The 108,392-nt window shown below is 34.9% G+C and overlaps 3 protein-coding genes and 2 non-coding genes across 5 annotated transcripts; 1 reads left to right on the top strand and 4 right to left on the bottom strand.

Moving 5' to 3' along the window:
- Positions 1-29,398: 29,398 nt before the first annotated feature.
- On the bottom strand, positions 29,399-35,698 carry Smp_201440 (uncharacterized protein; the record flags this gene model as incomplete). The annotated part of the gene is made up of 2 exons (XM_018795615.1): positions 29,399-29,508; positions 35,479-35,698. The coding sequence occupies 2 exons, from the start codon at positions 35,696-35,698 to the stop codon at positions 29,399-29,401; spliced, it is 330 nt and encodes a 109-aa protein (XP_018649910.1).
- A 6,955-nt stretch (positions 35,699-42,653) lies between these two features.
- Positions 42,654-53,145, top strand: Smp_123340 (hypothetical protein; the record flags this gene model as incomplete). The annotated part of the gene is made up of 8 exons (XM_018795614.1): positions 42,654-42,666; positions 42,713-42,861; positions 42,954-43,035; positions 43,072-43,197; positions 45,178-45,301; positions 49,822-50,134; positions 50,752-50,974; positions 52,990-53,145. The coding sequence occupies 8 exons, from the start codon at positions 42,654-42,656 to the stop codon at positions 53,055-53,057; spliced, it is 1,098 nt and encodes a 365-aa protein (XP_018649909.1). The 3' UTR covers positions 53,058-53,145.
- A 7,364-nt stretch (positions 53,146-60,509) lies between these two features.
- On the bottom strand, positions 60,510-94,587 carry Smp_123350 (putative g-protein coupled receptor fragment; the record flags this gene model as incomplete). Its single annotated transcript, XM_018795613.1, has 3 exons — positions 60,510-61,588; positions 81,808-82,181; positions 94,479-94,587. 3 exons carry the CDS (start codon positions 94,585-94,587, stop codon positions 60,818-60,820), a joined length of 1,254 nt encoding a protein of 417 aa, XP_018649908.1. The 3' UTR covers positions 60,510-60,817.
- Positions 86,403-86,469, bottom strand: Smp_tRNA_00857_Pseudo_TTG.1.1. Its single transcript has one exon. It is a non-coding gene (tRNA).
- A 7,242-nt stretch (positions 94,588-101,829) lies between the features above and the next one.
- Smp_tRNA_00845_Gln_TTG.1.1 lies at positions 101,830-101,895 on the bottom strand. The gene has a single exon. It is a non-coding gene (tRNA).
- Positions 101,896-108,392: the final 6,497 nt, after the last annotated feature.

Below are 108,392 nucleotides of genomic sequence, written 5' to 3'. Positions count from 1 at the left end.
ATATATATATATATATATATATATATATATTAGTAGTTCATATCTTACAAATATCAGTTAGTAAAACTGATACATATTGTCAGAAGGGGGTTTTGTGGAGATTTTAGTAATTTTATATAGTTGAGATCATGAGTCAATTGAAGCTAGACCACCATGGAAAACATGGAAGCACTGAACGGCCGTTTCGTCCTATTATGAGACTCCAGCTCAGTGGTCTAGTGGTTAAGCGCTCGCGCGCGAGACTGATAGGTCCTGGGTTCGAATCTCGCGAGGCAGGATCGCGGATGCGCACTGCTGAGGCGTCCCACAATAGGACGAAACAGTCGTCCAATGCTTCCAAGTTTTCCATGGTGGTCTAGCTTCCAATGACTCATGGTCTCAACTATATAAAATGATACAAATTGTATTTAAATAAAAATTCGGATATTATTTTACAAATTTTCTATGTTAATGATAAACTTGCAATGTTGATATCAACTTTAATCAGTTAGATTCACTTAGTATTGTTTGTTTGAATCTTCCCATTGATGTTTAGAACTGCAATTGATCAGTCTCTTATTGGCATATGTACATACTGTGCGTATTGCTTCGATATAGCCTTAATTCACAAGCATTATAAGCAAAGATGGATATTGCCTAGCAGTGGAATCCAGGACATTTACACATATTTTAAATAGAATAACTATGGAATGGTATTATTTTTAATATCATGTAGCTAAATGTCAATTATTTTGAAATTTTTTTATTTTTTGTTACCATTGTAAAATTTTAACTCTTCACATCCTCCTCCTCCTCCCTTCCACCCTTATTTCATTATCATTGTAACAATTTGCATACATTTTGTATTCTTCTTCAAAGATAATCTAACTAATTATAAATTGATAGCTTCATTTTATTTCTACTATAAAATCAATAGAAAGTTATCTTCATTAACCAATATCATAAAATTTATTTACAATCCAAGGTGGTAACATAATTACACTAACAATAAAAATTCAGTTAAAATGAACATGTGAATAAAAGATTGACAGTTTTGAAATGATTCGTTAAAATATAGACAGTGTAAAATACTTTTTTTCTCCATTGAACTAAACAAATAATCCTTCATCTATAATTAATTCATTTATTAAGTTAGATTTAATAGTTAAATTCATGAATCGATTTAAACTAGACCACGATTAAAAACCTGTAAGCAATCGACGGCTGTTTCGTTTTAGTGAGGGACTCGTAAGCAATGCGCATCTATGATCTCGCACCCGGGACTCGAACCCAGGACGCGTACGAGACCGAAGGTAGTTGGTTTTTGTCCCGTGTATGGGATCGTAGGTGTGCACTGCTGAAGAGTCCCATACTAGGGCACAACGACCGTCTAATGATTTCAGGTTTTTAATAGTGGTCTAGCTTAAATTGACTCATGAATTTAACTGTTAAAATTACTACAATCTCCACAAACCCCCCAATCTGATAAGTTATATTTATAGAATTTTGTTGTACTGGAGCTTTTTCTTTATGTGTAATAATTTTAAGAATTTACTTGGTGCTTTCATAGTTTAGCTAATGAGTTTGTAGCTGTAAATAATTCCCCAAACTCAATAGCTTTCTAAGTGTTCGACATTGGATGCTGACCACATTGTTTTAAGTGGACTTGTTTAACTGAAGGCGTTCGGTCATGCATCCGGACCGGATCACGTTACGACCCAGCGTGGGACACAGCTCCTACATTCACTAGCCAGATTAGAGTAAACGCTTCGCGATATATCGATAACGTATCAAATATATCTTCCCAATCTCTTCGCATCTGACTTCTGGTTTTATCTAATTGGGGAAGATTCGAATATAGAAGGTGTTACTGGTTTATAGTTGCAAAAACTACAAGACTAGTCGTATCTTCAAGTTATTTATCAACTGACTCGTTAATCATATATAAGATTGTGTTACCAAATTTCGACCATGCTTCAAATGTACGAACTAAGGATCATAAATAGCTAACTTAACCGAAGTACTCAAAGTGAAGTTTCAACCTGTATATTAGTGGTTGAAAGTTGAGTCTTTTAAACACTAAGCCAACGATTTATCAATTTTCAGTTATATAGTTGTTATTCAAATCTCACCTAATTTATCTAATCTTACATATGTAAGTTGATAGTATCAGTGATATTTACAGAAACAGATTACAGTATACATTACCTAGATACTTTTGGTTATCTTAAAGTTTTCATTTATATGACACTAACTGTTGAGTCATCCGTCAATCAATTTTGGTAAGCAAACAAAAAAAATTCAAAATTTAGTGAATCTAGTATGAAAAAAAACTAAAATCAAAATAAATCATATCATACTTTGATTAGTTAAATAAGTCATAGATATTAGTATTTTATATAGAGCCTGGTTAAAGTACAATTTATGTATCTATACCATCGAGTTAATAATAGAAGTGTAAGTGACCAAGAACAAAGGTCGATGCAGAATAATATGATTTCATTTTATTTCGTTAGGTTCTTATCAGCTGCTTACAAACTATAATATGCTAAAATCAAAGTTAATACGGATATTGATATACTCATAAATATGAATGTGACTAGAGATAAATATGTGTATCATGATGTGGTGAAGATTCCAATAGAGGTCGTGGATGCGCACTGCTGAGGAGTCCCACAACAGGACGAAACGGCCGTCCAGTGCTTCCAGGTTTTCCCTGGTGGTCTAGCTTCAATTGACTCACGCTTTCAACTATGAAAATACTAAATCTCCACAAAAACTCCTTCTGATTCCAATAGAGTTAATAATGTCATGAAAAAATTGTTTGTTTCAGATAAATAAATAAGTTTTGGGGAGGGGGAATTTCCAGAACATTGAACTAGTGATTAGAACTTATAGAGTTAACAAACATTAGATAATTATGTAATGAAGTAACTGAAAACAGATTAATGGTAATAAGAAAAGATCTGAATTGAAATCGGTTAGTTATGAATTGAAGAAAAATAACAATGATATAATCAAACTTCAAAAAAATTGAAATGATGAATGATATAATAAAAAGGAAGTAAGGTTAGCAGGGCAAAGAAAGATTTATTACAGCTTCTTTCTAGGTACATAGATCTGGTTTTAGACGTTTCATCGCTATATCGCTTCGGCAAATTTCAGAAGATTTGAGTTTGATTGTTTATTAATCACCTTGAAAGACTTCAATGTATCCATTTGATGTCCTATGCCAAGAAAATGTCTTGATATGGCTCTGTTGAATGTTTTTAATCCATTTGACCTTAGACTTTTTGAATATGTTCTGCTTACAACATATAATATATTAAAATCAAAGTTAATACAGATATTGATATACTCATAAATAAGAAGGTGATTAGAAATGAATCCATTTGACCTTAGACTTTTCGGAATGTGTTCTTTGAATCGGGTATCGGCTCTCCTTTATGTTCTGCCAATGTAACTGCTTTAACTGATACATGTGGACTTGTATACAAAGTCAGTGGTATTATAAAAGCGGTATCTATCGACCTTTGATTGTGTTAAAGAACATGTTGTTTTGTAGAAGACAATCAGTTTAGCTACAGGATAAGTTCTTGTCAATGCAGTTTTTGCTATCACAATATCACCTTTGAATTTAAGTTAAATAAAAATAGGTTTTTTGTTTGCTGTAGTTTCTTTGAGTTTTTGTCTTCATGTTTTGCATATTTCTCACTAATTTTCAGTGAGTATGCGTTGTTCTTTAAACAGCTTGTCACATTCATTAATTCCTCTTCAATTGTATCGGCAGTACATATTCTTTCTGTTCTGTGAAATGGTGTTTTAACAAGTGACTTTTTGTGACTGATTGGACAAAAGCTATTGAAATTAAGATAAACCTTATTCCATTTGTCTTTCCTACAAACTGAACTTTGGACCGTACTATCTTTCCGTTGTTTTATTTCGATCTCAAGACGATGGAACTTGTTTTCAGTTTCATGTTCCATAGTAGACTGGACATTTATGGGCTTCGTTGAAACGTTTCAGCAGATTTGAATCATGTTACCGATTATTTCATATGATAAAGTTGTCATCAACATACCTTGAAAAATACACCATCTCATTAAACGCTTCTTAGGGCTTGGTACTTTTAAGATCAGCTACGAACATATCTTCTAGGACAGGACGTAACGGACTTCTTATTGCTACACCATCCATTTATCAGTACATGATATCATTGGACTGAAACTGAACATCTTTTATATACATGATTAACAGTCGTTTGAGTTCTGATGCTGGTAGAGATAGGATATCAGAATGTTGGGAAATCACGTCTATGGTTTCAAGAAGTGGTATATTAGTAAACAATGATGTTGCACCAAAGGAAACCATACTACCGGCAAACTTAAATGAATCTTATAATGTGTACATGGCTAATCGTAGATAGATTGATTGTAACTTATCCGCTGTCCATGCTGCAACTTTGTGGTGGAGTGAATTGATCATTGACAGAATAGGTCTAATAGGAACACCTTGTTTATGTATCTTTGGTAAACCATGCATGTGGGTAAACGAGTCCCACGAGGTCGTAGTTTATTGTAAGAGGAATTACCAGTCATTTTATTCAGAATATCGCTGAATCAGTTATGTCCTTTTTACCTTTATCTAATTGAATCTCGTATGGTCACTAAAAAACGAACTTCATCTTAGAGACATAATCTGTTTTGTTCATTAGAACAACACCTGAACCTTTATCTGGCGCTTCTTTAGCTTTAGGCTATATTAGCTCCTCTCTTTGTTCTCACGTCTTCCGTGAATCTTCTGAACTTTTTGGTAATGCAAGTATGACCAATCTGGTTCTCTGTAATGTGATCCAGTGAGACCCATATAGCTTTGCGTATGGGTGTGTGGGGGATATATAGTGCTACCTATAATCATTCTTTTGAAGACACATAAATTTTCAAACCTCTCTCCATTCTTATTTCTTTCTTCCAGTCCGTGTCGTCCCATGCTATCTTCATACCCGGTGTTGTGCATTCCGATTTTGGCGTTTAGGTCTCCCATCGGGCTGTCAGTGCCATAGTTGACGTAAAAATGTCTATAGCATTATTGGTCTATTACTAGCCAAATTGTTGTTGCTCTGATATTCTGACTTTCAGAGTTGAAAAACACACAAATACATGGAGTACTTCTTTGTAAGTTTGTTCTATTTTTACTTTGTCTCCACATATATTTAGTTGATAAAATATTAATTATAGAGTGTGAGAACAGTTTTTTCAAAGAAATTTATCTACTGACTACTATTTAAAGGAAGAATGGTGTTAGTTATGTCTGAAATAACAAAGTTTTTAGCAATGATCTGACTGTATTCAAAATTCAATTATCTATTTATAACGCTAATGTGGTTAATTCAAATGATTATTAACAGGAAGCTCATTATGTAGAAGACTTGGTATATGTGTGGACTGAGCACTATTTGTAATCTAAATGAATTTTACTGTCTTCATTGAAAATTCACAACTAAAGTGGTTGTTAACAAGTTTTTCCAGACTACAGTTCTAAACGAACATTACATAACAAGGCATTACGTGACTTGAATAAAGCATTACATTTCTATAATTGATAAATTCCAATCTTTATTGGACATTTAAAAATCAACTGCTAAATGATTAACTCCTCGATTATCAATCTGGAACAATCCTATATGTCTGGTTATCTTTCTTCCTGATATGAAAGATGTATGATACGAGACTGAAGCAAGAAACGCATTATATGACGTCATCTGTGTTAGGTGATTATTGGTAATTTTCAGAGAATGCTGGATTAAGGTATTTTGCTAGTTGGGACTCATCGGGAAACATACCTTAGTGTCATACAAGATAAATTTAATTCTAAACACTCTGTAGTAATAACTTTCGTAGTTTCGATACATTTAAAGTAACGGGATCCCAGAGGCAAGTGCAAAAAAATTATTGAATGAATGATTACTACTTAGTGATCGATTAATTGCAGATATCATCTATTTCATAAAATAGGTGTCCGTTAAATGATCAGTTACAGTTAATTAATCATTCTTTATCCCCTATTGTATTTCCCTATAAATTCTATCTATCATTCTCTTTTGTAGTTATTATCAAGGTATATACGTACTATTTGCATTAAAAGTTTTAAAGAAACAGTAAGATTTTAGATAGTCGGAAATATAAAAATTGTAATTGCAAATTTTCGTGTATTTCACAAATAACAATTCAGTTAATGGTTTCATTATGTTTTGTTTCGGTTTACTTTATTATTATTATTATTATTATTATTATTATTATCTTTAGCATAATTGTAAGGCAAAATAAAAGCACACAAATTATCCATGTAATTATTGGGAAATTCGGGCATTATGCAGGGAATGACTATCTGGTTGGTCAGGTCCCAGACTATGAAACTAAATAACGTACGCTTGAATTTCACAAAAAAACATCAGTTCCCTCAAGATTGAGACCATGCCTTGATAACAATTGTCAACTAACAGAAAATCTAGATTCAGAGTTTCCTGCAAACTACCTTCAAACGCCTAACTTCAACACATATGCAAATAGCTATGTTGCTGTACATAATATTTTTTAAGATATTGATAAAAATTTCTTTGTATTTTTAATTTTGATTATCCAAATGGTTCTGTTTTCATTGTTAGATAAGTACTTTTTGGAATAACCTACGATATAGATTTTCCTTTTTTTATAAATTTGAGGTTACACTAAAACTAATGTTCGGTCTGACAGTAATACATTTATTATGTAAAATCTAGACTTAGAGAACAGTTTTATTTAAGTATTTTTACTTTTGATATCGTAGTAAATATTAGACCATACTTTTAAAATTTTGAATTTCCCTCGTTAACATCGTTAGTTAAAGCGTTAATAACATAGTTCCTTTGGAGTTGTTCTTTATTACTACTAAATACATTTTGATATTGACTCACAAGTTCTAAATATATCCATTAACCGTAGTTATGCCTAAAAATATACTGGGAAACAAGTTAAACTTATGATCGGAGAGATGTTTAACTTATAGCATAACACTGTAGAATGAAAGGTAGCTATGTTAGATTGGAGTTTGTTTGATCGTCACGACTCCATACATGGGATTCTAAATACTTGCACCTTAGTAGCTAGGTAAAATTGAAACTAATTGTCATATTAGTGTCATATTCTCAATCTTATTCTCTGTAAAAGTAAGGTACAGTTCCAAACTGAAAGAGAGCTTTGAAATACACTTTTTTTCACCGTATATCATGTAATTATTATTTCGTTCACCAGATAATAGTCTCTCGCATATTTATACCTTTGTTCAAAGTAGGTCGTAACAATGTTGTCTAGGATGACAATACGGTCATAGCAGATGAACTATTTAGCATAGAGAAGACAACATCACAGAAATTTCCATAAAGTATTATTACTTTTCTTTGTATGACATGTCTCTTAGCGCTCTTTTGCTTGTATAAAGTTCCTTTTAAAGTGATTAGTGTTGAATTAAAACATAGTTTGAGGGATTTCGTGATTGAACTAATGACTAGTGGACATCTGCTAGGTAGAGTATGATCATTCTCTAATAAATCATTAACGAATTCTAGACATTTATCAGTTGGAATGGCAGTGTATAAGGACACAACATCACAGCTTACTATTGTTTCATTCTTATTGATGGATGATTCAGAGATCTTTGATTTGAATTTGTGTGGATCCTTTACAACATTAGTTAGGTTGTATTGAAGTGGCTTCAGTATACCTCTGAGATATTTAGATAAAGCAGATGTGGGAGTATTTATGAAGTCCGTTATGGGTCTTAAAAGAAATGTCAGGCTTGTGAACTTTCGGTAGCCCATAGAAATTTGATGTAGTGTTGAATTTAGGGTATAAAGTAAACCATAGGGAAACACCAATAAATGGCTTTGATTGTTATTCATGATTCCTGGCTTTCATAACATCCATTATGTTCTTAACCGAACCTGGTTAAAGGTATAAATACGAATGGGACAAAAAACTATCTGACTATTTAGTTGATGTTTCCACCATCTTTTGTCTTGAATTCATAAATTAGTACTATTCGTTTGCATCATGTTAAATGTTTTTATTAACCAGTAAACAACTGATTGATCTACAAAAAAAAAAACGCCAAATCTTAACAATATTTTATGTTGCGATGATTGGTTACATGATTAGCTGATATTAATAACTCTTTCACAGGATAATATTTTTTTAGTTCCTATCCATAAAAAATAATCATACTTTTAACATATGAATTAGAAAGTTGTAAATGTGTTTCGAAAATCTGTTGATTAGTTATACTAAAGACCATTGATTTAAATACCTTTCTGTTACTTACTTACTTACTTACGCCTGTTACCCCTCGTTGAGGAGCATAGGCCGCTCACCAGCATTCTCCATCCAACTCTGTCCTGAGCCTTCCTTTCCAGTTCTTTCCAGTTAACATTCATCCTTTTCATATCTGCTTCTATTTCCCGGCGTAGTGTGTTCTTTGGCCTTCCTCTTTTCCGCTTCCCTTCACCATTCCAAGTTAGGGATTGAGTCGTGATGCACATTGGTGATTTCCTTAATGTATGTCCGATCCACTTCCAACGTCTTTTCCTAATTTCCTCTTCAGCTGGAAGCTGGTTTGTCCTCTCCCATAAAACGCTGTTGCTGATAGTATCCGGCCAATGGATGTTGAGTATTTTGCGTAGACAACTATTTATAAATACTTGTACCTTCCTGATGATGGTCGTAGTAGTTCTCCACGTTTCAGCTCCATACAGTAGGACTGTCTTGACGTTCGTATTAAAGATTCTGACCTTGAAATTAGTTGAGAGTTGTTTTGAGTTCCATATGTTCTTCAACTGTAGAAATGCTGCCCTTGCTTTGCCAATCCTCGCCTTTACATCTGCATCCGATCCCCCTTGTTTATCAACGATGCTCCTCAGGTACTTGAATGTTTCCACCTCTTCCAGAGTTTCGCCATGAAGTGTGATTGGGTTGGTGTTCTCCGTGTTGCATTTGAGAATCCTGCTTTTTCCTTTGTGAATGTGGAGGCCTATCGATGCAGAGGCTGCTGCTACATTTGCTGTCTTCATCTGCATTTGTTCGTGTGTATGAGAGAGGAGGGCTAGGTCATCTGCGAAGTCCAAATCATCTAACTGATTCTGAGCTGTCCATTGTATTCCGTATTTCCCGTCAGATGTCGAATTCTTCATAATCCAGTCAATCACTAGAAGGAAGAGGAATGGGGAGAGTAGACAGCCTTGTCTGACTCCGGTCCTTACTGAAAATACATCTGTCAGCTGTCCTCCATGTATGACTTTGCACTGTAGTCCATCGTATGAGTTTTGGATAATGTTGACAATCTTTTCAGGAACTCCATAGTGTCGAAGAAGTTTCCATAATGTTCTCCTGTCCACGCTGTCAAACGCCTTCTCATAGTCAATGAAGTTGACGTATAGTGATGAGTTCCACTCAACTGATTGTTCAACGATGATCCGTAGTGTCGCAATCTGGTCTGCACACGACCTATCCTTACGGAATCCAGCCTGTTGATCCCTAAGTTCGGCGTCTACTGCGTCTTTCATCCGATTCAGCAGCACTCTGTTGAAAACTTTTCCTGGTACTGATAACAAACTGATGCCTCTGTAATTCTAACATTTGCTCAGATCTCCTTTCTTTGGTATCTTGATGAGATATCCTTCTTTCCAGTCCATTGGCACTTGTTCCTCTTCCCAAATCTTCTTGAATAGAAGGTGAAACATGTTTGCAGTTATTTCAATGTCTGACTTCAGTGCTTCTGCTGGTATATTGTCAGGTCCCGCCGCCTTCCCACTTTTGACTTGTCTGATGGCCATCTTGACTTCTTCGATCGTTGGTGGAGTGACATCTATAGGAAGGTCAGTGTGTGCTGCTTCGATGTTCGGTGGATTCAATGGGGCTGGTCTATTCAGCAGTTCCTCGAAGTATTCTGCCCATCTTTTCCTCTGTTCTTGAATCTCAGTGATTGTCTTTCCTTCTTTGTCCTTGACTGGTCTCTCTGGTTTGCTATATCTCCCTGCCAATTTCTTCGTTGTATCATATAGTTGTCTCATATTCCCTTCTCTTGCAGCTTTTTCCGCCGTCGTTGCTAGTTCTTCCATGTATTTCTGCTTGTCGGCTTTAATGCTTTTCTTCACTTCCCTGTTTGCTTCTGCGTAGTCTGCTTGTGCTTTGACTTTCTCTGCTCGTGTTCGGCTGTTGTTAATTGCTAGTTTCTTGTTCTTCCTTTCTTGAATTTCGTCCAGGGTTCCCATAGAGATCCATTCCTTGTGATGATGCTTCTTAGGACCCAGAACCTCCTGACACGTTGAAGTTAGTGCTTCTTTTATCCCTTTCCAGTTGTCCTCCAAAGTAGTTTCTTGTTCATTCAGTAGGTCCTGTAGAGCTTGGAACCTGTTGTTGAGAGTTATCTTGAATTCATGGAGCTTGTCAGTATCTCGAAGGAAGGCTGTATTGAACCTTTGTAGTGCTGTTTGTCCAGTTGTTCAGTCTTTCTTTAGCTTCAGTCTCATCTTGGCCACAACCAGGTGGTGATCTGAAGCTATGTCAGCTCCTCTCCGGGTTCTCACATCTTCCATTGATCTTCGGAATTTTTTGTTGATACAGATGTGATCTATCTGGTTCTCTGTGGTTTGGTCCGGTGAGATCCATGTAGCTTTGTGTATGCGCTTGTGTGGGAATATTGTGCCGCCTATAACCAATTTGTTGAATGCACATAGGCTTGCAAGTCTCTCCCCATTTTCATTTCTCTCTCCTAGTCCATGTCGTCCAATTACATCTTCATATCCTGTGTTGTCCACTCCAACTTTAGCATTTAGATCTCCCATCAGGATGGTCGGGTCCTTTCGTGAGCACTTCGCTATAATTGATTGCAGCCTTTCATAGAACTGATCTTTATCATCGTCGTTGCTATCATTGGTGGGTGCATAACATTGGATAACGTTCATTGTGATCCCTTGCTTCTTTGTTCTGAATGATGCTTTGATTATCCTAGGTCCATGAGATTCCCATCCCACAAGTGCATTTTTTGTGCTTCTTTGGACAGAATTAGAGCAACTCCCTGAGTGTGTGGAGCATTTTCCCCTTCGTGACCGGAGTACAGCAGCATCTCTCCTGTACCTAGCCTTTGTTGTCCAGTTTGTGTCCAATGGGTTTCGCTGATTCCGAGTACTGCCAAGTTGTATCTCCTCATTTCCATTGCTATTTGGCTGGTCTTTCCTGTCTCCCACATTGTCCGGACGTTCCATGTACCTATAAAGAGTGTTGCTCTGGTTGTTAGAAGGTGCATCGGTCTCGTGACTTCCGAAGAATTTCGGCTTTCATCATGAGACGTCATAATCATTCCTTCAACTCCCAGGGCAGAGTTTAAATGGTTTGAATTATTTTTTCTGGTTAGCGTTTTTTTTAGCGAGTTAGCTTTTCTACGGGATGGGGTCGCTAACCCCATACCCAACCCTCCTCCTTTTTGTGGGCTTGGGACCGGCAGTAACTCGAGAAGAGCTACAGGCGGAGTTACCTTTCTGTTAACAGACAACAAATTTGTCTATCCCAATTCGATGTAATTCTATAGTTCTAGAAATGATAAGAGTTTTGAGGATATTCCGAATTGATGCTTCATCTTAGACAAACTTTTATATGGAAAACAATTAAAAGTCGTTAAAAGAATGTCAGTTTGTATGAGCTAGATCAGAAAAGTGACAAAGGAAAGCTTTCAGGTGATAGAGTGTGCCAATCAGTAGTAGCCTAATGAAAAGGTCAATCGATGGCGATCAAAAGTGACATAAAGGTCAAATATATTTCATTGGGGTTAATAGGTCAATTTCTTAAGGATAGAGTGTTATGTATATGAATGAGTATTTGTGCGTTTCATTCGGTAGTCCAAGATACTTTCTCGCTCAAGTAGTCAGTTAGAGAGTCAGTGTGTAGCACATCGTGTATCAGTATCAGATTTCGGACACCACAGATGACAACAGTTTCTGGGAACGGATTTTTGTCAAACCCACTAGAAAATAAATAAAATTTTAGAATGTCGACTTCAGCAGGTCAGCTTAGGTCTATTTTGTAGGAGCAAAAAAAAGAATTTCAAGCTCCACAATTGAAATTAATCGAAATGATGGCACAAAAGTCATCAATTTAAGAATCTTGTTGAAGCAGGATCGGATCCGTTATAGATGATTAGTTCCCTTAAGATTACAGGTGAAAATTGCTGACGAGTGCCAAATAGCCCAAAACCTATGTCCAAGGTTTCCTGTCAATTACCTCCAACCACTACATTAGGCAATAACTTTGAATTAAATATTAGCTAATCATCTGATATATTATAGAATGAATTATTATCAATTGCAAAAAACAGTTAAGTAACATACTTTTTACACTCAATAATAATTTATTTTTAATATGACAAGATCTGGTATAATATAGTTTTTTTAATATATGGAACCAACCTGTCTCTCTAAAGTGGTATGGTCTGTGAAAAGTATTCAGACTAGTAGTATTCGAAAATAGAATTACAAACAGTCGTAGTGAACGAAAGAATAAATGAATAGTAACTGCTAAGAACTATTCATGGACTGTCCTATTGGATAACTGAAGTAACTATAATATTTGTATATTCATATTCCTTTTATTATAAGCTACCATTTGAATTATTAACTACTATTATACGATCCTTAAGTTATTCTCAATTTATTAGTTACAGTCTCTCACACTCACAGCCACTTTTGGCTTGATCATGTATAATTGTTATTTTCTATTTTATGATCTGGTGCAGTCTGTTCTGCTGGTACAAAGACCAAGTATGTCTAGAATATATGATTCATCCAGTTGAAGCTGAGATTGTGCTTTGGACTCAAACGGATGGGCTAGGCGAGAAGTGCCAATAAAGACTCAGAGTTCACTCTAATTTGCTCGTACTGGCTAATTTGTCATTGGTTTGGTACGGTGCCAAGGTCGTATAAGTCGTGTTCTAATTGGAGATAATATAACTTGATAGTTGACAGGGCAAAATGTATAACATATTCTTCTATGGTAGACGTGAAAAATCACTGATAATCTTTCTTTTTATCTTGATTCTCAATTATACATACATATTATCATATTTCAATCTTTAGTGATCTGTTCGATTGAGATTACAACGGTGGTCCCACAAGTCTCAGTTGATCCGACCTCATTATAACATATTAATTTTTAACAAACATTTGGATCAAATTAATGTATAAACGTCACTTTATGTAGTTGGTTTATCCGTGAATGATTTCACCCTCAAAATTCATAGGTCCATCGTCAATAATTGATGATGTTACATAAATACAGGTCAAAACTTAGAAATATATTTATGAATAAAACAACCCATATTCACGTTTGTTTATATAGCTTTTCAGAAAATTGATTCTGGTATTCGCTATGGCAAGCTTGACGGGATAACTAAGAAACCCACTGACTTCCTTTACTATCACATGACCCTTGCAGCTCAGTGGGTTTCTTAGTTATTCTGTCAAGCTTGCCATAGCGAATACCAGAATCAATTTTCTGAGAAACTGTATAGATAAACGTGAATATATTTATGGTTTAGAGTACATATATTCCTAATTTGATTGGTCAACAAAGTTTCCTTCCCACTCTCGATCTTCTCACTCAGATAGCTGGTTTAGGCTGGTGTATAGTAATTCTGTATATAAGTATGAGACTCGGACGACCGCTCAGCATAACAATACCTTTATTTTCCATAAACCACAGCCTATTTATAGTCAATCTAACACTCAGATTTAAATCGTATACGTCTCAATTATGTATGCATGAGTTTTAACAGCATATTGCTAATTTAATTTTTAGTGGTTTTCGGATTACCTAGTTATTTATATAGTGACTGAAACTAGATCAATATTGGATAGTATATGTACATCGTATGAGGACTGATTCGATGTAGCCATAACACAAGTTGATTGGAATAGATGGAGGGCGCTTCTACCCCAAAGTTTGTGCTGATGATATCGTTCAGAAGGACGATGAAAGCTACACGGCCAAACCATCCAGCTCAGAGAACAAAACTCCATCAAAATCATCCACCTGAGCTACAAATCTCTACCATCTCGGAATGTACCTTGCTGAACAAACATCAACCCTGGGAAAAAGGTTCATCAAACTGATGAGTCCCGAACAGAGTGAGACGGCTATCCTGGATTTCACTGCTAACCACTTTCTGTCTGTCTATATATAGCTAAGCTATTCTATTGTATTACTATGAAAGTGTGAACTCTAGTTTATGGGGATTCTTATTTTACTTTAATGATTCAACAACATGTGTGATATCCAAAAATCTTCATGTACGATTGTGGATATCTCATATGTTGCCAAACCATCGAAATAAAATAAGAGTCCATCTAAACTAGATTTTAGACTCTCTCATGTCAATAAAACTCAAAACCTGAGGAACATGTAGCTAAACCAAGAGTAATTTATAAATTGTGATGAGTTTTGGCTTGGACTTTTAGTTTTCCGACAGGATGCTTAGAAGTGTAGAAATTTGTTTAGGGTGTTGATTATGCAACTAACATAGTATTGAAATTAGCCAACTTGTTATTTTCATAGTTGAAAGCATGAGTCAATTGAAGCTAGACCACCAGGGAAAACCTGGAAGCACTGGACGGCCGTTTTGTCCTATTATGGGACTCCTCAGCAGTGCGCATCCATGATCCCGCACTCGCGAGATTATTATTCCTATGCAAACGGTAAACATACTTTAGTAATTTATACAACTAAACATTATTAAGACTCTAGAGTTTATATATTAAACCATGGAAAAACCGAATGAATAAACTAGTACTTAATTAAAACCGATTTTAATTAAGGTTTTATTTTAATCTTACTCATCATATTTAGAACATTAATTCTAATTTATTCTTAAAATTAATCTAAATTATCGAGTTACAATCAATAAATTTTCGTTAGTTGATTATCAAACAAAACGTAGCTGATTGAATAGTGTTTTGTAATAACTAAGTGTATTTCTGAAAGTAGTATCTCTTTTTTTATAAAGAAACTTGAAAAGTTTATCATTAATACCGATCTTGGTCATGAAGTTTTCATCGTCTTTCTGAACGACATCATCAGCAAAAACTTCGGTAGAAGCAGCGAAATAAATAAATAAACTATGGAATTCGTACTATAAGAGGTGGTTGACCAGAGTATACTTTATAATTGAAAATTCTACTACAATTGAATAAAATGGATACTGGTTCTTTTGCTTTAAAACAAGAAATTAGGAACAATAAATAATTATCAGTATAGGATTGTGGAGATTGTTGAGTTTAGATTGATATCATGAATGAATCAATGTTAGACCACTATTTAAAACCTGGGAGCACTGGACGGCCGTTTCGTCCTAGTATGGGACTCCTCAGCAGTGTTCATCAACGGTCCTGCATACGGGACTCGAGCCCAGGACCTTCGGTTTTGTGTGCAAAAGATAAATGATTCTGCAATTTTTTTACGTATTTATTGCAAAACAGCAAAGACGATCAATAGGTTAATTGTATTTAACGTAAATTGTTTTGTGTAGGAATATTTGAAAGGAAAAAACTAGAAATATTTCGGTTGAGTGATTTAAATTTATTATACTCCTTGCAATATCTATAGGTCCTCGATTCACTTCTTAATTGAGTTCTGGTCATAGACACTTATCAAGAGTTCCATCGAGTTGGGATGAAATAATTATTTAAACTCTCTTTTCGTTTGAATTTTCATGAAATGATGCTGGTTATTTGTGTGAACTAATTTTAAACATTCAAATTTAGTACAATACTGATAAAAGTAAAGAAATAACATTCATAATGATTAATTAAATGGTGTAAAACTGACTTCAAACATGATAGAATGTGGTTTTTGAATATGGTTTGGTCTTGTCCCATCCATTTCACTAAATCTGTGTAGATGTATTATACTTTACAAGGTCATCCTCCTCTCACATTTGTTTTTTTCAGTTTTTCTCGTTGAGACATTGATATTACTCTAGAACTTCATTTAATACTATATTTAATTCACCGAATGATTAGTTTTTCCTGATTTCTATGCGTAACATAGATGATTATCAGATTTAGTCACGGTTACATGGCCTTTTCTGGTCGGCGGCCTATGCTCCATTGGGAATAACAGGAGTAAGTAAGTAAGTAAGTACATGACCCTTTGATCGTATGAAGCTCCAGTTCTAGCTACTTTTCCCATCAAGTTTTAGTTGCTTTGACTGCTCATCATTCGTTGTGGAAACCCAAATACTTCTGAATCCCTTGGGTCCGACAAATTTTATTGATAGGAAGCACCGAAATTAAACGTTATAGATTGCTACTCCCAATTGAGTTATAACATGTGACCTTTATGCCTGGTTATTATACCGCGCGATATAATCGCCAATTCGAGTCATAGACTTAATGACCGCACCAATGGCGCATAAACCAGTACGAGCAGACAAGAGTTCCTATCGGTCCTTCAGATAGCAGTTTCTGGTCTAACCCATCCGATTCAGCCCAGAACTCAAAGATCAGCCTGCGTTATATCTAATCATTTATTTCAAACATACTTGGTTTATATACAAGCGAAATCAAACCATATCATACCATAAAATAGAAAATAACATTTGTACAAGCTCAAGCTCAAAAGTGGCTGTGAGTGTGAGAAATTGTGACTAATAGATTGAGAATAACTTGAGAATAGTAAATCATACAATGGTAACCAATAGGTCAACTAAAAGCTTATAATAAGATGAATATAAATAGATGTAATCCAGTTTTTTAACAGTTATACGATAAGAATATATGTATAATATTAGTTTATAAATAGTTCTCAGAAGTTACCTATAGTTTGATCTTCGATAAGATATAAAATTGTATTAATTTTTTTCTAATAGTACATGATTTACAGCATTTCGAATATTCTTATTTTGAATCATTTGGTTTGGATATCTCTGAAAATATCTAAAATATTAGTGCTATATACAAGTTGACTGTTTCGGCAGGTCTGATAAATAGTTTTCCTAACAAAATGAATCATATTGAAGGTGATTTGAAGTCCGTTAGTACTTTTTTTTAAAAAAACGCACTTCCACATGATTACGTTTTTTCTTATTGAACAATTTCAAAAATACGCTGTCCTACTGATAACATACTAAGATCTAGACACTTAGATCCAAATCAACAATATTTTTCGAAATGAAATAATTCTTGAAATAATAATGTTATCTGCATAGGTGTAAAAAGAAAAACAGAAACGCTATTTAAATAAAAGTACTTTCTAATTTTGTAACATAGGTAGTTGACAGATTTTCATTTTTGTTTATAGGTGTGTCCAAGGTTATGTTTATATTAGTCAAATAATGTACTTTTACAGTTTACACAACATTTTGTTTCATATAGTTTTTCACTACGAAAAATGATCTTCGATTTTCCCTACATAGGGTCATATCGAATCCATGTGATTCAGTTCAGTTTAAATGAAATTATCCAAGATGGAAACTAGTTTCGTTAGTTTAAAATGTTTAGCGGAGTATATGACTATATGGCTATTTCACTCGTAATCAGGTATTAAAATGTACAATACACAGTTGAAATTACACTTGGTATATATATATATATATATATATATATATATATCAGAAGGGGTTTTGTGGATATTATAGTAATTTCAATAGCCGAGATCATTGGAAAACCTCGAAGCACTCGACGGCCGTTTCGTTCGAATGTCGCGAGGCGGGATCGTGGATGCGCACTGCTGAGGAGTCCCACAATAGGCGCACTGCTGAGGAGTCCCACAATAGGACGAAACGGTCGTCCAGTGCTTCGAGGTTTACCATAGTGGTCTAGCTGCACTTGACTCATGATCTCAACTATATATATATATATATATATATATATATATATATATATATATATCATTCTAGGTAGTATGCTTAAAGTGTTAGCAATTGACTACACAAATATAATTAAGCTAAATAGCTTCAGATTAGTAAGTAGTAATTATAAAAACGACAAGCCCATATAATAAACTTTAGTACAGGGTATTACTGATGTGATAGAAAAAAGATATCAAATGTTATTACAGGCTTCAAAACCCTAGTTAATCAGTTGATTGTTTCGAAAAAATAAAGGTCATAACGAAACTGTTTCCTGTTCCCTTTTATTTACTTACAGTATCTTTCAGTGTAGATCATCAATAAATCATACTGTAAATATTATTTAAAGTAATGCGGGTTGAACAGTTACAATATGTTTATCGTAACCTTTATAATGTTAAACATTTACTCATTTACTTAATTATTTAATCAATAATGTCAAAGTTCATGACTTTTCATCATAACCGTTATCGATTTAGGTATGATTCTCGATTATGATATCATTTCATAGAATCATAGTGTATTTATACCCAAATGAATGATTTCAATAATAACGAAATTTTAGAATCCTATTTTATACCATTTTTTTAATGACATAAATAAATGAAATTTGAGACTGATAGATTCTGGGTTCGAATCCCTCGAGGCGGGATCTTGGATGCGCACTGCTGAGGAGTCCCACACAAGGGCGAAACGACAGTCTAGTGCTTCCAGGGTTTCCATGGTGGTCTAGCTTTAAATGACTCATGAATTCAACTTCGAAATTTTAAATTTGACAACTTGAATACTCAAAAACAAAAAAAATTTACATTAGTTTCCAATTAACGAAAAAAAGTAATTCACTTGAACTACATGAGTTTTAACTCAAACCTTTAAAGCTAAAATTTTCAATTTCAACATGAATTGAAACTGAGAACTAATTCAAACATTTTTACTACGCATATTAGTTAATTTAAATCTAATCAATAATTTTATACACACGTATTGTAATGCAAATAAATACATATACAAAAATGTAATGATTAAAATGGTAATCTAAAGCTCACTATTAAAATAGTGCAATATCTTATCTATTGTAAGTAATGTATTGAAACAACTGATTAGTTAGAACGAATTTATTAGTTTATATTACTTTATCAATGGTTATTGTAATCAATTCATAGTTAATGAATATTAATTCATAGTTGATATAATTCATTTATTAAATTGAGGTTCTGTACTCATGTTTGAATAATACTTTGAGGTAAAGCTGAACTACTATGGTCAAATGAATTTAAAGTCTTAACTCGTTCTAGACGATTAAGTGACAGTAAAGATAAATGAATAACTCATTTAGCTAGGAATTTGTGTCGGGATATTGATTTGAGGATTATTGTACTGTAGTTGTAAACAGTTCATCATGAAATTATAACGGTAAAACTGATTCTCAACTCTAATTTCGATAAACGCCCCTCAATTTTGAAAGGAATTGTAAGTCCATCATCTGTTCGATGGTATGTTTCAGTTTTATTATACTTCGACTGTGATAACTTTTAATACTTACTATCCTACTAACTACGTTGAAATAACTAAAGTAGGGTTCTTACTGAAAACCTAATGGTTGAGAACCAAGAGCTGTAACTATTAAGCAATTGTTTCACAAATAATACATATTTTATCGGGTTCGATGTTAAATATGCCCTTCATAATATATAAAGTTTTATAAGTTAAGAATAAAAAACGATGAATATCAATCAAAGTTTGTATAATAGGGAAAGTGAGTTCCATTCGATTATTTAAGTGATCTAGCTACCAGGAGAATGATGAATAATAAAGCGATTTATACCAAGTAATTTACATCCACTATTAAAGAACGCGATCTGTAAAGAGTAAAAGTAATATTTGAGACTAAACAGTTATAGGAGGTTGGGCCCCATTCAACAACAATTTGTACGCCAAAGATAAATGAACCCACTTATCTACTATTTTCCACAATGTTATGTATAAATGTCATATGTATAGTAACAATGGAGCATTCGCGGTACTGTAATAAACTAATCAATGGGTTTAGTATGAAATGATTTCTTTTTAGAATTTTGATATTATAAAAAGTAAAGTCCAGTTATATATTATATTTGGGTCATTAATCCTCTAATCATGGATTACAATACCATTCTATTTAGTTCAACTCAAAGAGCAACTTTGTAACCGTTTACTTATAAGTAGTATATACATCTTAGCTTTCTTGTTTGTGTTATTTTTTGAATTTACCCATTCAGGGTACCCATACAGGGTGGTGTCTTGAACCCTTCGCTCTTTTTAGTTTTTATTAATTATATTTGTGAGTGTTTTTGTGTGGGTAAGTCCCTTTTGTATGCAGATGATCTTAAAGTAGTGTATTCATTTTCTCCTCATGAGCTGAACAATATACAAAATTGCATCAGTATGGAGCTTAACAAGGTAGCACAGTGGTGCTCAAAATGGCAGCTGGAGCTTAATACAGCTAAATATGGATGGTTATGCTTTGGTGACACATCACTCAACTTCGATCTTACCATAAATGTTGAAGTGTTATCTAGGTTACACACAGTAGTAGACCTAGGACTTAGGTACTCCTACGACTTGTCGTTTACCGAACAGATAATGAAACAAACTTCCATGTCTCAACGCCTTATGGGTTACATAACTCGGGACATTTATAACAACGAATCACGTATTTTAATGTACAAAGTTTGTGTTCGTCCACTCCACTTCTTAGTAGCGCGCGCATAAAGGATAAATTAAGGTTGGAATCAGTACAGAGACGATTTACACTTCGTACTCTTGGAACTGATTGTGCCTTGACATATAATTCTAGGTGTAATAAACTTGGGCTTGACCCTTTGTGGAAGAGGAGACTCAAACTAAATTTTATCTTCTTCTTCAAAATACTTAACAGACTATCCTTCACATCTAACCAGGTGATTCAATATGCAGAAAGTTCACATTACGACATTCGTAACCGCTTGTCTTTAGCGAAACAAACATATTCCAGATCTTCTCTCTATATGAATTACTTTATCTGTAAATTTTCTAGACTCTGGAATAATCTACCACAAACTATCCGTACGATAAAATCTCTCCCATTATTTGTTCGCCCCAGCGATGCATACTGCTCCTCTGAAAATGCACTAAAAGCTCTAGCGCCTGTAAGTGTATCTTACTCAACAAGTGAAATTATAAGAACTTTAAATGTTTAACCACTTACTTGGTATCACTTTACATTAACACTGTCATTAGCAACTTTAACTCGTTTGAATAATATCTAACATGAACAGTGGTAAACCTGACAGATATATTTTGGCGATCATTGTTTTGTTGTTCTGTGCTCTCTGCTTTAATCTTACTTTCTCTAGTTGTAGATATTTATCAATAACTCGTTCTGGCACTGGAAATAACCTTAAAGAATAACTATATAAGAACTTTCGTCTAAATTAATTCCTTGAAAAAGCTTGGACCAGATTGCCAGGTGAAACGTTGGATTTACTTCAAATTCATTCGCTGAGATTTTACAAATATATTATTCCTATTTAATATCTTAAAGAACAACGTTCATAAATCATCAGGCTATCCACTTAAGAAAAAAATTAAAAGTTCCCTGCTGATGCATTGGATTGCCGTGATACATATCATAAATAAACTACTTAACAATTACTGAACCAGCAAACATAAAACAATCTTATATCTCATGTTTGTTCTCTACATCAAATGCTGCTATTTATATCAAAATTGATCATGCCTGTAAACTGGTGTGAATTGTGTAATTATTATTATTATTCCTATCAAAAATTGAACATCTGTTATCATTTTTAACTTAGTTAGTATACTACCTGATCTTAAAAAAGGATAACATAAAACACTGTTACATGTTTGTTTTATTGAATATTTGTGTTGAATAATTTGTCAAGTTATTTTGCCTTTATCTTTTTAGGTTTATACTATCATATAAACATAGTTATGCTTTGAGTTGGTCAAGGTCAACTAACCGTTAACAAGATGTCCATATTTCAATGATAACTCATAATATTTTTGTTTTTATGAAAAAATCAACTATTTTTTTGATAATAACACCATTCACGTAACTCTAATCGTTCAAATAACTTCAGGTAAAATACCTTGGTTACTTTGATTAATTCAATGTAAGTAGAGTGTCGTCACTATTCTTATTATCCATATTATTATCGTTATCATAAAGAATCTAATCAGTATTAAATGAACTTTTAGTAGAAATGAACTAAAAGTAGTCATGAATTAGAAGAGGGACGTTGAGCGTTTTAGTTGTTGGTAATGGGAATGGATGTACTTGATAACATAAAATGTTCATTTGATTACATTTTGAATTGAGTGAATTTATAATATTCTAACTTAAAGATTGGGTAAGTGGAAGATTCCTGTGTAACGTAGAGTTTTTGCTAATTGTTAACCTAATACATGCGATCCAGTTTCATAACCAAAGACGTTAATACTGAGCTCTTCAAGAAGGATTTAGATATTTGAAGATATCAGATAGGCCTTGTTGATAAATTTTCACTGTTAAAGATATCTGAATTAAGTGAGACTTCCTCTTACTGATCACAACTTAGCATAATTAAAAAGAAAACGGCGATTTCTGATTACCTGGACCGGTGGGCAAAGTACGACCAGATCGATTGTCGTTAGGGTCTGAAAAACATGACGCTGATTACAACTAGGTGCATTACTTAGTGTGAAGGCCTCTCAATTACACACGAGGTGGGTCATTAGCAGAATAGCTCAACAATAATGTCCTTGATAGTCACAATATATGAAAAGAGCCAGAATCTCGTAGGGTTTATCAGTCCCCCCAAGAGTGCAGACATACTTTGGATCCTAATTCTATTGAACTTGGAGTTTAAGTAAGGTGGCGCTTTCTTGTGACTACCTACATCCAACAAACTTCAAGTAAGATACTAACAACTGACTTTTCAGTGAGTTATTTAGTTGTTTACCAAATGCAAAAGTTAGAATTTCTGAATTAAATGTTGAACTAACCTAACATGTGCATTTAAAAGAAGTGTTCAACAAGATGAAAGTAGCTACTAAACATTTGCCTGAGATTTACACGGCATGATAATAATTGCCTTCAGTTCGTAGAAATATAACATAAGACAACTTTTAAAAGATAAAAAATGACCTTGAAAACCTTAGGACCGTTATTAGCGAATCAACGCTCAAACCTCCAAAATCGGCAATCAGTCATGAAAAGAACAACGAAACTTAAGTAAATAAGTTAATTTTAGAGTTCAGAAAGCTTATAATCGATATTTCCTGTTTGAAAACAAATTATTTCTATCAGGAAAATTAATCCACAGGAGAGATCAGTAAATATTTGGATCTTTCATGCAGTTGAAATTACAAATTTTCTCAAATATACACCTAGTCGTATTTCCAATAGTGATCAAAGTATTTTAAATTATAGTTAGTCAGTCAGCTACAACGTAGGACTAGACACATATATGCATCGGTCCAAGTTGCCATACCTCGTTAGCACAACAAGATGAACACCGGATTCATAGAAGTAATTAAGTGGTGGTAGTTTATAAAGAAAGGTTGTATATAAGGATATAGTATAGGAAGGAAGAGAGATATGAAGCAATTTTAGTCTCAAGGTTTAAGGGAAGATAAAGAGTGTATACACCTACGCCATTGTGATCGATTCTGAGCCATGTCACCTAGAGTCTTCAACCATTGGTTACGATAGTCACGCGGACCCCAACCAGGTAGTCTGCATCTACCAACATGGATCAGGCTAGAAGTTAGTGACTTCAAACACTGATGCCATGTTTTGGTTTGGCCGCCCCTAACTCTCTTCCAACCATCCCCTACACTAGTCAACATTGCGCGCCGTGGTAATCGATGTTCAGGCATACGTAACACGTGGCCCAACCATCTCAGTCGATGAAGATTCATCATCTCATCAACTGATTTACCATCATTCCCTAGTACCCTGTATCTTACCTAACTATTACTTACCCGGTTATCCCAGCAGATGCGAGCAATATTTCTGAGACATCTGTGGTCGAATACTAGTAACCTACGAGTATCTTCTACTCTTAATGGCCATGTTTCGCAGCCGTAAAGTAGAACAGAACGAACTGCTGCGCAGTATACTCGTCCTTTAATTGATAGACGGATATCTCGTCTTCGCCATAGGTGACGTAAGTTGGCAAAAGCCAAACGAGCTTTTTGAATCCGTGAGAAGGTTTCGTCAGGCATCAACCCATCAGGGCTGATCAGACTTCCAAGATAAGTGAAGTTGTCGACGCGTTCGACTACTTCACTCCCTGTCCTTAGTTCAGTTGTTGACGCAGGCCAGTCCTGGAGTAACAATGTACATTTGGATGGGGAGAAACGCATTCCAAACATCCTGGCATTATTACTCAGTTCTAACAGAAGACTCTGCATTTTGCCAGCGTCTTCACCAAACATGACTATGTCATCTGCGTATTCTAAGTCGATAAGTGGACCTCCTGGTAGAAAATCAATTCCTGAAAATTCAGTCGAAGAGAGTGTTATTTCTAGCAGTGGGTCTATGATGAAGTTAAACAAAAATGGGGATAGTGGACAGCCTTGACGGACACCACTTGAGGTTGTAAAATCATATGACAGTTCGCCATAAGCTCTGACTCGACTGGTAGTGTTCGAGTAAAGAGCCTTCACAAGGTTTATTTACTTCTGAGGTACATCTTTCAATGACAGACACTGTCACAGAACTTCTTTGTCTGTAGAGTGAAATGCTGCTTTTAAATCAAGAAAAACTAGCTTAGCTTTATGAAGCTCAGAGAGTTTTCTGTAAAAGTCATCTTTTACTTCATCATGGCTGCAGTCAGTGAGAGCGTAGGCAGAAACGACGAAAAGGCAACGACGTGTGTCCCTATCCTTCCGAGTTCTTACGGAGCCATTTAGCCGGACAGCACACAGGCGACTGTTAACGGGGATCCATTCTAGTGGTGCCTGTTCTGCCCTTGTACTTAGTGCTATGCCTATACCTGCAAGTCCACGAGAACTAGCCAACGGGTCGCCAGATACACGGAGGGTGTATTTCGTCAGCTGTCCATTTTGGCGAGGTGAGGTCAAGTGAATGACCACACTAGGATCCTGTATGTGTGTTTCGGAGACACAGCATACATCAATGGTACGAGATTCTAGGGTTTTGGCTAAGGAGGCCTGTTGACCGATTTGACATAGGGTACGTACGTTGAAGGTTCCAATGTGTAGTTTGGAGCGAGGTTTTAGTAGACCTTGGACAGCGTTTCGCGCACTAGAATCGTTGGCCATGGTGACACTTGAGGAGGAAGCCGAAAGAGGAAGTTTAGTGTTGAAAGTCAAGGTAGAAGGAATAGTAGGAATTGAAGAAGGAGATTGATTATGAATACAGTGGTCTTGAGTGCTGTTAGGGGTATGAGGGCGGTCATCACTTCCCGGTTGCCTACACCGTGGAAGGGTTCTTCTAGAGGTACTTGAAAAGGAAATTGGGGTAGAAGTGGTCTTAGTGACCTGGGAGCGTGACCGCATTGCCCAAAGGACAACTGCTTGAGGTCGGTCACACACGTCCTTTTTGTGGGTAATTTTTGTGTTACCTTCGTAGTTATTGGAACTTTACCGCCGGAGACGGACGTCCGTGTGCATTTTTAGGATCGACATTTTTTAACCCCACCCTTCCTTGTGAGAAGGCAGCATCGCTGTCATGCTGGTTGTCTGAAGGAAACACCTTACTGCCATCACACCTCTGTACAGTCAGCAGTACGACTTCGCCTTCGGACCTTGGGTTTGCTGCTTTTAGTCTCACCGCTCTTCAAACGACCTGCCTGGCATGGTAGGACCTTGAGGAACGATTGTTCCAGCCAGTATAGCTCGATTGTTTCATCACGATACGCAAGCCCGACCACCACGTCAAGGTAGCAGCAACGGTCGGGATTTTAAATTATACATCAATCATCATCTTAAAGCAACGAAATAATAATAAATTCACTCTGCATAATTTTTAGTTCACTTTGAGCATAAAACGTTATAAACAAATACTAGAAACTATTAGAGTTAAGAGAGTATATGGCAGTTAATTTAGTTGCTAAAATTTAAATTGACGACTACTAGATGAAGTATACTATGTACTCCATCTCATTAATTCGAAATCTTTCGCTGTCCAGTTAAGCTAAAAGAAAAGCTTGTAATAAAACTAATTTCTTGATCTTAAATGTAATAAGAAAGACTACAATCAAATGATTCTTTCAGTCTTCACTGATACACCTGACGACTCACTCTGAAAGACGTGTTTTCATCACTACTTTGCTACTATAACTAGACCTCAACATTTTATGGATTTCCTGAGTATTTTCCTTCTGTTTTGCTAGAGATTCGATGTTCTTAAGACATAAATCAATACGGAAGTATTTATGTCCATAGTTAACAGCCATTGTAGTTCACTTCATGCATTAATTAAACAAACTGCTTTCCCTGACATTTCCATTACTTCTTACATGGGGAGGTTTTTCGACAGACAGCATATTACCTTACAAACAAAGAGATCTGAAATCTTCTACATGTCGAAAATTTGTATGTAGTAATTCCAATATCATCTGTTTTCTTTTTCCAAACACTATAACCAATTTTCTACGGAAACGAAAAGAATGTGGGGAGTAAATGTATTTTACCAACCTTTAATTACTTTCATCACTAATCAATAGATCCAGTTGTGAGGCAGCACAAGTTGTCCACTTGTCATAATCAAAATGAGTAGATCACATTTATGACGTTTAGATAAAGTAGTAGTCAACTGGTTAGGTAAATAGATTCAATTTACACTCTCTCGACCGATTGAAAATACACTAATCAGGTGTCATTATCAACATTACCAGTGGAGATTCTTTCGTTTGGATTACTTTATTACGAAATATAACAAGTGGTTAACGTATAACAAGAAATTTATCTTACACTCAAAATAAACAGACTTGCAGGATCCATCAACATGATACATAAACTTGCTTCACTTTCTTCGATGAATCAAATACAAACATATCCTAGTGATAAGATCGAATTTTCCAAAAATCCTGAGTGAATAATAAAAACAGCTTTGTAATCCACTTAAGAACTCTGCAACATATGCTATTATTGAGGTCACATGTAATAAGAGTATCAAAAATTCTGGACTGCACTTTATTATTTCAGGTCATTGCCTTTTTTTTTAGTTTTCTTTCACACTGGAGTTGATCATTTAATTTTTATGACAACCATTGAGATGCTAATCTGATGTAGTTATAAAATGAACTTATATTGTGGTGTATGTTTTATGGTTGAAAATTTGACTACTGATTACAGAACAAACTAAAACGCGGTTACATGATTTGTCATATCAACAAATTTGTATCGTTATTATGTTTATTTTAATTAGTTAATTACTTCCTTCATATGATATTAATTGGTTGAAGTCAACCGATTGGAAGCTCAAAAGTTATGTTCCCTGCTGAATGATACTTATTGGAAAAGTATTTCTGAATAAACCAATGCTCCAATTAAGTCAGAAATATTTCCATCGAGCTGTTTGTACTACAATCGACTCTTTGTAAAACTGAAATACAAGAGCTAATCAGTCATTAAACGGTAACCGAAGAATTAGCTGGATGGTATATATATATATACGAAGAATTCAAAGCGCTGATGATGGTATTTATGGAGGAGTTTGATTCTATTGATTAAAAAAAGTAGTTCTCACCGATCATAACTACATTTTTATACTTTATTATTGACTCAAATAGCCTTGATTGATCTAACATTTTCGTATAAATATTCATGTATATTAGAGTAAAGCCTGATGACGATCTAATTGAAAACAATTGTTCGCTTACATGTGTTGTTCTAATTTTCACAATGGGAATCTTTAATATTATACCCAAGCGTCTGTATATTTGTGAGTGCTTATATACATCGACGTATGTATGCACATAGATTAGACATATTTTAAAAAAATCAGCAGAAAATTTGATTGGTAAAGAACCGAATGTCAGATCAAACAAATACTTATGGCAATAAATCATCATTATCAGTTACACATACATATATTCGCTACTAAGGCACCTTTCTTTGGAAAAATATACCACTGGAATGACATATTGAATATTTTGTAACATGTAAACGATATATTTGTCCATAGATTACAGTTACGTGTAAGCCAGCTCTCGTGGGACTGCAATAACTTATGGCATATTGCATACATAATCAATTAATATGGGTAACTATTTTCTACGTAGATTCGTGAAATGTGGCAGTCAGCTTTTTGGCTGTTAGGATTATTTCACTAGTAACCTGCCGACTACTGACCAAAATGTACTCACTAATAATACGTGAATTGGTTACAAATCTTAAAATAAGTAGTCATATCATCTTACCGAAATCATAGACTTGGATTATCTATTCTGTTGCTACGATATTAGCACACAGCGTTTGTTGATTGACGTGCTTTCTGAATGACTTACTATTAACAAATTTTCCAGACAACTATACAAATGAAGCGCGTAGCTGGTCAGTGAGTTTTAAGAAGCTGGGGCTTCTCTTTATTACGAAATACTTTGGATTGTCTATTGAATAAAATTAGTGGAACCTAAAATGCTAATGTTATTAGCATAATTCTAAGATTACAATAAATTGCATTTATGAAGAATGTTTTCATGACTAGTCACTTGATAGCACAGATTGTTTATTTAAAATTTACTGGGAAAATAGGGCATTGTTACAGATATGATAACAAAGTTTAAATATAAAGGGATATAGTTGGAAGTGTAAATGAAGTTATTTGCGCCAGTAATCAGTTTTTCGTTAGTGATAAGAATTTTATGGGATTAGATTTACTAATGGGTTTCTACCTGAAAAGATGCATATTTTTAACTGATTAGACCGAATGCCTAACAGTGTTACTTTGCTGTTTCTACATAAAGATGATGAACAAAACTAATTGGTTTCGTTATATTTGGAATTTCGCTTTTCTCCTAAATTTAGTAGAATGTCATGTCCAATTATAGAAAAACCTGAGAATAAAATACAACAAGTTTGATCAATGCATAATTACCCAAAGATGTATATTTATTATTGTCATTATAATCCCAACAATTGGGTAAATGGCAATACATAACACTGTTCATTTCTCTTATTACTACACATATTGAACAAGAGATAGAAATTGTACGTGTGTTGAAAATATAAGAATAGGAGAAGCAGTTCGAATCATTATTATCTCAATCAATAATATTGATGGAAAGAGTCTATGTACACATTAAACAAACACCACTTCTATATAAATTTATCTTCACAGAAGCACACAAAGTGTATAATTAACAAAATATACAGTGTTATAATGAACTGATTGGAAGTGATTAAAAAAATCTAGTATGAAGGAAGAGAATGAAGAAGACGAAAAGGAAATGTGAAGAGGGAAAAAGAGGAATAAAACAACTGACCCAGGATATTATTATATTCTGAGGTCAGCAAAATGTTTCTCAGCTAACTGTAAGATATCTTTGGTTGAACTGGAGACTATTTCTTGTAATTGTACCTCCGTATAGGTAGATGACATTGCTTCTAAAAATAGAAAGATCCATTTGAAACCAAGTGGATATAATTAGAACAAAATATATCAAATGTTAACTAACTAGTTCTTTTACAGTATGTATTCGAAACAGAGCTAAAGTAGTGGAGATCTTATATTTACTAAGAAACTGGCAATGTACCTAAATGATTTTAGGTAAGGGATTAAAATAAGTGAGCTATAATAAGAAAAAAACTTTAGGTTGCTAAAGATCAACTGTATATTTAAAAACAATTAGTTTAAGACGAAAAACAGAGAATAACTAAATTATATAGTGTCACTAAACGACTATTTAACCTTGACCGTATGAATATTGTGTACACTATTTTATCCTAACTACATTATTACAGTTTATACTGAATAGAATAAGTCTGAAATATTTACTTTGATGAATTGCACGTTTTATAGAATTAGCGAAACGGATAAATATGAGTTATAATTATTTATATCAGTATTTGAGAACATAAATATTATGACTACTGGACTAGATGAATAAACTTATTCATTCAACCGATTAGCATTTTCACTGAACAAAGTGAAATTCTTGTTTGTAGCATTAAAATATATCCTCGAATTAAAACGTTTGGGTATCCCTATTGGTAATTTACGAGAAACAGTTAAAGATTAATGTTAACTACATTGAAATTTTTTATTTCCCTTTCCTAAAAGTAAGGAACAAACAAACCTGACAAAAAAAAGTGAAATAATAATCTGGTTGGAAGAATAGTTGGTTGTTTTAATGCGTTTTTTATTGTGTAGGTAAGCTTTGAAGGAAACTATACATGAAGAAAGCAACGAGTTACATATAGTTCGTGACTATTAACGTCATGTCTCGAGAAAACGTATTTAGAATATTGGAAGCTTCTACCCGATCGTTGCTGCTACCTTGACGTGGTGGTCGGGCTTGCGTATCGTGATGAAACAATCGAGCTATACTGGCTGGAACAATCGTTCCTCAAGGTCCTACCATGCCAGGCAGGTCGTTTGAAGAGCGGTGAGACTAGAAGCAGCAAACCCAAGGTCCGAAGGCGAAGTCGTACTGCTGACTGTACAGAGGTGTGATGGCAGTAAGGTGTTTCCTTCAGACAACCAGCATGACAGCGATGCTGCCTTCTCACAAGGAAGGGTGGGGTTAAAAAATGTCGATCCTAAAAATGCACACGGACGTCCGTCTCCGGCGGTAAAGTTCCAATAACTACGAAGGTAACACAAAAATTACCCACAAAAAGGACGTGTGTGACCGACCTCAAGCAGTTGTCCTTTGGGCAATGCGGTCACGCTCCCAGGTCACTAAGACCACTTCTACCCCAATTTCCTTTTCAAGTACCTCTAGAAGAACCCTTCCACGGTGTAGGCAACCGGGAAGTGATGACCGCCCTCATACCCCTAACAGCACTCAAGACCACTGTATTCATAATCAATCTCCTTCTTCAATTCCTACTATTCCTTCTACCTTGACTTTCAACACTAAACTTCCTCTTTCGGCTTCCTCCTCAAGTGTCACCATGGCCAACGATTCTAGTGCGCGAAACGCTGTCCAAGGTCTACTAAAACCTCGCTCCAAACTACACATTGGAACCTTCAACGTACGTACCCTATGTCAAATCGGTCAACAGGCCTCCTTAGCCAAAACCCTAGAATCTCGTACCATTGATGTATGCTGTGTCTCCGAAACACACATACAGGATCCTAGTGTGGTCATTCACTTGACCTCACCTCGCCAAAATGGACAGCTGACGAAATACACCCTCCGTGTATCTGGCGACCCGTTGGCTAGTTCTCGTGGACTTGCAGGTATAGGCATAGCACTAAGTACAAGGGCAGAACAGGCACCACTAGAATGGATCCCCGTTAACAGTCGCCTGTGTGCTGTCCGGCTAAATGGCTCCGTAAGAACTCGGAAGGATAGGGACACACGTCGTTGCCTTTTCGTCGTTTCTGCCTACGCTCTCACTGACTGCAGCCATGATGAAGTAAAAGATGACTTTTACAGAAAACTCTCTGAGCTTCTTCAGAAAGCTAAGCGCTCAGACATAGTAGTCGTAGCGGGTGACTTTAATGCCCAGGTAGGCAGCTTAAATCAAACAGAAAGACATTTAGGTGGGTGTTTTAGTATTCCGGCTCAACGAACCGATAATGGTGATCGTCTGTTGCAACTATGCTCAGACAATCGTTTATTTTTAGCAAGCACTAATTTTAAGTATAAGGAGAGACATCGTCTAAGATGGCGACCACCTGCACCAAACCAACGATGGACTCAAATAGACCATATTGTCATCAGTCATCGTTGGAGAGGCTCAATAGAAGATTGTCGCTCGTATTGGAATACTTGTTTAGACTCTGATCACGCTTTAATACGAGCGCGCATTTGTCTGCGCCTCAATGGACGCAGGAAAAGTACACTAAGAAGACCCATTAGGATTGAACTGGAGGACGAGAAAGCCAAATGCGAATTCCAGAAACAACTGAGTTCACATCTAGGCAGTTCTGTAAACGAGACTGACCCAGATGCTGCTTGGAAAGACATACGAACAGCTGTGGAAACAGCAGTCACATCTATTTGTCATTTAAACCATAGGGCTTCAAAAAACCAGTGGATTTCTTCTAAGTCTATTTCACTGATGGATTCGTGTAAACTCATCCCATCAGGCTCTGAACACGACGAAGAGCGTAAACAAATTAGATCTAGGTTAAATAAAAGTCTAAGGAACGATCGTGAGCAGTGGTGGGCAACGAAAGCAAAAGAGATGGAAAAGGCAGCGGCTGTAGGCAACACTAGGCAACTATTCAGACTAATAAAAGAAACCGGAATTAAAAAGTCAAGTGTAAGTGAGACGATCTCCGAAAAAGACGGAACCCCTATCTGCTCTCAACCCAAACGTTTAGAACGATGGGCGGAACACTTTAAGGAGCAGTTTAGCTGGCCTTCAGCTACTGCACAACTACTCACTATTTCCAGAAAACCTGAATGGAACATTGACGTAGGCCCCCCGACCCTACTTGAAGTTCAAAAGGCTATAACTAATCTGAAACGAGGAAGAGCAGCTGGTCCAGATGGATTGGCTCCAGAGGTCTTTAAATATGGTGGTCCGATTTTAGCGATTAGGTTGACTAATATTCTGGCTAAAATCTGGGAAACGGACGTAATCCCATCCGACTGGTCACAACCTCTGATTGTCCCAATATATAAGAAGGGGCCAAAATCATCCTGTGATAACCATAGAGGGATTAGTCTGACTAACATAGTATCTAAAATACTAGCCTCAATAATTATCGGGCGCCTAACTAAGACTCGTGAACTGCAAACACGAGAAAATCAGGCTGGCTTCAGACCTGGTCGTGGCTGTATCGACCACATATTCACCATTCGTCAAGTTTTAGAGAACAGACACGTTTATCGGCGTCCGACAATGATAGTTTTTCTTGACTTAAAAGCAGCATTTGACTCTGTAGACCGAGAGGTTCTGTGGCAGTGTCTGTCATTGAAAGGTGTACCTCAGAAGTAAATAAACCTTGTGAAGGCTCTTTACTCGAACACTACCAGTCGAGTCAGAGCTTATGGCGAACTGTCATATGATTTTACAACCTCAAGTGGTGTCCGTCAAGGCTGTCCACTATCCCCATTTTTGTTTAACTTCATCATAGACCCACTGCTAGAAATAACACTCTCTTCGACTGAATTTTCAGGAATTGATTTTCTACCAGGAGGTCCACTTATCGACTTAGAATACGCAGATGACATAGTCATGTTTGGTGAAGACGCTGGCAAAATGCAGAGTCTTCTGTTAGAACTGAGTAATAATGCCAGGATGTTTGGAATGCGTTTCTCCCCATCCAAATGTACATTGTTACTCCAGGACTGGCCTGCGTCAACAACTGAACTAAGGACAGGGAGTGAAGTAGTCGAACGCGTCGACAACTCCACTTATCTTGGAAGTCTGATCAGCCCTGATGGGTTGATGCCTGACGAAACCTTCTCACGGATTCAAAAAGCTCGTTTGGCTTTTGCCAACTTACGTCACCTATGGCGAAGACGAGATATCCGTCTATCAATTAAAGGACGAGTATACTGCGCAGCAGTTCGTTCTGTTCTACTTTACGGCTGCGAAACATGGCCATTAAGAGTAGAAGATACTCGTAGGTTACTAGTATTCGACCACAGATGTCTCAGAAATATTGCTCGCATCTGCTGGGATAACCGGGTAAGTAATAGTTAGGTAAGATACAGGGTACTAGGGAATGATGGTAAATCAGTTGATGAGATGATGAAACTTCATCGACTGAGATGGTTGGGCCACGTGTTACGTATGCCTGAACATCGATTACCACGGCGCGCAATGTTGACTAGTGTAGGGGATGGTTGGAAGAGAGTTAGGGGCGGCCAAACCAAAACATGGCATCAGTGTTTGAAGTCACTAACTTCTAGCCTGATCCATGTTGGTAGATGCAGACTACCTGGTTGGGGTCCGCGTGACTATCGTAACCAATGGTTGAAGACTCTAGGTGACATGGCTCAGAATCGATCACAATGGCGTAGGTGTATACACTCTTTATCTTCCCTTAAACCTTGAGACTAAAATTGCTTCATATCTCTCTTCCTTCCTATACTATATCCTTATATACAACCTTTCTTTATAAACTACCACCACTTAATTACTTCTATGAATCCGGTGTTCATCTTGTTGTGCTAACGAGGTATGGCAACTTGGACCGATGCATATATGTGCCTGGTCCTACCTTGTCGCTGACTGACTGGCTGAAGCTTCTATTGTAGGTTATGACTACCACTAGTAGCGAAGCCTCATAAAATTACGGGTTTATTGATAGGAAAAATAAGTGGGGATGCTAACAAAAGCTAGTCAAAATTTTTCCACCCTCAGAATGATTGTCAGTAACGTTGGGAAAAACCAGAATTTAGAAGTCATGAAAAGATAATATATGGAATAATAATATATGAATACAATTAGGTCACTAAAACCTAGCTGCAGTGTACTTCCATTGTCAGAGGTTGTTACAATAGTTACTGGAAACGGTCAGGAAGTTTGTACATCTGAATAGTTATGTAATTGCTGACAGTAGTGAGGATGGTGTAATTGAGCTATTCGTAGTGAAAATTAGAGCTAACTTATGCTAATATGGGCTATCTTTGGTAAAGTATGGGTAAACAATGCACCGATATGAGATGTATTCTCTCCAAGCCGTACTTACGACTGACTTTGACTACTGTCTCTGAAAGATTGCAAACTTCCAGTAGGAATAAGGTGCCGAAGAATCAAGCTTATTAATTAGGTCTGAATTAATTGGATAGTGAGTGACTCACGAGCTAATTTTCATCATTTACCCATAGCATGTTATGATGTTTATGTTCGAATTCTGTATGTTTTAAGGATATTTTATCAGATAAAAACGTCTATTTATATGGCCAGTGTTCACTGATTTTTAGTTATCCGAGCGTTTGCATCAATAATAGTTTTGTGAGCAGCCATCACTCGGCCACACAATCGAAAAATTTGTCCTACTATTCATTAAAACCCCTCTCATTAACAAGCAGCAAAACCGTTTAAGTGCTGCTGGGGTTTGAAAATGAGAAGAGTTGATCGCTCAATAAAATAGGGTTGTGATATGAATACATGAATAAGTAGCAACTGTTGAGCTAACATAACCCCGTGGTTGGAGTGGGAATGTGTGACTTTAGACGTTACTAGGTATGGATTATAATAAAAGTTAGTTGCTATCCTACAGTAATTCAGTTGTATTCTTTATGAAAGTGAGGTAAACTTTTTAAATTAAACTTTTTTGGTTAGAATGTAACTACTTATTTAAAGATTGTTTAGTCTACCGTATTTTCATTTTTTTTTCTTGATGTTATCATTGGATTTTGCGTGGTACATTTTTGAGTGCTTTATTGTATTAAAATTCATGTTATAAATTAACCAATACACTTAGTCACGAAAAAGACATACCGGCTATAGCCGAGCTAGTCTCTGGAGAGTACCATATAGTCAATATAAATTTCAATGATGCTTTAGGTCGTCTTTGACAACTAAGACAATAGCTATTCCTCTTGCGGTATTCATAGTCTGAGTCCGACGTTGAACTTGAGTGCATACTGCCGTTAGCTACTTCGCCACATTTATTAGGTGAGTATGAACGAACTTCAGCAACAGGTTGACCACCTTCCATGAATTTATAACCAAAATCTGATAATTAATCCTTCACCGAAAATTGGGTGACCAGTAAATACATTCTGTGGGGCATAGAAAAATGTACAATATGACTGTATAAAATATTAGATTGATTAGAATAGTTGGAGGAAATTGGAAATATTTTGTAACGACAGTCTACAAATCCTGGCAACGAAGTTGCTGCCCGTAGCATTGGCGTAAACTTATTGAGGAGAAAAATGATAATATGGGGATGTCCAAACAGAAAAAGGAGGAACGGTGTCTTAAAATGAGATGAAACAGACAATAACCAGTTGCTAAAACCGTTGACCCATCTTTCCAGAAATCATTAGCTGTTATTATCTTTGTTTTGACACCCTTATTTTTATTCATAGTTAAGGTAGGGAGATCCCATATACTAGCAACTGACAAAATATCACGCAGAGTGCTCAACTGAATATTTAATCAACAGACTAGTAACTGGCCTATTGCAGCCAGGAAACGAGCATAAACTAGATCGTTACTGTTTTGGGTTCTTAAGTATGAGTACATAATGGCAATTGTACGACAAATATTGCATTTAATCTCTGAAAAGAATTTCACTGAATCGGTCAAGAAACCTAAATTATCTGAATTTTAAAGTAACAAGGCTAAAGGTGTTGCGTTTTGAGTAAACTCCATTGCTTATCTGTTTATTCGAATGCGTCAAACCAAAGAGCACCTTGTATAGCATCTTAGTAAGTGTGGACTTCAGGAGGGTGAATTACTAGTCTAGATTCTGCTAACTCAAATTATCTATGGTGCAGAAAAGATACCTATCTGTACGTAAAAACGAGTACAAATGTAGGAGAAATTTACTGTCCTAATTTAGTTTGACCAGACGACCATATAGAAAGATAGGCATTAATTACAGACAGGGTCCTCCACGATATCTTATGAGAACAGTAACGAATTAGTTGATTAACTCACAGGCGTTTATTAGCTGGTCAATTTGGGAAGCACGTGCATACAAATCATTGTACCGTTTACTAGTCAGTCATAATCAATTTACGATTTGGGACATGTGTGGGTCAATTCAGGTTGTTAATGTTACGACACAGTCTTGAAGACTACGTGATTGTACTCGATGAGTTTCATGTCTTTCTACTACGGCTGGAGTTAGTATTCCCATCGTGGTATTGCTTTAGATTTCTGTTAATTGTACTGGCAATAAAAGGAGCAACTAGTATTGATTAACATTTATGCTACATCTTAAATAAATAAGTCACTACTGATGATATAACTTGTGAAAATATCCGAGGATTTGTTGTGGACTTTAAAAAAGCAAAATATCCCTGAAGGTATGCGGAACTGACCAGTGAAGTTTCTAGCTGTTTTGGAGAGCTAGACGAGATTATTTGCAGAAACAGACAGTAAAGAACAACAAATATAAGGATAGGGGCTTGGGTAACCACAAAATAACAACTGAAAATCAATTGAAATAGGGTGATATGAACACTGAGAAAATATGAACGAACAGTGGCTCAGATACAGTATCGACGAGATCAAGAACTGAAAACAAGTGGAATGTCTGTTATCGAAGTTGGAAAACATTAGATACATAAGTAAGGGTTTATATTTGAGACTACAGTGCAATTCTGCATAGTCACGATGAGCCGGATAGTATTTGCTTACATTCCGTTTTTTTACGGGACGATTCGGTCACTAAGGGTAAGATTACTCAATACACTATGAACCTGAGCAAAGAATATGTTAACATCATTAAGAGTCTTTACTATATAATGAGGCCGAAACCGGCTTTGATTTCAAAGATTTTCTTACTGGAACTAGTTGAACTATTCGTAGGAGCTTCATCACTCATAGTTCTTGACTGATCGATATTATTTCGTTGTCATCACTTTTCGTCCGAAATAACAGCTGAAGCAAGACGATATAACATAAAAAATTCGAGACTAAACAAACATATAAATTGAGAAAACGCTAATTGCCATATAACACAAGATTGGTCACGCAGCGACTCACAGGCACTCCAACTATGGAAATCTGAATTTTCCGCCTGTTTGTAGGAAACTTGAACTTCTTCACTCTCGAAATGTTTGATAATCGGAGTTATTATGTGACTCTACTTTTCCTCTAAGGTTTCTCTGAAGGTTTTGTTTTAGTTAACCGCCAAAAATGAAAGGTAAGCGCTACAAAATGTGGTGGTTCTCCTTGGAGTATTTGAACGAGTTAATTGTCATTGTTGTTGGGTGCAAAAGCTAATTATACTGCATCACTCAGTGCTTATCATGGTCTTTAATATGATGATATTGGTCTGATGATACAGACTTTCATTGTGGTAAGGTTTAAAAGTGTCAACTTTTCCACCGGTTTTATTTTATAGATCTACCGTACTTTTAGCTGCTCTTAAAATTCCTCATAATAAAGTTATGTACTTCCTAACGTAGGTTGACGAGCTGTGATGGATCATCCTAGTAAATTAATCTACTGTCCTAAATAATTAATCAATTCAACGTGCCTCTTCCTTATATCTTTCGGGAGTTAATAAAGCATACTTTACTGGAGTATTGTCTAAGTAGTGATGTTTTTCGGAGAGTGCAGTGTAGATAGTACCTAGAAAATTATTAGGGATATGTATCTTTGCTTATTTTACTGTTAGTACTCTGAATTCGCTGTAGTTAACAATGAGACTGGTGGTCAAATTGCATAACATATGCATGATCCTTTTATTTGGGTACATCTACCAGACCTCACGAAACATTTAAATATTGCGAATAATACATAAACTCAGGGTCTGAAGAATTTTGTTCCTCTTTGATACTAGTATTGAATGCTAATGTATAGTAGAAATACATCGGCTTCGTACTTTGGATGGTTTTAGTACCACAATCCAATACTGAAAAGAATGTTGGCATCACTCTATATGATACTCTAGATGTCTTCTCATTGTCGTTCGCTGACCGACAAAGCATACTCTCCTAACTTCTCTCTCGGCACATAAGTCTGTATAATGAGTGCATTACTCCCTTTTGAACTTCAAGTAAGCAGAATGAATAACCTTTCAAGCATCTCTATCAAAGTAGTTTAAAGATATGGGATGCCTCTGTGACATCAAATCATTTTGTCTTCTGGATCCCAATGTACTCTGAGTTGAGGTAATCAGATTTTGATTCTTCAATTTATTGCGTGTTCGGATTCTAAAAATATTTCGAGTGTCTCGCTTTTTACTCCAAGCTTCCAAGTCAGTAAGCTCCTGCTATAGTCCTAGATGCTGCAGCGTATTGAACTTTTTTCTGGTGTATGTAACCAATTCATTAATATATAGCATATAATTCTAAGCTATCGGCAAGCAGTAGATAATAACTGTTGACTTTTCTCCAAAGCTTTTCCACTTTCAAAAGCCTAGTACACGACTTATTCATCGGCGTGTCGTGTGGCATAAAGGTTATCAAAGGTGCTTTTCTCGTCTTATTAATTTTAGAAATAGTCTGAGTCTAGTTATTTTGCAGTATCTGAATACCTATTTGGTGAAGTTCCATCACTCCTTTTGGTCCTTTACCTGGTATCAGAAAAACCGTTCTGGACAGGTCTTAGTCATATACTTGCCGTCTTTCGTTTATGCTACGGCATCTTGTAATTGGTTTTTACATGTGGTCTTTATTTCATAACATAACTTTAAATGTCAGATGGTTAGTTGTCAAAATTAGATTCCACAGATAGGTTTTCGTTTTAATAGACTTCCTGGAGGTAATCACGGAACGAAAAATGTTTTTCACTTTTCGTGGTGTGATGCAATGCTTGTTCCGTATTTCAATCAAGTAATCTAGATTGATGAAGTAGTCTTTAAGTAGTGTCATTGCTGCTTCTCGAATCGGTGTGCTATATTTTGTGTATCTACACTTTCAATGTGATAATCGGTGATGGTACTCAGTGAAATCACTTTAGGGGAAGCATATTTCGAATTTTCAAACCATTAAAAGTTAAATGCCCTCACCACCACTCCATCTTTTTGAAGCAGAGCAGGCTCTGTTAGACTGGATTACAAAAGACAGTCGCTCTCGCGCTGTTCGAGTAAGCGACATAGTAAGAACACGAAAAGATAGGGACACACTGTTGCCTTTTCATTGTCTCTGTTTGTGTCCTCAAATACCCTGGTACGACCGAGGATGAGGAAAATCCGCTTCCCCTGTTTGCAGTTAAGTTAAAGATGAACTTTATGGGAAGTTATCCAACCTCCTTCAAAAAGCTAAATTCTCTGATATAGTGCTAAATGATTTTAATGCTCAACTAGGTAAACTGAGCTAAACCGAAAGGCACTTAGGCGGATCTTACGTTATTGTGGCCCAGCGAAAAGATAATGGCGGTAGTCTGTCGCAGCTGTACTTAGATAACCATCTATTTCTAGCTAATGCCAACTTTTAACACAAGGAGAAACATCGTCTGACGTGGTGACCTCCACAATCGGCTCATCAGTGGATTCAAATAGATTACATTCCCATTAGCCATCGTTGAATAGGCTTGAACAAAGGCTGTCGCCCATTCTGGAGCACATGTTTAAATTCAGATCATGCTATAGTTCAAGCACATATTTGTCTTCGTTTTACTGGACGTAGAAAAGCAACAGCAAGGAAACCCCTGCGATTTCAACTTAATGAGGAAAAGTTAGGAATATATTTCAGGAACAACCAAAGAAGGAGTTAGTCAGCTGTGAACATGAGACCCACTCCTATGTAGTTTGATATGATACCTAAAAAGCTTTGGAAACAGCAGTGTTATCTACCAGTAACTAAAATCTAACGGTTGAGAAGAGTCGGTGGATTTCAGAACTTACTAAACTGATAGATGCTTGGAAACCCATCCCGTCTGGCTCCGAACTCGATGAGTGACGGCAGCTTAAACGCAGGCTGATCAAAAGCCTACGTAATGATCGTGAGTAGTAATGGGTAGCGGAAGTGGAAGAAATAATAAAGTCAGGAGCGATAGGTAACAGTAGATAAGTAACCAGACTTATCAACAAATCGGTACTAGAAATTCGGCTGTTAGTAAAACTATCTCTGAGGAAAATTTGACTATTATTCACTCTCAGTCCAGGAGATTGAACAGATAAACAGAACACTTAAGGAAACATTACAAACAAAGGTGGATAGTGGCTAGTAGTAAGATCCAGGACGCGCGTTACGTTCTATTCAGGACTCGTCAGCCGGATGTACTTGCATCCCGAAGGTGATGCTCAATCCGGGACTCAGACTCAATACCGTTTGCTTCAAACGCCATCGCGTGTATCCAGTTAACTACTGAGCCCTAAACATCAATGGAAAGAATTAAACAAACAATACCAAGCGAATTTGAACTTCACCCCTGTGCACAAGCAAGTGGCTATCAGGAATGAATGGCACACTGATTTAGGTGCTCTAACTCTTAAATTGCAAAGGTTATAAGCAATCTAAAGCAAGGGAGAGCAGCAGGGCCTGGTGGACTAACTACTGAGATTTATAAGTATGGTGGTCCAGTTTTAGCAGTTAGGTTGACTGAAATTGTATCTTAAGTCTGGGAACTGGACTTAATCCCATCAAGCTGGTCTCGGTCATTGATCATCTCAGTTTATATGAAAGAACAAAAATCCTCTTGTAACAATCAGAGGAATCAGTTTAACTAATATGGTATCTGTGATACTAACCTCAATAATATTTCATCGTCTAGCTAGAGCTCGTAATGAGAGAATCCGAGAAAATCAGGCTGGTGTTAGATCTGGACGTGGATATATAGACTGAATATTCACCCTTCCACATATTCTGCAACATAGACATACTTTTGGACGTCTGACTATAGTTGTATTCCTTGACCTTAAGGCGGCGTTCAGCTCTGTTGATCGTCTGGTTTTGTGGCAGTGTCTGTTATTGCAGGGCTCACCAATGAAGTACATTAACCTTGTACAAGTTCTCTACTCGAACACTACTGGTCAAAACAGAGCTTATGGCAAACGGTCGTCGGAATCGGTTACTCCCGTCCTACTTTATGGATGTGAATTATGGCCATTAAGAATAAAGGATGTTCGTAGGTTACTGGTATTCGATTATAGATATTAACGAATGTTTGCTTATGTATTTTGGGACCACAGAGTACGCGATGCCTGGGTTAGGAATAGAGTACTTGGTAAATATAGGAAATCGAGTGATGAAGTAGTAAATATTCATCAGCTGAGGTGGTTAGGACATGTTACGTATGCAAAACCACCGCCTACCTCAACGGGTGATGTTTCCTGATGCAGGAGTAGGTTGGAAAAAAGGTAGCGGCCACCAAACCAAAACATTTCATCAGTCCGTGCAGTCACTAACAATTAGACTTAGCAATGTTAATAGGTCTAAACTACCTGATTGGGGTCCGCGTGGTTATCGTAACCAATGACTAGAGACTTTGAATGACATGGCTCAAAATCGTTTGCAATAGCGTAGTTGCATCAATTCTCCATCTTTCCCGGAATTCTATGCTTCTAAATTGCTCATAACTTTTTCTTCATTTCATTAAATCATATTTTCTTGAGTCGTATCTTCTATGCTTAATCCTTCCTATTACCACCGTTACTGTTACTACCCCTACTATTCTGGGATTCGACCTGACAACTTCATCTCTTTGTTCTAATGGGGTATGGCGATTTGAACCGACATGCATGCCAACAGGTTCCACGTTGTGACTGGCTGATTCTAGTAAAGGTATCTGTAGGACTGGATGGCGAGGGCTTGACTTACTGTGTCAGTTCATTTCAAAGCTGCATGAACTTCTTATTGGTGGGTGTCAAGTCATGCTAAGCTTAGTTTTAGGACATCTTAGTAATTATTTCCGAACACCTAACATTGGAAAAATACGCTCCTTTTATTTGTTTCATTCTGTCATGATGATTTTAATAGTAATTTTTATCCATAAAATGATCTGGCTAAAAGAAATGTTCCAATCAAAGGCCATTGTCTCTAAATTTCATGTTGTTTAGTGGTATGTTTGCACTAAATTATTTTTATGTTATTTGTCAATTTTCTAGACTTATGCGAATGGGTTGAATTTTTTGAGGCTGCTGGTGTTCCAGCCAAACTAAGGGAAACATATGCTGGAATTTTTGTAGAACATCGAATTAACAATTCAGTCCTTGCTGATTTAGATAAGGACCACTTAAAAGATATGGGGATCACAGTTATTGGAGATATTATTTCCATACTAAAGCAATGCAAAAAAATAAGACACGAGGCAAGTTGTCTATTTTCTTCGAAGTTATTTTGTTTCAGCTATCAGTTGCACCAACTCCTGTCGTTACTTCAACTACGTCGAAAGACTGCTCATCTGAAAATAAAAAAGCTGTGTCCAAAAGTATTTAATTATATGTTAACTTAGCTTTATATTTAGATGTAGCCGTTTTAGTCCCAGTGCGTCGTCGAATGAATCCTGAAGTTGAAGGAAAATACATTGTTAAAATGCCCAAGGGGACGACTTTGAAGACCCAGAAGATTTTTGCATCAATGAAGCAAAAGAGTATGTTTATCTATTCAAATATATATATATGTATATATCCTGTGAGATAATTTGATTTATCTGCTGGTACATTACTTGTTTTCCAAGTCAAATCACTTCACAAGATGACAGAATAAAATTATGTTATACCCTAACGAAAATATCACCACGTCAAGATACCAAAGATTGGAGCAAATTTGAGAACTATGGATGAATCACAGTACTGTCGGTACCAGGAAAAGTTTTCAACTGAATGTTGCTGAACCGGATAAAAGATTCAGTAGACGTCCAGCTTCGAGATCGACAGGCCAGATTTCGTAAGAATCGGTTGTGCACAGACCAAATTGCAACACTATGGATCATTGTTGAACAATCAAGTGAATGAAACTCATCACTTTACATAAAGTTCCTTGACTATGAGAAAGCGTTTGACAGTGTGGTTAGGAGGAATTTATAGAATCTTCCTCGACACTATGGTGTACTTGAGAACATCTTCAATACCATACGGAATTCTTACGACGGACTACACCGCAAATTCGTTTATGGAGGACAGCTCACAGATGCTTTCAAAGTGAGGACCGGTGTCAGACAAGGCTGTCTACTCTCGCACTTCCACTTTCTTCTGGTGGTTGACTGGATTATGAAGACCTTCATATCACCGGGAAAGCACGGCATTCAATAGACAGCTTGCATGCAACTAAACGATCCGGGCTTCGCAGATTACTTGGCCTTTCTATCCCATACATACGAACAAATGCAGATGAAGACAACTAGTGTTGCAGCAGTAGGCCTCATCATACACAAGGGAAAAAGCAAGATCCTAAAATACAATACAGAGAACATCAACCCAATCACACTTAATGGAGAAGCTCTCGAAGATGTAGGATCTTTCACGTATCTGAGTAGCATCATCGATCAACAATAAGGATCTGATGCAGACACAGAGTCGATGATTGGCAAAGCAAGGACTGCATTTCTACAGTTGAAGAACATATGGAAACCAAAACAACTGTCAACCAATATCAAAGTCACAATTTTCAATACGAACGTCAACACAGTTCTACTGTATGGAGCTGAAACTTGGAGAACTACTACAACCACCTTCGAAAAGGTACAAGTATTTATAAACAATTGTCTACGTAAGGTACTTGATGTCCGGTGGCCGGATACCATCAGGAACAGCCTACTGTGTCAGAGAATGAACCAACTCTCAGATGAGAAAGAAATTAGGAAAAGACGTCGGAATTGGATAGGACATAAATTTCGGAAGTCACCAAACTACATCACGAGGCAAGCGCTAACTTGGATTCCTGAAGGGAAACTGAAAAGTGGAAGACCAAAGGACACACTGCATTGGGAATCGGAAGCAAGCATGAAAAAATGAATAGCAACTGGAAAAAACAAGAAAGGACTGATCAGGACAGGGTTGGATGGAAAGTGCTGTTGGGCGGCTCATGCTCTTCTATGAGGGTTAACAGGCGTAAGTAAGTATTGAAAGTGTACTCATTAGTATAGACTGGTCACATCTCATGCTATCTAAGTAACCACGTTAGAAGTGTGGATATTCATTGAACATAGTAATTTTAAGTCATAGTGCTTATCAGGTTGTTATAATTACGAGGGAATTTCAGCCAGACTCTGGAAAGTTTTGTGTTCTTACTACAGATAGGTTCCTTTAACATTCTTGTATTGGAGAAATAAATTAGTGGTTAAGCAATCTAACCGAGTCACTGGGTTGATGGTTCGAACAACAGTTCGTCCACGTTGGTTTGTACATCTGTATACATGAACCTGTACTTGAGAATTCGTCAGTCCTGTGTGTAGGTAGATTAATTTACTTGTATGGCTAGTATTGTCTAGTTCGACTTGTATAGTAGTTTGTACACTTTCATGCTACGTTCTTAAATGGATATTTATCGTGACAACTTTATATCGAGTAATGTCTGTATATGTTGTGTAGTATTCTATTTTTTTTATTTAAATTTCTTTACATTATTTTAGACAGTGCAAAGTCTAGTCAACCTGAAGTTGCCAAAGCCGCCAAAACTAATGAACCTCCTGTATCGTCTACCTTTGAAGACAGCGATGCCGATGATTGTGATAATTATCGTGTTATCATCTCTAAGTAATTAACTCCAATTTACTTTCCTGTCGTTTACATATTTTACGTTGAAAACCACATAACTGTGGAGTTGCAATCGGGATTTCAAAATTATTCTAACTCTAGACTAAAATATGTTATCACTATCAGGATTTTATTGAGGCACTAACGCTGTTAGTTGGTGTTGGGTTGTACAGTGTATTGCTTTGATGCTAATATTTATTTACTTAAACGCATACATATTGGTACAAAAGGGCACCAGATACATATGCGTCACACGATGCTAATATGCCATCTTCCTATACACGAACCCTACCGGGTACTCTAATGAGAAGGAAAGTTCAGTGACTAACCGAATCTTCATGTTTATATATATATATATATATATATATATATATATATATATTCTTTAGAAAGTCAATCCACAAATGGTTTATTTCTCATTCTTAGGAAATGTAAGCCACTTCCCGTCTAATCATGTGTACTTATCATTTTGCCGACATCTGATGTGCTCAGTGTATCAGTTGATTTTTACTATTCCCTTTTTTGAAGAGGAAAAATTATAATCTTTATAGTGAAGTAGGCTTCATTAGATAAATTCCGGTTAATTTCAGGATTTAAAAATGAATCCAACGTTTTATCGTGTATGATACTTCTCGTTAGCGCGTTATCTTCATCATAGCTCTTTGATTATTCACATCTGAACTGAATTTATGGGTTCGTACATCATATCAGGTTCAGTAGATGGTGTGATAATTTACCACAAACACAAAAATGTGTTTTCTCAAGTTTCCGCCGTAGAGTAGCTCATAATACAATAGTGCATAGTTTATTTTCTTCTTAGTAGTTAGTAGGTTGCTTCACCTATATTGTATATTGTTTGGGTTGGCGAAACCCAACAGAACCTCTTTGTTTTCCCGAAGATTACTCTAGTCGCTATCCCATCATCACTTCGCTTGTATTTTATATTCCTAATGAATCTAGGCAGTGTCGTAGGATCACTAACCTTTATTAAGTAGGTGTGGTCTGAATACAAGTAAGTTAATTTATGATTCATGACTAAATAGCACCAGCATGCTGTTTCAGCAGTTGAATCACTACTGACATTCTACTGATCATCTATACAGATTTCGTTCCATCTTCGATTTATGTACTATTATTTGAACACAAATATTGGTATAAGGAAGCACCAAAATATGTATGCGCCACATAATAAGAATAATATTGTGAAGGGATAGAGGAAGGGAAGTGAGTATAATGACGAAGAAGAACAACAAACTAGTGTATAAGAGTGAAATAATAATAATAATAATAATAATAATAATAGCAATCTAGCCAAAAAACATACAAACAGAAAGAATTATTTCAGTTAGAGGAGTTAGTCCACTTTTACGAAGAAAGTCACAACAGGATCGCCACTGTAATACACCATCTCTGAGATCTCAATCAGGGAGTCGTGAGGCACCAACAGAAGCTAGTCCTGTACAGCTATCCTTCATACCTTGACACCATGTTGTGCACTGACCACCTCTCTGTTTTTTCAACCAGTCTCAACGTTAGCAATTAATACACAATGTGGAATTAGCTGAGATGACATTAGTGGTACATGTCCGAACTACCGAAGTCGGTTTTTCGAAGTGGTGATACCGATTGAATTATGTTCTCTGTACCCGAACACACGATGCCGTGCTTCTGCATTACTAAAATGGTGTTAACACTTGATGTCAGCAATCCTTTGGAGACAACGATGATCAAACACGGAATGGCCAGGTCTCACAAGCATGGAGCAAAACTGCTATCGCCAACGCGTTGTATACTCGACTTTTTACAGCCAGGCTAACATCACGAAGGCGTTAAAGATGTCCCAGATTGACATAAACCGCCCTGGCTTTCTTTATATGTGAAATGATCTCATCACTCACGCCAACACCAACACTTATGCAGCTACCTAGATACACGAACTTCTCGACTACTTCAATCTGCTCACCATCCAGGGTGAGTACAGGATTAGAATCCTTCCAGTTTTGTAGAAGTACTTTGCACTTCGAAGGTGCAAAGCACATACCGTCCCTATGGACACTGATTACCAACTGATTAAGTGGGGATTGCATGGCTTGGGTGTCACCGCACAGTAAGACAATATCATCCACATACTCAAGGTCTAAAAGTTTCTCCAGGCAACAGATCTACTTCGTCATTACTTACGTTTATTAAATAAAAAAAAGAGAATTCAGCGAAGATTTTCTTTTCGACGAAATCATTTACTTAAGCCATACATCCGTAGATATAGTTATATGGAGAACATATGTCTACAGGAGGCTAGGAAAGATTACATTATAAATTGATTCGACAATAAATAACAAATGAGGTTACGTACTAATCAAGGGGTACAGCTTAAGTAAATGATTTCGTCGAAAAGAAAATTTTCTTCGTTGAATTCTCTTTTTCTTATTCAACGACACTATGAGTTATTTTACTTACGTTTATCTGAACTGTTTCCAGAACGTTATCAATCACAAAGTTGAAGAAGAGTGGTGAGATCGCTCAATCCTACTTAACCCGACTGCCTGAATGAAAGAACGAAGACAGGTGGTTGTATGCCCTCAGTCTACTTGAGGAGTTTGTATATAGAGCTTTCAAGATGATAATTTACTTCTTAGGCGCACCTTTCAATGAATACTCCCAGAGAACAGTCCTGTCCAACTAATCGAAGAGGGTCCTAATGTCAAGAAATAAGACGATTGTTGGCCTGTAACAAGTACGACGGTGTTATAACATTTGGCAGAGGATGAAGATATGATCCATGCATCCTCAACCAGAATGAAAACCAACCTGCTTCTCACGAGTCAGTGGTTCCCGGGTTTTGAACAATCTATGTAGTTTGATGGAAATCAATAGTTTGGACACGATCGAAAGCAGACTTATCGCCAAATAGCACATTGGCGATGACTGTGCTGGTAGTTAGTGCTAGCCAGAAACAGGTTGTCGTCTGTGCACAGTCTTATTAGATGGTCACCGTTATCTAACCTGTGACCGACAAGTCCCCATCGGCCACATAAACGACTCTCTTTTGTGCCTAGACTCCCGACCTGTGGATTGAAGTCTAACGCACTTTCTGTAGAAGAACATTTAACCGGTGGTAAAACTCATCCTTGATCGCTTCCGGGCTGCAATCTGTCGGAGGATAGGCAAAGATGACGAATAGACATCGTTTCTCACACCAATTTCTTCGCACTTTTATGGGACTTTCTAATCTACCAGCACATAACCGACTGTTAATGGGGGTCCAATCGGTCAGTGCTGCCGCAACTCTAGCGCTTAGTGAGACGAGGATGCTACAAGGACCCTTAATAAACGTGCGTAAAACAAGCTTTTCGAAACGACAGATGGATAGTGAGTTTGTAGTCCTTCACTATAGTCTTGAATACGAGTTTCGGATAGACAACACACCGATGTTGAGACTTTCTGAAGACATAGCCAACCTTATCTGCTGTCCGAACTTTGAAGGGGACCAGCTTGAATGTTATGCGTGGTTTAAGAAAGACGTCCAGTATTCATAGTCGGCGGTAGCATTCAACTTTCCCCCAGTCAATGAATTGAGATTGTTTAGATCGGACAGGGTTTCCACCATTGACAAGGAACTGTATAAGTTGAAAAATAAAGGAATACACAAAACGAGAATAAAAGGGAGTGTAATCTTTTACTTGTATATAAATTTATATATCCTGTAAATTTATTATTTTACCACAGAACTGATCAAAACGGAATTGATTGTTTTGATGAATAGTACCATTTTACCTAATATTTTTAGCTTACCTTCGTTATTCAACGTCACTCTCATACCATTTATCCAGCCTTTGACCTAAAGGTCTAATCCACAAGTCCGTGAAGCAGCGTCAGGAGATGCAGTCTCATGGTAGCTGGTGGTCAACAGTAGATTCATACGTCATTTGTCCCCTCTATATTATTAAGGTCATGCGTTACATTGGTTTCTGTTTTCTAACCCTGCTGGATAGATCCTCCATTCCTACCAACTCGGTTAAATCGCTTTTCATCCTCTCGGGTTCGCAAGCAACACCCCTCACCGAGATAAGGCAGTGAGTAGGACTTTCCTGGCAGTGGCTGTATACGCATAGTCATATCAGAGGATTTCGGAGAATGGGTGGACTCTTCCCACCTCCTGTACCAGTTCATTTGAGAGCCTTATACTTATTATCTTCATACAACAAGTATCGCTCAAGCAAATCATAGGGACTTCTACTTAACTAATGAGTTACAATGTTTAAACAGTTCATCCATTAATCTACCAAGGTTGATGGGAGTTTGTCTTAGTAAGTAGAGCAATCCTACTCTATTAAATGTGCTAAACGATACATGAAACCATTTCAGTTAGAGTATTTATTTCCTGTTCCATTCAGTACTTCGTACATGTGGTTCATGATTTATCTTAGCTTTTCAATAGTCAATTTTGTTTTTCTGTTATTTATATTTGTAACATTATTCTTAAATAATTGTTTTTTGTTTACTTTCACCTTGAATATTAGATCGAATACACATGGTTCCACATCTAGTGATTCAGTATTCAGTCGTTTAGGTAATGCTGTAAATAGAGAGGATTCACCTACAAGTGTGCTTATAAAAAAAACGATAGATCCATCTGCTGCAATGCAACGTTTTATTCGTTGGAATTTAAATGACAACAGTCTTGGATCACCTTTTCGTCCTCCACCATCTGTTACAGAAACCATGATGACCTCATCGGAGGATTCTTTGAATTTTAAAGTTGTTAAACAAGTTAGCAGTCTTACAAAAAACGTTGATCAGCCTATTAAATTAAGAACACCCCTTAAACGTCATGTAAGTGTTCATTTTCTGTGTCTCTCACCAGTGTATAAAAATCTATATCTCTCTTTCAGTAACAGAAGATGGTAATTGTTGATTAACGGTTCTCTCTCTTTAAAAAATAATTTTGTTCTAATCATCGATTAACTCTAGTGTCAAGTCAGTACATTTAATCGAAAAACCTCCATTTTAACCTCTTAAGTTTTTGACATGCTTTCAGTGAAGGGTAGTGATAATAGCTGTTTGTCAAACTAGAGTTAATAAGGTACAGTTTCAATGTTCGGCTTTGTGTTTGAATGATATGTTCTTCAACTACTTAACCACCATGTATTCTTTTAGAAGCTGATATTCATTACCGGTTTATACCAGGCTTGTGTACCACTATGTCAGAAAACCATTGCAAACTACGTAAAGGCGTTAAGTAATACATTTTTAGATGCAGTTGTCAACTCAGCTATGAGAGCTTTCTGTTAGGAATACTTCAATCTCCTCGTTCGAGGCAATAGTAACTCATTCAAAGGCATATAAAGACAAATCATACATCAGTCTTTGTTTTTTGTTCTTAACTTAAACTTCGTTTGTTTACATCTTATTTGTTCTTATTATTTATTTAATTATCATTGTGTACACAGGCTTCTGATACGGTATTTAGTCGTTTAAGTACTCCATCAACTACTATACAATCAAATGATCAACTTTCTTACCAAGGAATTTTGAAGAAGTCACGTACGCAACCTCCTAAATTTAACGATGAATCGATGTCTCCATGTTCTCTAAATAGCTTTCTTTCTCCATACACCGAAGGTGTACTTGGACAGAGTCGTATGCAAAAAGTTTCTGTTAAAAACCGCTTAGGTAATTGATTTATTCATTTAAGAAATTTGTTTCGCTTAATTCTTATGCCCTACTTTATTTTGTGTACAAAATATGAGCTTATTGAAGATAAATTGAGAATTTTCCCTGTTTTATCGATCGTATGTTACTATAATCTCTATTTTAACATGATAGGTGGAGCAGTTTTTTTTATTTTATGGCAATTAAACGTTTAATAGCCCCACCTAAATTTTTGGTGTAGTTCTATGACTTAGCATTGGGTCCACCCACTAAACCTGTCGAAACTATTTGACTGCTCACATCAAAGTCAATAGATTTTATACACTATTGATCAAAAATAAGATCCATAGACGTCTGTTCTACGGCCTATATTTTTTATAACGTGTGACCGAGTGGATGCCCTGTTAATGTAATAATAACCTGACGATGCCGCCAATCAGAGAGCAATAAATTATCAATGACTAATGACACGAAACCCGTACGAGCAGTCTAGAGTACTTGTCGGCCCTGCTTTTTGCCTACCCCAGCCAGTTAAGTCCAGAACACCAAAAACAGCCTCTGCGATATGAATCATTTATTTCAAGCATAATGGGTTTATATACCAATCAGATAGACTACATCGTACCATAAAATAGAAAATAACATTTGTACAAGATTCAACCAAAAGTGTCTGTGGTTAAGTGGAACAGTAAGTAATAGACTGGGCATAACTCAGGAATGGTTAGTCGTATAGTAATAGTCTATGGGTCAAAATAAAGCTTATAATAAGAGGGACATGGATATGAGTAGTTTAGTCAGTTAACAATTGTACAGTAAAAATATATGTTCATCAATAATTGTCAAAAGTTACCATTCATAATTCTCCTCGAGATATAACAAGCTTAGACTATAAAGTCTGTTATATGTAGTACATTACTATTCTGGATGAATTTAATTTAGACTTAATTCAATCTAGGTCTAGAAGATTTACTTCAAAGATTTTAGTGAGATGTGTTAGTAGAATTTGAGTCATAAAGAGCTGATTACTTTATTAAATTATCAAAAGTTTGTCTCCCCAATCTTTTGGTTTATCTTGTGAACCCTTACCTCTTTAGCGAATCGTTGAATGGTAATGAAAATTATTAGAGGCTCACAATGGTATTGATGTCCGAATGCTTAGTGCACATCTGTGGTGCATCAATTTGGCAGTTGGTTTTTCGCCTATGGGTTACTTGTTTCACTGGGTTTAGATTGATATTAGTTAGATTACACCTATAAATAATTTTTTTCCACATTCGTTACAAAATAGGTTGAATTTACGTTTTATCATAGTAGAAGTAAATGAAAAATATTACATTACTGCAAAAAAGGATTTCTTCCAAAACTCAAAGTAAAGAAAATTAATTGTTTATTAAATTCATTGCTAAATCCCTCATTTCAATAGACTGCCTTCCTTTATGAGATGATGAAGAAAATTTGTAGCTCAGGTAGATGATTTTGATTTCTACCTGAAGTTCGTGCTGATGATATCGTTCAGAATAACGATGGTAGCTCTACGACCAAACCATCCATCTCAGAGAACAAAACATAAAAATGCTTTCCTTTATATTTTAGATAATTGTCAATGTGACTACTTATAAGTAGTCACGTTTAGTTTCCCTTTTTTTACGAATTTAAGTGTACGGAGCTTCATGCCATTTTCTTATAGCTTTTGGGAAATTCCCTTATGGAAACCGATATGTAAAATACGCAATGCTTTGTTTGTCAGCAGAAATGCTTCTATGTTCTACAAATATGTGTGTTATTTTGATATTTGGGCATGTTAATGTAGGAGTGGTTGTTTGCATTGTCTGTTTTACCCGAAGGTCCAGATACCATAAAATTACTTTATCAAATCATTCTAATGTCAGTCTTTTTAGTAAAAAAAAATATCACACAATTATTTTATCATTTTTAGTATATATATTCAGTTTGATCAGTGTATAGTCTAATTTTCTAATTTATACAAGGACGATTTTTCCCATTAATATTTTACTTAAATTTTCTTTATGTTTTAGGCAACAGACAAGGAAAGTCTAACGCCCCAGTTCATTCTAGACTTGGTAGAGCATCTAATCCATTATAAATAATTTGATTGTCATGACTTTCAATGAACTTAGTGTATATATACATAAATATATTCTGCATACCATAAAATATAATTTTACTTATCCATTTAATTGTTTTCTATTCACATGAAAGTTACTAGATTTCCTTTTAAGTACTTCAGCGAGCAATTCAGTGTATATATCATATCGAGTTATTTCGTAAATAGACTATTTTACAAGTTCTCATCTAAGTTTGCTATTAAATTTCTTCAACTTGTTTTCTAAAATCTGTATGCAAATATATGTGCATCAAACGCTGCACAGCTGAATCGTCTATGTATGTATATGGATCTGTATATATCATTATTTTATTTATTTATTTATTTAAACATATATATATTGGTACAAAAAGGCACCAGATACATATGCGCCACACAAAATAATGAAAGTAGGAAGAGAAGGGATGAAAAGATAAGGCGGACTGAAATGTACAACCAGAAGACTCTTTCAGTTAGGAAAGTTAGAACCACTCTTTATGTAGAAAGTAAAAGAAGGTTGCAGCAGGATCGCCACTGGCTTCTATTCTGAGCCATATCTGATAACGTCTCTAGCCATTGTGTTGCACCATCTCTCGGACCCCAGCCAGGGAGTCGTGAAGGACCAACAGAAGCTAGCCCTTTTCAGCTTTCTTTCATGCCACGACACCATGTCATACACTGACCTCCTCTCCGCTTTTTCCAACCAGACCCAGAGTCGGCAAATAATGCACGGCGTGGAAGTCTCTGGGACGACATTCGTAAAACATGTCCAAGCCACCGAAGTCGGTGTTTCAAGATGGTGACACCAATTGAATTGTCGTCTTTGCGCCCGAACACACGATGCCGAACCTCTGCATTACTAACATGGTGTTGCCACTGGATGTCAGAAATCCTTCGGAGACAACGATAATCGAACACAGAGAGACGTCTAACATCCTCAACTCGGAGAGACCAGGTTTCACAAGCATAGAGCAAAACTGCTCTCACCGACGCGTTGTAGATCCGACCTTTTACAGCCAGACTAACATCACGAAGGCGCCAAAGATGGCCCAGATTGGCCTAAGCCGCTCTGGCTTTCATTATACGTGCATCAATCTCATCACTCACGCCACCACCAGTACTTATATAGCTATCTAGATACACGAACTTCTCAACTACTCCAATCTGCTCACCATCCAGGGTGAGTACAGGGTTAGAATCCTGCCAGTCTTGTAGGAGTACTTTGCACTTGGAGGGTGCAAAGCACATGCCGTCCCTATGGACACTGATTACCAACTGATTAAGTGGGGATTGCATGCCTTGGGCATTATCGCACAGTAAGACAATATCATCCGCATACTCGAGGTCAAGAAGTCGTTCTCCAGGCAGCATATCCACACCGCCATTACTTACATCCATCAGAGCTGTTTCCAGGATGTCGTCGATGGCAAAGTTGAAGAGGAATGGTGAGATCGGGCAACCCTGCCTAACTCCACTGCTCGAATGGAACAAGGGAGAAAGGTGGTTGTATGCCCTCACTCTGCCTGAGGTGTTCGTGTACAGGGCCTTTAAGATGTTAATGAACTTCTCAGGCACATCCTTCTTCAATAGACAATCCCAGAGAACAGTCCTGTCCAACGAATCGAAGGCAGCCCTGATATCAAGAAACACTACGATTGTTGGCCTGCGATAAGTATGACGGTGTTCTAACATTTGGCGGAGGGTGAAGATGTGATCAATGCATCCTCGACCAGAACGAAAACCAGCCTGCTCCTCGCGAGTCAATCGTTCTTGGGTTTTAAACAACCTACGAAGAATGACAGAAGCCAATAGTTTGGACGCAATCGGAAGTAGACTTATCCCCCGATAGTTGTTACAGGAACAACGTGAACCCTTTTTAAAGATAGGGACGACTATCGACTAATTCCATGATGTTGGAACACTTTCTAGCTCCCAAACCTTTGCAAACAACACAGTCAGTTCCTTAGCCAGAAAGTCACCACCATCTTTAAAAAGAGCCGGAGGTAAGTCATCTGGGCCCGGTGATTTGTAGCGTTTCAAGAGTTGGAGTTCCTTGCGTACTTCCGCCTCGTTTGGTGGATCAGTCGTCACCGGCCATGGGGGGGCAGGACAAACTGGTTGATGTTTCCGGAGCAGCAGGCCAGTTGAACTGCCCTTCGAAAAATTCCGCCCATCGTCCAAGACGTCGAGAGATGTTAGTGATTGGCATCCCATCATCCTCGTAGATTGTTTCACTCACACCAGACTTCTTGCTGCCGGTGGCTCGGATGAGTTGGAAGAGCTTCCGGCAGTTACCAGATGCAGCTGCTGCTTCCATCTCATTAGCACGCTCCGACCACCAGGTTTCTCGGTCCTTACGCAAGCTTTGCCCGATTTCATTACGTAACAGCCTTCGTTTGTGGTCAAACTCACGGTCACCTGGAGTAGACCGACGGGCTTCGATCAGTTGTAAGGAGCCAGAAGAAACCCAGTGCTTGTAAGCGGGACGTTTCGCGAAGCTGCAAGCGGCTTTACTCGCCATTTTCATGGCGTCGTGAAGATGCGACCAATGCTCATCTATACTTTTCGGTGGGATGGTAGCTAGCCTAGAAGCTAGCTCCGCTCGATACTTACTTGCAACAGATGTTGCAGCCAGTTTACTAACATCGATCCGTTGATGGCGGTCAATACTTCGGCCACTGAAAAGTAAGGTGAGATTGGCGCAGACCAGGGCATGATCAGACTCCAGATAGGTACTCCAAAAGGAGCGGCAGTCTTGTACACAACCACGCCAGCAGTAGCTGATCGCGATGTGATCAATCTGAGTCCAGGCTTGAGATGCAGAGGGAGGACGCCAGGTGGCACACCGGCGATGACTGTGCCGGAAGTTAGTGCTAGCTAGAAACAGGTTGTGGTCTGTGCACAGTTGCAGCAAACGGTCCCCGTTATCTGTCCTGCGACCAACAAGTCCCCATCGGCCACCTAAACGACTCTCTTCTGTGCCTAGACGCCCGACCTGTGCATTCAAGTCTCCGGCTAGTACTACAATATCTATCGAACGCGCTTTCTGGAGAAGAACTGTTAACTGGTGGTAAAACTCATCCTTGATTGCATCCGGGCTGCAATCTGTCGGGGCATAGGCGGAGATGACGAAAAGACACCGTTTCTCACGCCGGTTTCTTCTCACTTTGATGGAACTTTCTAATCTAACAGCACATAACCGACTGGTAATGGGGATCCAATCGATTAGTGCTGCCTCAGCTCTAGCGCTTAGTGCAACACCAACGCCTGCAAGACCGGACGAAGATGCCACAGAGTCCCCGGATAAGCGCACGTGAAACAAGCTTTCCGAATCGACAGATGGAGAGCGAATTTGTAGTACTTCACTAGAGTCTTGAAAACGGGTCTCGGATAGACAACAAACATCAACATTAAGACCTTCCAAAGACATAGCCAGCCCCATCTGTTGTCCGATCTGCATTAGTGTGCGAACGTTGAAGGAAGCCAGCTTGAACGGCGTACGTGGTTTCAGAAAGACTGCTTCAGTATTCGTAATCGGTGGAAGCATTCACTTTCAACCAGACAGTGACTGGAGATCGTTTAGATAGAACAGAGTTTCCACCATGGGCGAGCTACTGCATAAGTTGGAAAGGAAGGACACACAATTTGGGAATAAAGGGAGTGAAAAAGCGACGTAGTAAATAATAGTAATAATAATAATAATGGTAATAATCATAATAATAATGTAAATTGTCTTGCTTCTAGTATGAGCGAGGATAGTATCGTCAATAGAATTCATTATTTCATTTATTTGTGTGTGGGCTGTGATACTGCCCGGGTGCCCAAACCGAAGCAGGTGGTTTTCTTAGGTGGCCACACCCCGAGCCTTTGACCTAAGGGTCTGATCCACAAGGCAGTGGAGCATCGTGAGGAGATGCAGTCCCATGGTAGCCGGTGACCAACAGCAGGTTCATTTGCCATTCGTTCCATCAGGATACTGGAGCCCATGTGCACCATTGGTTTGGAATCAGGGTTTTCCAACTCCCCTAGGTGGACCCTCCGTGTCCACCAACCCGGTTAAAGTGCCGGACATTCGCTTTTCGTCCTCTCACTTTCGTAAACAACACCCCCGCCACGAGAAGGCAGTGAGTAGGACTTCCCTTTCAGAGGCTATATATTCGCTGGCCATGTGAGAGCATTTCGAGAGGGAGAGTGGACTCTCCCCACTCTCGGCCGTACCAGGGCATTTGGGGGCAAAAAAAATATGGAACGCTTCACGATTTTGCGTGTCATCCTTGCGCAGGGGCCATGCTAATCTTCTCTGTATCGTTCCAATTTTAGTATATGTACCGCCGAAGCGAGTACAGAAATAGGAACAATAACAATAACGGGGCGGACTTGCATGCATATAGCAAACAATTCTCTTTGAACCTAGCACACAACAATACTGTCATGCACTGTCCCATCGCCCTTGGCAGATCAGGCAACCCGAAAGTCACGAGAACACCATCAGGGCATACGACAGGCTAGGTAGGTATGTATCATCTGTATTGGGATTATTTCTATTAATCATTACTGGTTGGTGGTCTAGGTTGTGTTCGTTTACCATCTGTCCACGAGATTTGATTTTAATTTGCAAACAAGTAATTTCACTCAGGCAAATTTGCGTTGAGTAAAATAGGAAGTCTCGTTTTTTAATTTTAACGGTTATTTGAAGGGTTAAGTGATCTCTTTGGTAATACCGTCAACAACGACTACAGAGAACTGTAAAACTCAATGCAGATGAGTGAAGTAGTAACATTTGGACTTGGTAGAATATACGTATATTTGTGATATTTAAGTGACCGATATTCTCTATAAAGTGGTAAATAAACTGGACTGTAATAGCTGTTTGTGGACCCACCTTAATGATTATGTTCAAGGATCTATTAACCTAGTTTATTGGTTATCAACATTGATGACTAAGCTACATAATATACTACCAAACTTTTTTTTGTGGCATTTATAGTCAGAAAGATTATTTTCAGTCACTCATCATTATGTAGTGAACGAAGCCTAAGGTGGGGTCTCCAGTTTATTGTTTAATGAACAGTCACACAGTGGTTTGGTGAAATGTAAAAATCATACATCATACATCTTTAAATTGTCTCTTACAAACTTTATTGTCCCTTCATTCATGTTGTTGTCTTGATTGTTTCCAGTTTCCTTCTCTTCATTTCAATTTCCTCAGCATTCTGCTGCCAGAAATTCCACCTCTGATTGGTGTTACATACTACTTATATCAACCGGCATAAGTAGCACTTACCACGATAATAATAATCCTAGGTGTCAGTTTCACATTAAACTTAATTCTTGAGTTTGTAAAAGCTAACCAACCATATGAAGCTACTTAATTTGTATGTTATTATGTGAAGAAAAGAAACTGTCTAGACATTAGATATTCTCATAAATAAACAAGTTATTTACTATTAATATGACAAATTAGGAAACTTGAAATAACCATGTGGATATTCATTTAATGTAATTTTTGAAAATAATTAATTCTTGCCGTTTTTAGAGTAGAAATGACAGCAGACCATAATTGATCATTTCATGATTAGTCACTTTTGAGATATTATAGCTATGTGGAGCTGAAGGTCTCAAATGAGACTGGAGGTTCGTTATTGATATTGTGGATGGTTCGGCATTACTTTGGCAAGTTTTTCAGACTGTTCATACGCAAAATTGGTTTTCTGGTTAACCGATTTCATTCATACTAGTAATTGCTTTTCAGTGTTCTCAAGGGTCATTGTCATTGGGATATTATAAGTTATATCATCATTGCTAAGATGAATGAGTTTGACTGTTGTGTAAGCGGAATGGGTCAACTTTGGCCTGTTCATGCTGTGCATAATTGATTTACGCGATCAGTGACCGGAATAATTATACATATGATGTGTATGTTTATATGAGTGGTGCGAATGGTCTACTAGGGTGCTTGGTACCTGTGCGGTCGCGCTACAGGATTGAGCTGTGCTATTCAAATTGTAGAGTTAAAACCTGCATGGTGTCTGGTTCTGCTATGAAGTGGGGTTGTACTGTACTGCTCGGGTTACAAATTTCAAGCCTGGGTAGTTCCCGGCTCTCCTGCAAGTGGGATTGATCTGTACTCCTCGGACTAAGCCTGGGAGGTGTATGCCTCTCCTGCGAAACGGGATTGAGCTGTACTGTTTGTATTCACTTAGTATTGTTTGTTTGAATCTTCCCATTGATGTTTAGGACTGCAACTGGTCAGTCTCTAATTGGCATATGTGCATACTGTGCGTATTGCCTCGATATAGTCTTAATTCACTAGCATGGCAAGCAAAGATGGATAGTGGCTAGCAGTGGAATCCAGGACACGCGTTTCGTCCTATTTAGGACTCGTCAGAGATCGACCAGTTGCAGTCCTAAACATCAATGGGAAGATTCAAACAAACAATACTAAGTGAATTTAAACTTCATCCCACTGCACATGCAAGTGGCTATCAGGACTCAGTAGGTGAGTGGATAACGCGATGGTGTTTGAAGCGAGAGGTACTGGGTTCGAGTCCCAGAATGAACATTAACTTTGTGATACAGTTACATCGAGCTGAAGAGTCCCAAATGGAACGAAACGCGCTTCCTGGATTCCACTGCTAGCCACTATCCATCTTGCACTGTTTGTGTTGTCACGTGCAAGTCTGGATGGTGTCCAGTGGTGAAATCAAATGTAAAATTACCCTAGCCCATAAGGTTATATTATATAACTTATATAATTGTGAACTTTAATATCAGTACAATATTTAACAATAATAATGATATTGTAAATGAATTGAGTTACTTTAATTTTGCTTAGATGAAAATATTTTTATGTATAAAAGTGATAAGACGGGAAAGTGTATGAAGTGAAACACTAGTGTAACATTATAATAGAACATTATTTGGAACCTCACTTATAAAGTGAGACAACTATTCTCACGTCTCTTATTTTATTGTTTATTAATTATATTAACGTTATTCCACTCTGATTACTTGGGTACAATTTATGTATTGTTAAGCATACTCATCAAAAACAGATGTGATTCACCTTGTATAAACTTACTCCGTTAAATTGAGAAGAAACTTTTTCTTTCCTTTTTTCTTTTTGGAAACTAAGGAACGATTTATACATACGAAAAGTAATTTCAAATAATCTTATCTTATAGAATATAATTTATTCCCTTTTACTTCCTATCAAAACTATTCATAATAATTTCTATGCAGTAAACTGATTAAAAGTCATAGAACTAAGCTTAAAAAAAAGTTTTTATAACCATTCATAGTTTACTCTTATATGTTTTTTTTTATTTATTTATTATTTGCCATCATTTTACAAAGTTGTTTTCATTATGGATTATGATTAACATTTATGGGAAAAAATGTTTTTCTTTTTTCTTTTTTTTGTTTTTTTTTGTGTTTTTGGATCTAATCTTTAAAAAGAACAAAAAGAAATGTATACACAATAGAACAGAAAGTTTAGATATATATGTATATGAGTTTATTTTAGATGAACATTTGAAAAATATTATGTTTTTGAATGAAGAGTTATATAAATTGGATGTTTGTTTGTTTGTTTGTTTTTCAGCTAACTTGAAATTTTGTTTGTTTATTTGATCAATTGTATGTTCAATGTTTCAGTGATACAGAAATTGTACATTGTTACTATGATAAAAAATAATAAATACCATCAATAATGCATAACAGTAATAGTAGTCCATGTGTAATAATATTATATAACTTGTTTATTCAGTAACATATAATATTTCAGATTTTGTATGATCATTACGTTTATTACGTTTTCTAAAGCGTAATAAACGATTTGATAAAGCTGTTTTAAATGATCCAGTTAATATAGTATACACAACAGGATTTACACATGATGCAGCAAATGATAATGTTTGTGATAATAATTTTGCTATTTTCATTGCTGGTACAAATGGAAAACTAGCTTCATCAAAAAAGAACCATGAATTAATTATATGTGTTGGTAACCAACATACACCCCATAAAGTAGTGACTAATACAACTAGTTTAGTTGCTTTAGAACGTAAACGTTTTTTCTTTAATTCTCTTGTAGCACGTATTAATTCATTTGGATTTTGTTGTATATTTTCATGGAAATCACATTTTTGTATAGAATTTTTTGTACTAGAACGATACCCAGTTCCAATATTACTAGTTGTATTAGTATTATAATCTGATATTGTAGTATCACCAGATGATTGTTGTTCTAAATGTTGTTGTTGTTGTTGGCGACGATGATGAGGATGATTGTCATAATTGTGGGAAATATTTTCATGTATATCATCAGACTTATGTGATCCACATTGTTGTTGTATACTAAATAATCTTCGTTTCTTTCCTAACCAATTAGTTGATTTTCGACTTGAATTAAATGATTCATTAGTGTTACTGATATTATTGGTAATACTGTTATTGTTGTTTCTGGTATAAATCGAACTGTCATGCAAAGAAGTACGTTTTAGTTTATTTGTTTCTCGTTCTGCCACATTCTGTAGATAAGAAGGAAGAAATGAATGTTTTAGTACAGTTTTTTTTAGTGGAATACAAAATGAAATATGAATTTAATTAAAATTGGACAGGAAAGAAGACTTCTAGATAATTAAACTCATAGTGTCAATAATGTTAAGTGATTTCTAAAGTTTATTTCTTAGAAAAGAAGAGAATTCTGTTTGATCTTTGGTTTAAATTTGAACGGACAATTTCAAAATGAAATGTACTAAATTATCGTCCATTTTGGTCGCTTAAGTTCCTAAAAGTAAAGTTTTATATCAGAGTAATCGTATTGAATACATTGTGGTTTATATTTAGGAGACGAAATGGTGAAAATATTGTTTCTAATAATTAATTTGAGTAAACTACTTCCAACTTTTATAGATTTTCGATTAATAAATGATCTTATCTGGACCAAGATTGGGAATTCGACGGGTCGTTTCGTCCTAGTATGGGACTTCTCAGTAGCGCGCAACCACGATCTCGCACGTTGTGTTCGAGTCCAGGACGTCGGGTCTAGCGTGCGAGATCCTAACCTCTGGACCACTGAGCCGGCACCCAACTACAATCGCCAAAAATCCCCCACACCATTAACAGTCATAAGTTCATTAGGGATTGGCTCTAAGATGTAACTCCTTAGATTCCAGCGAAAAGCCGTGACTAGTGAATTTCAACGATATATGGTGTGAGACAGTCATTCACAGCTGACAGTGGGTGAAAGGTTGCGAAAAATCATAGGTTAACTATAGTTAGACATGTACACCGTTGAATGACGACTCAATGGTCTAGAGGTTAAGCATCCGTACAGGAGACTGAGATTCTTGGGCTCGAGTCTCGAGTGTGAGATCGTGGAAACCTACTTCTTAGGAGCGCTATACTAGGACAAAATGGCCGTCCAGTGCTTCCAGGTCTTCGATAGTAATCTAGCTCAGGTCGACTCGTGATTTCAACTGTGCAAACGTATATTATTTGAGTAGATGCACCGTGTGTCGATATGTCTTACATTTCTTACTCAGTGAAAATATTAATCATTCACATATAACATCAACATTTGGTTTAATTGGACACATGTTATTTAAGGATGGGAATACTGTCACAAATTTCATCAAAAAACAGTGAATACTCAATATTTAAACCAAAAAAAAAACAAGAAACATTTGTTATGACATTATTTGTTTTTCAAAATAATTTAGATCCCGTCAACCGCCTGTCAGTTTTTGAATAATGTACATACGTGCTTACGGGATGAGTAACTTTAGAATGAGATTAGTTTAAAAGTAGCGGACTGTAAAAGTTAGGTTTACAACTAATCATATACTACTGACACGGACAACTAGTAATGTAAGTGAATAATACAAAGAATGAGTTTCCTAATATCTGTTATGTCATCACGGACTAAGTTTCCTCAGAAAGCTATTTAAAACTTCAGATTTATAACTTATCATTTCCTCTCATTCTTTTACTACTTAACACCACGTACCTACGATACTTTATAAAGCTCTAGTTCAAGTTTCTTAGAAAATCTATACTATTTAAACACTGAAACAATCTGGATTGTGTCACTTCAGCCTATTTTGGTGTATGACGCAATCATCATGCAAAGAAATTGATAAACCATTGTCTTACCTGCTACATGATTGTTCCCATAGATCACGGTTTTTTACTAGGGTTCTATCAAATTTCTCAATTTTATTATTCATCACTACGTTCCAAGTTTGCTATAAACTGTTTTTAAAAACGTTCGGTAGTAACTTATCATGTTGACATTCCTTGGCTTCATTTAGTTCGTTCATATTGTCCTTTAAATATAATTTACTATTGGTTTGTTTAATGCATCTTTTTGCTTTCCTTAAGTTGTCTATGACTGAACAAAAAAATCGGTGAGACTATGATTTATGGACGACGTTTGAGCGACACTGAAGCAACCTTGAGAATGTTCACCTACTTACTAGAGCTAAATGAGGGTGAACAATTTGTTTATAATGAGATTAAAAGTTGATGATTTAAAAGGTGGGTGAGTTATGAGCGATTGTAGTTGATAGTTCTGGCATATTGGAGAGTACCGTTTTTTGCGTATTATAGTAAAAAATTTATGAAATTTGTAAGAAGGCAAAGATGAAGCATTTTGCTCCTAAATTATTGGACTCACTTATACTTAAATAATAGAACGTGACATAGGAGATGATATGTGACTGGAATTTATCTACCTTTGTTTGAGTTGCTCAGCGGTATGTTTGGTTAAGTTTAAAGGCAGAAAAGGTGTTGATTAAAACCTTCCTCAATGAATATTTATTTATTTTTCGGATATGATCACATTTGAACGTTAGTCAGGTAATGCTAGAAAAGAATAATGTTTCCGTGTGATTCATCAAAACTGTTTTCATCCTGAAAGCTTTCATTACTCTCTAATTTATTACGAAACTTTGGTTTAATGATTTGACTTAATCGATCACATTATAATGATATAATATATAATATATACAGATTAATATGTGAATAACTATAAGCATGATTGTATACCTTTGGTGAGGTATATAATCGAAAGGAAAAGTTTTGAATTTTCGGTAATGACGCAATGATTTTCTTTTGTTGAGATTGGAACAGCCATATAAAACCGTTTCGCCGGTCACGAATTCATGCTTAGTAAAATATATCTATAACATTCCAGGAAATTTAAGCCTCCACTGAGAGCTACATAAGTGAAAAATGGACAATTTACATTCCTAGTCTACAAGTATTCATACTTGTTCTAACTGAGGATTAGTTACCTGAACCACTGAAACAATAGTCAGCACTTTACCGTCGTTTAGTATTTTGTTGACCGCTAGTAACACTTCATTTTATAGTTTTTTCCGTTTTGAGGAATGTAAATTTAAGTTTCATCTTTTGTAAATATATCATGTACCACAAACCATGTAGTTTGCCTAGACAGCAAAATCTAATCTGTGTGAGTAAGTAGGCATCTTTCTTCTCATAGACATAAATTCATTTCCTCAGCAAAATAGGATCATCAAACGTGATGAAGTAAATCAGCAAAATATAAGGACTACTTTTCTTTACACAAATTTTTAAAATAAGTGAATAATTCATAGAAGAGGTGATATCTTGAAAATAGATTATTTTAATCAGTTTTGAGATATGTTTGTCTTGGAGTACTAAATTTAAACTTCTAGAATATTGTTGTGAAAGAAAATAGCTACAGTGACTATTATGTTTAGATAATGAAATTAAATGACGCAACATTCAATTGAACCTTGTCATTTTGATACTATAAATGTTTCACTTACAAACACATAGAAATGCGGATAGAAAACGGAATGGAGAGAGTCAGTTTAGTTATCTTAATTGTAATTGTAATGAAGTAGAAAAAACCACCAATCCGAACTGATCGGCATGTCTATACTGTAAAGTCTCTTCTTAAGAAGTCAGTGTTAATTTGTCTAGATTGTAACATTTAGTTGGAATACTAATTTCTTTTCTATATTATTATAAGTAATTAGGAAAAAATCATAAGAATTCTAATAATTCTATTCAGAAGAATCTAGACATTTCAACCAAGAAGATTTTTCTTTTGACTATATCATTTTCTGAAGCTGTATAGCTTTATTTTCTAAATATGTAGTAGTCTATAGTAAAATATAGAAGTGTTACAAACTAATCAGAGATTCAGTTAGTATTGTTTGTTTGAATATTCCCATTGATGTTTAGGACTGCAACTGGTCAGTCTCTTATTGGCATATGTGCATACTGTGCGTATTGCCTCGATATAGCCTTATTTCACAAGCATTGTAAGCAAAGATGGATAGTGGCTAGCAGTGGAATCCAGGACACGCGTTTCGTTCTATTTAGGACTCGTCAGCTGGATTTACCTGCATCTCAGAGTTGATGTTCACTCTGGGACTCGGACCCAGTAACTTTCACTTCAAACGCCATCGCGTTATTCGCTCAGCTACTGAGTCCTGATAGCCACTTGCTTGTGCGATGGGGTGAAGTTTAAAATCATTTATTATTGTTTGTTTGAATCTTCCCATTGATGTTTTTAGGACTGCAACTGGTCAGTCTCTAATTGGCATATGTGCATACTGTTCGTATTGCCTCGATATAGGCTAAATTCACAAGCATGGTAAGCAGAGATTGTCAAACTTATTTAAGTATTATATGTGAAAGAAATAATATGCGGACAGCTCAGTTTGATACTAGGCGTTAATACTAATGAATTTGTTGATAATCATATTATTTGACTTACAATCTCAGTAAAGTTATTTACAGTTTTGGATGTAGTTAGCAGATAAATCTTGTTGTGGAATTGACAGACCATTTGATCAATAAATCTTACTCAATTTAAATTACTAAACATTTATTCATCATGAGATAAATAGATGTGGACTTGGTTACCAGATTAAATTGTTTGCTTTCACCCAATGAATTTGTAATGCATTTTTACTTTATTTACTTATATAAATGTTCATAAAATTAAACATTAGAACTCGTTTGCAAGATTATCTGTTTAATAAATTTATCTGAATGATCTTCTATTGAAATTAACAACAGGCAATATTTGTAGGTTAAATAAAGTTATAAATGACAAGACAATATTATATAATTATCAGTATAGGGTTGTGGAGATTGTTAGGTTTAGATTGATATAATGAATGGATCAGTGCTAGAACACCATTAAAAACGTAGAATCACTAAAAGACCGTTTCGTCTTAGTATAAGATTCCCCAGCAGTGCGCTTCCACAATCGCACACGTGGGACTCGGACACAGATCCTTCGGTCTTGCGGACACCTGAGGAGTTCCATACTAGAACGAAACGGCCATCCAATGCTTTCAGGTTTTTAATGGTAATCTGACATTGATTCATTCGTTTAATTCAGACAAGAAATAAAAAAATGACCATATCAAATTAAACAAATTTGAATTCATATTACATATTATCATATTGACTTTTGGTGAACATCATAATCTGTAAAATAGTGTACCTATCAATAATCTTATCAGGTTAACTAGCTCATCATAGTTTGACATTTGTTTCAAGTAATACTTTAGTGAATATTTGCCAAGTTACTTTATATCAATGTATTATGAAACAATTTCTAGCAACAGAATAAATTTTTTTTCTTTCAAAAAATATTTTTCAAATCCATTGATTCTTAAGGATACTTCAATAATCTTTTTTTTTGTTTCCAACTTCTATTCACTTCAAGGAAAAAAAAAGTGATATCTCACTTGTATGATAAAGATTTTTGATGATACAAAAAACAAAAGTTTTTTTTTCTTTCCAAAGTAGGAAGTTCTTACATAACATTAAAATAGTTAACTAAAACAACAACAAAAAACGTACAACTATACTGAATAGTAATAGTTTCTTTTTGTTCAACACAATATATATCATAACGTGTTGCCTATTTTGAGTATACTCATATATTTCAAGTTTAACTTCTGGTGTGAAGTGTTACATTTCAGGGAAAAAAAATTTTTTCCACTAAAGTTGAATAACTTGTTTATATACTTATATATATATATCCTTTTTCGTTTAAACTTGTTACATTGTGTGTTCAGAGAACTAAGTAGAATACACAATTATTGTAACCTAAATATATCACTTCGTTATATGTCCGTTTTGTAAGTAAATTTCTCAAAAAATATATTTAAAGTTGCTGTTAAATAAGGAACTTATTGATCTTTTCTTTTAAGTCATCGGTATCTAAGAGATATATGACTGTTATTATTATTATTATTTATATCAGATTGTTTACAATGGGTTTTAGTAACTAAGTAAATTAAATAAGTGATTCTATCGTTTTATCTGCATTTCAACTAATATTTTTATCTTTACAATTATATACTTTGTAAATTGTTAATTGCGGCTTAGTTTTGGTCGAAAGTTGGTGAAACATATTTTGAACTTTGTAAGCAAAGATGGATAGTGGCTAGGACGAAACGCGCGTCAAACTGGATTCCGCTGTTAGCCACTATCCATCTTTGCTTACAATGCTTGCGAATTTAGGCTATATCGAGGCAATACGCATAGTATGCACATATGCCAATAAGAGACTGACCAGTTGCAGTCCTAAACATCAATGGGAAGATTCAAACAAGTAACACTAAGTGAATTTATATTTTGAACTATTCAACAAAATGTGATCATAAAGTCTTTGTGGATATATTACTTGGAGATCTTAGGCTTAAATTATCTAAATAATGAAGGTCAATTTGTAGAAAAATATAGTCACGTAATGAAGCATTGAAATCTTTGTATTTTAGTTTATATTTAAAGTCCAAAACATCAAAGCACTGTCACCATCTTTTGTTACATAGACATTTTACGAATGGGAGAACCGTATACTCACAAGTGACAAATTTCGAGAAGTAATTCCTTGAGTTCTAGCGAGAACTTGTGATGAGTGGAGGGATTTCTAAACCGAAAACAATAGGAGATGGTTAGGTAATATCATGAACTGGCTGAAGTTAAACGTGTACGTTAATGAATGTAGGCTAAGTAATTTAAATGCTGTGTTAACCGCAAGAGCTGAAGGTCTCCAGTCCAATCCTCGGTGGGGTTGAGGGTGAGTACTGCTCAGACGTTCTGTACTACGACGAAACAACTCTTCAATGCTTTTTGGTTTTCATCGATTATCTCATTTAGTATGGCTCATAGTCTCAATAGTAATTGTTCATTGATTATTATGGTGATCGTCTAGTCTAGGAGACAGTTGAACAGATAATATGTCTACAACTAACACCAAATAGAAATGGTAGCAATATTACTGTTATCGGCAAATGAAGTTCAGTTTCTTAATAAAAGTTTCTTGATAAAAAATCGAAAATTTTGATTAATTTGTCTGATAAATTCATATTCTGCGTAGGTTTATCATGAGAACAATATATTCCACTGGAAAGGCATAAGGAAACCATTCAAGTGATAAATTAAAGTATTACTAAAAAAATTATAAACATTTTACTCAATTATTCAAGAGGATTATTGAAAACAAACGTATACTTTCAGTTGATCAATTAGTAATTTCTGTAGGCATACGATTTTCTGAGATTTGTTAAAACATTACACTGTTTGTCCAAATTTTCACATATTTTATTGAAATCATGAATCGACGAATGTAAGACCACCACTGAAAACTTGGAAGCACTGAAAAGTCGTTTCTTCTTAGCATGGAACTCCACAACAGTGCGCATCTCCAATCGCACACACGGGACCCGAACTGAGAAACTTCGGTCTCGCGCGCGAACGCTTAACCTCTAAACCACTGAATCGGCATCCAACGGTGTTAAAGTCTGACTTCAATCAATCCGTGATATTGCGCAACCACTCATCCATTGTCTGAGGTATTCACCTGTTTTTAACTGACACAGATTAGCACCACTGGTCATGGATTCTCACTAGACAATGGGAGATAGTCATGCAGTTTCGTGGATTGGTTGAAGTTAAACATTAACACCGTTGAATACCGACTCAGTGGTTTAGAGGTTGTGTTTGCGCGCGTGACCGAAGGCCCTAATTTCGAATCCCGTGGGTGGGATCATGGATGCCCACTGTTGAGAAGTACTATACTATGACGAAACGCTGTCCAGTACCTCCAGGTTTCCAGTGGTGGTCTAACATTCATCGACTCATGATCTCAATCAAAAACTTAACAACCTTCACAACCGCACACTGATAACTTTTCATATGTTTAAGTCATGTGTTTGGATACTTTACCAAGTGTTAATCTGTATGTTAAGATACTTAAATGAGTATCCATATTATTATACCTTTAACAGTCATAAGGTCGATACCAAAATAAAATAGAATGTTTCAAATAGTATATTGGTATAACAACTTGTCAGTCATGTTTTGCATGTCGTTTAACAATTATATTTGTTATTTTTTATTTGTACAACTTTTGTCTAGTATCCAATTTGACTTTTCAAGACTATATACTTTCCAATAGTTTATGCTACAAATGATATTCATACCTATTTCACAAGTCAGTAGCTATATGGATTTATTAGCTCAGTGGATAATACTTCGTCATTTAAAACGAATGATAATGAGCTGAATTCATATTATGAACATCAATACTGAAATGCAGGTATATCTGACTGATTTGTTTCGAAAGGAACTAACCCTAATTCAAGTTTAATATAGTTTAAGTTGCATTTTTAAAATTTGAATATTTTTTCTAACATTATATTATTTTGTAGATATTATAGTAATTTTAATAGTTGAGATCATGAGTCAATTGAAGCTAGACCACCATGGAAAACTTGGAAGCACTGGACGGCCGTTTCGTCTTGGCGTGGAACTCCTCAGCAGTGCGCATCCACGATCACACCTCAAGAGATTCGAACCCAGGACCTATCAGTTTCAGGCGCGAGTGCCTAACCTCTAGACCCATGAATCGGCATCCAACGGTGTTCATGTTTAACTTCAACCAATCAACGAACTCAAGCGACACATCCACTAATGTCTTCAGTGAGTTAGTATCTCACAACAGACCTGGTTGAACTCCACTGGTCACTGCTTCTCACTAGAACTCCAGGAAATACCTCTTGATGAGTACTGCTAAGAGTCCCACAATAGGACGAAACGGCAGTCCAGTGCTTCCATATTTTTCATGGTGGTCTAACTTCAATTGATTCATGATCTCAACTATTAAAATTATATTATTTCTTCGAAATTAATGCTTATTTAAATATTTTACTGATTAGTCCCCCCTGTGAAAATTATTAGTTAAACATACTTCTCTGTCATATGTTATGTAACAATCTAAGTTTTATTTATTTCTTGTCTAGTTAATGAAAAATAACATGACCACAAATAATTGAAAAGGAATTTTACTGTGTACATTTATGTTACAATTTCTGTTATTCGAATAAATTGTAGCATAATCACATTAAAAGTTTCATATATATATATATATATATATATAGATAGATAGATAGGTAGATAGATAGATAGATAGGTAGATAGATAGATAGATAGATAGGTAGATAGATAAATAGATAGATAGATAGATAGATAGATAGGTAGATAGGTAGATAGATATAGATATACATTACGAATGAACTGAGAATGAAATGTACTAAAGATATACAATGCAAATTAGAATTAAACAATCAGTACATTTTGGATAAACGGAACAAAATTTTCAAGTATCATTAATTAATAATTTTATTAGGTTCTATATAAGAACTTTCGTCTAAATTAGAGCGAATAGTTTCACAGTATTTGAGCGCCCAGTTGATGTAAGACATTAAAATAGGAATAATATAATTGTAAAATCTCAGCGAATTAATTTGAACTAAATCCAACGTTTCTTTCATCGAATTGGATAGTTAAAAAAGTTTTTTTTTCGTAACTGAGATTCAATTTACATTTAATTTGATATATGTACCAGTTATAAGATAACAAACAACAACTAAGATGTGATTAAAAACAAACAAATTTGTCTAATGATAATTTAGTATTTTAATGTCAATATTAACTTTGTTTTTTTTTTCATAATAAACAATCTTAAAGTGTTGATTGATTGACTAGATTATTACTTTTTATATATAGTTGAAATCATGAGTCAATTAAAGCTAGACCACCATGGAAAACCTGGAAGCAATGGACGGCCGTTTCATCCTATTGATCATTACTTGTTAAGTGACAAACAAACGTTTTTGACCGTATACTAAGGTAGATTAAAATTAGATTACATTTCATAGATAGAAGAACAGTTAAATAAGCTTTGATTTTTATAAATACCTAGATGGTTGGTGACTAGGAGTTAAATTTGAGATGCTCATTTCCTCCTTTTTAGGAGCGGTCACTTAGATGTATCTTCATTCCATAGTTGATATTCACTCCATCGCGTTATCCGTTTAGCTACTAAGTTCAGATAGCTACTAGCTTTTGTAATAGATAGTTTTAATTTTTATATATTGGTTGTTTGAATCTTCCCATTGATGTTTAGGAATGCAATTATTCGCTTTATTTTAGCATATGTGGATCCTGTGCGGACTGTCTTGATATTGCCATTAAATAATAAGCACTTTTTAAGCTCAATGGACTAAACGCTCGTCCTGGATTCCACTACTAGCCTCAAGACAACTAATATACACAATATAAATAGTTACCTTAATGTTGAGGCGTTTGAGACTAAACTGTACTCTTTAATGCATACGTGTTGTGTCACCTTTTTAATAATCATTGAACCAGTATAGTTTCAAATAATATATTATGATAACATGTAAAACGTTTGGTTAAATCCATATTAATAAAATGTTTTCCATTCAGACAATTGAAATACACTAAATAAATTATCATCAGATACTTTTATTCTATTATTTATCTGATAGATTTTGAAACAGTAAGAAACTTATGGATGCCACATTTCAGTGATCTACAATCCTTAATTAACGATACGACAAAACTGAAAGAGGATAATTTTCCACGAATCATTGGGATAACTGTTTTAACGAGAACTTATCATTGACTTCGAAAGTTCTCTTGATTAGTTACTATTGGTACATGTTAAAGTGGAGGTTTACTTGTTTTCGACGACATTCCCTTTTTTAGTAATTTCAATGGTCATTTTACGCTTTTAGGAACACAAGCTGTCCGTTATTTTTGTAAAGAAAAATGAATTCAGTTCTTGATAAAGTTTCGTCCTCTGAACAGGATGGTTTGGTCGTGGAGCTTTCATTGTTCTTCTTAACAACACCCTCAGCACAAACTTCGGGTAGAAGTCAGTTCTGAAAGTTGAAGTATTTTACTTATTTTTCATTGTACATTATTAAATATAGTTTTATGTATAGACTGTTTCTTGAAAATTGTTTTTTTTTCTCCTCTTGTCTTTATTTGTACTAGTTAGACATTTATGTAGAACATTCTATATCAATGTAAGTATTCCAAACAAGATATCAACATGCATGGTCATTGTATTGATATAAAAAATAATTAATTAACTAGTTTTAAAAATGAAAACTCTAAAATGTTTTTCATATAGTTGAGATTATGAGTCAATTGAAGCTAGACCACCATCGAAAACCTGGAAGTACTGGACGGCTGTTTCGTCCTATTGTGGGACTCCTTAGCAGTGTGCATCCACGACTCATGATCTCAACTATATAAAATTACTAAAATCTCCACAAAAACCCCTTCTCATTGTAATCATATGCTCACTAGTGACTGGCTCCATGAGGTATTTCCTGGAGTTCTAGTAAGAAGCAGTGACCAGTGGAGTTCAACCAGGTCTGTTGTGAGATACTAACTCACTGAAGACATTAGTGGATGTGTCGCTCGATTTTGTGGATAGGTTGAAGTTAGACACTAACACTGTTGGGTGCCGGCTCAGTGGTTTAGAGTTTAAGTGTTCGTCAGCTGGATCGATAGGTCCTGGGTTCGAACCTAGAGAGGCGGGATCGTGGATGTGCACTGTTGAGGAGTCCCATACTATGCCGAAACGACCTTTCAATGCTCCCAGGTTTTCAATCATGGTCTAGCTTCAATTGATTCATGAATTCAACTATCAAATTATTAAATCTTACTTCCTGAAAATTACTCAATATCTTTCATGATTATTAGTTTAACCCTTTTTTCTAGTGTGAAAATTAATTTTCGATTTCGATTACTTTGAATAGTGTTTAAAACTTAGCTATTATGTAATGTGATGCTATTTATACTACAATGTTGCTTTACACTATTACTATTGGGAAAAAAAATCAGTTAATCCTAAAGGATAAAAATTCTTCTCAAAATATTAGGTGGCAACAAAGCTATTCATTACTACTAATTCTTAGCAATTGCATTTAAAACATACAATTGAGAAATTATAAGGTATGAAGAAGTAAAGTTCACTTGAAAATAATTTCCAAGACTGTCACGTGCCCACTAGTGACTGGCTCCATGAGGTATTTCCTGGAGTTCTAGTGAGAAGCCGTAACCAGTAGAGTTCAACCAGGTCTGTTGGGAGATATCAACTCACTGAAGACAATTGGTGAACGGTTGCTCAAAATCGTGGATTGGTTGAAGTTAGACATTAACACAGTTGGATGCCGGCTCAGTGGTCCAGTGGTTAAGTGCTCTGGCACGAGAATGGTAGCTCCTGGGTTTGAATCTCTTGAGGTGTGATCGTGGATGCGCACTACTGAGGAGTCCCACAATAGGACGAAACATCCGTCTAGTGCTTCCAGGTTTTCCATGGTGGTCTAACTCCAATTGATTCATGATCTCAACTCTATTAAATTACTAAAATCTCCACAAAACCCCTAACTGATAAAAAAAATTTATGACTAAGTTAAGATCACATGCATAGGAATTAGATTTTAGTGTTTATAGGTAAAACAGAAATACAATTTTGATGATGTCCTTCTCTAACTGATAATCAATTTACAACTGTACCAATTCTACTGAACCAAAATTTCATTATGTGCAATTTTATCAGGTTACTGAAATTGTAGTGCAGGCATATTTTATATGAAACGGTATTATAAGAAAAATTGTTGAGTATTTTTATATATAAGAACAATAATTAGATTTGTAATTTAAGAAGTTCAAAAACTCAGATCATTTTAAAAAAATGTTTTCAACTGGTTTTAGCTTCAAATAAAAAATAACTTATCGTATACTAATGAGTAAAAATATTGAATTTCCAACAGATCATGACCTAGTGAGGGCTGTCTACTGATATAGTTCTAGATAGTTTTGAAGATATGTGTTTAAGTGTAATGGTGACAATTTGCAGGTTAAGCAAACTCCTAAATTTGAACGAATGGGATCTTCTAATGTGAACTTGATAGACTGAGTGACTGACATAAAACACTTTAGCAATAAAGCTGAACGTGATGGGTGATATAAAAAAGTCGGAAGTTCATGAGAAGCTTAATATTTGAACAGTTTAGAAGTCAACCAACCATCAATGATCTTAGAATACACAAAAAAGCAAACTAAAAGTTGGGATAGCCATTCAAACAACTGTGAATGTCAGTGTGGAAATTTGAATCACAAACAAAATTAATAAGGTTCTTCTTTAATACAAGAACTAGTATTTATCCACAAAAGTTCTGGATAGGCTGAGTCTTCTTAGCATTACCATAAGTGTTAACATCTTAAAACACTGGTTTCATTATTCTTGACGCGTTTTGTACATGCAGTCTCAGTGATGTTCATATTTTGCATGATTGTGCAACATCAGGTTCCAGATGATAAAGCATAAAAGATATTTATGGATGTCATGGTCGCGTAGAAAGAGGATTAGATGCGTTGGATTATTGTCCGCTGGGTTATCACCAATTTATGAAGGAGAGGGTTTCTAAACAATTTTCAACTTAGTAACTTGGATGTTATCAGATGGAACTCAGAATATAAGTCAGCAACTAACTCTTTGTAGCTTTCTGTCCTGTCTTTCTTAAACAGTAAATTTTCTATTCTAGTTGGAGGAAGTTGATTTTGACTCAGTTCTTGTTCATCTGATGCAATTTGATACAAATTATTATTGCTTTTTTATAATTTAGTTATAAACTCTATTATTGTATGGGTTTTGTTTCTGTTTAGAAATATCATTTCTTCTAGTTTGGTGGATATTTTGATTCCTCATTATACTAAGCCTTTTCTGAACAGTGATAAAATAAATTTTGCAGTATTGGTATCGGCAACTATAAGCTAATGATTGAATACACAAACTAGAGTTATAGTGAGAAGCTGTGACTAGTGGGGTTCAACTAAGTCAGGTGTGAGATAGTTATACTCCACAGGCAGTATATGAGGGTTGAGAAATATATTAAACTAATCGAATGTAAACATGTACATCGTTAGATACTGGCACAGTGGTCTAGAGGCTAAATGTTCTCGCGTGAGGCCATAGGTCCCGGGTTTAGCTCCCGGATGCAGGATGCTGTATGCATACTACTGAGAAGTCCCATATTAGAACAAAATGGCCGTTCAGTGCTTTCATGTTTTTATTAGTTCTCTCACTAAGATCAATATATGATTTAAGCTATGAAAATTCTACCATCTCCACAAATCTCCTCATACTAAAACATAACAAACCTAATGACGTAATACAAATTTCATCTAAATGACCACTCTGTAGAACAGACCATTTGATATTTGTTTCTGTTACCAGTATTTTATACATACTCAACAACAATAATAATAATATAATATTTCATAAATTACATGTCACATAGGGGTAATGTTTTTTTCCTTTTCTCTAGTGTTTTTTTTTTGTAAATAGGTTTTATGTTTACTATAAATCTTAAGAAAATCAATAAAGTTTACTTCCTAAAAGTAAACAGAATATTAAATGTATCATAAAATGTAAATCATATAATAAATAATGACATTTCTTATTTTTCTTTTTGTTTTTCTTTCTTTTGACAAAGATTAATCATCATTCAAAATGACAAAATTATGATTGTTTAAAAAGAATAAAAAAATGTTTATTAACTTCCTGTGTTTACTTTAAATTTTAGGTTTTTTACGTAACATAGTGACAATTTCCGCATTGACTATTATTATGTATTGTTGTCATTATTATTATTATTATCACTATTACTATTATTATTATTACTATTATGATTACTATTATTATTACCATTACCATTATTACTATTATTATTATTACTCCTATCATTACTATTATTAGTATCACTATTATTATCATTACTATTATTATTACTGTTACCATTACCATCATCATTACTATTATTATTATTATTGTGAAACTGTTTCCTTCAAAATTCGTTTATTCATAAACTATCAGTTAAACAACTGATTTTGTTTTAATAAAAGAAGAAAAAAAAATTAAGAAGATGGTTTCTATTATTTATTGGTTAACTCATTTATATAGACATTTTTTTTTATAGAAAGTTATAAATAACCAATATAATGGAGATATACATAAATATATAAGGAAATACTGAGACAACCTAAATTAGTTATGTAGATAAGGTTACTATACTAATCACGTATAAATGTGAAATATTTGAAGATTGCGTGAATATAGAATAGAATACTTTCTGCATTGAAAAAAAAAGAATTCCTAAGATGATTTTCAATATTACTAAAGAAACTAAATATGTTATGCATAACAAGGTATTCTTTCATAGTTGAAAGCATCAGTCAATTGAAGCTAGACAACCATGGAAAACATGGAAGCATTGGACGGCCGTTTCATTCTATTGTGGGACTCCTCAGCAGTGCGCATCCACGATCCCGAACTCGCGAGATTCGAACCTGGGATCTACCAGTCTCGCACCAGAGCGCTTAACCTCTAGACAACTGAGCTGGGTGTCATCCAACTGTGTTAATGTCTAACTTCAACCAATCCACGATTTTGAGCAACCGTTCTTCAATTGTCTTCAGTGAGTTGATATCTCTACAACAGACTTGGTAGAACTCCACTGGTTACTGCTTCTCATTAGAACTCAAGGAAATATCTTTTGAAGTCAGTCACTAGTGAGCTCTGCCTCGAGACTGGTAGGCCCTGGGTTCGAATCTTGCGAGTGCGGGATCGTGGATGTACACTGCTGAAGAGTCCCATACTAGGACTAAATAGTCATCCAGTGCTTTCAGGTTTTCCGTGGTGGTCTAGCTTTAATTGACTCATGATCTCAACTATGAAAATACTAAAGTCTCCACAAAAACCTCTTCTGATTATAATCACATGCTCACGAGTGACTGACTTCAAGATATTCTTTATTATATCACATAAAATATGAATAGGATTTCATTAGACTTGAACATTAAACATCATTTTATAGTGGATTAGATTTGCAATCATTCTTTAAGCTTCGTATATCAATCGCCCCGATAACTATTATCCAATAAATCTTAACAGTGTATGAATTCAGAAAGCAACACAAAGCGCCGACTACATTTTATTATCGAATAGCGTAGGTCAGTATGCCACAAGCATCAAGCGAATCCGATCCGAAAAGCTAATGAGCGCGAGCGAGCGAATACAGAGGAGAATTGTGACTCAAATCAGGAGTTGAGTCAACTAACAAGATTCAAAGGTATATATATATATATAAGAAAAAAATTGTCGTTGGAAAAATTGGAGACAAAGCAAAGCGGAGAAGGTGAGTGAACCAACTTGTTTTCATAAAGAGTGACCTAATATTTATAGTCAGACAAAAATAAGTTACAGACATGTAGTAAATATGGTAAGCAATTAACACATATACGCTGATATAAAAGCAGTCAAGGTTAATAAGCGAATAGTTAACAAGGTCAAAATGTGACTTGAACAGAATAAAACGGTCTATACGGAAGGTAGAATAACCCATGTGAGCTTGATATGGTACTGGACACTACAGTTTAACATGCCCATTGTTACTTTAATATAATTATTATATATGGTGAGTACAAAGAAATTAATCACTTTATCAATTGGTAGTTGATTTATATATTGACTGAATACATTGATTTTATGCTTCAGTGTACAGAAAACACTATTCACATTAGATCTAATGAGTACATTAAGCATTTTAATGTATAACAATACAAGCGATTACCTAAATCCAGTTTCCACTACATTTTGATTAACTTAGTTTATAATTTCTGCTCAGTATTATTTTGTTAGTAAATACAAACAGTTCATATGAAAGCACCATTTGAACTTTGATTAAGAAACTACCTAATACTATCTGAACGCTTATCTAAACTCTTTTGTTTTACCGCATTTATTTCACTTACATGAGAATAGAATAACCGATTGATGTTAGATTTTTTAAAAAAAAATTACTCAACATTGCTTCATTTATTAAAGTACATTAATGTGTATATAGTTTTCATAGATAACACTTTATCAATTATCTTCAGAAATGAGCTAGGAGTTTAATGTGGAATATATCTTTATACATTTGTTGTAGTTTATTTTCCAATACGACTTACTGTCAAACCGTTCAAAGAAAATGTGCTCAAAGACTTTTTCAAAAAAGAAAGGAAACAATCAATAAACATCGTCAAAGTTGAAAGTTATAAGTCAGTGTCTGAAAACAAAAAATATATACTCCAGCTGACGAGTCCAAAATAGGACGAAACGCGCGTCCTGGATTCCATTGCTAGCCACTATCCATCTTTGCTTATATTGCTTGTGAATTAAGGTAATATCGAGGCAATACGCACAGTATGCACATATGCCAATAAGAGACTGATCAACTGCAGTTTTAAACATCAATGGGAAGATTCAAACAAACAATATCAAGAGAATTTATATACTCTAGAATTATCGTTTCTTAATATTTTTTTTAAGAGAATTGAATAGGTGTTTTAGTTAAAATTTTCAGGATTTTTCGTGGAAATATAAAAAATTTTGATTTCAATCTTATCTTTCTCAGCATTCCTTGAAAAAGAATTGATAAGTCTATATCAATTGAAACTTCTTTCATTGAAGTGGAAACGGGAATATACATAAAGATATGCATATATAATTAATTGTCAAAGTTATTTACAATACTATCATTAAAATTTATCTTCGTTTTACTTATCTATCTTTCTGTTTCTATGCAGACGAATTCATATTGACCAATAATCAAGTAGCAATCATTATTACTTTTAGTTAATCCTAAGTATTGATCACATTCTTTCAATCGAATTGCAATATGATCACTAGGTCGAGTGAATTAATATCCCAGTACATATTGTTTGGTGTTAAGTATGTATACGAAATCAACAAGACATCCTAGACTTATATTTTATGTTAGCCAACGCTTACCAGAGTATCTGTTTTCAAATCTGATCAAATTATTATTATTTCCTTTAAGATTCAGATAAAGGTTCCATTCTCAGTGTCACAATTAGAGAATTCACTAATGATTGAAGTGAAGTGATTGACTTCCTATTAGACTAGAATATTAACAATAACTAATCATTCATTAGTCACTAATGAAATGTTTAGTCCTTATTAATGATAAATACCAACTAACATATGATTTAAGTCCAAGATTATTTGGCGATTACCTTTAATTATTTAGGGAAAAATCATGTTACTTTTAGGAAGATCTTCATCGTAAACTGGTGTTACCTTTGGACTGAAAGTGGAAAACACAGGTTTATAGTACAGTTAACATTTTATGTGATTGACTTCTTTAGTTTGATTAATCTACAGTTTTCAAACAGATGAGTTTTAAAATTTTGCATCACACTGACATCTACCGAAGTCTTCAGTCAGTGTGATGAACGTCAGTAATAAACATTTATTATCTTATTCAAGTTTTCATAAGCAACACATGTTCTGTGACATAAGATATATTCCGTCGTTGTGTAATGTAACAGGCGTACTAAATGAAGATCAATGAGTGTTGGTATCTGTGACACTATCCATATTAGACTAGAAATGAAGTTTTATCATAAATTGTATATACTTTTAAACATTTAAGCCCTCAAAACCAGTCTTATAAATAAGGACGTGACATTTTTAAAGTGGCCCAGTATATGTGATGTTCATTTTAAAATTAGTACGTTTATATTTTTTCAGCAGTTGAGAACCATTTATTCAGTATTTTCTTAGTTCTAGTAGCCTCTGGAGCTGTATAAAAGTAGTAAAATCAATACATGACAACTGCTTGGTTACGTTTTAATTCAGAATTAGATAATTTTCTTTCAACAGAAAACAATGGGACTAAGTTATAACTGACTTTAAAACAATTGCACTATCCATTTGTTTAACCCTAACGATAAATTTCGAGAGTAAGATCAAAAATATTAGAAAAATAGTAGTCGGTTCAAAGGTTATCGAAATATCAGTTCTATATATCTGGCTATAAACAATTCATGAGTCCAAATGTTTAAAAATAAAGCATGCTGAAAAACAGATTATCTCTGGTTCTAGCCATGTTCGAACTTAAACTAATGTTTGAGAGATTACTAGGTCTCGCTGTTATTAAAAAAGGCAAGACTGAACAAATTACTGACTTTCAAACAATAATAGTCAGTTAATATTATTAGGCGACAGGTTTGAGGAGTGCAGAAGGGGAAATTGTGAAGAATCGTTCATTATCACGGGGTGAATGTGAATCATAAATCTGAATCACTGTTGTTTTACTGTTATTCCATCTCGAAAACGACTTCAGGATGAGTCTGTGGTTTGTTAATGTGAAAAAATAAACAGTCACCTGTGTTATAGCTAAAAAACTATTCATTTTTTTATTATGATCAGGCTAAAGTGTTTTCCTTGTATAGTAATTGAAATTACTTTTTATAATGTACTTAGTATGTTATAGCTAATGGTAATTCAAGTCCTTTAAGGTTTCCGTGAATATTGTCAACAAATCTCTTGTCACTGACTAAGAAAGGTAACTACACATTATTTATATAACATACATCTAATGTGTATTTTTCTTCATCATTATCACTTCGAAAATTGAATATTAAACCTTCAAGGTTAATATTGCCTTAAACTTTTTTATGCAGAGTAAGCCATCTATATACATTTTTTAGTAACATACCATGCTTAACGTCCTAACTTTTCACCAAGTGAAATGAAACGGATCTTTAAATACAATACAATGATCAGGTGAGAGCTATAGTTGATACAATACAACTTTCATTTGTTATTATTAAAGACTTCATCAGTTGACTTAAACAAAATCAAATGGCCTTCATTTTAATGAAAATTTTGGTAATGAAAGTTTTTAGAACTTTGTTTTCATCTTAGTATTTTTAACAATATGTCGACAGAAATTAACACTCAATGTCACTTAAAATTAATCTGTGATTGTTTGATAACAGTTTTATATATGTAACCAAATGGTTGATAGACGAATCGATTTTGTATATCTAACTTTCTTAATAAGTAGTTAAATTTATTTACAAATTTATAAACAAAGATGGATGATGACTAGCAGTGGAATCCAGGACTCGCGTTTCGTCCTATTTTGGGACTCGTCAACTGGATATACCTTCACCGCAGAGTTGATGTTCACTCCTGAATTCCACTATTATCCACTATCAATCTTCGTTTATAAAACTTGTGACTTAAGGTAAATATCGAGGCAGTCCACATAGGATGCACATATGCCAACAAGAGACTGATCAATTGCAATCTTAAACAACAATGGTAAGATACAAGCAAACAATACCAAGTGTATTTCTTGATAACTAATTCAGTATTAAAAAAGTAATTTTTAGAAATTTACGTAGATGAATAAATGAATGTACGTATGTATATTGAAATTTTAATGAATTCAAATAAAGAAATAAATAACTATTAAAATGAACTTACTTTTTGTTTTAATTTTAGTACGATACAAGAATTTAAAATTAGAATGCATGCAAATGGTAGTACATAAGTTGAAAGTAGAACAAATAGTTGATAACTCATACGACTTGATTGAGTTGGAAATTGTTCTCGACAAAATACTTCTTGGTTATAATAATTATTATTATTATTGATATTAAGATAAATTTTAATTAAATCATGAGTAGTTTTACTTGTTGAAGTATATATTTGTGGCATCTCTGTTAAATGATAAGTATTAATTGATATATCTGTAGAAGTAGTGTTAAGTAATGTGATATTATCCGGTAATATGTCATCCCTTGGTGCTGGTATTAATACTTGAAATATAATTATTGGTAAAGCAAATATAATCCCAACTAGAAAAAAAGGATAAAAAAAAGATAAATTGATGGAATGAATATTTTAATGGATGGATTAAAATTCATTTGAGTTTTTATAAAAGGGGTTTTTCGTTCTCAAAGTCATGGAAACAATCCGCTTGTAATAATAAGGTATTGCTTTTTTTTAAATCCTATAGGTATTTACCAACTTGTATCAACATCACGCTAGTTGTTATACTTGTGCAGCCATTTTGAATATCAAAAAAAACCTATTAGACCTAAATGTCTTTTACCTTAAAACCCCTGGTGGTTCTGTTTCGATTTGACTTCATAGAGACCACAGGACATGAGACTGTTAAAGAGAAATTATGAATTGATGAGTTTTTAACTAGCATGATATAATAAATTTGGAGGTAAGTACATAGTAATTAAGTGCTGATCAACTCTTCTAATTAGTTTTAAGGTATTTTTAAATTGTAGATTTCAAAAATATTTTAATCATTCCTAATGATGATACATTTTTGATTCATTGAATGTAAAACTATTTAAGAAATAAATAATCTTTAAAATGAATTAAGAACCATACAATAACAGTCATCATCTGCATATTTCAAAGAGTAATAGAATTAATAAGTTTTTTCTTCAAAGAAAAACACTTCTTACCCGTTAGAATGTTCGTGGGCATAATCAAACTATTCAGTCTTTAAGTGATTATCTATGAACTAATAATGTGCAGTTATTGATCTTGGAAATAATAGTGGTTAACTAAACTTCAGGAGTAGAAGTACGTACTTAATAACTAACTTGTTACTAAAATTTATTGATTAGTCATCGAAATTAAGAAAGATATGCGATTAAATGGATCGTGTTGTTTTATTTATACATTAGTAAGTTACTTGGGATGGTTTAACTTAAAAACAAATTTACTGAGAACCGTAATGGGAAAATATTCACGTCATGTGTTGGTTGATACATTGTTAAGAAAAATGATTCACGGTGCATTTATAGGGAGTTGATTTTACTCATTGTCCAAACTGGAAGTTCTTTAATATAATGGGAGTTTAAAAAAATGAGAATCATTTATCTGTTACTTTTTATCGTAATAAAACCGTAAATGAGGTTGAAAGCTTTAATCATGGTAGATGTAAGAAAATATAGAACTTAATTGATCTAAATAGTTTTAGACTAAACCATGTTAAGAGATGATCATGTTTGTAGTGAAGAGATTGACTAGATAGATGATCTAAGTATCTGGCTTCATACGAGCTAGTAGACTTTTAGTTCTTCACTTAAGATAATTTATCTGTCATGTAACGACGTACAGAAAGGTCGTTGTGGTAAGTTGCTAAAAAATTTTCATCATGGAACGTCTTTGGATTTCATACTTGCGAACAGTTTTTAAGCAACTAACAGTGGTAAACTAATAACTTATATGGGAGTTATATCGATCATTTTTGAATGTAAATGTAATTTTTAAGTCTTTTTATGGTTGATAGCCATCATATAAGTTTGTAACAGAATAATAACTTGAATCTAAAATGCCATTTCGTAGTGTTTAACATACTTTAAAAATGATAGATTATTGAAAAGACCGATTCATAGAAAACTTAAATAGAACGGCAAACTGATGAAAATATTAAGATTTAGGAATCTAATAATTACAAAGTAAATTCTTGTTCCTTCATTAAATTCATTCTATTTCCAAGCATTGAACTAACAGATGACAATGCAGATCAATCTTCTACAATATTCTTCAAAATCTATTAAATTTTAGACAAAATTTTGATTTGTATAAAAGACATCAACGCTAACGAATAATAATTAGAAGTTATGTAATAGATAATCAGTTCATTGCTGATGATATCGAAATTTCCCTGTAAAGTTTAAGTATGCTAGCCAAATGGACATAATTTTTTCTTATTACTATTCGAAATAGAACAGAAATGGTTTTGATGCTTTTGTGGCAGTGTTAACAATGATTTATTTAAAAGTGAAGAACTAATAAGAATTTAAACAGTACATTCTTTCGCGGAACAACGTGAAGACATAATTTAATGATTGACGATCCAATGTGATGGAATAAAATAACCTTAATTAATATGCTAAAAACTTGTTTTACATGATAACGTTTTCATTTCAATCGACGGGGTGAAGAAAATCTGTTGTACAATGTTTATGGACTTTGACATGTGTAGTAAATTTCCACAATTTTTACATTTTATAACTTTAATTGTAGTAGAAATTTTGTAGTAACAAAATTTCTTACTAATTGTAACCACGGTAATAAAATCAGTGAGACGAATATAATATTTCATTAGTTATAGAAATTAGGTAACCATGGTAACCATGGTTTGAAAAAACACGGAAAGAATGTATTTAATTTTTTAAAAGAAAATTTTTATGCTTGGATATGTTTTTCATTCAATATCCTGCGATTTTTGTTTTGTATGCATTAAACACTACTCAACTTTTTACACTTTTCCCAATTTTTCTCAAACATATTAATATCCAGCATAATTTTGACATAGGCTGAGATGATCGGAGCTAAAAGTGGAATCTAGGACTCGTGTTTTGTCTTATTTGGGACTTGTCAGCTGGATTTACTTGCATCCCAAATTTGATGTTCACCTCGGAGCTCAAAACGAAACACGCTTCCTGGATTCTAATGACATTGGACGATGACTGAGCATTATCACGAACTCACTAAAGTTCAATATGTAAAGCATTGTATAGCATCTCAATGGTCTAGAGATTAAACGTTCTCAGAGAGATTTGCTGGTCCTGTGTTCAATGTCAAATGAGGTCATGGATATAAACAGTTGAAGAGTCTCATACCTCTACGAATTAGTCTACCAATACTTTTTGATTGTCACTGAATGTTTCATTTAGATCAGTTAGTAACGTAAAATGTAAAATTCAACTATCTCTGCAAATCACATAATAAAAGGGTTATGAGTTTAATTATAACAACATATTTCTCTTCAGGTAACAGAATAATGTTGAAAGTACTTAGGTAAATAGTCCACTCTTTAGTTAATCTAATCGTTTTCTTTAGTTTCCAAATAAGAGAATTTATATAGATGGACAGAAGTGATTGCTATTTACATAAAGATTGTTTTATAGGGGCCAAGGTCATTTGAATGGTTGATTGTCAAAATATATAACCCTGGCTGTCTTCGTATGCAATAAATCACTCAATCCGCGTTAATGAATAACGGAGTTAAATAAGTCAAATACGTGAATGGATTTTGAATACATATATGTTGAACACTCATTGATCTGGACAGGAAATCAGAGGAATGAAGCGGATGGAAGAGAAAGAAGCAAAAACGACACGAATTGGAGATGGCGGGTAAGGCAGCTCACTTTGACCAAGAGTTAATCGATATTTATAGTCAGATGAAAAACAAGTTACAGACATGTGATGAGTAGGCAAAGAAGTGTACACACACATACGCTCATAGAAAAACAGTCAGGGTTGATAAGTGAATAATTAAAAAGGTCAAAACGCGACTCAAAATGGATTGGTAAATTGGCTTGTCCAGACGCTAGAATAAGGTATATGGGCTTAACATATCAACCAATATATCAATCAACAGTTAAACAAAGCTAAACTAAGAAATTTTCGGGTTTTTTTTGGCTTTAACTGATTACAAATGTCGATTGACTTAAAAAATAACTTGGAAGGTAGATGGGAAGATAGTTCTTAAATGATTGACTGTCTGTACTACACTTCATAACTCTGTTAATATTATAAACTGTTAATTAGTCTTTTATGAGTTACTCAATTAGGCTTCATAAAAGGTTCAAGAACCTGATTTATTTTACTTTTTCCTAAACTGAGTTATTTTAAGTTCAGTTCATACCGAGCTACGAGAACAGTAAACGCTTATTTCTGTAATGTGAACATACCATCAGAGAGCCTTTTTTTCTATGATTATAGACTTTACCCAATTAGAATATGCAAACTATTTTAAATCTACAAGTGAGTTTATTAAAATTATGGTTTTTATTCCATAATTAATTTCATAGAAATATAATGGAATTGTCAAGTTTTACAACATTTCACTGAAGGCATATTCATATATTATTGGTGTGGTCATGAACTCTTATCAACTGAGTTGTCCGGTATATATGTTAACTATCCTATATATAAGTAAGCAAAGATGGATAGTGGTTAGCAATGGAATCCAGGACGCGCGTTTCGTCCTATTTGGGACTCGTCAGCTGGATGTACCTGCATCTCAGAGTTGATGTTCACTCTGTGACTCGAACCCAGTACCTTTCGCTTCAAACGCAATCGCGTTATCCACTTAGCTACTGAGTCCTGATAGCCACTGACTGACCAGTTGCATTCCTAAACATCAGTGGGAAGATTCAAACAAACAATACTTAGTGAATTGATCCTATATATGTTAAATATCAAAACGTTTTGGACTAATTGAAATACAAGTAAGTTTAATCAACAAAGTTAAAAGTACCAAACGAAGCCAATCACTACTGAATTGTCTAACAAGAGTAATTCAAATCTTTTGATTTGATCTAATAAATCACATTTATCTAAAATGATATTTGTAAACAATTTTATAATTATTTTTATTGTTTATTTCAATGGGCAGAAAGTTATTGGACAAACTGATGATTAACAATAAATCATAGTGATTAATTAAATTTAGAAGTAATTAGTCAAAATTTAGTAAACAAGAACACGAGAGGGGACAATCGAATGTATTTAGGCACAAATTACAAACTATCTCACTAAATTCTGATTACCATACAGTGAATAATTAATTTGCAAAACAACAAACAATTGTCTCAATCTTGATTGTTCCTTTTGTAAATATCAGTCCATCTTCCCTGATCTCATTATTCATGCATTTTCTTATTCTTTCCTTATCGATCTTCAGCCAAAATACATTCTATATCCGACCATCACCATATACTACTTATGTGGATATAAGAAGCCCACATCACAAAAAACCTTTACATATTGTACATTAATTGCATCGATGAGATACAAATCAGTTATATATCTATTTAATTCATCCAAAATCAATATCAAACTCATTTTATATACTTTGTTTGCCCTATATTAATGTATTCAAAGGAATTCAGTCAATAGGGTTGAGAAAAGTAAACAGAAATTTGGTAAAGTTGTTTAAACACAGTTTATGTGTATTTAGTCATGAACAGTATTGATTGTAATATAGAACGCATACCTTAGTTTATTTATTTAAATACTTTTAGAAAGTTCTACATGGAGTACCTTATTAGTGATTAGTAAGTGGAATAAATGAGAATTTGGAAGTGTGTTGGTAACTATAAGAAATTATTAAAAAGATGTAGTTTGATTGCTTTTTTGTAGGATATTTATCATAATTCTACTGTATTTTCGTGTCTGCACTGTTAATAATTTATCTACTGACTCCGTCTCCGTATTCATCACACAATTTTTAGGGCGAAGAAATTGTTTTTTTCAAAAACCTCTTATCATAACACAAAGAGACTAGATAGACAGTAATAAATACTTTTTTCATTGTTTGAATTTAGAACACATGTCAGTACATAAGTAACATACAGGAACTAAGCGTATTACAGTTTACAACTAGCGATTACGAAGCAGAATTAGAGTACTGTGTACGGTCAAATAATTCCAGGAACATTACAAATAATGCTAAAGCGTTTGCTTCTTCGTTCCAAAATATAAAATTAAAGTCATTTATTTAATTATCATCTAGTTCAACTAATTTATGTCTATTTTACAAACATTAAGAGTACAGTCTCTATAGTATTATGATCGTCGGTGAAACTATAATTTATGGACGATCTTCAAACGATGCCTAAGTGGTCTTGAGAATGTGCACCTACTTACTAGAGTTAGACGAGAGTTATAAACCTGTATGAAGAATAAGGAATATGATTTACAGTTGGTGATTACGGTTAGGAATAAGAATTAGGGTTTTCTTCACAAATCTAAAATGCCAAAACCTACTTTAAGTAAAAAGATGAACGAATTTCGAGTCAAAAACCAAAACTTATCATCCCAAATCTGATTGGTATGTCCATAAATTATAATCTCGCCTGATTGCGTCTTAATTTTTAGATAATTCTTCTTATATTTAAGAAATAGTATTTTATTTACAACAATATATATATATATCCTGTGTTGAAAATCATGTGATGTTTTCAAGAAATCCAATCCTATTTTGGGAAAACCTTTATGTGGTCTAATACACTTTCTCCACAAAATAAAACGTGTATTATTATTATGTTGTTTTAACTTTGGATGAGTATATTGAAACGAACGAATTTCGTTGAATAATTTAGTAAGCCGGATTTCTGTTTTACCTTAAGTAATGACCTAAGGTCCTGGTTCGAATCCCGCGTGTGGAGCTATGTGTGTGCACTGCTGAGGAGTATCACTCTAGGACGAAACGGCCGTCCAGTGCTTCCTGGGTTTCCATGGTGGTCTAGCTTCCATTGACTCATGATCTCAGCTATATATATATATCGATTTAAATTTACTGGATGGTTGATTTTGTTTGAATTCACACATAAATTTACCAAACTTTTTTTACACATCACCACGTAATGTACAGAAGTCTCTTGTTTGCAATATTAAAGTTGGACATTGTGGGCCATTTGATCGATTAAATCATATTCTCACTTCTTGTTCTCGGCAACACTTTGTCTATCAGATCGCAAATCACTGTTGCAAGTTTTATTTTTTAGTGTGTCGATTATATTTTGGGATATATATCTAGAACATGGGCATGTAGCTATTATACTTGGAATTACAATATTTTTGATCATAAATTTCTAGATTTTTGAACCTTTTTCATACGTATAATTTTAGAACTTTGAAGTAACTCCTGACCGAAGCTTCTTTTCATACGCTGTAATGAAAACTATTGATGTGTTCTGTATTATAATCATTAATCCAACATTCTTCTCATTTAATTTTGCTCGCTTCTGCACATGTATTACTTAACCTAGTTGTAAATCTACTCTTGTTTTGTGAATCGGATCTATACACTGTAAAATAGTTAAGCTTCTAATCAATCATCATAGACTAACTAACAACTGATGAAAAGTAGAGAGATCTCGTTCTAGTATGGATCACTCCAGTTAATCTGGTGTATAACCAGCTACTGATGTTAATCTAAAGTCTTTGATCTTCATTCCCATATTTTACAAATAATATATCTGATTTATTCAAAGCAACTGTTTGTCAAATCATTCATATTATCAAGTTCATTCTTAAACTTCAATGATATAACAAAAAACCAGGTATGAATTGAGTTTTTTTTATTAATATGTAGTCAATAATCATTATTATTATCATTATCATTATAATGAAATGATTGATTAATCTTGGTTGAACCTTGTAAAAAAGAAAAGAAATGAAATGGGTATGTTTAACTATTAAAAATCAGTTATTATTCTTATTGTTTTAAATATTCTATCTTTTCTGAAGGGGTAATTTTATTTTCATGAGTTTATTCTTATTATTTCAAGACACAAGTTGATTTATTAGTGATTCCCATGGAATAATTTACAATTATATGAAATTAAATAAAATGTAACTTGATTTTCCCCTTCTCGGTCCACCCCACCCCCTCTAGAAAAAAAAAAACATATGTTACTGATTGACCTATTTAATTTAAAATTAATTACAATCTATTCACTATAAGTTTCAATTTTTTTTGGTGTGTGATTTTTTTTATATTATTAATAAATTTTTTATTTAAAACAAAAAAAATTTAGGGTCACTAAAACTCATCTGTTTAAATAAATGAAATTAAAACTGGCAGAAAGGTTAATATTATTATTACCATTATTATTATTATTATTATTATTCATATATTGTTTTTTTCGAAAATTAATTAAAAAAATTTTCCTGAAAAAATATAAAGATTATTTATTAATGACAAGTAAAATTAATGGGGGGGAACAATTTCATGATTTCAATTTGTTTAAAAAAATAGTTACTGGTCAAATATAATTGATTTTTCAATAATTTAGAAAATATACTTAGTAATAGCAATAGAATAAAGATAATAGTATTCAATTTAACATGACCTCGTAACTCAACAAGAAAAAATTGTATGTTCATCCATTTGTTGTTATAATTTTAATTATAAATTAATTTTAAATATCAGAAGCGTGGTTTTGTGTAGATTTTAGTAATTTTATATAGTTGGGATCATGAGTCAATTGAAGCTAAATAACCATGAAAAATCTGGAAGCACTGGACGGCCGTTTCGTCCTAGTGTGGAACTTCTCAACAGTGCGCTTCCACGACTAAAGATCTCAACTATATAAAATTACTACAATATCCACAAAACCCTCTTTTGATAATGATCATATGCTCACTAATGACTGGCTCCATGAGGTAGTTCTTGGTGTTCTGGTGAGAAGCAGTAACCAGTAGAGTTCAACCAGGTCAGTTGTGAGATATCAACTCACTGAAGACATTGGTGAATGGTTGCTCAACTTAATGGATCTGTTGAAGTTAGATATTAGCACCGTTGGATGCCGGCTCAGTGGTCTAGTGGTTAAGTACTCTGGCACGAGACTGGTAGGTCCTAGGTTCGAACCTCGCGGGATGGGATCGTGGATGTGCACTGATGAGGAGTCCCATAATAGAACGAAACGGCCGTCCAGTGCTTCCAGGTTTTTCCATGATAGTCTGGCTTCAGTTGACTCATGATCTCAACGATATAATTTTAAATAAACTATTTTAATAAAATGAAATTTTCACAGAATAGTTGAATTCATCAAATGTTCACACATGTTTTGAGCTAATTAGCTGATACTCAAAATAGCTTGTTACATGAAGTCTCTATGAAGTTGGATGTAAAAATAAATACTTACTAATTAGTCTAAAGTGTACTTTTATATTCAGTGTCTCAGGTTTATTGTTTTTGAATAAAACAAGGCACATATATTCAGTTCTTCCTACGTTTGAACATCTAGAATGATACATTACACTAATTCTTAACTTAACTTAATCCCTAATAGAAACAATAGCTCTGAGAAATAACTCAGATAGATATTCATTTTTATGTACCTTCTATAGAAAATATCTAGTATTTTACATTGTTGAGGAGACCCAGAATATTTCTCAAAAAACACCCAGAGGGGCCTTGAAAACTCTGGGAAACGTATTATCTATTCAACATTGAACAGAAGAATCCCAGAAACACCTAGAAAGTGAAGAGTCACGTGCTCAGATAACCGCCTGTTTCTAGCAAATACTAACTTTATGCATATGGACAAACAACGTTTCTTATGGTGACCCCCGAATTCGTGCCTAAGTTGAACCCGAATAGATCACATCGCTATCAGCCACCGATGGAGGGGCTCAATAGAAGACTGTCGCTCATTCTGGAGCACATGTTTAGATTCAGATCATGCTCTAGTGCGAGCACGTATCTGTCTGCATCTTACTGGATGTAGGAAAGACGCTGCAAGGAAGCCTCTTAGGGTTCTACTTAATAATAGGCAAGCTAAGAATATATTTCAGGAACAACTAGAAAAACAGTTAAGCAGCCATGTAAGTTGTGCCCACCCTGAGGCAGCGTGGAATGACATCCGAAAAACTGTAGAAACAGCAATGATATCTGCTAGTACGGTAAACCATAAGGTCAGGGAGAAACAATGGATCTCGGCAGCATCTACCGCACTGATAGATGATCGAAAACTCATCCCACTTGGCTCTGAACATAACGAAGAGCGGAGTCAACTTTAGCGCAGGCTAACAAGAAGTTCACGCAATGATCGCGAACAGTGGTGCGTAGCGAAAGCAAGAGAGATGGAAAAGGCAGTGGGAATAGGTAACAGCAGACAACTGTTCAGACTTGTTAAAGAAACCAGTATTAGGAACCCAACTGCCAGCGAATCTATCTCGGAAAAAGGTGGATATATTATTCATCCTCAATCCAGGAGATTAGATTGATGGGCAGAACACTTTAGGGATCAGTTCAACTGGCCTTCAGCCACACTTCAGTTACCCACGATCCCCAGTCGTCCTGAATGGCAAATTGATGTAGGTCCTCCAACTCTCTACGAGGTTGAAAAAGCTATAAGAAATCTGAAGCGAGGGGGAGCAGCAGGCCCTGATAGATTCACCCCTGAGATTTTTAAAGAAGGTGGTCCAGTACTAGCAGCGAGATTGACTGAGGTCTTAGGTAGAATCTGGGAACTGGACGTAATTCCATCTGACTGGTCCCAATCACTGATTGTACCAGTCTATAAGAAAGGACAAAAGTCCTCTTGTGACAATCACAGAGGGATCAGTTTGACTAATATAGTGTCTAAAATATTAGCTTCAATAATACTTGGACGCCTAACCAATGCTCGTGAAGAGCAGACTAGAGAAAACTAGGCTGGTTTTCGACCTGGACGTGGTTGTATAGACCAGATATTCACTCTACGTCAGGTCCTAGAACATAGACACACATTCATACGTCCCACAATCGTAGTATTTCTTGGCCTTAAGGCGGCATTTGACTCTGTTGATCGTGAGGTTCTATGGCAGTGTTTGTCACTGAAAGGAGTACCAAAGAAGTACATTAACCTTCTAAAGGCTCTCTACTCGAATACAACTGGTCGAGTTAGAGCCTATGGCGAACTGTCATCTGAATTGATTACTTCAAGTGGTGTTCGTCAGGGCTGTCCACTTTCTCCATTCTTGTTTAACTTTACCGTAGACGTGTTTTTAGAAATAACACTTTCTTCATATAAATTTAGAGGGGTTGAACCTCTACCAGGAGATTCACTTGTTGACTTAGAATATACCGATGAATTAATTCTACTTGATGAGGACGCTGACAAAATGCAGAGTCTTCTGACCACTATAAGCAACAATACAGGCATGTTAGGAATGTGATTCTCTCCCTCGAAATGTAAAATGTTACTTCAGGATTGGGTTGCATCGACAACTGAAACAATGATAGGGAGTGAAGTAGTTGAGCGTATCTACCGCTATACTTCATCAGTTGAGATGGCTGGGACATGTGTTACGTATGCCCAACCACCGAATGCCCCGACGTACAATGTTTTATGGTGTAGGAGTAGGTTGGAAGACAACTAAGAGCGGCCAGACCAAAACGTGGCACAAATCCATGAAGTCACTGACAAGTGGACTGAGCCATGTCGATAGGTGTATACTACCTGGTTGAGATCCGCGAAATGATAACAACCGATGGTTAGAGACCTTGAATGACATGGCTCAAAATCGTTGGCGATGGCGACGGTGCATCCATTCTTTGTGTTCTCCCAAATTCCAATCTTCTAAATTCTCCATGTCCCTTTCTTTTTTCTCTTTCCAAATTTATTTCACTGGAATAACATCTTCAAACCCTAATCTTTCGGATTACTGCTTATACTTTTACTATCCCTACCACTATGTAAAATTTCATCTCTGTGCTAATGCGGTATGGTAACTTGAACTGATGTACGTACGGAGTTCTACGTTGTTGCAGACTAACTGACTGAGTCAAAGTTTTTTTTATGAATCTATGAGGTGATTTCCGTGAATATAACTTGTAATCTAAATAAGACTGATAGTTAATTCAGAAAAATGCTAAACAACTTATATTATACACTATGGTAGCTATTACGTTTTAATTAAATCACAGTATTAGTGAGTATTATATCAACTAAATTTGAATGTTTTACATCATCAGCTTATTAACATCTGGTTAGTCTGAGATTCATATATTTGATCAAACTATGTAAGGATTATTAGTTGTACAATTTGATTAGCTGTATCAATGGAGTAGGTATCATTTAGATCTATTTGTTAATTGGTTCATAGGATAAATGAACAGTAATGGTCATGTAATTTATCACTAACAAGTTTAAATTTAATAAATTTTACCGAATAACAGAAAATCTAACTGCCAACTTAATACGTTTATTGTTTTTAAACGGTTATATATTCTCATGTCGTACCAAGTACCTTCGGGAAAATCTATACAATTCAATAAACTTATGGTGGTTTATAGTTTTCATGAATGTATTTCTTATATTTACACTGAAAGACTATTACACATGAAATATTGACAGGCGAATTTAAAAGAAGGTGAGTTTTCAAACCAATCATGATCACAGATGTGTAAACATTATGGATAATATGAATTCTGAAAAAATTCATCTATTCGTTACCGTAGATTTTACTGATCTTAATTATCCTAACTACTTAAACAGTTTAAATTTATAGTAGTAATTAGAACGGGATAAAAGAGATATGATTTAAAATAGCCTATGTAGATATCATAAATATGTACATTAAACATAATCAGAAAATATTATAACATTTCTTACCTAGCCATGCTCCGAGACATACTAATTTAGCTTGCATCTCTGTCATTTTTAAGTTTTGCCACGGTAATACAACAGCTAAAAATCGACTTGTTGTTAGACCAAGTAACATGAAAGCTGATGAAAACACCGTCACCTAATAAAAAACAAAAAAATATTTAGAAAAATGAAATAAATAATGAATTCATAGATTTCGAATCAATTTTTTGATTAACTATTACGTAAAACTACCATATAAATCTAAATATTACTAGAAATTAGAAAAGAAGGTCATTTTAATCTCCAAGTTCATTTCTTGAAATATTTAAAAGAATCACTAAAAAACAATTATCATAGTAGACCTTAGAGAAAGTTACCACTAGTGTAGTTCAATTACATTGACAAAGCGTGAATGTTAGAGTTTGTTCAAACTCTGTTTTTCTATTTTTTTTCATTTTTATGTTTTATTTACAGTTCACTGTGTAATGTAATTTCAGTAATTTTATATAGTTGAGATCATGAGTCAGTTGAAGTTAGAGCACCATGGAAAACCAGGAAACACTGGACGTCCGTTTCGTCTTATTATGGAACTCCTCAGCAGTGCTCATCCACGATCCCGCCTCACGAGATTCCAACCGAGGACCTACCAGTCTCGCGCCAGAGCTCACTAGTGACTGACTTCAAGAGATATTTCCTTGAGTTCTAATGGGAAGCAGTGACCAGTGGAGTTCAACCAAGTCTGTTGTAGAGATATCAACTCACTGAAGACAATAGTGGATGAGTCGCTCAGTTTCGTGGACTGGGTGAAGTTAGACATTAACACCATTGGATGCCGGCCAACTCAGTAGTCTAGAGGTTAAGCTCTTGAGAGCGAGAATGATATGTCCTTGGTTAGAATCTCGCGAGTTCGGGATCGTGGATGCGCACTGCTGTGGAGTCCCACAATAGGACGAAACGGCCTTCCAGTGCTTCTAGGTTTTCCATGGTTGTCTAGTTTCAATTGACTCATGATTTCAACTATGAAAATACTGAAATCTCCACAAAACCACTTCTGAAATATAGTTTTTCATTAAAAATATAACATAATTTAATAAATCAATCGAATCAAAATGTGTATTTTGTTCATAGTTAACTACCAAGTGTTATAACGCCTAGAAACTTAACACTGATATTGTTTAGTTCTTAAATCAATGCCCGTTTAAACTAGAACACCTTAGTTTTGTCACATTAATTACATGTCTATATCAATGTTAAAAAAAATATCCTTAACTAATTATAATTTTTAAAAAGGAAATAATAAACAGCTGTTTTTAAGTTAATTAATAATGAATTCTCACAGTTACCTAATTGTTTTAACAAAATATCCATTATTTAATGAATGTTCTTAAATATAAAGAAAAAAGTGTATATATATATATATATTCATGCAAGACTTGATGTTAGTAACTAAATAAGTTACTTAGACTATACAGTATACTTGACAACAAATTTATCAAAGCAAAGTTAATTACAATCCAATGTATGTTCGTGTATGTATGTATGTATGTATGTATGTGTGTGTATGTGTTAAGTGTCACTTCAATTATTTCATGTAATGAATATGGACATAAGAATAAATGAACTATTTCTAAATTTTCTCATCTTAACTTAATGTCGAAATGTTATCAAATTGATAATAAAAAGTGAAAAAACAGGGTTATCTTAAAAATAGATATTAATAAGTGTTTACATAATGAATAGATTTCTGAAAGTTTCTTAACTTCAATTTGTGCTTTATGTTACTTCAAGCATCATTGATAAACAAGGAGAATCGGATGCAGATGTAAAGGCGAAGATTGACAAAGCAAGGGCAGCATTTCTACAATTGAAGAACATATGGAACTCAGAACAACTCTCAACTAACTTCAAAGTGAGAATCTTCAATACGAATATAAACACAGTCCTACTGTACGGAGCTGAAACGTAAAGAACTACTACATCCATCGTCAAAAAAGTACAAGTATTTATAAACAGTTGTCTACGCAAAATGCTCAACATTCACTGGCCGGATACTATTAGCAACAGCGTTTTATGGGAGAGGACAAACCAGCTTCGAACTGAAGAGGAAATTAGGAAAAGACGTTGGAAATGGATAGGACATACATTGAAGAAATAACCAAACTGCATCACGAGGCAAGCCCTAACATGGAATCCGGAAGGGAAACGGAAAAGAGGAATGCCAATGAACACATTACGCCGGGAAATAGAAGCAGATATGAAAAGGATGAATGTTAACTGGAAAGAACTGGAAAGGATTGCTCAGGACAGGGTTTGATGGAGAATGCTGGTGTGCGGCCTATACTCCTCCAAGAGGGGTAACAGGCGTAAGTAAAGTAAGTTATGATTCTTCAGAAAAACATGCAGTTGATCAAAGAAATTAGTAAAAATGTACAAAAAAAAAATCTAAAATAAAGCGAGAAGAATAGAAACTGTACAATGATATGGATTCATTGTAATTCAAAACGTCTCACCAACTTTGAACGACTTAAATTTACATTAGTGATATTAGTTTAGAAATATTTTCACACACTACAACCTCGCTTTATTTACATCGAATAGTTGAATTCATAGGTCGACTAAAGTTAGATTACCATAGAAAACCTGGAAGCACTTGACATTTCACTCTAGTAAGTGACTTCTCAGCATTAAGCATGTACGATCTCTCTCGCGGGATTTAGATCTATTTATTTATATCTATTTACATCTATTAATGAGTTAGAACGTATGAAAATGTGGGAAATTATTTATCATGTACAAAATTGTTTGTGATTTTTTCACTACAAAACGTAATAATAAACCCTCTCAAGTTACCACTTTGGTTATATGTGGTATGAACGGACAAAAAGGTAACATTATTTAGGTCAATATTTTTAGTGTCAATTCATTAAGAATTCCGGTCAGAATGACAATTGTGAGATTTTGCTGTTTGTGATATTTATATTCTCTGCATCAATTTAGGTGAACTGTATTCAGTGTATGTTTCTCCGGTAACTATACATTTTCCCCTATATATTTGTCATAATTACCTAGAAATTAATGTATAAATGATTGTATTTTGGTCTAATGAACACGGTACTTTGGGTCTTGTTTTTAGAGAGTCAATATATTATCATGTCATCAATCTTTCGTGTCCTTAATTTGCGTTATGCGAATTGAAATGATTCCCGTTTCTAAATATGGGCAGTAAGATTAAGGAATTGCATTGGTTCTAGCATATGCAAGTCAAGTATAAGCAGTAAGAATGTGGACCCAACAAAGTCGATACATAAACAACAGAGACAAAATGCCAGACGTAACTGGGGTAACTTCAGAAATAAAAATGTCAGTGACTTTTAATACCATTCCAAAATAATGGGCAATTTATTTACCAACTAAGTTAGATTAGTCATATAGTTGCAACATTAAGACATAAAATCCTAATTAGAGTTAATATGTGGTTATTACATTACGTTGTCATAACAAGGCGTTTCAGTAGCTGAAGAAATAGATGATGGGTTTAAAATTTGATTTTAGAAAAGTTACACGGAATTACTTACTTACCTACACCTGTCACCCGTCATGGAGGGGCATAGGCCGAACACCAGCATTTTCCATCAAACCCTGTCCTGGGCAATCATTTTCAATTCTTTCCAGTTAAAATTCATCCTTTTCATATCTGCTTCTATTTCCCGGCGTAATGTGTTCATTGGCATTCCTCTTTTCCGTTTCCCTTCCGGATTCCATGTTAGGGCTTGCCTTATTATGCAGTTTGGTTATTTCCTCAATGTATGTCCTATCCACTTCCAACGTCTTTTCCCAACATTTTTTCATTTGAGAGTTGGTTCGTTCGTTGACACAGTAGGCTGTTCCTGATGGTATCCGGCCACTGGACATCAAGTACCTTACGTAGATAATTGTTTATATGTACCTGTCCCTTTTTGATGGTAGTTGTAGTAGTTCACCAATTTTCAGCCCCATGTAGTAGAACTGTCTTGACGTTTGTATTAAAGATTCTCACTTTAAAATTAGTTGACAGTTGTTTTGAGTTCCATATGTTTTTTAATTGTAGGAATGCAGTCCTTGCTTTGCCAATCTTTGCATTTACGTCTGCATCAGATCCTCCTTGTTTATCAAAGATGCTTCTCAGGTACGTGGATGTTTCCCCCTCTTCCATAGTTTCGCCATCAAGTGTGATTGGCTTGGCGCCCATCGTGTTGTATTTGAGGATCTTGCTTTCTTCTATGTGTATGTTGAGGCCTATTGATGCAGAGGCTACTGCTACATTAGTTGTCTTCGTCTGTATTTGTTCGTGTGTATGAGATAGGAGGGCTTGGTCATCTGAGAAGTCCAAATCTTCTAACTGATTCTGAAATGTCCATTGTATTCCGCGCTTCTCCTCAGATGTCGAGGTCTTCATAATCCAGTCAATCACCAGAAGAAAGAGGAAGTAGGAGAGTAGTCAGCCTTGTACGCGGAATCACAGATGCATTTTTTAGTGAGTTGTGTATGAGAGAAGACATACATTTTATACTTTAATAATATTCATGACTGATTAGAAATGTTGACTCCGAGGATAAAAAATTTCAACTTTACAGTAAAAACAACTTTTTCGATTAACTACTCTGACTTTTTAGATTAATTTGGAACCTTAAAAAACATGATTATACTGAGTAATTATGTGGTATTATTTCCTCTACCTGTGAAATAGATACTGTGTAATTTACCTTTCCGAAATTATTGTTGGCCTGTCATTCAGTCCTCTTCCATAGTTATGCCCATATTATAACACTATTATTTTGTGGTCAGGATTTCGCTCTGTGTTCTTGTATGAGGGATTCATAAATTCGAACTGTATAATTAGAAGCTGTTTGATTGCTGGGTTGTTTTCTATTTTGGCTGTTGGATGAGCGAGTGTAGGATATTGCATACTGTACCAGTGGTCATCTAATGCTACTTTCGGCTGTTATCTCACATTTAACATGTCATTAGTTAGCCGAAGGTCATTGGTACCAGATATACATTCTAGGATGGTTAATTAATACTTGAACTAGATCAGTGCAACTGATGACTTATCCTAAGGTTCAGTCTCATCGGATTCAAATACCTTAACAAGAAGATCTGTTTATTTTTCATTTACACGGCAATGTCTTAACTCTATTGATTTTCTTAGTTTTGATTACAGATACCTTAAAGTGAGAAAAATGTTGTTATCGCAAATTTTTCAAATATTCATCTTTTCCTATCCAATTCTAATGAACTCCTATCAACACCTAATAAGTATAGTAAAATTAGAATATTGTACAAATATGCGGTAAATATTCACCATGGTTTCATTTCTAGTGATTTAATTAAATGAAATACCATGGGATTTATTATATTTCTAAGGAAAACGTTCAAGGCTAATCATGATTGTAAACATGGATAAGTTAAAGAAACGGTCAATAACCATTGAAAATGAATAATTATTTACTTTTTAAACAAAAACTTCTTAAAACCAATCTTATAAACATTTCTATGAAAATCGTAGAAAACATCTGATTTTATGACAGGATATTATCATTTATCATCTGAAAGATGTTACTTAAATGACCAAACTAACAACTGAATAACAGAAAGGTCTGCTTGAATATCTGAGCTACCGGTTTCTGTCATCAAGATATTTCAACAAATTATTTGTTTTGATATGTTTCAACACATCATTATGTCAATTAATTACATAACCGATTCAGGCTTGCTTGTGAAATGTTTACTACCTTTCTCTGTACAACTTACAAGAGAGCCTAATCAGAGACATCGTGGTTAGTGGAAATATGCATCGATAAGAATATACATTATTCAGACGTTGATTCGCGAACTACTTACGTCGATCGATCAAGAATTAAGAAAATGAAACTTGTTGAAATACTTTGTGCTGAGAATTCTATATTGCATCAAAAATATAACTCTAAATAAAGCCTTCAATAGTCAAACTATAATTCTGCAATTAGTTGCTTTTGTACATAAATCTAAGTCAGAAAACTGATAAACATTTCCCAGTTTAATTCATTTCATGTAAAAATGTTATTTAACGGTAAAAGAAAGAATGGCCTGTAGCATAGTATCTTCAGATTCCATTACAAGTGTTTAATATAAATGCCGTAGCACAAAACTGTGTGGACATTATTCGGTCAGGTATTAGATATAGGCATGTAGCGAATTAGTTAGACAAATGTAACAATTATATATATATATATATATATATATATATATATATATCCGGTGTCCTCAAACAGTCCGGTTGCTCCATCGTATGATATCGAGAAGAATCCAGAAGATAACCCAACTCATCTATCTGGTTCATTGGAATACTTCATACAACGTGGCAAGAAACGCGATCTTATGAACGAGAAAAACTTAACACTTCTCCGTGGCATCACCGAGTTTCCAGTCAGCCTTACTTAAATACAAAGAAGTTTTCTTGTACAATCTCTAAACATCCCTCAAAGTATTCTAAAAATAATGAAGGTTTTTTCTTTTATCCTGATGTCGTTACTGGTCATTTCGACAATGTCGAACAAACCCTTCTGCGCATCAGAGATAGCCTGCAAGCCCAATTAGATCTAACTAAAGTGGGTTGTGCTTCACAATATATATATAGATTTGAATGTTATATTAGTCAGATAAAATGTGTCAGACACAGAACAGGCATTTGGCTTAGGTTGAGTTGAAATTATCAAAAATTTGTATGATTTATCTGTTCCAGTTATTCACAATAATCTATCGGTTTTTAATGCTTCATTCTTTCAACCTGTATGTTTCTAACTAATAACTCATCGGTAAATTCGATTGTTTAAACCAAATTTTAAATCTAAGTGGACTAGAAAGCTTGAGTGTTCAAAGTTAGTATATATTCGCGTCGCCGATAATCTTTGGTAAGATTAAATACAACGAGTGGTCGATATTTTCATCATAGTAACATCATGTTGAAATCGGTTGGTCATCTAATTTATACTGAAGTTGTTAATTAGAAACAGTCTAAATTTAATTAGTCGCCTCGGCTACATGTTTATTAATTCTCATTAGCAAGACTTATTTTCGCCATTTCATTAAATCCATTAGTCTGTTTTAAAATGCGTAACATGTTCATTAACACCTGATGGAGTAAGAAGTAAAATCAATGAATCTTTCCTAATAATAGTTCTAGTTTAAAAAGACACGATTTTATAGTTTTCGACCTTAGTTAAGGGAGCATTATTTACAACTTTTTACCATATATGGTAAGCAGAGATGGATAGTGGCTAGCAGTGGAATCCAGGAAGCGCGTTTCGTCCTATTTGGGACTCGTCAGCTGTACTTACCTGCATCTCAGAGTTGATGTTCACTCTGGGACTCGAACCCAGTACCCTCGCTTCAAACGCCATCGCGTTATCCACTCGGCCACTGAGTCCTGATAGCCACTTGCTTGTGCGATACCATATACTTTATAAGTCATATAGGTTATCATTTAGCTAGTTGAGATACAATGTACCTTCTGCAAGAACATATTATAGCAACTATCCTACACCCAATTTCGATATGGTTAATTTTGGTTAAGCCCTTTTATTAACTTACTTAACAAACATTGTCATTCGGATAGTAACAATTTGCATATTTGTTTGCACTGTTATGATCACTAGAGCACATGACAGACTCTAGTAGCCAAAACGTTGATTACTTAAGTATCATTCGATGATTCATCCTCCTCCCCATATAAGTATGCACTCAAATCCTATTATTAGCTTTCGTTTTGTCTTGCTGCACCCTTATACAATTTGACTATAAATTTGCCTATGTAATTGCTCTCGATTGCTCGCTGACACTTACTCATGTGCTTGTAGCTTTGTGGCCTGCGTCATTTGATAATAAACTGTAGTTGCCGCTTCTCTTTGCCTCCTGATATTGTGCACCGTTGAGATTTGTATTATAACGGTCATCGAGGTGAAAGATTAGCGAAGCATTATACTACAATATTTATATTGATCTATTAGTGTGTAGTGATAATTAAACTTTAGTTTTTAAAAAATTCTTTTAACACTGTGAACCCGAAAAACATGATAATAAATATTATTTGGTGATTTATTTGTTTACAACATTAGTTTCCTTTCGATACAGCTCTTAGAGCTGAGTAAAGTTTAGTAGTCACGGGACTTGATTTGATGCCAACTAATTTGGTTTAGAAATCAATTATAAAATATCTTCATAGTTGAAAGCATGAGTCAATTGAAGCTAGACCACTATGGAAAACCTGGGAGCACTGGACGGCCGTTTCGTCCTATTATGGGACTCCTCAGCAGTGCACATCCACGACCCCGCCTCACGAAATTCGAATCCAGGACCTACCAGTCTCGCGCCGGAGCACTTAACCACTAGACCACTGAGCTGGGCCGCATCCAAGGGTGTTAATGTCCAACTTCAACCAGTCCACGATGTTTGAACAACCGTTCACCAATTATCTTCAGTGAGTTGATATCTCACAACTGACGTGGTTGAACTTCACTGGTTACTGCTTCTCACTAGAACTCCAGGACATATATCTTGAAGTCAGTCACTAGTGTGCATATGATCATAATCAGAAGGGGTTTTGTGGACTCATGCTTTCAACTAAATCTCCACAAAACCCCTTCTGATTATGAAATATCTGTATTTATTACATGTATAGTAGTAATAATAAAATTTATTATTTATTTTTTTATTAAACAAAACACGTTTTACCTATAGTTGTCATTGTGCCTAAATTTGATTTATTCATAACTGATATATTTGTCTAGTAAAAACTGGGAATGTATTGGTAATTCAAAGATTTCTTTAAAGATTACAGGTACTTACTTCTAAGAATTTCTAGAAAACACCATAGAAACGTTTTCTAGACATTAAAAAAAATTTTTTTGAAGATTTTAACATTTAATTTAAATTTCTGATTCAATATAATCAATAGCAATTTTGAGCAATTGAATTCATGAGTCGATTAAAACTAGACTACCATGAAAAACCTGGAAGCACTAGGTAGCTGTTTCGTTCTATTATGAGACTTCTCAACAATGCTCATCCACGATCCCGCACCATAGGGACTCGAACCCAGGAATTTTGGCCTCACATGCGGATGCTTGACCTTTAAACCACTGAGCCAGCATCCAATTGTGTTAATGTCTAAATTCCACAAAACCCCATTCTGATAATAATCGATAGTATTTATTTATTATTTTTAAATATAATTTTATGTGTAACAAAAGTTTTATCTTATAAATGGGACATAAATTCTATGGTGCCATCAAGATTAGCGATAAATATGACTCATTTTTAAAATTTTATTCTTTACAACAAATATATAAGTTGAGGGGGGCAGGGGTTCATTCTTTTTATTTCAGTTATCCAGTTGGATTATTGAAATATTCAATATTCTTTCCAAATAATATTATTGTGTTTAATTAGTTGCTGGAAGTACAATAAATTACACATTAATAATATTTGAGAATAGTTAGTAAAGCATGGGTTAGCTAAGATGAAATCTATTTCACAATAAGAACCTATCTTGCTGGTGATATTTCAAATTCATTAGTGTTTTATATTATGGAGATAGGGTTCAACTGTTTGGAAACTTATTAGTCTAAAGGGATCAGTCAAGAATTGATTCCCCAAATGACTGTTCAAGAATATCTTGAAATAGTTTTCATCATTTAATATTAATACACATCTAAGAGATTGAAAAAGAAAGAACGTGTAATCTGAACTGATAAGATTGTCATTATAATAAACTTGATGATAAAATTGGAAAGAAAGGTTAAAACTCTTTGGTTACAAAGGTAGATTCAGGTTACTTACTGATTCTTTTTGAATACGAAAAGTTAGGTTTCATATACTCATATATACTGAGCTATTGATCATAAGTAGGAATCAATATCATGTTTCCTAGTCCTAGGTATTTATCAATTTATATCAGTTATGTCACAGTATAATCACTAGTCTAAATGACCTAGCATCCCAGTCCAATCTGTTATCCATAAGATGATTTGTGTTAATCAAAACAAAACTTTATGTATGTTTCTTGCTAGTTGGTACTAATCAGGAGGATGTAACTGAATATTCTTATGATAGAAAGTGTTTTGTGTAAGACTTGAACTCATGTGTCTATATTATTTTTAAGATATCGCTACCGAATTATTCACATCACTACTGGTATCCTATAGAATTAATATATTTGTACAGTTATTGATCACTGAAGAATACCTGTGTTATATTAAATAAACTCTTGTGTAAATGTAATTTCATCGGCACATCGTTTTGACAAGCGGCAGTTAGCAAAAAATTGACAATTTTCTTTAATCATTGAATTTATACAAATAAGTTTAAAGTGTTCAAATCAACATGGATCCAACGGAATAAGCATTAATAATAAGGCCTGTTAAAAGTTTTGTTCTAAAGTTCCAAATCATTTAGTTTCAGGACCTATTTAGATGAATTGTGCAAACTTTCCTATATAATTTTCTGTTTAAATTGAATGTCTATCTGAAGATTAACAAAAGATAAGGGATATTAAAAAAACAACCAGAAGGGCTTTTTGTGGATATTTCAATATTTTCATAGTTGAAATCATGAGTCAATTGAAGCTAGACCACCATGGAAAACCTAGAAGCACTGGACGGCCGTTTCGTCCTATTATGGCACTTCTCAGCAGTGCGCATCCACGATCCCGCACTCGCGAGATTCGGACCCAGGACCTACCAGTCTCGCGCGCGAGCACTTAACCGATAGACCACTGAGTTGGCCGGTATCAAATGGTGTTAATGTCTAACTTCAATTGATCCACGAAGTTGAGCCACCGTACACTAATTGTCTTCAGTGAGTTGATGTCTCTACAACAGGACGAAACGGCCGTCCAGTGCTTCCAGATTTTCCATGGTGGTCTAGCTTCAATTGACTCATGATTTCAACTATGAAAATATTAAAAAACAATCATTTTCATATCTATAAGTTATTGTTATTATGTAAAATGATACAGAAAACTAAGTAATTACTCTGTCTCATTATCTATTTTTATTAAATAAGATTTTAATCACATTATCCTATCTCTTAATACTTTCAAATTAAGTGTCATATCTTATAAGTAGTATATTAATACTTTTCTATTTTGAATTGCTCAAAAGTAACAGAATACATTCTGTATATTATTATCGAATATATTAGAAAAATAAAAAAAGTTTTTTTTTTTTAGTGTTACATTTACTTAATGGAACTAAATTAATATCTCAAAGTGGAAAGAAAAAAAGAATGGAATCTATTTCGTTATTATACTTTGGAAAAAGTATGATGTAGCATTAGTAGGTAAATGTCATTGAAGAAAATGCGTATTTATATATTTTGACCAATCAAAACTCTTTGTCTAAAATCATTAAACTTTCAATTTAATACATGAAAGTACATATATATATATATATATTACTGATGTAGTTTTATAAATGAGCTATAAGATGATAAAATGTATAGTTGACTTAAGTAATAACAATCTGAAGAGAATTTGAAAGTGAGTTTAGATCATGAGCAGAATGTATATGGGCCAAAGTACTGTGTGTCGAAGGTTTTTGGAGAAACTCAGTGATCAAATAAATGTTTGTCTATTCTTAATTGAATAATACAGATTAGAGTAGTAGATGATTTAGTATTTGTGAAAAGACTGATATTTAACAAGGGATTCGAAAATTAATCAATGTCTTCTCAGTACCAATAGTCTGTTGAAGCCACCTGAGAAAGGAAACGGAATATTTTCTCAAAAATTAACCCACCTTTGGGTCATTATTTTGTTGGATGGCGTAAATTTTCAACAAATCTAACTATGTAATTTCATAATTTGATCTAATTCAGGCAATCAATGAGAATCAGGAAACACTTGATGATTATTTCGTCCTTGTGAGTAACTCTTCAAGAGTGTTCATCCACCGCTCTCTATACGGGGATTGAACCCAGAATTTAAGGTCTCGTGCACAAACACTTGACCTCTAAATCACTGAGCCGAATCCATTAGTGTACAGGTCTAACTTCTATCAGTCCACTGTATTACTTGAACATATATTGTCTTCACCGAGTAGATTCCTTACACCCGATATAGCTTAACTCTACTAGTTACGAATTCTCAGAGAACGTAGGGAATTTCCTTACGAATCTAGTTACGAGTGTCTATATGATATCAACATAAGTTTCAACAAGCCCTACAACTCTTTACCAATATGTAACATCTGTTAGCATATACCATTCCGCAATGGGTAAGTTTTAATGAAAAGAACTAACACAACTTTACAGTCTTCAGTAAACTCTACTTGTTTTTATTATTATTTTTAAATTTCAGTATAAGGATATAGATCACATTTGCTAATGTATTTGATATATTGTGTAAAATTTTCGAAATTATAAAATGTATAAAACGAATTTTCTATTCACAAATATATATACATTGATATTTTCTTGAAATGACCGCGTAGATTTGTAGTGTAGCAAACGCTACTCACAAGAATTTTTGTCAGTAATGTGTAGCGAAAAGTGACGTCGAAGTTTCAACAATTTTCTGCCAGAGTGAAGAGTTTCAGTGGATCGAAAGTGCAGCTTTTACAGAACACTTAGAGGCCAGTGCAGAAGACAGTTAAGATTGTAGGATACAGAGACCGATGAAAATAGACGATTGAGGGCTATGTATATGCATTGTGTAAATACTTTGTAGCTTCTCTCATTAGTATACCTCCCTCCTGTTTATTATCATGTTTTACAGTAGTTCAAACGAATACTTCTTACTTAATTGTATTTTCTCAACTGAATAACTTTAATTCCAACCTTTCATTTCCTTAATTAAACAATTTAATCAAGAGAAGATAAGAGAATCGATATATTTCTTCTATTCTCTTTATCCGTTGATCATTATAGTTGTTTATAGATTTCATTTTGTACAAAAAAAGAATAAAAAATAATTAATGAGCTCGTTGAAGGCGAATTAAGAAGAATGAAATGAAAAGAAGTTGTAAGAAGAGTAAACAAGTAAGTAAATGATAAATAATGGTTCATCAGAACAACAATTTAGTGTTGTCACATAAGGAAATGGAGAAAAATAATTATAGAAAGGATAGAAATATGTAGAACACATAGAATCGGTAAATGGGTGGATAATTGTCCGTATGTACATGTATACTTTTTTTCATTTTAATTAATTTAATTGGGATATCCATCAAAAAATCTAATCGGTTACATTTCTTAATTATATCATTGGTAATTGAATTCTGTTGGATAGCTAAGTACTTCAACAGTACATAGTTAAATTTCACTAAATTTAGCTCTATTGTATTTCCAATAATGAATTACTAGTGACTGGCTTCAAGAGGTATTTCCTGGAGTTCTAGTGAGAAGCAGTGACCAGTCGAGTTCAACCACGTCGATTGTGAGATATAAACTCACTGAAGACAATTGGTGAATGGTTGCTCAACTTAGTGGATCGGTTGAAGTTAGACATTAACACCCTTGGATGCCGGCTCAGTGGTCTAGTGGTTAAGTGCTCTTGTGCGAGACTGGTAGGTCCTGGATTCGAATCTCGTGAGGCGGGATGATGGATGTGCACTGCTGAGGAGTCCCACAATAGAACGAAACGACTGTCCAGTGCTTTCAGGTTTTCCATGGTTGTCTGGCTTCAATTGACTCATGATTTCAACTATGAAAAAGATCTATTCAAAAATACTAACCTGTAGTAATTTTAATCTGAACAACCCAAGTTTTTAAATTCATTCAGTATTGTTTGTTTGAATCTTCCCATCGATTTGTTAGGACTGCAACTGGTCAGTCTCTAATTGGCATATGTGCATACTGTTCGTATAGCCTCGATATAGCCTTAATTCACAAGCATGGTAAGCAGAGATGGATAGTGGCTAGCAG

The sequence above is a fragment of the Schistosoma mansoni genome, chromosome 2 (genome assembly GCF_000237925.1).
Source record: "Schistosoma mansoni strain Puerto Rico chromosome 2, complete genome".
Lineage (NCBI taxonomy): Eukaryota > Metazoa > Platyhelminthes > Trematoda > Strigeidida > Schistosomatidae > Schistosoma > Schistosoma mansoni.
Note: the sequence above shows the minus strand (reverse complement) of the source record. Positions and strands in the feature narration are given on the sequence as shown.